Below are 144,179 nucleotides of genomic sequence, written 5' to 3'. Positions count from 1 at the left end.
CTACGTAACAGAGCACCCTGGTAACTAAACTTAACGCTATAGTGATAATTACCCCATTCATTTTAATACACGCAAACCAACGTGTCTTAAACTCAAATAACATACGTCCGTTAAAAGGCTAGCGCTCTAGCTCGGACGGGGATGTCAAGCCCTATGGATCCATATACAATTATTCGCGCCCACCAGTTCATATCCTATGTACTGGCAGCTACTAGTTACCAAAGCTAAGGGATTTTCGGTTTAACTCGGTGTAGAATTTAGTATGTACTTGTGTCTTATCGCGTTTAAAATAAATTGCATGTATTCTCAGCCCAAAAATATTTAAAGTATTTAAAAAAAGGAGACTATAAACTCACAGTTCAATATTGCGATTCAATATTGTAGGCAAATTGCGTAGACGTAATGATGGTAGATGACTGTGTGGTTGGCCTTGGATTCAAGAACAATACCCCCGAATAATACCCAATATTTCCTTAGCTTAAAGCGGTTTGAAACCCGAATTAAAAACACCCTCGTATATACCTTATTATTATTAAACTTAAATTTAAAATTATAATTATAATATAAATATAAATATGTTACAGAAGAAGAAAAAAAAGATGTGTGTTGTTCGTCGAGAAAACTGGCATATTTATATTACTTTTCGATTTACTGTAGCTCATGCTATCGCATGAGTTTTCAGTGTTTTTGTCATGCGATCGCATGGCCGCCTTTTTCTGCTTTTGTTTGCTAGTTCGTCGACATGAAATAGTGTTTACTGTAGCAAATAGTGTTTACTGTAGCAAATAGTGTTTCACTGTAGCAAATAGTGTTTCTCTGTAGCAAATAGTGTTTTACTGTAGCAAATAGTGTTTTACTGTAGCAAAGTTATTTTTACTGTAGGAAAGTCGTTTTTACTTGTACATATATATATATATATATATATATATATATATATATATATATATATATATATACATATATATAATTGTTCATGAATCGTCGAGAGTAATCAAAGGTAATTGTATATACGAAACAGTTCTAGAATTTTGAGACTAAATCTAACAGACTTTGTTTAACGTGTTAAAATAATAAATCGTATAGAGAATTGGTTTAAATAAGTCAAAAAGTTTCGGGTCATCACAGAAATGGTCCGAGACCAAGTGACTAAAGTTGTAAAGGAAGAGTTTGAAAAGAGGTTTCCCAAACCTCGAGGTAGTGATGATGAAGATGTACTTGCAAGGTTAGGATTACATGGTGCTCATGGTAAGAGGGCACGAAGTACGCCTGAAGGCGTCGGGAATGTGAAGAAGAAGAGTAAGAAGGGTTACAAGCTCACGTGCTTTAAGTGTGGGGAACGGGGTCATTTGGCATAAGATTGTACGGTGGTTCCTTTGGGCTCAATCAGGTGTTTCATTTGCCGGATGGAGGGACACCGGAAGTCAGAGTGTTCCGAATCGCATGACGATCGGGTTAGGAGGTTAGAGCGCGAATACATGATGGGAAGTGGAGCACGGAAGCCCAACAGTTCTACATCAGGTACTTTTAGTAAGAAATTATATGTTGTTCGTTTGTAATAACATGCGGTATGTGCGTAAGTCTTAGCTAAACTTTACTCTCCGTTGGAGATAATTCGTAGCAAGCGGGCGGTTTACGTTTATGGTTCCGGTTTGGTCTCAGTAGAGTGAATAAGTGGTGTGTTGTGCCTTGATCCTATGGTGCAAATCCTTGGGTGCTTAGGCATTTTGGTTGGTATCGGGTCGTTAAGCTCGTTCGAGTGAGACCCTTAAGGTCTCAATTGTGTTGTTCATGTTATTGATATGGGTGACGTTCCTAATGGAAGTACCCTATGGTGACTTTGGATTGTCGGGCGAAGGGCGTAAGACTTGGCGTAACCAAGCATTCCTTAGTATTTGGGAAATGTTTCTACCAAGCCATGGAAATGAGTTTTGGTATTCGGATGTTAGAGCGTGTTCGCTCTCGTGTTGAATTTGATGAACCATGAGGTTCGACGGGTGGGATGAAACCCGAGAAATCGAGTGTTTTGGATCTCGATGTATGTTGGTAAATGAGTCTACGTGACGCGACATTAGGTGCCTCTTTTATACCTACTAGCGTGGTGTTCGACTCCGTTTGTGTTGCGGTTACATTGTACTTAGGGTACCGAAGTGAAACCCTTAGGTTCATGAGTGATCGGGTGAAATTCGACAAACTAAAGCAATTGGATGATTGCGAGTGTATAGTCGTGTAATTTGTGGTACACTTTTCGTTCGAAGTGTTTAAGGATAGGTTAGGATCCTTGGTATGCTCAAAGTTGGAGCAAGACATGGTGATGGGCCGTGTGAACCCAATTATTGGTAAAGTCTACCTTTGGTAGCATTGTACGGGTGTACGAGATGCGGTTATGGAACGTAATTCCAAGTGGGGGAGTTACACTCCCGCACGAGGAGGTTTTAGTGTGAGATTTCGGACAATGCTTATGGTAGATCCAAAATTTATGTCGGGACCTAGATTTGGTCGATTTGTGGTAGAGTACAATTTCGGTAAAATTGTACCTATGATTTTGGATTTGAATTATCACCAATGTGGTAATGTGGTAAATCTCGTTGAGAGATAATGGACGGGTATGGTGAGCAAGGTGGAAATCCCTCGGTTAAGAGATGTGCGTATTGGATCCTCTTGTAGAGAATTATTGTTTTGTGCCTATGTTTGATATACGCGGTTCTTGCTCGATTGTGTGAATGGTTAGTGGTATCCGTTAGGATTCACTATGGCGTAGCAGAGCGCGATGTTACGCTACTCGTCGTTCGAGGCCAAAAGGGCGTTGATTGATGAAGCATGACCTTCGGGGTCCGCTGACTTCATCATGGTATTGGTGATTCATGAAGCATGGCCTTCGGGGTCCGCTGACTTCATCATGAGATCGTTGATTGGTGAAGCATGACCTCCGGGGTCCGCTGACTTCATCATGAGATCGTTGATTGGTGAAGCATGACCTTCGGGGTCTGCTGACTTCATCATATGTGTAGTGTTATATCGGTGAAGCATGACCGTTGACGGGGTCCGCTGACTTTATCTGGTGTTGAGATTTGGGAATTGGTCGCGTGTAGTTTTTCTGCCAGCCTTCATGTTGTTGGATGTGTGGTCTATTGGTGGTTTTATACGCCAATGGTGGGTTCGTAAGGACCACGTTGTGTGAACTAACGGTGGCTTTATACGCCGATGGTGGGGTCGTGAGGACCATGTCGTGGGATTAGTGAGGCGATAGCCGTGTTTCGCTCACATGTTGTTACGGGTGTAACAATAGTCGATTTTTGTGCACCTTGGGTTTAGCGTTGTGATAGTCATTTTGGACGCTATCGATCTTAGCCGTTGCTTATGATGTTAGGTTAGTGGCGTATTGGTTGTATTGCGCGCTACAAAGGATGTTTAGTGGTAAGTGTAATCTGTAAGGATTTTTGTGGTTCGATCTTCAACGTTCGGATTGTTGACTTTAGGTTGAGACTTGGTCGCTTTTAGCATTGTCCTTGGTAAAGGTACGCTAAGGAATTGATATCTCGGTACGAGATTGGTTGAGTTTCTCCCGAGATGGGGAAAAGAGCAGGTTTTAGTGCTCGGATGGTGATTTAGTTAAATCGCGGGTGACGATTTAGTTGTTAAAGGAGATTCATTGGGAAGGATTGCCTAAGAAAGTCGGATTGGAACATATGTTGAGAACCTTTGAGTGTAGGTCCGGATGGTTAAGTGACGAGGATCATGAGGACGTGATCGAGTTTAAGTGGGGGAGAGTTGTAATATCCAAATATTTATTGTACATAATGTATTTATGGTGTACGATGCGTGTATGAAGTGTACGAAGCACGTACGTGTTGCTTGCTCGAACGTCGAAGGAAACTGGACGTTGTCTGAAGTGACAAGGTGTGTACGTATCTTTTCAACCCCAAATAAAGTTTGTTTTGATGTTTCAAAGTCTTACCATTGGAAAGAAAATCTTATTACGTTTTCAACGATATTTGATTCATCGAAAACGGAGCTACGGTCAAAAAGTTATGGCCAAAACAAGTTTCTGAAAACTGACCTGTAGGTTGGAGCGGCGCTCCACCTTTTGGCGCGGCGCGCCGATCCCGTCTGATGCAATTTTCAGACTTTATAAAAGGTTTAAATGAGGGGTATTTTGGTCTTTTCATTTAGGGTCGGTTTAGGGTCACCAAAACTGATCTAGAACTCCATTGGAGCTCATTTCTCACCCACACAAACACTCTCATCCATATCTAGAGAGAGAAGAAGGGTTCTAAAGTGAGAGAGCTTGAATTAGAGAAGAAGGAGTTGGATTCTCACCAAAGCTCGGGTTTTAAAGTTGTTCTACTCGTCAACGACATCATTTTGGTGGTATTGGTAAGTTCTAACTCCGAATTTCATTTGTTAGATTTGATATTCAAGTTAGGGTTTGAGATTGTTAGTTGCAAACCCCATTTGGTTGATGAAGAGGGTTTATGGAAACTTGCTATTTTGATATTTGGAGGGTTTTGGGTTGGTTAATGATTTAACCATGTTTAAGACTTGTAAATGGTATATAATCACTAGTGTTAGTGATTATTTGTGTTATGGAAACCATTTGGGTTCTTATGGTTGACTAATTTTGACTAGAGTCAAAATCAGGGTTTGTTGATGATTATGACTCAATTGCCGATTTAATAAGGTTTATAAACTTAAAATGGATTAAGTTGAAGCATAGAACCGAGTTAAATATGTTTTGGTGTCAAAACTTGCCAATGGCGTGATATTGACTTCTTATGGGTCAAATTAGGGTTTAAGTGTCATTTTGGGCAAGATAGGTGTTTAACACCTATGATTGGGTTTGATTGGCATATTAGGACCATTCTCACTTGTGTTAGTGATTATTGGTTAGTTTGGGCGCGGTTTGTGCTTGGAAGTGCATTTGGGTCGAAATTGCACTAGTTGTCAATATTCGGTTGATTTGTTTATCCACCCTAATTGTGTTACTTGTTATGTGATAAATGGATTAGGTACATTCCATCGGCGATTGCGGATTATTCGGTAGCATTCTTCAAGGCGACAAGGTGAGTGTTAATATCCTATGTGCATATGTATGTGTAGGATGGGTGCGGGTCGGGTGAAGTGATTCTCGACTATAGAGCTCACTTCACATATAGGTGGATTTGATGGACTTGTGTATGGGTTCAATTGGCATGGTTGTGCGTTTTGGTTGACCACCTTTGGCGAAGTATACACTTTGGGTGTACGTTATCACACGTGGTTGTGAGTGGAATAAGTATACATGTATGTATATAATGTATTTATTTGTAGGAACGGATATGTGATGTCCAAGTTAGTGATATATGTCGTTGTACACTAACGGCCTTTATGAACGGATGTATGTAGTCCGAGTTAGCGATATATGTGTTGTATGCTAACGGTTTATTGTATGGATATGTGTTGTCCAAGTTAGTGATATATGCGTTGTACACTAACGGTTTTATGAATGGATATTTGTTGTCCAATTTAGTGTTATATGTGTTGTACACTAATGATTTATGAATGGATATATGTTGTCCAATTTAGTGTTATATGTGTTGTACACTAATGATTTATGAATGGATATGTGTTGTCCAATTTAATGTTATATGTGTTGTACACTAACGATTTTATAAACGAATGTGTTGTCCAAGGGTTAGTGATATATGTGTTGTACACTAACGGTTGTTATGAACACCGATGGGAAATTCGAGTACCATTCCTTTTTACGATTGGTTAACCTTGGGCGTTTATATATTGTTGTATATATATATATATATATATATATATATATATATATATATATATATATATATATATATATATATATATATATATATATATATATATATATATATATTGACGTATTGTTGTGATGTAGCTAACCCTCCGGGTGTAGCTTATTTGGTGTTGTTCACATAGTCGTTGGTGAACTTATATTTTGTTGATATCTTTAGCTTGTTGCTTAGAGATCGTACGGTATGCTTAGTGTAGTTGTCTTATTCATGGATGCTTCGGTATGCGGTATTTGATATTGGTGTGGCGTGTCCATTTTATACATATATATGTATGTAGTATATTATCACTCACTAAGCGTTAGCTTACCCTCTCGTTGTTTACATTTTTATAGATTTGCTTGGATGCGGTGGCTCGGGTAAGCGTGGGAACTAGTGGCTCGCGTAGTAGCTTTAGAAGGCTTGCTTTTGGATTAATTAGGATTGGGTAGCGTATCCCCAATCGCCATGCTCGGCTTTATTTTGTGTTAAAAATCATGTGGTTGAAAACTTGTATTTTCGTACGGAAGTCGTAAAACGGCCGATGTGGGCCCGGTCTCGTAAGACCCATTTTATTATTGGAACGTGTTAGTTTTAACTATTGTAATATGTTGTGAAAACCGTTTGATCTAAATGTGTCGGGAAGTCGAAGATCTTTTTCACAAAAAAGAAAAAGTTGGACAGGCCGTTTTGGCGCGCCGCGCAGGCCTTTGGCGCGCCGCGCAGGCCTTTTGCGCGCCACGCCACTATGCTGTACAAAAATATATTTTTTTATTTGCATATTTCGATTGCATATGGTTTGGGTTGTTACATCTTCACACCTCTATCATTTCTCTTAATCCTCGCACTTACCCTGAAGCCCTTAACGACCATAACTGGAAACAAGCTATGACTGATGAATATAATGCTTTAATTAACAACGGTACTTGGAGACTTGTGCCTCGCCCATCAGACACGAACATAGTTCGCTCCATGTGGCTGTTTAAGCACAAGTTTAATGCAGATGGTAATTTGAGCAGGTATAAGGCTCGACTCGTTGCTAACGGTCGCAGCCAAGAGGTTGGCATTGACTGTGATGAGACTTTTAGCCCGGTTGTCAAACCGGCCACGATTCGCACTGTTCTTAGTTTGGCGGTCTCTCGGAACTGGACCGTTCATCAGCTAGATGTCAAGAATGCCTTTCTCCACGGTCAGCTTTCTGAGACTGTATATATGCACCAGCCCCCTGGGTTTCAGGACCCCCACTACCCAGATCATGTCTGCTTGCTGCAGAAATCTCTATACGGCCTCAAACAGGCACCTCGTGCATGGTTTCAGCGATTCGCAGGATATGCTCAGCGGATTGGTTTTCATAACAGCCGTTGTGACACTTCTCTTTTTATTTATCACCAGGGACCTGATATAGCCTACTTGCTTTTGTATGTTGATGATATTGTGTTGACTGCTTCCTCTACATGTCTACTTCAGCGGATCATTACCTCCTTACATAAGGAATTTGCTATGACTGACTTGGGTCCATTGAACTACTTTCTCGGCATCTCCGCTACTCGCACTGCTTCTGGATTGTTCTTGTCTCAAAAACAATATGCTACAGAGATTATTGAGCGGGCTGATATGACCACCTGTCATCCTTGTAGGACCCCGGTCGAACCGAGCGCCAAACTTACTACTCATGTCCCTCCAGTTAAGGATCCGACTCTCTATCGGAGCCTGGCAGGAGCATTACAGTACCTTACATTTACTCGTCCAGACATCTCTTACGTTGTGTAGCAGATCTGTCTCTTCATGCATGATCCTCGAGAGCAACACCTACATGCTCTCAAACGAATCCTTAGGTACATTCAGGGGACCACTGGTCTTGGTCTACAGCTTTATGCATCTACTCCTACTACATTAGTCGCTTACTCTGATTCTGACTGGGTCGGTTGCCCCACCAACAGACGCTCTACTTCTGGTTATTGTGTTTTTCTGGGTAACAACCTTCTTTCATGGTCATCTAAGCGGCAACTAACGCCGTCCCGCTCCAGTGCCGAAGCGGAATACCGCGGGGTTGCTAATGCTGTTGCTGAGACTTGTTGGATCCGTAACCTTCTGCGTGAGCTTCACTGTCATCTCATCTCAGCTACTCCGGTCTACTGTGATAATGTTAGCTCTGTTTATCTCTCCTCTAACCCGGTTCAACATCAGCGGACCAAACATATTGAGATCGATATTCACTTTGATCGCGACCTAGTCGCTCAGGGACAGGTTCGGGTTTTACATGTTCCGTCCAGATATCAGTTTGCCGACATCTTCACCAAAGGCCTCCCGTTTGCTCTGTTTGATGAATTCCGATCCAGTTTGAGCGTCTGGAGTACTCCCGCTCCAACTGCGGGGGGATGTTAGACTAGTTATATGTTAGCCCATGTATTTCTAGTGTTTGGGCTTGGTCCATTTGTCATTGCTAGGATTTAGTCTATAAATAGACATGGTCTATGTACGTTTGGCATATGCAGAAATAATACACACATTGCTTTCTAAGAGAAACTACACTACAATTATGAAGGCAACATGTTTTTTAGCTAGCAAACGAAGTGTATATCTTATCATAATTTCAATGGGAATTTCAATTGATTTCTCCCCAGTAAAATTATTCAACTTAGTGACTAAAGTTTCTTCAAACGATGACTTTGGTGGACAAAAGGTGGGGAAGATGTCATAAAGAGTAGAATGATTTTGCCAGGGAAAAAACAATTGAGATTCCTATTGAAATTATGGAAATTTATACACTTCGTTCTCGGGTTAAAAGCATGTTGCGTTCACAATTGTGTTGAAGTTTCTTGATGACTTGGATGTAAGTGTTATTTACATCACTTTTTATAATTAAATTGAAATGTGGCATTTTATGAAGTGATTATTTATTTCTAGAAATCACATGGTAATGGTGGTAACAACAACGGTGACAACAAACGTCGCTAAAGAATATTTGATATTGTCATAGTTTTAGTAGTATAAAATAGTTATTTTACTGGAGTATGTTTTATTGATAAATGATATTAGTGATTTAATAGCAAGTAGTTTTTTCAAATTTTATTTTAGTATTTATACTAAAAACGGAGTAACTTTTAGTTGATCTATAATAAAAGTGTTTGAAATTTATATTATTCTTATAAAAAAAAAAAAAAACCCTTCATCACCATCTTATTATAATTATAATTATAATTATATTATTATAACTAACACTAACTATGATGCCCTTTCACTGTTCACGGGGGTCACATTGTCTTTTTTACCCTTTCTAAATTATTTTTGTTTTCTTTTTTTTTAAATTATTAACCTTTTCCCTATTCAATAAGAATTATTATTACCAATGTATCTCAGCTAACTTGTTAGCCTTGCTGGTTGGACTCTATGTTACTTTTAGTCAAAGAATGTGGATGCCAATTTTTACATGAATTCAAATTTCATTACTATTTCACCTAATTATGATGAGATTTCACTGTTCACGGGGGTAACAATGTCTTTTTTACCCTTTCTAAATTATTTTTGTTTTCTTTTTTTTAAATTGTTAACCTTTTCCCTATTCAATAAGAATTATTATTACGAATGTATCTCAGATAATCTGTTAGCCTTGCTGGTTGGACTCTATGTTACTTTTAGTCAAAGAATGTGGATGCCAATTTTCACATGAATCCAAATTTCATTACTATTTCACCTAACATATATTATTGAAGACACGGATGTATAGTAAAATTTTAGTATTATAAATATCAATCAGTTGTAAGGATATTGAGTACACAATCATTCAATAATATTTCATACTTCCTTATTTCTTCTCTATTATTACTCCATAGTAGATTATAATTAAAATAAACCACTAAAGGTAGTTATAAACTACTAAATTACAACACGTTATCAGCACGAAGTGCTCTGTATAATCAATGTTTATCTAAGCAAGCACAAGTCGCTAATCAATGTAAGAAATTCTTTAACGATATATTCTATTATTTATTAGTAAGGTAAATATTATTATCATCATAAGTAAAATTATATTTCTGTAATCTAACTTTTATTAACTTCACTAACATTTATATTTATGTTATATATGGTCGGTTATACCGCCTGAATTATATTTCTGTAATATAACTTTTATTAACTTCACTAACATTTATATTTAAGTTATATTGTCGGTTATACAGCCTGAATTATATTTATGTAATCTAACTTTTATTAACTTCACTAACATTTATATTTATGTTATTTAAGTTATATATGGTCGGTTATACCGCCTGAATTATATTTCTGTAATCTAACTCTTAACTTCACTAACATTTATATTTATGTTATCTAACATTTATGATTACTTATGCAATTAATTATTATTTATTTCATACATACTAATGTTTATTCTTAAAATTTATTATTTATACATAATATGTTTATTCTCTTAATCTTCGTATTTATACTAAACGTATATATACTAAATGTATTTATAGTAATCGTATTTGTACTAATAAAATTCTTTTATTAAAATTATTATTAATACAACGAGTACATAACAGTCGTTAACGTCAACTAATGACGTTACAACGGTCATATATACATAACGGTTGTTAACGTCAACTGACGACATTACAACGACTATATTTTTCAAATATAAAATAAACATCTTCGTTTTCACATTTTCACAAATCAATCTTCATTTTTCTCAGATTTCCACTCTCAAAAAGGTTTTTGTAAAGATGATTCACACATGGATGATTTTTCCTATTGTATTGGTCATACTAACTATCATCATTGTTGCTAATATACCACGGGGTGAACCTATATTCTATCCTGCTCTTGTGGTTTTATCATTTGTAATCATGCAATTATTCTGTTGTTTGCTACTTATGAATTTAAAATGATTCTAATTTCATTTTATTATTTGTCTATGAATAGAAGTTGATTATGATTATGATTTATGTTGTTTATCTTTTGATAATAGAAAATGTCGAATTTGAAAAGGCTTAAATTTACTCCTTTAGAATCAAGTGGGAACGACTACTTAACATGGGTTATGAATGTAGAAAAACATCTCGAATGAATCGGTATTTTAGAAACCCTGAATGAAAATAACAATTGTTCCGAACAAGAGAAAGCAATAGCAAGTATTTTTCTTTGCAAACATATTGACGAGTCCTTAGAATCTACATATTATATGATCGAAGATCCAAGTGTATTATGGAAAATACTCAAAAATAGATTCGATATTAATTATCAAGAAATAATAGTGATCCATGAAAGAATAAAATTGAAGATGTTAGTAGATGTTCTTATAAGAATCCCGAAGATTCTTATTAATGATCTGGTAACGTGGATCATCAGTCTAGTATTTCTTAAATACATGAACATCTTGTTTAGCTCTACAAATAAGTCCCAAAAGAAAAGAAAACGAGAGTGAATCTGTTGAAAAATCTTGATTAAATAAACCCCGAGCTACCTTGAGACTTGAATGGTTTGAATTTTCTAAGATGCCTAGCTTGTTATGTATCACTCATAAATAAATAGTTTTAGACCATAACGCATATGTTTATTAAGTGTTATCTTTTATGTACTTCAGATTGTAACTTGTTTGCAGGTAATATAATTTGATTATCTTGCTAAAATATAACTCATTATTTGCTTATCTTATTTGAAGTTTTAGTATGAATCATGCTGAAATACAACATCAATTAAATGGTAAAGACCTATGTATTGTAGATAGTGGTAACATACACACTATGATCAAATCTAAGAAATATTTCATTGATTTAAATCAAATGAAGGAATTATAAATACTATATCAGGTCTTGCAAACTTGATATAAGGAACAGAAAAGGCAAAAATTCATATTACCAAATGGTACGAATTTTCTGATAAACAATGTCTTGTTTTCTCCCAAATCAAAGAGAAATTTGTTAAGTTTCTCTGATATATATCATAATGGATATGATTATCAGTCAATGATAACCGGAAATGAGAAATATCTATGTAGCACCAAAAAGCGCATATGATGAAAAGCGCAACGCATATGATTAAAAGAGCATATGATAAAAAGCACATATGATGAAAAACGCAGCGCATATGATTAAAAGCGCATATGATAAAAAGCGCAGCGCATATGATTAAAAGCGCATATGATGAAAAGCGCATATGATGAAAAGCGCAGCGCATATGATTAAAAGCGCATATGATGAAAAGCATAACGCATGTGATTAAAAGCGCATATGGTGAAAAGGATATATGATTAAAAGCGCATATGATAAAAAATGCATATGATGAAAAGCGCATATGATGAAATGCGCATATGATGAAAAGTGCATATGATGAAAAGGACAGCGCATATGATTAAAAGCGCATATGGTAAAAAGGATATATGATGAAAAGCGCATATGGTGATTAATGAAAAAGCACATATATTGATTAATGAAAAGCACATATGGTGATTAATAAAAAGTACATATGGTGATTAATGAAAAGAATATTGAGAAAGAATCACCAATGTTTCTTGAAAGAATTCAAGGTTATATATATGGACCAATTCATCCATCATGTGGACCATTTAGATATTTCATGGTTCTAATAGACGCATCTAGCGGATGGTCTCATGTTTGTGTGTTATTAAGCCATAATGCATTTGCAAAGTTTCTTGCACAAATTATTAAATTGAGAACACATTATTCTGATTACACCATTAAAAGGATGAGACTTGATAATGCTAGTGAGTTAACATCTCAAGCATTTAATGATTATTATATGTCTACAGGGATTGTTGTTGAACATCCAGTTGCTCATGTACATATACAAAATTGATTTAGCTGAATCAATAGATAAACGCTTGCAGCTAATAACCACACAATTGGTAATGAGTACAAAACTCTCAATATTTATATGGGGACATGTAAATTTACATGATGCGATATTAATTCGCATTAAACCAAGTGCAAGTCATAAGTATTCTCCATTACCAACTTAATTTTGATCGAGAGCCAAATATTTTTCATCTTAGAACATTTGGTTGTGCGGTTTATGTTCCTATCGCACCACCACAACGCACTAAAATGGGTCCTCAAAGAAGGATGGGAATATATGTTGGATATGAAACATCTTCAATCATAAGATATATTGAACCCATGACGGGTGATGTTTATACATCACGTTTTGCTGATTGTTATTTTAATAAAATATTGTTCTCTATATTAGGGGGAGAAATGAAAAATAAAGAATAAGATGTTTCATGGTGTGAACATAAATTAATGTATCTTGATCATCGCACAAAAGAATGCGACATAAAAGTTCAAAAATAATGCATATCCAAGAACTTGCAAATAAATTACCCGATGCATTTACAGATACAAAAAAGAGTGACTAAATCATATATACCAGCAGTAAATGCTTAAGCTAGAAATGAAATTCCAAAAGCTGACAATAATGTCACTCTTGAGTCTTTGCCACGCCAGAAACGTGGAAGACCAATTGTTTCAAAAGATAAAAATTCTCGAAAAAGAAAATCAGCTGATAATGAGGTAAAAGAACGTGTTCAAGAGGAACCACAAATCAATATTCCTTCTGCAGAGGATATTGACGATGTAAATACATAAATCGCAATAAATTATGCAATATTATGGAACCGAAACAAAATGACAAATATTGATTTTTCATATAATCTTACAATGACATCATGAATAAAGATGATGATCTGGAATCAAAATCTGTCATTGCATGTCAAAATAAACATGATTGGACTCAATGGAAAGAAGTAATACGAGCTGAATTAGAATCGCTCAATAAAAGAAAAGTTTTCGGATCAATCGTTATCACTTTTAAAGATGTGAAACGTATGATATATAAAATGAATTTTTATCCGAAAAAAGAAATGAAAAAAATATGAAGTTACAAGGTAATACTAGACTTGTAACTCAAGATTTCTCTCAAAGACCATGAATAGATTATGAGGAAAACTTATTCTCTTGTTATGGATGCAATTACTTTTAGATACTTAATCAGCCTAACAGTTTATAAAAAAAATTAGAAATGCATCTCATGAATGTTATTACTACTTATTTAAATAAATCACTTGATAGTGATATATACATGAATATCCATGAAGGGTTTAAGATATCAGAAGCATCTAATGCAAAACTCAAAGAAATGTATTCCATTGAATCACAAAGATTTTTATATGGGTTAATACAATAGTATAACTAATTAAGTGATTACTTAATAAGAAAAAGGGTATACAAATAATCTTATCTGAACATGTGTTCTTAATAAGAAAACAACATCCGGATATGTGATCATAGCCGTTTACGTCGATGATCTTAACATCATAGGTACAAATAAAGAGATCCATGAAGCTATTCAACTTCTAAAGAAAGAATTTGAAATGAAAGATCTCGGAAAAACCAAGTATTGCCTTGGTTTGCAGATTGAGCATATGCCTAATGGTTTACTTGTACATCAAACAACTTATACAGAAAAGATTTTAAAACGTTTCAATATGGATAAGGCAAAACCATTAAGTACTCCTATGGTTGTTAGATCACTTAATGTTGACACTGATCCATTTCGTCCCTGTGAAGATCATGAAGATATCCTAGGACCAGAAGTACCATATCTTAGTGCAATTGGAGCTCTTATGTATCTTACAAATTGTACAAGACCTGACATTTTTTTGCAGTTAATTTGTTGACAAGGTTCAGCTCAGATCCTACCAAAAGACACTGGAATGGGATCAAACACATATTTCGATACCTTCGAGGAACTACTGATTTAAAAATTATTTTATTCTAACAATTCAAAACAAGATTTTTTTGGTTATACATATGCAGGTTATTTATCTGATTCTCATAAAACTAAATCTCAAACTGGATATGTATTCCTAAATGGAGGTACTGCAATTTTATGACGTTCTCAGAAACAAATACTTGTTGCTACACCCTCAAATCATGCCAAAGTCATTGAATTACATGAAGCTACTCAATGTGTTTGGTTGAGATCAATGACACAACTCATTGCTGATTCCTGTGGACTAGAACGCGATAAAAGCCCAACAACTATCTATGAAAATAATGCAGCTTGCATAGCACAGATGAAAGAAGGGTATATCAAAAGTGACCGAACAAAACACATACCTCCTAGATTCTTCTCATACACTCAAGATCTCATGAAGGACAACCAGATTGAAATGAGATATGTTCTATCCGGCAAAAACTCTGTTGATCTTTTCACCAAAGCACTTTCAACTGCTATTTTCAGAACGCATGTTCACAATATTGGCATGAGGCATGTTCAAAAGATGTAACAGCTCAGCAATGTCTACTTGAGGGGGAGACAACTCTATACTGCACTCTTTTTCCCTTAGCTAAAGTTTTTTTTCCCACTGGGTTTTCTTTAGCAAGGTTTTTAACGAGGCAGTACTAGTTGATATCTAATGAAAATAAATTGACATCCAAGGGGAATGTTATGATACTAAAGTCAAAGAAGGTGGATGCCAATTTCCACATGAATCCAAATTTCATTACTATTTCACCTAACATATATCATTGAAGACACGGATGTATAGTAAAATTTTAGTATTATAAATATCAATCAGTTGTAAGGATATTGAGTACACAATCATTCAATAATATTTCATACTTCCTTATTTCTTCTTTATTATTACTCCATAGTAGATTGTAATTAAAATAAACCACTAAAGGTAGTTATAAACTACTAAATTACAACATTTTCAAATTTGTTGACCCAATTTTTTTAGCAATATATATGCCACTTTTACTTTATAAATTTGTTGACCTCAATTTATTTGTAAGCTAGGATTCAAATCTTTATATTGAAATATAAGATCTCCATAATCTGTTAGAATATATATATATATATATATATATATATATATATATATATATCATTTTCTTCATATTATATTCATAGTTTAATTTCTTTGACTTCTTTTTTTATTTATTTATTTTTCAAATGTTCAATTAACCGATCACTAGCCAACCAAAATCACCGACCGTTAACCTACTAAAATCATCCCGCAGCGAATCGCGAGTTTTGTTTCCTCGTTGTTATCATTTTATAAAATTTCAAACCTACTTTCTAATGACATCTTTGCAAATTTAAAGATGTCTCATGTTAACACCTCACACCAACACAATGGTTTACTTGCATAAAAGTCAAATACTTTCTCATTTATAAATAAAAGCGTTCATCCACTATTTTTTGTTGTTTGAGCAAATCTGAGTAGTGAGTTTGAGTAAAGGATCCACTTGAACCCACTACTCAGATAAACAATTGATTCCCTTAAAATAATGAAACCAACTATTCGAAAAGCTCAACTACCCTCAAGTTTTTTTGCACCAATTTCAATAAATGGACTCCGATATTGGATCCATCGGAAAGTAACTATAAATGGATATGGGTTCGTAACACCACAAAGCAGGCTGGAACCATCCATTTGGTTACTATCTATTCAAATGCGGTTGTGATCCTGGAATTCATCCGGTACGATGATTGATTACTTGTTTATGCATGACCGTGAAAAGTTCGAAACTGGTTGTAAAACTGGTCACTAAGAGTCGTAAAACAGACACCAAGTCTTGGAACGGCACCAGAGATGGTATATGCCTTGCAACCCAATGATTGAACAAAGTTTCGTATTTCCTTGAACTTGGTGGCTAAATGTGTTGTTATTAACCACCACTAAAACGTATCCTCTTTATGTATCGTTAGATTTCGTTGACTCATTCATCTTATAAAACAAAATGTTGGGTCATCCATTGTCGGTTCGATAAAAAAACCGCCTCTTCGTCTTGATACGTTTATAAAGTTTATAGGATATTGAGACAAGGATACATGCGACTTATTAATAACAAACACTTGTCGTACACAGTTGCTTATTTACCGCTTAAAACGGGGCATTTTGCATGACATCAACTTTCTTTATCAGAACGTAAAGCAGATTTTCGACTCTATCAAACTATATTTTCTTTGACCCTCTAGTGTGGTTCGATCAAGAACAGATGATTGGTTTATGGGAGAAAGCGGCTGTCAGTTTATCTTTTACTATGTTGGTTCTAGACCAGATGTTATCAAATATTACGAGTATGTCTTTATATTAGAAAGGGTTCTGGACAGATTGGGTATGATCTTATTAACTCTTCGACAAACGCACGTACATGTAAATCGAAAAACATCTAACTACTAAAATCATCAAATGCTTCAGTAGGTACACGAGGGATTATTATCCCAATATATATTCGTGTCCATAGTATTTGATGTGATCAAGAATAGCGATGCTCTTTCCAACAGAGATTCCCACTTCTCGTAGTGCCCTGAATATTATTGTTTCGTAAATATAAACAAATAATCATATATCAGTTCCTACTACATTAGTTACTCAACTATCAAAATAAATAATGCAACGTACGTTCATTTTAAAGTTTTCCTCGTAACGAGTAAGCCCCATGCGAGTTAACATTCGTTTAATTCTCTTATACTCTGCATCTTCGACTTGTTGACGTAAGGATTTCTCCTCTTTCTCTTTCACCTAGACGTCAGTTGAAGCCGAATATGACTTTATTTACGCGAAACGAGTAAACATATATATAAAAAAAAAGAATTACCAAACGATCCATAAGTTTACCTTGAAAGCTCCACCTTTCGAGTGCAAATAAAAAACCAAGGGAGATAGCACTTGGACCTCTGATACCACTAACTAATGATAACATTAATCCTGATCCAAAACCTGCCATCATACTATAATCTACCTAGATTAGTACCAATCAAATTTTATATACAATACTTTTTCGATAACTATTACTAGTAATTATAAAAATAATTATAACTAGTTGTAGAGCTCTCGCTTCGCGCCGGGGGCTCCGTTTTGAATGCGAGTTAAAAAAAAAGTCTTGATCTATTTTGTAAAAAAGAATTTTTTTCGACATCTAACATTAAAGGGTTGTTCCTTTTGTGAAAGTTGCTTCTTTTAGCATTCGGGTTTTATTTAAAAATTTTTTTTAGTAAAGTGGGGGTTCGATTTTTATTTTAATAAAAGTTAGGGAGTTAAGTTTGTGAAATTTGAAAAAAAATATACGTATAAAGTGGGAGTTTGATTTGTATTTTAATAAAAGTTAGGGGGTTAAGTTTGTGAAAATTGAATATTAGTAAAAAAAAAAGTTAGTAAAGTGGGAGTTCGATTTGTATCTTATTAAAAGTTAGGGGGTTAAGTTTGTGAAATTTGGGAAAAAATATACGTATAAAGTGAGGGTGCGATTTATATTTTAATAAGAGTATAAAGTGAGGGTCGATTTGTATTTTAATAAAAGTTGGAGGGTTAAGTTTGCGAAAACTGGAAAAATGAATAGTACTATTCATTTTACTTTGAATTTTTGATGTTTGATGCCCAACCAATTTTCAAAACGACATTACAAGAGAAAAAACATAATCACTCCTCATACTTTGACCAAAAATACAATTCCACCCCCCTACAATAGGGGGTAAAACATAAAATCAATATTTTAATTTACAAAACTTAAACAAACTCACCCAAATTTTTCAACGGGGTATATCTTTTCGTCACCGCGAATTAAATTTTTCCGACACCATCATTCTACTTGAAATAATTTTACGAACAAAACTCAACTAACTATTCGTTTAATTCTCTTATACTCTGCATCTTCGACTTGTTGACGTAAGGATTTCTCCTTCTCTTTCTCTTTCACCTAGACGTCAGTTGAAGCCGAATATGACTTTATTTACGCGAAACGAGTAAACATATATATAAAAAAAAAAAAAAAAATTACCAAACGATCCATAAGTTTACCTTGAAAGCTCCACCTTTCGAGTGCAAATAAAAAACCAAGGGAGATAGCACTTGGACCTCTGATACCACTAACTAATGATGACATTAATCCTGATCCAAAACCTCCATCATACTATAATCTACCTAGATTAGTACCAATCAAATTTTATATACAATACTTTTTCGATAACTATTACTAGTAATTATAAAAATAATTATAACTAGTTGTGGAGCTCTCGCTTCGCGCCGGGGGCTCCGTTTTGAATGCGAGTTAAAAAAAAAAGTCTTGATCTATTTTGTAAAAAAGAATTTTTTTCGACATCTAACATTAAAGAGTTGTTCCTTTTGTGAAAGTTGCTTCTTTTAGCGTTCGGGTTTTATTTAAAAAAAAAAGTTAGTAAAGTGGGGGTTCGATTTGTATTTTAATAAAAGTTAGGGGGTTAAGTTTGTGAAATTTGAAAAAAAATATACGTATAAAGTGGGAGTTTGATTTGTATTTTAATAAAAGTTATGGGGTTAAGTTTGTGAAAATTGAATATTAGTAAAAAAAAAAAAGTTAGTAAAGTGGGGGTTCGATTTGTATCTTATTAAAAGTTAGGGGGTTAAGTTTGTGAAATTTGGGAAAAAATATACGTATAAAGTGGGGGTGCGATTTATAATTTAATAAGAGTATAAAGTGGGGGTCGATTTGTATTTTAATAAAAGTTGGGGGGTTAAGTTTGCGGAAAGTGGAAAAAGGAATATTACTATCCATTTTACTTTCAATTTTAGATATAGGTATTAATAATTAATAATAATAATATTAATATTAATAATATTAATATTAATATTAATTATTAACGATGTAGTTATGGCATGTCCTGACATATATAGATGCCTGACCAACAAAAAAAAAAAGGCAAGAGAGTAATCTTACCGTGTCTCAACATCTTTCTTTCCTCGTATCTTCTCCATTACACATGACAAACCCGCATCAACACTTGTCAAAACAGCAAAATTGCGAGCCACTTCCAGTGTTCCTCCTGAAATTATAGCTTGGAACGGTGCCAATGAGGGCGGCCACGAGGTTGTATTTTCTATATTTACCTACATAAAACATAACATTTTTGAAAACATATCAATGATCATCTTGGTCCTAACTACGCACCACTACATTCCAAATAGAAACATGAATTTGTATGTCAATGAACCATAGATTGAAGACCACGTGTCTTATGTACTTATATTTTTATCAAATGCAATTGTTACATCGCAATACTTGAAGCCAGTTCGATAAATCACATAATCACATATGTTATCCTTAATTTCTATTTATAGTTCAAACCAGAAGTTGTTTCTTTTGCATAGAAATAGAAATACAAATACAAATACACTTTATTTGAGAGTAATCAAAAGATCAACCTATATCGAAAACTATGGTAGGTAGGAATGTGACTATAAAGAAGTATAAAACCCGGCCCATGGCTCTCCTCTCTCCCTCTTTTTTAGCCAACTACGTGTTACTTCATAAATTTAACTCCATAAATTTTACTACTTCATAAATTTAACTCCATAAATTTAACTACATTAATTTATGAATTTTTTTTTTTTTTTTTTTTTTGAAAGGCAAACAAGATTTTATTAGATCACAACATTAGGTTCTCAACATTACACATTATGATGCCAAGGTGGCAACAATATATGCAATAATGAAAGCAAAAAAATAGACCGCAACTATACAAACTAGACAATGAAAACAGACTACATTACAATAGAGCTAGGATTGTGTAGCCAATTATTCCAATCGATATTCATCGCTTTGCACCTTCTCGACACCCACTCGAAACTCTTTGCTTGTATTTCACAAACCGCAACCGGAGCATTCCACACTTTATTTTTGAAGACTTTTTCGTTACGATATTTCCACAATAGATAAGCACTAGTCCACATTACCGCTTGCCACACTCGATTGTAGGTGACCGAACCATTTTGTCCCGAACCAAGAAGGAGAGATAGACTCAAGTTTGGAGGCCTTGGCAAGTTCCACCAATCAAAGATTCTATTCCAAACGTCCCGCACTCTTTCGTAAGATAAAAGGGAATGGCAAACACTCTCAATATCATTGTCACAATTTGGACAACGTACCGAATGTAGATCGACTCCTCTTTTATCTAATTCAACGAGAACCGGGATCCGCCCTTTTAAAACCCTCCAAACAAATACCTCCACCTTTTTGGGAGTGAGATTGTTACGCAAAGTGTTCATTTGAGAGGAGTTACTTGTATGTAGGATTTTCTCGTCAATAAGTTTTGAAAGCACGTTTGTTTTGAAGATACCATTGGAACTTAGACTCCACATCCACGAATCAGCATCCTCCTGATGAAGTTTGACCGAAGACAGCAGCATCCGCAGGTCCTCCAGCTCTTTCGATGCTCGACCTGATGGATTTCTCACCCAGCTTCCAACGAACGATGTCCCTATAGCTGATTGTCGAATTCTCGAACCCACTGATGTACCCGGATCACATTCTAGATGAAACAACCTATTGAACCTGTTTTTTAAGATGACATTCCCAACCCACAAGTCGTTCCAAAAGGAGGTTGATAACCCGTCCCCAATCTTTCGAATGAAAAAAGAGGGGAAAGGAATATCAATACCTTCTAAGGAACACCCAGCTTTGATAATATTAATTAGTTGGTTATGATTAAATTGAAAATTTAATTATGTAAAAGATAGTATACTCGTTGACCAAGTATAAAATATGGGAGATGATCCTCACACACCATAATTTGATCTATACACACCATTTAATAAAAAATGACTATTCTACCCTTAATTTATTATGAACATTTAATATAGACAAAATTACGCGCGTCGTCCCTGAACTTGTTTCCAGCCTTCTCAAGTCATCCCGATTCTTTTTTTTTGCTTACGTCATCCTTGTTCTTCTAAAATATAACATAGGTCGTCCTTCTGTATACATTCCGTCCAATATCTCCGTTAAATTCAATCATGTGCGAATCATGTGAGGGTATTTCAGTCTTTTAATAACTTAAGGGATGACGCGCGTAATTTTATCTAATAATAATAATAATAATTTGAGGGACGACGCGCTTAATTTTATTTAATAATAATAATAATAATAATAATAATAATAATAACAGTAATAATAACAATAATAATAATATAATTATTATTATTATTATTGTTATTATCGACCAACGTTTTCAAATCGCGACTTCGACGCACGTTTTCGATGTGCGAATCCGAAACGCGTTTTCGAGGCGCGTTTTCGACACGTAATTTCGACGCGTGTTTTAGAGGTGTGTTTTTCGACACACGATTTCGACGCGCGTTTTCAAGGCTTGTTTTTCGACACGCGATTTCGATGTGCGTTTTCGATGCGTGTTTTTCGCGCGTCTCGAAAAACACGCCTGGCTCGAAAACGCGCGTCGAAATCGTGTGTCGAAAAACACACCTCGAAAACGCGCGTTAAAAACGCGCGTCGAAATTGCATGTCGAAAACGCACATCGAAAATGCACTTCGAAAACGCGTTTCGGATTCGCGCATCAAAAACGTGCGTCAAAATCGCTATTTGAAAACGTTGGTTGATAAAGGACTTGACATGTTATGCAAAGTTGACACTTAACTGAGAAAGTTAACAAAAGTTAACGATACCCCTCTTTTGATTAACTTTCGAAAATACACTCCTTTTTTATAGCGAAATGAAATATATTACCGAAAGTAGGAAAAGTGGTATAAATGTTACCTTTTTATGGATTTTGCCCCAATAATAATAAGCACATAATAATAATAATAATAATAATAATAATAACAATAATAATAATAATAATAATAATAATAATAATAATTATTATTATAATAATTATAATAATTATTATTATTATTATAATAACAATTATTATTATTATTATTATTATTATTATTATTATTATAATAATTATTATTATTATTATTAAATAAAATTACGTGCGTCGTCCCTCAAATTATTATTATTATTAGACAAAATTACGCTTGTCATCCCTCAAGTTATTAAAAGACTGAAATACCCTCACATGATTCGCACATGATTGACTTTAACGGAGATATTGGACGGAATGTATACAGAAGGACGACCTATGTTATATTTTAGAAGAACAGGGATGACGCAAGCAAAAAAAAAAAGAATCAGGATGACTTGAGAAGGCTGGAAACAAGTTCAGGGACGACGCGCGTAATTTTGTCTTTAATATAATTTCACTCTTTTGCACGCTAATTTCAATGGGTTTTCTTCTATGTTGCCTGAGTTTTTTTTCAGTGAGTCTTTGAAAGAAACATTGTGTTCGAGGGAATTAAGGTCTATTAATCCATCATCAAGGCCTTTTGCTTCCTTTGATCATGTTGCCTCTTATATACCGATTTCGTATCTCGTTGTTGTACAAAACAATGAACTATACAATTTTAGATAGTGTGTCCGAAAAGAAAATAGTATGTCTTATAAGAAGATAGTATGTATGTTGCACATCACCAACGTTGTGAACTCATTTGAATTGAATTCAATTCAAAAAGTACTTAAAAAGTTAAAATTACGATTTTGACTTTTGAATCAAAATTAAATTAAAAGTAAATAATATGTAAGGTATTTCATACAGTATGAACATAATTTAGTAGAAGAAATTAGGATTTTTATTTCGTTATATGTTTATGAAAGATATGGAGAATAAGAATGGAGTTTAAGGTGGAATAGTGGAGAACAATGGTGGGGATCAGTGATAAGCGACGAAGTGTATTTGCTATATTTGGATAAAACTTAACAGGGGTAAAATAGTCACTTTTTATCAAATGGTGTGTATGGATCAATTTGAAGAATGTGAGGATCACCTCCTATAAAATACCATGTGTTAACGTATCATGTTTAATATATAAATATATATTTCGAATCTTGTTTCAAAAATGTGTATATTAAGCCGGTTACTTATATTTAACACATATATATTAAATATGTGTGTTGTTGGCGTGTGGGAGTGATTTTAGACACGAAAGAAAAATAAACTCCAAAAACTTCTTTATTTTTCTTATCACATACAAAAAAAGACATGACGTTTGTTTTGAGCATGGAGTTGAGTTACAAGACAAGAAAAATAAATAAATTGCATTACGAAAAGAAAACAACCCAAGTCCTTTGTTTTTTCGAAAATCTAAGAAAACGATATATGGAGTATTATTATTTATATTATTAATATAATTTGATTATATTAATAAGTTACTTGAATTTGGACTAACATCCATTGACGTTGATTGAAAGTGTAGTAGACTATCCAAAGAGATGATCATATGTTTGGTCATAGGTTTCTCTCCAACAAGGTCGTTCGTTTCAACCTACTCGTGGACATCAATTCAGAAAGGTATATCGTTTTACTCACTTTGTGATTTTATTTTCTTGACAATTATTAGTGGTGTAATTGGAACTAATGGGATTGATTAATCGTGTGCATGTTTTATTAATTAAATGATTATTTAATTATGTGAATGTTTTATAAAATAATAAAAGATTATTATTTTAACTATCCGCTGCGTTAATCTGAATAGTTAAAAGTACACACAATTTTCCTATAGTGGTATCAGAGCCTGTGACGATCGCTCCAAATCCATATGGACGAACACGTCATTCATCGATTTCATTGCGAGGTATTTGACCTCTATATGATACGTTTTATAAATATTGCATTCTTTTGAAAAGGCACACCATAAATGAATATTTAAATCAAAGGTTTTCGACATCTGATGATTTCTACATATAGACAATCACCGTAATATAATAGTTTACAAAAGTACTTCCGTTGACAATGCAGTCAAAATAAGATACATGGTGATGATTTGGTGAATGCAACGTTTCCTTAAAAAATATGCCATGTAAGACTTCATGCACATAGCTTGTCTAACATATTAGCAAACAGCGGAAGACTTCTAGGGAACCTGAGAATATACATACTAACAAGTGTCAACACAAAGGTTGGCGAGTTCATAGTTTTAATGTTTTGCATAATCTGTACATAAAGGTGGATCACAAGATTTCAGTTGTTTCATCCAGAAACGTTTATCAAAATATTCTACGAAATTGAGCACCCTGGTAACTAAACTTAACGTGTATATAATTTATACCCTTTGTATAATCATCTTAATAATACACGCGAACCAACGTGTACGCTTCTCAAATAGCATACGTCCGTTAAAAGGCTAGTGCTCTAGCTCGGACGGGGATATCAAGCCCTATGGATCCATATATAACTACTCGCGCCCACCAGTTCTTATAACCGGCAGTTACTAGTTACCAAAGCTAAGGGATTTTCGGTTCAAACTCGGTGTAGAATTTAGTATGTACTTGTATCCATTGCGTTTAAAATAAAGTGCATGTATTCTCAGCCCAAAAATATAGATTGCAAAAGCAATTTAAAAGGGAGCAAATGAAACTCACCTTAGCAGCATATAAAGTCGTTCACCAAAATGTGACTGAAACTCGGATTACCAAATAATCGTAGATCTCAACCTAGAGAACATATGTTGGTCAATAAATGTCTATCAAGCTAGGTCAGGTCATAGTGTATAACAATCCTAATGCTCGAGATCGACATACAAAAGTTATCAAAAGTCATTTCAAAAAGTCAATCTGACTCAATACAATAGTTGAATGATCATGGCAATCGAAACATTTTAACATTTCACATAGTTTCCTAATTTTTGTAAAATTAAACTATAGTTTTTATAAGGCTTTAAAATATGATAAAACAATCAATTTTGACAATTGTTCAACAAAACGAGACGTGCCTTATATAAGAATTCATTTACTCCACTGGTAATATTTAAAAATTTAATTTATCAATCTTATAAACAAGTTGTTTAAATATTAATTGCAGATTCAAAAGCAATTTCAATTAACGTCAATCATAATTCAGTTGATCATATCTTTTAATTCGTTCATCGAAATCATACGATATCTAAATGAAAAATTATTGATTTTTCGCCAGCTTTCCAAAAACATGCATATCATATACCTTTTATTAGTAATATATGTATTTAATTCGTGATTCATCATAAACTGTTTAACGACGAAATTTAGCATACTAGCATGCATAAACATATATACTCGAGCACTAGACATGTTGTCACACCCCCAAATAGGGCCTGGGGTATTTGTGACTAATTACATCAAATCACAGTTGTATAAACGAGAACGACTCTAAATGAGACGTTATATTGAGTTTTGCAGCGGAAGATAAATATGTTACATTGTATATAATGAACAACGCATTAAATATCATTAATTGATATGATATGTAATGAAGACTCCAAGCATGGCAATCAATCATCATCAAATTAGCAAATGCAAGTCCTTCAAATTATCCATGAATGACTCGTTGAAATGTTGCTTTCAATTAGCAAATACACAGCGGAAGCATTATGTAGAACCTGAGAATAAACATGCTAAATAGTGTCAACCAAAAGGTTGGTGAGTTCATAGGTTTATCATAAATAATGATTTCAATAATAGTGTTAGACCACAAGATTTAATAAAGTTGATATAGAAATATCAATATAAAGTGTTGATTGATATAGAAATACCAATCTAAAAGTAATGTTGAGTTTGTAATATCGCGACTAAACAAAAGTTACCCCGTGACACTTGTTATTCGTGTCGTTGAATCATTATTATGTAGTCAAAGACCAACGGTCAACTGACTAGAGACGTCACTCTCAGTAGCGCTACTCACAATAACTAAGTTTGCATCTTATACCTCAACAATTAACGATATTACGGTGGGGATTTAGCATGACAAAGCATGTATATAGCATAAAAGTTTGAGTACTTGTGTCTAAATGTAAAACAGTTATAAAAGTTGTGCATGTATTCTCAGCCCAAAAATATATATAAAAAGTGAGCTATGAAAACTCACGATACTGTATTTCGTATTTTACGAGTATGATGGCACTGAACAAGTGCATAGTTGTTCTCGGATTCACGAACCTATATCTTTATATATATATATATATATATATATATATATATATATATATATATATATATATATATATATATATTAACACATATACTCGTAATCGAATAAGTATATATATATATAATTTCACTTGTTATATATACTTATATATATATATATATAAATTCTATATATAAGTATTTGTTTGGTAAAATATTATTAATGTTAATGAATAAATAGTTGTACAATTTTGTAATAATAATAATAATAATAATAATAATAATAATAATAATAATAATAATAATAATAATAATTATAATAATAATGTGATGACCCGGAAATTTCTGATCAAATTTAAACTTAATCTTTGTATGATTAACATTCCTGATGCGATAAGCAAAGTCTGTAAAACTGAATCTAAAAATTTTTGAACTACTTTCATATATTCAAATACCTTTCGGTTGTTTTCGATGATTCGCGAACAATTATATGTAAATAGATACATATATACTATAACTTGAAAAGGTAACAATGTATTAATTATTTGATACCGTACATTAAACTTATTGGTTTAAATATCTATTTGAATATATATGATAAGTTGAAATATTTATTATTAAAATTTATTTATAAATAACTTCCAATGTGTATTTAAAAACTGATTTATGTATATTAAAAAGATATATGCATATATATAAAATTTCAAGTTATTTAGTAAACGATAGTAACATTCATTTGTTAATTCGATTGATATTTAGATAATTGAACTAAAATGATTAAGATGAACAAGTAAAACACTAATTTGCTACAGTATTTTCAAATTGCTACAGTACCCAAAATGCTACAGTGTTTTCGAAAATCACTATTTGCTACAGTAAAATTGACTTTGCTACAGTAACTGTGCTACAGTGAATTGCTACAGTGACTGTGCTACAGTAAAACACTATTTCAAAATAAATAAATAAAATATGTATATGTATATGTATATGTATATACTACGAGACGATGATTTATAGAAGCAAATAACCAAAACACTTAATTGATTAAAGCTACACTTAGAGTGACATAGTTATCAATGATTAAGTTCATATTTTGACAAAAGGTACGAGTCACGAAACGAAAAGTACTAGTTTTCTCAGGGTACGAAAGGGCGTTCGAAAAACCGGAACCGGGACATAAGTCGAGTGACGACGTACGACTTATTGGAACAAAAATTACAAGTCAACTATGCACATAAATTTAATATAATATATAATTAATTATATAAATTATATATATTATATTTATATTTATTTATTATGTCGACAAGCTAGATTACAAAAACAATGTAAACTGGAAAACCCACCCATGCGATCGCATGGGATTTGGCCTAGGGAGCCATGCGATCGCATGGCAGTCTGGTCCAGGCCACATCTATAAAAGCCGATGTTTTGTGCTTCTGATTTCATTCCTACTCCGTATTATATTTATTAATTATATTATTATTATTATTATTATTATTATTATTATTATTATTATTATTATTATTATTATTATTATTATTATTATTATTATTATGATTAATATTATTATTATTATTAATCTTAATATTATTAGTAGTATTATTATTAATTAGTATTATACATAAAATACTACGACGAGGTCATGAGCGTGTCACTTTCAAAATGGTTTTCAAGCGGGATAGAGCTAAGGAAATTATGGGTTATTGCCAAGGAGATTATGGGTAATGTTCGGGGGTATATTTGTGAATCAAACCTAGTGTTTATCATCTCCGTTGCGTCTACGTACTTTCCTACAATATTGAATCTCAATATTGATACGTTGAAATCTACGGTTATTTGGTAATCCGTGTTTCGATCACATTTTGGTGAATGACTTTATGTGCTGCTAAGGTGAGTTTTATATGATCCCTTTTACCCTTTACATTTTTGGGCTGAGAATACATGCAAATGCTTTATTAACTGTTTTACAATAATTATAAAGTGTGAGTTTCATTGATCCTTTTTTAATTTCTTTTGCAATTTATTTTTGGGCTGAGAATACATGCACTTTATTTTAAACGCAATGGATACAAGTACATACTAAATTCTACACTGAGTTTGAACCGAAAATCCCTTAGCTTTGGTAACTAGTAACTGCCAGTTATAAGAACTGGTGGGCGCGAGTAGTAGTATATGGATCCATAGGGCTTGATATCCCCGTCCGAGCTAGAGCGCTAGCATTTTAACGGACGTATGCCATTTGATAAGCGTACACGTTGGTTTGTGTGTATTATTAAGATGATCATACAAAGGGTACAAATTATATATACGTTAAGTTTAGTTACCAGGGTGCTCAATTTCGTAGAATATTTTGATAAACGTTTCTGGATAAAACAACTGAAATCTTGTGATTCACCTTTATATACAGATTATGCGAAACATACAAACTATGAACTCACCAACCTTTGTGTTGACACTTGTTAGCATGTTTATTCTCAGGTTTCCTAGAAGTCTTTCGCTGTTTGCTTATATGATAGACAAGCTATGTGCATGGAGTCTTACATGGCATATTTTTCAAGAAAACGTTGCATTTACCAAATCATCACCATGTATCTTATTTTGACTGCATTGTCAACGGAAGTACTGTTGTAAACTATTAGTTACAGTGATTGTCTATATGTAGAAATCATCAGATGTCGAAAACCTTTGATTAAAATATTCATATTTGGTTTGCCTTTTCAAAAGAATGCAATGTTTATAAAACGTATCATATAGAGGTCAAATACCTCGCAATGAAATCGATGAATGACGTGTTCATCCATATGGATTTGGAGCGATCGTCACAGTTGGTATCAGAGCGTTGGTCCTAGCGAACCAGGTCTTGCATGAGTATGTCTAACTGATAGTTGTTAGGATGCATTAGTAAGTCTGGACTTCGACCGTGTCTGCATGTCAAAAGTTTTGCTTATCATTTTTGTCGGAAATTACCTGCTTATCATTCCTAGTCTAGACACATTTTACTGCAATGATTGCATGAATAGTGTATAGACAAAATTCATATCTTAGCGTATCTGTTACTGTAAACTTTTCCTGACATCTTCCGAAAATTTCTCCGTGATTTATGGAATTTGGTATTATATATACATATGTAAATTATGTATTGAAGAATACCAAACTAAATTCTATAATCTAATTCATATTAAAAAAAAAAAATCATCTCCCTAATTATACAAGATGGATCCTGTATCTAGTTCAAATTCCTTAAATTCTGACAGCTATTCCGATATGGATATTCACCTGAACTCCGAAGACAGTGTAACCGGAATGGATCAACCAATTAGCCATCATCTATTCTGGATGAATTGGGGATGGGTTCGTAGCTTACTTAGTCATTGGAGACAAGAAGAAGGCGATCCCTTCCATCCACCACATTGCCCTCTTGGCGAAGAACCTGAAGCACTTACCGGGGAACCTGTTCGTAATACCATTTTCTCTCTCATTTCTAGAGTATCTAGTCATGATTATATACTATCTCACATTCTAAATCTTATTCGTCCGCTCGTCCGAACCACCGATCATCCCGGTATAACAGAAGAAGTCAACGAGCTTCGCGCTCGGGTAGTGGCTTTGGAGAATATGGTGAGAAGGTTACAAACACCAGCAGCAGCACCAGCAGCATAACCAGTACCACCATCATCAACAACAACAGTACCATTACCACCACCAACAACCACATCCGCATCCCACACCTCAATATCACATCTAAAAAACTGTACTTCAGATATCAACATCATACGCACCGTAGATACCAAGGAGTGCCAACAACAATAAATGATGAAGTACTGACTCATAACTTCATCGAAGAAATATTCTACGGTTATTATGTAATCTCTAAAATCTTAGAGATTATTTATCCCAGTTCTAACCGTAAATCAGATAAATAGAAGGAAGAATAGAAACCCTGACAAGAATGATGCGTAAGGTACAAGCTAGACTTGTTTTACCAACATCATCAATAGTACCCTTAGCCTCACCAGCACATTTAGTGCTGTCAACATCATTAGAATCATCAGCACCTCTAACATCACAAGCTCCGTCAGTTCAAGAAAGCACCGTGGATATTATTACAAGTCAATAACGCGCATATTTGTATCAACGAGTTATGAAATATTAACTCATTCCCTCTGAAGAATTTATATGTATATCTTATATATATTTTAAAACCATCATAAATCTTTTTGTACTAAGCTATTAAGTATGAATTGAAAAAGGGTAAATACTACTCGGTTAAATTCATATTACTAATATGCTATGATGTACATCCTTCGTTAACAACTTAACCTTCGTTAACTACAATCTCTGTTTCAATCCAAAGAATTCCGTTTCATAATAAACCAAGTGTATTATTCATTAATATGGTTGATTTTACACTTTCATCTTCGATGCACTCGAAACTTTCTAGAAAACATCATTTGCACCTTGCGAAGTTTGCAAGAATTCCACGAATATCAACACCCTTCACCAAGGAATATCAATAAGAATAAATAATGAAGTATTGATTTCATTAGCGAAATACTCCGCAAAGATTATGTAATCTTTAATATTTTAGAGATTATTCATTTCTAATTCAAGCCGAAAATCAAATGAGCTTAATATGATATTAACTCATTAAATCTGTATTACATCTGAAGAAAATATACATACATATATTTTCATAAAAACGGTAATAAAAATTCTTTTGTACAAAGTATTAATTGTGAAATCTTTAACGGGTAGGTAATACTCGGGAAATATATAAGTTCACAATTAATATGTTATATTGTACATTCTTCAACTTTGATTCAAAAATTATTAACTATGCTCACAGTGATATACAATCGTTTTCATACAAATTCAATTACATATTCTGATATTAACGGATCAGAATCCAAGTCATAACTCTGAACCGGTGAAATCATTCTTAGATCTCTACATCTTTCAAAGATATACTTTGACTTCAAAAATGTGAAAGATCCTTTAGCATTGTTATTACTAAAAGTAACCTTGCAATTTCTTTTCAAAGTATTCAGTATTATCAACCGTTCAACCAGTCAACGATGACCTTTCAGACTTGTAACTTTGGCATATACGTTTTTGTTATCGGGGAATCTTTCATGTTCCACCACATTAGCAGTAAATTTACCAACAACTTCATTGATCTTTGACCTTCCGAAAAAAATCCTTATACTCATTGAAACCGTATCATGTACTCATCCACATCTTGTAACGGCAATTGCCATACCAACTATCGGGAATTAGCAATCAGTATTTTGAAATCTTGTAGCACGTCTACGCCAACAGTTATATGTGTACATATAACGTCTACCTCCTGGACTTACATACTTCGAATGTGAAGTTTCCGAAAAACACCCCAAACTACGAAACTAGTTCTCCGAATTTTGGAAAAATGTTGATGAAGCAGCAGAAACTGTAAACGACCTTAACAGTCAAAAGTTTGATGATAAAGCATAGTATGGTGGTAAAGCTGAGAAAAAGAGAAAGTTTGGAACTGGAAAATGGATTGAGCAAAGTATGAAAGAGGCTGTGGATAAATCACAAGGACGAAACCTGTCTTTAAAGAATCCAAATGATTCAGTATCTGCTGAAGCCATTAACGAATACCTTGCTTCCGAATCTAAAACCTTGCGGACAATATTCTTCATCATCCTCTGATATAAGAAATTCTAAGATATCATCGTATCTTTCATTATAAATATCCTCCATATTTCTGGTGATAATTTCATAATCATTCTTATCGAAAATCAATTTTCTCTTTATGATATCTGTGTTACCCCATAAAAGAAACTATTTTAGTTTCTAAATTCTGAAACTTTCAAGTTTAAAATATAAATGTTTTGAAGTAATGTTGGGAATTGAAGCATGAGTTAATATAATATAATAACACTTGATCAACGTAATTATATTACAGTAAGCCATGCTGAGTTTCTAATGGAACGTGATAAAGGTTCACAGATCACACCCTCATCATAAACCATGTTACATAACTCTTTCATTCTATATAATCTCTAAATATATCAAGAAAATATATTTCTTGATGATTCGGTCTTTTTCGGATATTCTGGTAATTTGACAAGTCAGATTGTGCCATTACCGTTTCTTTCTTAGAACATTAATTATGTTTATTCTGAAATTCATACCTATGAATTCTGGACCATTATTCGCTTGACTTAAGGTCGGGAAGAGAAAACGAAAGCATGAAGCTCTGAAATATAATGGAGAACATAAAGCCCGATAACAACCCCAAAATTACAAACCGTGTATATCAATGCGTATAGCAATATAAAGACACGGGAGAATGAAAAACAATATAACCCCAAGGTAATAGTAGAAGAAAATAACTTCCTCTGGTGGTAGATGAAAAAGAAGAATGACAGATATGAAAGTTAGGAGTATATCAAGAATCAGAACTGGATGAAGCATTTTTCACAATCTTTTGAAAATAGGAAATGAGAAAGAAGATGTAAGAGTGATGAAAATAATGAAACGGAAGAGGTCAATTTATAGCGAAATATCAAACATAGCAATCGAGGCAAATTACGCATTTAATCAAAAGAAATCTTAATTTCCTTAAATTTCGAAGAATCAAATCTTATTTAGATTATGAAAATTTTCTATTCCTTAAATTACGGAAATCAATCGTTAATATTGTCATACCCCGTCCAAAATCTTCCAAACGAATACAATAACATATGGTACCATCGCGATGAACGAACCTCTATATGCCTTGAACGACTCCATGTAATGTCTCTAAAATGAGTAAATGCACAGTGAAAGATTTCTTTCATACCTGAGAACAAACATGTTTAAAATGTCAACCAAAAGGTTGGTGAGTTCATAGGTTTATCATAAAACAATAAAATTCATCATTTTGATACACCACAAAATTTAAATCCTGCATGGTACAAATGGACCCGAATCCTATACCCACCTGTAATGTACATGCTACATCTTTTTAATATAGTACATCTTTCTCGTGTACGAAACCATTTTCATAAATCATAGTAACCGTACACATATCTTGTGCACAAAAATAACATACACATAACCTGTGTATAAAATCATTCTCTCAATATATAACATTCACATCAACTGGTGGCAATTATCATGTCCACATAATTCAATGGTGGCAATTATCATGTCCACTTAATTCAATGGTGGCAATTATCATGTCCACATAATTCAGTAATAATCCGCAGAACTTCTGTCTGCATAATAGTTCATTCGAGGAATGTTTTGCTTGTGTCTATCTCGTCAAACATTTATAAAAGCATTTCATGTATTCGCAGTTCAAAATATATTTCAACAGCATTTAATAAATCAGTTGTAAAAATAGCGCATGTATTCTCAGCCCCAAAAATATAAAGAGTAAAAGGGAGCAAATGAACTCACGCATATAAATATTGTAAAATAGTTAATAAAATATTTGCATGTATTCTCAGCCCAAAAATATAAAGGGTAAAAAGGATCATATGAAACTTACCATACTGTATTTTGTAGTAAAGATACATATAACGACATTGAACAATGCAAGGTTGGCCTTGGATTCACGAACCCTTTTAAAGCTTTTCTAAAAGAATTGCCCACGACGGAACTTGAACCCACGACCACTCGCTCACCCGCAAACACCCCTAACCATCTACTCCAATTCTGCTTCTCTGTTTTATTTCGGCCCTATTTTACTTTAACCCGTCATTCGCTCAAGCCCAAAAGCCCAACATCAACATAAATATATTGAAGCCCAATTCTTATAATATATCCAGCCCACTTGAAACCCAATTGAGATTTTGTGGCAATTGAAATTTTTAGAAAACGAAATAAAGCAGCCGGCTCACTTTCATTCTTTCTCTTATTTAATTTTTTTTTAAACATCATTAATAATCACGCCCGATCACATATATCTTCTCAAATCACGTTTCATGATTAATCGTATATCATAACATCGTTATCATCCTCTTCATCCTTCATTTCACATCATCATCGAAAGGAAAACAGGAACAAATGAGAATAGTTGCAGTAGCAGCGGTGGTGATTGTTTTGGTGGTTTTCAGATTTAACAGAAGGAACAATATAGCAGCGATAGTAGGTTTCAAATGATTTTTGAATGGAACAAGGTGAGATCAAATAGTAGCGAGTTGCAGATCAAAGGTATCATCATCATCGGAAATTACTGTTCATCTTCTTCTTTAACATAAATTATTTTCTTCATCGCTAAATATCACCATTATCATTCTCGTTTGATCACTCATTGTAGCAATAGACAGGGAGGAATAACGAAAGAGAGGAAACAGGAATAAACGTACAGTTTCCGTCACAGTGACGAGCAATTAAAGGTGTTGATTTAATGATTGATTTGGTGGTGGTTTTTGAACGTAACCAGAAACAGCACTTTACAATGGTTGTAGCATAACAGCGATTTACATGATGGTGTTTGATGACGGTTAACGAGTAAAATAGGAGTGAGAGAGAGAATGTGGTTTTGGGTCGTGAATGTTCATGATGTCGTGATGGTGGTGCAAATGGTGGTCTAGTGATGGTTAGTCAAAACAAGAATCACATATAAGTAGAATCAATATACTAGTAATGGTGTATGGGGTTTTGAATATAGAATAGGAATATGAATATTAATTAGTGCAGGTTGTTTTCACATAATAGGAAATGGAAACAGAAAGTTTGAAATGGGTGTTATCATTTGAAAAAAATAAGGTGGTCGTGGTTGTGGTTCGAATCCAAAAATAAACACGCAACAATGGTTCAAATGGGTTCGGTGTTGTGACCGTTTTTATGGTAATTCAAAGCTTGGTTCAAATAGTTAGTAGTAGTAGGAATGAAAATAGAAGGTAGCTTTTGTGTTTGATGGTAAATCATGATGAAGATGGTGACATTTAAAGGGTTGCAATGGTGAAGGTTGAAGGTTCATGATGGTGTTGTGGTGATCAGTGGTGATGGAAGTCAAGGGTGGTGGTTACATGGTGGAGAGTGAAGGTGTAGGGTGGCGGTGATGAAGTTATGATGGGGATCTTCGTTAGTTAAGTGGTGGACAATGGATATATATGCCTTTATCCATATGGCTAAATTATATGTAATATGTGTATATATATTACCCCACTTAGTTAAATTATTACTCAATCATACAATTCAGAAACAGGAAACACAAGTATAGTAATAGCATAGTCAAGTGTTGATGTGTGTGTTTTTGGTTTTTATCATGCACTGGAAAGATATATATATATTATAGAGGTTGATATTTTTAGATAGATAGAATTATATATAAAGATATAAAGTGATTGATAATGATGGATAACAAAAAAAATAATAAGGAAGTGATTGAGTGAATGTTAGGTGGTGGTGTCTAGTGTGTGGTGATGGTTCGATAAGCATATATGTATCTCATATATTTATATTTATATATATATATATATATATATATATATATATATATATATATATATATATATATATATATATATATATATATATATAAAAGATGATATAGATAAAGAAAGAATGTGATGTCATATAAATGTGATCAGGAGAGGAAATGGAGTTTTAATGAATGTTGCTTAGTAATATGGAGTACTTATTAGAAAGGTGGCACCCTCCTTTATACTATTCTAACAATTAATAATAATAATTTTATTGCATCTGATTCATAGAATCTTAGTACAGTAATATGGTTATTGAATTCATAATTCAAACGTGTATAATTAAATTAATAATAAACTCAGCAGCCTCAATTTTTGTTTCTTTGTTAACGACAGTTTATCCCGAATGACTATATCGTGTTCATAGCTAAACAGTTACGGATAAATTTAATCCAGAAAAATCCCATATTTTAAAATTAATTATATTTATTTATTTTGTTCATTATGCTATAACATTCAGTCATTAATTTAATAAATAAAAATTACATCAACTGTCCCTCTCATTTACCGGTAAAATATAAAAAGTGTTAAAATTAAATAACTAAATCCTAAATACATTTTTTTTAGTAAGCCTAAAATTTATAGAACTCATTTTCGGATCACCATTTATATTAAAATCATATAAGTAATTAAACTTCTCTAAATAATATGAAAGTTAACTAGTTAATCGCCTATATAGGAAAACGAACAGGAAACTCCACTAACCCTTGTCTAGTTCTCGTTAATTGACACTTTTATTCTTACATATAAATCATTTTACCAATTATTCCGAATACTGTTAAAAATGAAAGGTTTCATAAATCAAAGTGGACCTCTCAACAGAGAGTCGTAATCATACAATGTATCTGATAAATCAATCATTTGATATTATCTACTAATTACATTGATAAACATATTGAAACAAATACGTTCATGTAAAGTATTATATATCAAATTCTTTGTTAACGTTCTCAATTAACAAGTATATATTACATATACATAACTATATACACATAAATGTTCGTGAACCGTCAGGCATGGTCAAAGGGTATTTGATTACATGAATATATTTTTAAAATTTTTGAGACTCAACATTACAGACTTTGCTTATCGTGTCGGAATCATATAAAGATTAAGTTTAAATTTAATCAAAAATTTCCGGGTCACTACAGTACCTACCCGTTAAAGAAATTTCGTCCCGAAATTTGAGTGAGTTCGTCATGGCTAACAATAAATATGTTTTCCTGACGAATATGAGTTGATAAATAGAGTTTTATCATTATTGAATAATACAGATAAATTAATTCGATTATTCGAAGAGCACGAATGAAGCTATCACAAAAGAGTGAAATGAATAAATGAAGTTTCGTTTTAACCTTTGACGTTGTCTTGGTTGAATTCCGAAATTCAAGGAATTTATAGAAAATCTTCAAAATCTTTATAAGATTTCCCTATTCAGTAAATAATAAAATTAGGATCATCTCTAATAAAATGTGGTCATCTGTTTTGATTGTTTTGTCTGATATTTCGTTATAAATTCACCCTCTTTGTTTCCTTATTTCCACAACTCGATTTGACTTGTCAAATTATCAGAAAGCACAAGAAAAGATAGAACTACCAAGAAACATGTTCTTGATATTTTAGAGATTAGGTAGAATTCAAGAGTCGTGTAACATGGCACATGATGATGGTACTGAGAATCATCACGTTTCATTAGAAACTCAGCATGACTTACTGTAATATAACCACGTTGGCCTGACGTCATTATATTATACTAACTCATGCTTCAATTTCCAACACTTCTCTAGAATATCATTCATAATTTAATCTCGATTGTTACAGAATATAGAAACTAACACAGTTTCCTTTTACGATATAATACGGATAGCGCAGAGAGGTAATTAATATCGAATGAGAATATTTATGAAGATATATTCAGAAATATTGAGGATATTAATAAAGAAAGGTACGATGATATCTTAGGATCTCATAATCAAATTGTGATGAAGAAATTTATTCACGATGATTTAGAGTGGTTAAGGAGTATGGTATTCGCTAAAGATTTCATCAGAAACAGAATCGTCTGGATTTTTCATGTATAAGTTTAGTCCTTGTAATTTGTTCAGAGTCTCCTTCATGGTTTGCTCAATCCGGTTTCCAGTTCCAACTTTTCTGAGCTTTGTCAATATACTATTCTTTATCTTTATACCTTTGACGGTTAAGGTCGTGTACAGTTTTTGCTGCTGTATTTAGCTTTTTCAGAATTTGGAGTATTGATTTGTAGACAGGGTGCTTTTCAAAATTTCAAAGTGGAAGATTATAATTCTAAGAGATAAGGGTTATATGTATACTTACAACTGTTGATGTAGATATGCTGCGAGATTTCAAAATACTGATTTGCTAATTACCGGTAGTTGGTATAGTAATTCTCGTTATAAGATGTAAATGAGTAAATGATAGGGTTTCACTGAATGTAGAGATTTTTCGGAAGTCAAAGATCAACGGAGTTATTGGTAAATTTACTGCTAATGTGGTAAGATATAAACGGTTTCCCGGTAACGAAGGCGAATAGACAACGTATATATCAAGGTTATAATTAGGCTAGTCCAACTGAAAAGTCAAAGTTGGCTTGCTGGAGCTGTGACAAAATTGGCTAATTTGAAAAGGAATTGCATTGTTACTTTCGGTAATAGCAATGTCAATGGATCTAGCCCAGATACGTGTTAAAAGTTTACTCAGTTTCTGAGAGTTTTTCAGGTGCATAACTATATGCATAAATCTGTCCTTTCGTAGATGAAGTGCAGTTGGTTCATCTTCTTGATTGAGGTATTTTCAAGAATCATGAAAGGTTTGAACGCAGATTGTAATCGTCAAGATACAAATGAGGTTTAAGATGAAAATCAAATGGCAAACTTAAAGAATTGTTTACTTTCATATGTTATAATTAATATTTTAATACATTTTTAATTGTCCACTGTTGGTAGTCCTCAGTTGATTAGTCCACAGTTAGCTAGGAACAGTTAGCTAGGATTTTGTTAGCGTGGATTCTTAACAAAATTTCTCATAGTTAATTTGTTTGTTTCTTAACAAATTTTATTCCGTCAAATGTTTTCTTCATTATGCAACGTGTTGGATTCTGATAGGTCAAAATCCAAATATGAAATTTGAATGGAAATGGTTATTCTGTGGTGAACGGATTCATACATCTGTGGATGTAAGTAGGATATGGAATGACTGTTGAATCAGATTTGAAGAATGTACAGTGTAACTTATTAATGTGAGAACTAAATATTCCTCGGGTATTACCTACCCGTTAAAATATTTTCATCATTAACAGTTTGTACGAAAAAGTTTTTAGTCACAATCTTTATGAAAATATATACATATATATTTTCTTCAGATGTAATTATGGAGTTAATGAGTCAATATAATATTAGACTCATTTGATTTTTGATTTGAGCTAGAATAAGTAATCTCTAAAACTATTAGGATCCACATTTTCTTCACAGAATATTAATAAAGTTATGGATCAATACATCATCGTTAATTGCTGTTGGTACTCCTTGGTATCCATGGTGCGTATGATGTTGATGTTCGTGGGACAGATTGTGAAATTGGGACTTGGGATGCGAATGTTGTTGTTGGTGGTACTGTTGATGTCGGTAATGTTGCTGAAGCTGGCACATTTTGCACCATATTTTTCAAATCGATTATTCGGGCGTGAAGTTCGTTGACTTCTTATATTATTCCGGGATGATTGTCGGTCGGAACGAGCGAATGAATAAGGTTTAGAATTGTGGATAGAATATAATTGTGTCGAGATACTCTGGAAATGAGAGAGAAAATGGTGTTTCGAACAGGTTCGCCGGTAAGTGCTTCAGGTTCTTCACCAAGAGGTGAATTCGGTTGGTGGAAGGAATCTCCTTCTTCTTATCTCCATTGATTAAGTTGACTACGAACTCAGCCCCAATTCATCCAGAATTGACGATGGCTGATTGGTTGATTCATTTCGGTTACACTGCTTCCGGAGCTCGAATGGAAATCCATATCGGAATCGCTGTCGAAATCCGAGGAACTTGAACTGGTTGCAGAATTCATCTATCATGGTTAGATAAAGGATTTTCGATGTGAAATGATTTTCGGATATCGGATGATATTCTACTCACATAGAATATCTATATATATATATATATATATATATAGAACAAAAGATTTCGTAGATTACGGAGGAATTTACGAAATATATCAGGCATAGTTTATGGTAACAGATACGCTAAGATGTGGATTAGCAGATACGCTAAGATAAAAATTTTGTCTATACACTATTCATGCAATCAATGCAGTAAGATGTGTCTAGACTAAGAATGATAAGCAGGTAATTTTTGAAAAGAAATGATAAGCAAAACTTTTGACATGCGGACCAGGTTAAAGTCCAGACTTATTAATATAACCTAACAACTACTAGGTCGAAGTCCAGACTTCACTAATGCATCCTAACAACTAACTGTTAGACACACTAATGCAGGCTCACTAATGCATCCTAACAACTACCTGTTAGACACACTAATGCAGACTCACTAATGCATCTTAACAACTACTTGTTAGACATACTAGTGCAGACCTGGTTTGCTAAGACCACCGCTCTGATACCACATGTCATACCCCGTCCAAAATCTTTTGAACGAATACAATAACATATGGTACCATCGCGATGAACGAACCTCTATATGCCTTGAACGACTCCATGTAATGTCTCTAAAATGAGTAAATGCACAGCGAAAGATTTCTCATATACCTGCGAATAAACATGTTTAAAATGTCAACCAAAAGGTTGGTGAGTTCATAGGTTTATCATAAAACAATAAAATTCATCATTTTGATAGACCACAAAATTTAAATCCTGCATGGTACAAATGGGCCCGAATCCTATACCCACCTGTAATGTACATGCTACATCTTTTTAATACAGTACATCTTTCTCGTGTACGAAACCATTTTCATAAATCATAGTAACCGTACACATATCTTGTGCACAAAAATAACATACACATAACCTGTGTATAAAATCATTCTCTCGATATATAACATTCACATCAACTGGTGGCAATTATCATGTCCACATAATTCAATGGTGGCAATTATCATGTCCACTTAATTCAATGGCGGCAATTATCATGTCCACATAATTCAGTAATAATCCGCAGAACTTCTGTCTGCATAATAGTTCATTCGAGGAATGTTTTGCTTGTGTCTATCTCGTCAAACATTTATAAAAGCATTTCATGTATTCGCAGTTCAAAATATATTTCAACAGCATTTAATAAATCAGTTGTAAAAATAGCGCATGTATTCTCAGCCCCAAAAATATAAAGAGTAAAAGGGAGCAAATGAACTCACGCATATAAATATTGTAAAATAGTTAATAAAATATTTGCATGTATTCTCAGCCCAAAAATATAAAGGGTAAAAGGGATCATATGAAACTCACCATACTGTATTTTGTAGTAAAAATACATATAACGACATTGAACAATGCAAGGTTGGCCTTGGATTCACGAACCCTTTTAAAGCTATTCTAAAAGAATTGCCCACGACGGAACTTGAACCCACGACCACTCGCTCACCCGCAAACACCCCTAACCATCTACTCCAATTCTGCTTCTCTGTTTTATTTCGGCCCTATTTTACTTTAACCCGTCGTTCGCTCAAGCCCAAAAGCCCAACATCAACATAAATATATTGAAGCCCAATTCTTATAATATATCCAGCCCACTTGAAACCCGATTGAGATTTTGTGGCAATTGAAATTTTTAGAAAACGAAATAAAGCAGCCGGCTCACTTTCATTCTTTCTCTTATTTCATTTTTTTTTTAAACATCATTAATAATCACGCCCGATCACATATATCTTCTCAAATCACGTTTCATGATTAATCGTATATCATAACATCGTTATCATCCTCTTCATCCTTCGTTTCACATCATCTTCGAAAGGAAAACAGGAACAAATGAGAATAGTTGCAGTAGCAGCGGTGGTGATTGTTTTGGTGGTTTTCGAATTTAACAGAAGGAACAATATAGCAGCGATAGCAGGTTTCAAATGATTTTTGAATGGAACAAGGTGAGATCAAATAGTAGCGAGTTGCAGATCAAAGGTATAATCATCATCGAAAATTACTGTTCATCTTCTTCTTTAACATAAATTATTTTCTTCATCGCTAAATATCACCATTATCATTCTCGTTTGATCACTCATTGTAGCAATAGACAGGGAGGAATAACGAAAGAGAGGAAACAGGAATAAACGTACAGTTTCCATCACAGTGACGAGCAATTAAAGGTGTTGATTTAATGATTGATTTGGTGGTGGTTTTTGAATGTAACCAGAAACAGCACTTTACAATGGTTGTAGCATAACAACGATTTACATGATGGTGTTTGATGACGGTTAACGAGTAAAATAGGAGTGAGAGAGAGAATGTGGTTTTGGGTTGTGAATGTTCATGATGTCGTGATGGTGGTGCAAATGGTGGTCTAGTGATGGTTAGTCAAAACAAGAATCACATATAAGTAGAATTAAGATACTAGTAATGGTGTATGGGGTTTTGAATATAGAATAGGAATATGAATATTAATTAGTGCAGGTTGTTTTCACATAATAGGAAATGGAAACACAAAGTATGAAATGGGTGTTATCATTTGAAAAAAATAAGGTGGTCGTGGTTGTGGTTCGAATCCAAAAATAAACACGCAACAATGGTTCAAATGGGTTCGGTGTTGTGACCGTTTTTATGGTAATTCAAAGCTTGATTCAAATAGTTAGTAGTAGTAGGAATGAAAACAGAAGGTAGCTTTTGTGTTTGATGGTAAATCATGATGAAGATGGTGACATTTAAAGGGTTGCAATGGTGAAGGTTGAAGGTTCATGATGGTGTTGTGGTGATCAGTGGTGATGGAAGTCAAGGGTGGTGATTACATGGTGGAGAGTGAAGGTGTAGGGTGGCGGTGATGAAGTTATGATGGGGATCTTCGTTGGTTAAGTGGTGGACGATGGATATATATGCCTTTATCTATATGGCTAAATTATATGTAATATGTGTATATATAAATTACCCCACTTAGTTAAATTATTAATCAATCATACAATTTAGAAACAGGAAACACGAGTATAGTAATAGCATAGTCAAGTGTTGATGTGTGTGTTTTTGGTTTTTATCATGCACTGGAAAGATATATATATATATATATATATATATTATAGAGGTTGATATTTTTAGATAGATAGAATTATATATAAAGATAGAAAGTGATTGATAATGATGGATAACAAAAAAAATAATAATAAGGAAGTGATTGAGTGAATGTTAGGTGGTGGTGTCTAGTGTGTGGTGATGGTTCGATAAGCATATATGTATCTCATATATATATATATATATATATATATATATATATATATATATATATATATATATATATATATATATATATATATATATATATATAAAGAAAGAATGTGATGTCATATAAATGTGATCAGGAGAGGAAATGGAGTTTTAATGAATGTTGCTTAGTAATATGGAGTACTTATTAGAAAGATGGCACCCTCCTTTATACTATTCTAACAAATAATAATAATAATTTTATTGCATCTGATTCATAGAATCTTAGTACAGTAATATGGTTATTGAATTCATAATTCAAACGTGTATAATTAAATTAATAATAAACTCAGCAGCCTCGACTTTTGTTTCTTTGTAACCGACAATTTATCCCGAATGACTATATCGTGTCCATAGCTAAACAGTTACGGATAAATTTAATCCAGAAAAATCCCATATTTTAAAATTAATTATATTTATTTATTTTGGTCATTATGCTATAACATTCAGTCATTAATTTAATAAATAAAAATTACATGAACTGTCCCTCTCATTTACCGGTAAAATATAAAAAGTGTTAAAATTAAATAACTAAATCCTAAATACATTTTTTTAGTAAGCCTAAAATTTATAGAACTCATTTTCGGATCACCATTTATATTAAAATCATATAAGTTCGAATTAAACTTCTCTAAATAATATGAAAGTTAACTAGTTAATCGCCTATATAGGAAAACGAACAGGAAACTCCACTAACCCTTGTCTAGTTCCCGTTAATTGACACTTTTGTTCTTACTTGTAAATCATTTTACCAATTATTCCGAATATCGTTAAAAATGAAAGGTTTCATAAATCAAAGTGGACCTCTCAACAGAGAGTCGTAATCATACAATGTATCTGATAAATCAATCATTTGATATTATCTACTAATTACATTGATAAACATATTGAAATAAATACGTTCATGTAAAGTATTATATATCAAATTCTTTGTTAACGTTCTCAATTAACAAGTATATATTACATATACATAACTATATACACATAAATGTTCATGAACCGTCAGGCATGGTCAAAGGGTATTTGATTACATGAATGTATTTTTAAAATTTTCGAGACTCAACATTACAGACTTTGCTTATCGTGTCGGAATCATATAAAGATTAAGTTTAAATTTAATCGAAAATTTCCGGGTCACTACAGTACCTACCCGTTAAATAAATTTCGTCCCGAAATTTGAGTGAGTTCGTCATGGCTAAAATTGACTTTGCTACAGTGAATTGCTACAGTAAAACACTATTTCAAAATAAATAAATAAAATATGTATATGTATATGTATATACTACGAGACGATGATTTATAGAAGCAAATAACCAAAACACTTAATTGATTAAAGCTACACTTAGAGTGACATAGTTATCAATGATTAAGTTCATATTTTGACAAAGGTACGAGTCACGAAACGAAAAGTACTAGTTTTCTCAGCGTACGAAAGGGCGTTCGAAAAACCGAAACCGGGACATAAGTCGAGTGACGACGTACAACTTATTGGAACAAAAATTACAAGTCAACTATGCACATAAATTTAATATAATATATAATTAATTATATAAATTATATATATTATATTTATATTTATTTATTATGTCGACAAGCTAGATTACAAAAACAATGTGAGCTGGAAAACCCACCCATGCGATAGCATGGGATTTGGCCTAGGGAGCCATGCGATCGCATGGCAGTCTGGTCCAGGCCACATCTATAAAAGCCGATGTTTTGTGCTTCTGATTTCATTCCTACTCCGTATTATATTTATTAATTATATTATTATTATTATTATTATTATTATTATTATTATTATTATTATGATTAATATTATTATTATTATTATTAATCTTAATATTATTAGTAGTATTATTATTAATTAGTATTATACATAAAATACTACGACGAGGTCATGAGCGTGTCACTTTCAAAATGGTTTTCAAGCGGGATAGAGCTAAGGAAATTATGGGTTATTGCCAAGGAGATTATGGGTAATGTTCGGGGGTATATTTGTGAATCAAACCTAGTGTTTATCATCTCCGTTGCGTCTACGTACTTTCCTACAATATTGAATCTCAATATTGATACGTTGAAATCTACGGTTATTTGGTAATCCGTGTTTCGATCACATTTTGGTGAATGACTTTATATGCTGCTAAGGTGAGTTTCATATGAACCCTTTTACCCTTTACATTTTTGGGCTGAGAATACATGCAAATGCTTTATTAACTATTTTACAATAATTATAAAGTGTGAGTTTCATTGATCCCTTTTTAATTGCTTTTGCAATATATTTTTGGGCTGAGAATACATGCACTTTATTTTAAACGCAATGGATACAAGTACATACTAAATTCTACACTGAGTTTGAACCAAAAATCCCTTAGCTTTGGTAACTAGTAACTGGTGGGCGCGAGTAGTAGTATATGGATCCATAGGGCTTGATATCCCCGTCCGAGCTAGAGCGCTAGCCTTTTAACGGACGTATGCTATTTGATAAGCGTACACGTTGGTTTGTGTGTATTATTAAGATGATCATACAAAGGGTACAAATTATATATACGTTAAGTTTAGTTACCAGGGTGCTCAATTTCGTAGAATATTTTGATAAACGTTTCTGGATGAAACAACTGAAATCTTGTGATTCACCTTTATATACAGATTATGCGAAACATACAAACTATGAACTCACCAACCTTTGTGTTGACACTTGTTAGCATGTTTATTCTCAGGTTTCCTAGAAGTCTTCCGCTGTTTGCTTATATGATAGACAAGCTATGTGCATGGAGTCTTACATGGCATATTTTTCAAGATAACGTTGCATTCACCAAATCATCACCATGTATCTTATTTTGACTGCATTGTCAACGGAAGTACTGTTGTAAACTATTATTTACAGTGATTGTCTATATGTAGAAATCATCAGATGTCAAAAACCTTTGATTTAAATATTCATATTTGGTTTGCCTTTTCAAAAGAATGCAATGCTTATAAAACGTATCATATACAGGTCAAATACCTCGCAATGAAATCGATGAATGATGTGTTCGTCCATATGGATTTGGAGCGATCGTCACAAATAATAATAATAATAATAATATTAGTAGTAAAAATAATAATAATAATAGTAAGTAGTTTTTAATGAAAATGATAATAACAATAGTTCTTAATAATAAAAATATTTATTTTACAATAATACGATAATGAAAATAATAATTTTTGATAATGATACTCTATAATAATTATGATAATAATAATTTTAGTAATAATGATAATAATACTAAAGTAATAGTTTTAATCAAAATGGTATTACTAATATAACCTAAATGATAATACTAGTGATAATACTAGTAATGATAACAATATTAATTATATTAGTGATAATAATAATAATACTAAATGATATTAATATTTAATTATAAGAATACTAACAATAATAATACTAATATCTAATAATAACATTAATAAATATAATAGTAATAATAACAATTAACAATAATAATAATAATAATAAATTGAAGACTACCTTCCAAGCTTTTTCTAAAAAATATTGTCCAAGACGGGACTCGAACCCGCGACCTCTCGCTAACCCGATAACCCTCTATACCACTCCTCCATTCCTATTTTTCTGATTTAATCTGTCTTTATATATATATATATATATATATATATATATATATATATATAACCCGTCTGTATGTTTCTTCCTTCTTCTTCTCCATAATTCCATTCGACCAGAGACAGTTTAAATGGTTCCCAAAAATGATTTTTGATATTTTAAAACAATAATAAATAATCAAAATCAGATGTTTGTATAAAAGGAAAACGAAAAAGAATAGAAAAAAATGAATATCACTATTACTGCAGTAGCGACCAAAAAACACAAAAAATTATATTGATTTTTGAACTAGAGATCGTTTTAAATAATACTTACAACACGAATTAGGTTTCAAATATATCCTAGAATCTTTCTAAATCCTTATTTGAACTTGAAACACTCAAATGAATTCGAATTTGATCGAAGAACAACATTTGACTTTTAAAAATAGAAACTTTGACTCCACAATTACAACTTGATTTGAGGAATTGGATTATGAATTTTTGCAGAAAGATTATTTAGGGGATTACTAACAACTCTACATTTATGGATTTTGAAAAATAACACGAAATCGAGCTTTTGTAATAATGGACCAAGAACAGAGAAAAAAAAATCGATTAATTTTGCAATTGAAATTGATATTGTAAATATGTATTGTATATCACTTAACTGGAATGAATTCATTTATAGCCATGGAACTTGATAGAGACAAGGTTATAACCAGTAGGAGATTAAAAAAAATCAGATATAAATAAATAAATAAAACTGGATCGTGGGATAAAAAAATAAATAGCAGATAATAAATAAATAAATGCCGATCACGATTAATAGATAAATTAAAATCAGATCTTGTGATTAATAAAAAAAATAAAATAGATATGGACCAGATCACGATCTCTGAAAAAAATCAAAAGCAGATTAGTTTAAAAAAAAAATTCACGATATATATATAAAATTCTAAAAAAAACTAGATCATGATTAAAAGAAAATAATAAAAAAATTAAAAGTGGATTACCTAACACTTAATTTCATTATCTGTATTTTTATTTAAATAATATTAATAATTAATAATAATAATAATATTAGTAATGATAACAATGTTAGTAATGACAATAATAATAAAAATGATAATTTTAATTATAATTTATAATAATGATAATAATCATTATTATTATTAATAATAAGTTGTATTAATAATAATAATGATATTTATAATAATCTTAAAAATGATAATACTAATAACATTAATGTTATTAATAATTTTTAATAATAATTACATAAATACTTGATAATAATAATAATGGTTGTCAATAATGTATATATACAAACATATATATTTACATATCTTTTTATAATCGTTTGTTCGTGAATCATTGGAAACAGTCTAAGTTAAATGAAATCATGTAAAGATTTGGTTTAAATTTTGTCGGGAATTTTCGGGTTGTTATAGTACCTACCCGTTAAAAGAAATTTCGTTCCGAAATTTAGTTGCTGCCATCAATCGGCGTTGTTCGTACATAGATGAGGATATTTACGTTTTATTTGGTCTTCACGTTCCCAGGTATGCTCGGGGCCTTGCGTGAATTCTAACGGATAGAATATTGTTCTGTTTCAAGCGTTTAAATCATATGAACCATAATTTCTACAGGTTCTTCTACGAAGTGCATTTTATCATTAATGCAGATGTTATCTAAAGGATTTAACAAGAGTGTCATTTGACTAGGTTTTCCTCAAAAGGGATGATGGTGCTATACGAGCATTTCAGTAAACTGAACACATGAAATGTGTTATGAATAGTATTGAGCTCATTTAAAACTTTGAGCGTTTATGTCGCAGTATTAGGGCAGACAAATAGATAGGAGTTCGTTAAAATCACAATCATGAAATTTGATAGAGATCGTCGTTGTTTACAACAAGAATAAATATAAGTTGAAAAATAAAGTTTTATCACTATTGAATAATATGGATAAAATGATTCGATTATAGGAAGCGTATAAACGAAGCTATCGTAAAGGAGTGAATGAGAAAATTAAATGTTCGCCTTAACTTTTGACGTAGTCACGATTGATTTCCGGAATTCGAAGGATTAAAGGAAATCTTAGTAATCTATAAGATTTGATTCTCCGGTATTTACAAAATTTTGAGATTTCTTTGATTAAATGTGGTGATTTGCCCGATTGCTGTGTTTGAAATTTTGCTATAAATTAGCTTCTTCCATTTCATTATCTTCACCACTTCTATACTTTCTTCTTCAATTCAAACTTCCAAAAGATTAAGGAAATGCTTAATCCAGTTCTGATCCTGGTTATTATATTGACCATATATGCAGTCATTCTTCTTTTTCTTTTACCGTCAGAGGAATCTGTTTACTTCTACTATGCTCTTGGGGATATAGTGTTTTTAATTATCCCGTGTCTTTATGTTGCTATACGCATTGATATACACGGTTTGTAATTTCTGTGTTGTTATCGGGCTTTGTATTTTCCCTTATATGTCAGAGTTCTTTGCCTTTTTATTCTCCTCTCGACTCTAAGTTAAGCGAGTAATGGTCCAGAATTTGTAGGTATGAAGTTTCGAGTGGACCTACTGTTCTAAGCGTAATATCACGATTTGATTTGGTAAATTACCAGATTTACTAAGGATAGAACTATCAAGAATATATGTTCTTGATATGTTCAGAGGTTAAGTAGAATGTAAGAGTCGTGTAACATGGCAAATGATGATTATAAAGTCTATGAATCATCATCTTCCATTAAAAATTTAGCATGACTTACTTTAATATAATCACGTTGGCCTGACGTCATTATATTATACTAACTCATGCTTGAATTCCCAACACTTCTTCAAAACATTTATAATTTAAACTTGAATTTTACAGAATATAGAAACTAATACAGTTTCCTTTATGATGTATTAAAGATATCGCAAAGAGATAATTAATTGCGGAAAAAAATCGTTATGAAAATATCTTCAGAAATATAGAGGATATTTATAACGACATTTTGGAATTTCTAAGTTCGAAAGTTGATGAAGAAAAATTTTCTGCAAGCTTTTAACATAACTTCGGAGCAAGATATTCTCTAAAGATTTCATCGGATCCAGGATTACCTGGATTCTTTGAATATAGGGTTTGGTCCTTGTATTTTTCCTTGGTCTCCTCCATGGTTAGCTCAATCCGTTTTTCATTTCCAAATTTTCTTTTGAGCTTTTCCAACGTACCATTCTTTATTATCAAACTGTTGGCCCTTAAGACCATCTACAATTTTTATGTTTCCTCTGCATTTAATGCAGCCATATTTGAATCATCGGTTATCAATCCGAGATGGTTTCAAGAAATTTCGTTTTTAGATGATTAAACCCTGATTGTGATCGTCAAGATTCAAAGGATGTTTTCAAAAATTTTGAATTTGAAGTGTCTAAACGTATGATGCATCCATCAATGGATCTAACGGTTGATGAAGAAATGTTGTGATTTTCAAAAGTAAGGAATGGTAATTTCGGTGATTTGATGTGATAATTCATCATAGAATACGAATGAATATAATTCATGAATGTAGTGATCTTTAGGAAGATGACACTTGCTAAAGCTTTACTTAAATTCCGATATGTCAAAATCAGAATATGTAATTGAATTTGTATGAAAATGGTTGTTCCTTAGTGAACGTATACATATATCATTTGAATATAAGTATTATAGTTAACAACTGCTGAATCAGAATGGAAGAATATACAATGTAACATATTTATATGAGATATGAATATCTCTCGGGTTTTACCTACCCGTTAAAATATTTTCACAATTAACAGTTTGTACAAAAGAGAAGATATACGTTCATATATGTATTCTTCAGATGTAATCATGGTTTTAATGAGTTAATATAATATTAAACTCATTTGATTTGCTGTTGAAACGAGAATAAATAATCTCCAAAACCTTAGAGATTTCATAATTGTCGCGAAATATTTTGCTAATGAAGTTATGAATCAATACTTCATCGTTCATTGTTTTTGATATACCTCGGTATATGATGTTGGTACTCGTGGAATTCTTGTGAAATTCATAAGGCACTAATGATGTTTTCTAGAAAGTTTCGAGTACATCGAAAATAGAAGTGTAAATTCTAACATGTATTTGAATAATACACTTGGTTTATTATGAAATGGAGTTTATTGTGTTGAAGCGGTGATTAACGATTGTTAAGTCATTAACGAAGGATGTACATCATAGCATATTAGTGATATGAAATAACCAAGTAGTACATACTAGTTAAGTTTCACACGTAATAGCTTAGTACGAACGATTTATTATTGTTCCAAACCATATATATTTAAAGTATACATATATAATTCTTCAGGAAGAATGAGTCAATACATCTTAACTCATTATTACTAATATTCCTTGGTATCTATGGGGCGTATGATGTTGATGTTTGAGGTACTGAGTGTGATGTTGAGGCGTGGAATGCGGATGTTGTCGTTGGTGAAGCTGGTGATGTTGGTGGTGATGCTGATGGTACTGGTTATGCTGCTGGTGTTCGTAGGTTTCGCACCATATTCTCCAGAGCCACTACTCGAGCGCGAAGCTCGTTGACTTCTTCTATTATTCCGGGATGATTGGCGGTTCAGACAAGTGGATGAATAAGATCTAGAATTTTAGATATTATATATTCGTGACTGGATATCCGGAAAATGAGGGTGAAAATAGTGTTTCGAACGAGTTCGCCGGTAAGTGCTTCAGGTTCTTCACCAAGAGGTGAATTCGGTTGATGGAAGGGATTACCTTCTTCTTGTCTCCATTGATTAAGTTTACTACAAACCCATCCCCAATTCATCCAAAATAGATGATGGCTGATTGGTTCGTTTGTTCCGGTTACGCTGCCATTGGAGCTCGAGGAATCAGTTGAGAAATCCATATTATGTGATTTGAATTAGGGTTTGATATGAGATTAGTGTTGAATACGTATATGTAGCAAAAAGATTTCCGTAATTTACGGAGGAAATTTAGGAAAAGTGTTAGCCAAAGATTATTGGGATAGATACGATAAGATATAATAAGATATGATGTGTCTATACTCTAATAATGGCAGTATGACGTGTCTAGATGATAAGTATGTAATATGATAATCTTTTGATTAAAGATTTTCAATTCGTAATGGCCTATTCAGGTCTAGGGGCTTGAGCTATAGGATCCTTTAAATCGGTAATCCAAACCCTTCCATTCTAGAGTTTTGTAGACGCCATCCGTCAAAAAAAGTTCAGTGATAAAAAATAACGAGAAATCAAAGATTTAAAAGTAATGAATATGAGTAGTGATGACATTATAATGTCTTTGAGATTCTCAATAACCCAATGACATTTTCCGGTTCGCAAACCGATACATAAAGGCATAAGGCATATAGGTACGTGATATAACAGGGAGTTATATACGTTTAAGTATGAATAATAACAAATATAGGAGTTTCAAAATTCATGAATAATATTTCATGTAATACATATGTAATACACAAAACTATGATAGATGACAAAGGAATGTCGAGAATTTCAGAAATCTTGGTGCCGCATTTAAATGTAGTGGCGTAATTGGATAGTATTTAAGAAAGTGAGCAGAGTTCTTAGATTGGTTCGGCATTCTAAGATAAGTAAAGTTCCTAAAGTATAGTGTAGCATTTAACAATTAAAGGCAACAATTAAAGGCACTCTAGTCAAGGAAAGTTGTAGTCCTACATTGCTAAGGTACCTAATTGTATAAGGCACACATAAAATGCAATCCTGGTTCTCTACAACAGTACTGCTCTGATACCAATCTGTCACACCCCCAAATAGGACCTGGGGTATTTGTGACTAATTACATCAAATCATAGTTGTATAAACGAGAACGACTCTAAATGAGACGTTATATTGAGTTTTGCAGCGGAAGATAAATATGTTACATTGTATATAATGAACAACGCATTAAATATCTTTAATTGATATGATATGTAATGAAGACTCCAAGCATGGCAAGCAATCATCATCAAATTAGCAAATGCAAGTCCTTCAAATTATCCATGAATGACTCGTTGAAATGTTGCTTTCAATTAGCAAATACACAGCGGAAGCATTATGTAGAACCTGAGAATAAACATGCTAAATAGTGTCAACCAAAAAGTTGGTGAGTTCATAGGTTTATCATAAATAATGATTTCAATAATAGTGTTAGACCACAAGATTTAATAAAGTTGATATATAAATATCAATATAAAGTGTTGATTGATATAGAAATACCAATCTAAAAGTAATGCTGAGTTTGTAATATCGCGACTAAACAAAAGTTACCCCGTGACACTTGTTATTCGTGTCGTTGAATCATTATTATGTAGTCAAAGACCAACGGTCAACTGACTAGAGACGTCACTCTCAGTAGCGCTACTCACAATAACTAAGTTTGCATCTTATACCTCAGCAATTAACGATATTACGGTAAGGATTTAGCATGACAAAGCATGTATATAGCATAAAAGTTTGAGTACTTGTTTCTAAATGTAAAACAGTTATAAAAGTTGTGCATGTATTCTCAGCCCAAAAATATATATAAAAAGTGAGCTATGAAAACTCACGATATTGTATTTCGTATTTTACGAGTATGATGGCACTGAACAAGTGCATAGTTGTCCTCGGATTCACGAACCTATATCAAGTATATATATATATATATATATTAACACATATACTTGTAATCGAATAAGTATATATATATATATATATATATATATATATATATATATATATATATATATATATATATTATTTCACTTGTTATATATACTTATATATATAAATTCTATATATAGGTATTTGTTTGGTAAAATATTATTAATGTTAATGAATAAATAATTGTACAATTTTGTAATAATAATAATAATAATAATAATAATAATAATAATAATAATAATAATAATAATAATAATAATAATAATAATAATAATAATAATAATAATAATAATAATAGTAAAAATAATAATAATAATAATAATAATAATAATAATAATAATAATAATAATAAGTAGTTTTTAATGAAAATGATAATAACAATAGTTCTTAATAATAAAAATACTTATTTTACAATAATACGATAATGAAAATAATTTTTTTTGATAATGATACTCTATAATAATTATGATAATAATAATTTTAGTAATAATGTTAATAATACTAAAGTAATAGTTTTAATCAAAATGGTATTACTAATATAACCTAAATGATAATACTAGTAATGATAACAATATTAATTATATTAGTGATAATAATAATAATACTAAATGATATTAATATTTAATTATAAGAATACTAACAATAATAATACTAATATCTAATAATAACATTAATAAATATAATAGTAATAATAACAATTAACAATAATAATAATAATAAATTGAAGACTACCTTCCAAGCCTTTTCTAAAAAATATTGTCTAAGACGGGACTCGAACCCGCTACCTCTCGCTAACCCGATAACCCTCTATACCACTCCTCCATTCCTATTTTTCTGATTTAATCTGTCTTTATATATATATATATATATATATATATATATATATATATATATATATATATATATTTATATATATAACTCGTCTGTATGTTTCTTCCTTCTTCTTCTCCATAATTCCATTCGACCAGAGACAGTTTAAATGGTTCCCAAAAATGATTTTTGATATTTTAAAACAATAATAAATAATCAAAATCAGATGTTTGTATAAAAGGAAAACGAAAAAGAAGAGAAAAAAATGAATATCACTGCTACTGCAGTAGCGACCAAAAAAACACAAAAAAATATTGATTTTTGAACTAAAGATCATTTTAGATAATACTTACAACACGAATTAGGTTTCAAATATATCCTAGAATCTTTCTAAATCCTTAATTGAACTTGAAACACTCAAACGAATTCGAATTTGATCGAAGAACAACATTTGACTTTTAAAAATAGAAACTTTGACTCCACAATTACAACTTGATTTGAGGAATTGGATTATGAATTTTTGCAGAAAGATTATTCAGGGGATTACTAACAACTCTACATTTATGGATTTTGAAAAATAACACGAAATCGAGCTTTTGTAATAATGGACCAAGAACAGAGAAAAAAAATCGATTAATTTTGCAATTGAAATTGATATTGTAAATATGTATTGTATATCACTTAACTGGAATGAATTCATTTATAGCCATGGAACTTAATAGAGACAAGGTTATAACGAGTAGGAGATTAAAAAAAATAATCAGATATAAATAAATAAATAAAACTGGATCGTGGGATAAAAAAATAAATAGCAGATAATAAATAAATAAATGCCGATCACGATTAATAGATAAATTAAAATCAGATCTTGTGATTAATTAAAAAATAAAACAGATATGGACCAGATCACGATCTTTAAAAAAAATCAAAAGCAGATTAGTTTAAAAAAAATTCACGATATATATATAAAATTCTAAAAAAAAAAACTAGATCATGATTAAAAGAAAATAAAAAAAAATAAAAGTGGATTACCTAACACTTAATTTCATTATCTGTATTTTTATTTAAATAATATTAATAATTAATAATAATAATAATATTAGTAATGATAACAATGTTAGTAATGACAATAATAATAAAAATGATAATTTTAATTATAATTTATAATAATGATAATAATCATTATTATTATTAATAATAAGTTGTATTAATAATAATAATGATATTTATAATAATCTTAAAAATGATAAAACTAATAACATTAATGTTATTAATAATTTTTAATAATAATTACATAAATACTTGATAATAATAATAATGGTTGTCAATAATGTATATATACAAACATATATATATTTACATATCTTTTTATAATCGTTTGTTCGTGAATCGTTGGAAACAGTCTAAGTTAAATGAAATCATGTAAAGATTTGGTTTAAATTTTGTCGGGAATTTCCGGGTTGTTATAGTACCTACCCGTTAAAAGAAATTTCGTCCCGAAATTTAGTTGTTGCCATCAATCGACGTTGTTCGTACATAGACGAGGATATTTACGTTTTATTTGGTCTTCACGTTCCCAGGTATGCTCGGGGCCTTGCGTGAATTCCAACAGATAGAATATTATTCTTTTTCAAGCGTTTAAATCATACGAACCATAATTTCTACAGGTTCTACGAAGTGCATTTTATCATTAATGCAAATGTTATCATAATAATATCATAATCTTTACGGGACTCAATAAATATCTTTTAATTCAATCATTTGGCATAATCTTTTAACTCCATAGTTAAATATATCAATCAGATAATCAAACCAATAAGGTAAATGCACAGTATCGTTTTCATAACACTTTGTTACGTTTTCAAGTTATAGTATATATATGTATCTATTTACATATAATTATTCGCGAATCGTTGAAAACAATCGAAGGGTATTTAAATAGTTTAAATTTTTGAGATTCAACTTTACAGACTTTTCCTATCGTGTCGGAAACATTAAATCATATAAAGATTAAGTTTAAATTTAGTCAGAAATTTCCGGGTCATCACAGAGTCGCTTTTACATCGTCTTAATTGTCGCGTGATTTTCTTAGATCTAGCTTTGTGGTGAATTGGTAAAAGTCAAAACCTTTATGGTTTTGAAAGTCAACTTTGTTGATTACCTTATGACGCACAAATAAGATCTGAAGAGATTCACTGTTTAAATTTTGAATTTAATAGTTATGGCTTGGATAATTGTTGGTTATTTAATATTTATTTTGTTCCATGGTTATACACATGCATTGTAACTATGGACAAGCCATATATAGGTTTAATAATGTTGTTATTAAATTGTGATTGCATACATAGCCCATAATGCCCCGACCATTGTATGATTGTTGTGTTTATTGGTTACGGCAATTTTATGCCATGTTGTTTTTGGATTTAATTGGAGGCCATAGAAGCCAAAGTTGTATTTTGTTTATTTTCAATTTCATAGTATTGTATTTAAGTTTATTTTAATTTGTAAAAGTACTAGTTTAGTTGTATTTTTCAATTTTAAATGAATGTAACAAGATGAAGATTGAAGATAAAGATACAACTCAAAGATTTTGGTTTAGAAAACGGCGCATGGATCAAGTTAACAACGATGGCGGTCGACAATTTTTCACTTGAATCTTGAATCAAGTGGGAGCTATGTATTGTCCTTAGTTTGACCTCTTGATCCCATGTCGGCTCATGGGATCAAGCATACGATTTTTGGGCTAGGCTATGTATGTGTGTGATGCATGATTGTGTTTTATTTTATGCATTTATATATAATTGTTGATTGTGATATATGCAAAATGTTTTTGATGAAAACATTAAATAAAACCGGTAAAGAGTTTCAGAGATTAAAATTGATGATTTTAAAAATTTTAAACTCTAACGAGTTTAAAGTAAATGATTTTGAAACTCAAATTATATATGACCGAATTCTTTTAAAGTTGTTTTAAAAAGATACACGTCTGTGTATTTGTTATTTTTTCATGCTGAAAACTAAATAACAAACTAGACACATAAACACGGCTGACATATATAATTAGTTAAAATGATTTTTAACAAATAGTGTCACGAATTTTGTGTGCATGCATTATTCGTTGACACAAACTTTTTAAAAAATACCCATCAAATTTAGGTCATGGCATCTAATGAGCTTGCAAACAATCCTCGTTATTTTTCTGATCTAGTGAGACTAGGCTGAATTATAGCCACGAGGTGGATTTTTAGATCTAGTGAGACTAGCGTGAATTTCCATTGTTTCCAAATTGGACGACTTAATCGTATTCACGATGAGACCTGAGTTCGGGGCAAAGATGGGACAAACATGCTAGTAGATAATAGTGGTTTGTTGAACTACACATATCTCTAGGTCCCATAAAGATCTAAGAGTTGCACTTGTAATGCAATTGGTACCCGCTACCTACCAATAGACTCCATAACTGCTAGCTGATCAACAGATGTGGCTATGGAACCTCTATGTGGATCTTAGGCTTTCGTAAATTAATTATTTTTTTTTAACAAAATGAATAAAAACTTGGGTAGTTAATTTTTTAAAGCTCAATATCGAAAATACTATATTGAATCTTATATATGTTGTAGATGTCAAACAATCAAAACGTAAACCAAAACACACTTCCTTCTTTGTTGGAGAAGGATAAACTCAATTGTTTTAACTTCCTAGACTAGAACCGCAATAAGAGAATTTTTATCAAATATGAAGGGAAGTTGAACAAAATTAAGAAGCCTTACTCAATTCTCGCTGAGAAAATTGTTGATATTCAGCAAAATGCTTATCGGATGTTGTTCGATGAGCTGAGGAAGAAGGGTGGTAGGGTGAAAAAGAATAAGCCAAATACTTTGTGGAAGGAAAATGGCAAATATTTGCTAAGGAGAATATTACACCTTCCAAGAAGGAAAACCTATCAAAAGACACTGAATGTTTCCATTGTGGAAAAGTTGGCCATTGGAGAAGGAATTATCCTATCTTCTAATCTAAGATGAGAAATGGCACGGCTGGTGAGACTAGCAATCAAATATATTCATATACAGTTATATATTTTCTTTTAGTGATTCCTGGACTTTTGTTACCGGTTGTGGCCTTCACATCTATAACAATGTGAAGGGAATGAGAAGAAGTATTAAACTGAAGAAAGACACACTGGATTTACGAGTTGGCAATGGGGATTGAGCATCTGCTACAGATATTGATTCCTATAAGCTTACTCTTCCAAGTGACCTCATTGTTTTGTTGGAACAATGGCATTACGCTCATAGTATTACGAGCTACATAGTTTGAAAGACGTTGGTTTTGAACTTTCATTTACGCACTTTTGTGTTTCAGTTTCTAAGGATAATATTTTTTATTTTAATACCTATCTACGTGATGGTATTTTTGAAATTGATATGCGTGGTGTGATTTTAAATGAGAATTCTATGTATACTTGTACCGCCAAATAATTCAAGCAAGACTTGAATAAGAGCTATCAATGACATTGTTGTCTTGGTCATATAAATAAACAACGCACTTCAAAACTCCAATCAAATGGACTTTTGGAATCAACTGGCTATGAGTCATTTGATGTATGCGAGTAATATTTATATGAAAAATGACAAAGACTCCTTTATGTGATTTAGGTGAAAGAGCTAAAGATCTTTTAGGACTAATACATACTGATGTATGTGGCCCTTTTAGAACAATGTCTAGAATGATGAATCTTACTTCATTACATTAACTAATGGTTATAGCACATATGGTTATGTTTACTTGCTGAAACATAAACATGAAGTTTTTAAAACATTCAAAAGTCTTCCAAAATGAAGTAGATAATCAGCTTGGAAAGATCATTAAATCACTTCGCTCTAATGGAGGAAGTGAGTATACGAGTCAAGAGGTTTTGGACCATATGAATTGTGGGATTGTCTCACAATCCACTCCATCTTACACACCCTCACAAAATGGTGTGTCTGAGCGGAGAATCGAACTTTACTTGATATGGTTCGATCTATGATGATTCTAACTACTCTACCAATGTCTTTTGGGGTTATGCATTAGAGTCTGTTGCACGCATACTCAATATGGTTCCAACCAAGAAGGTAGGAAATACACCATATGAGTTATGGTATGGGAAGAGTCCTAAGTTGTCTTATTTGAAAGTCTGGGGTTGTGAAGCTTATGTGAAACGTGACACTTCAAACAAGTTATAACCCAGAGGTATCAAATGTCACTTTGTGGGATACCCAAAGGAAAAAATGGGTTACTACTTTTACTACCAAGCTGAAAACAAAGTGTTTACTGATCGGTTTGCTGAATTCCTGAAAAGAGATCTTCTCTTACAAGTCATTGGGAGTAAGGTAGATCTTGAAGAAATTCAAGAATCACAAAGTAACACACCTTATAAAGGCACTAGCCAACCGCACGTTGAAGCTGAACACACTGTTGGTGAGCCAGAACGTGTTGCACATGTACTTCGTAGATCTAATAGAACTCCTCATCAACATGAGAGGCTTAATCTTTAGATTAATTCAGATAAACCTCAACTAGGAGATTATGATGAACCCTCTAGCTACGATAAGGCCATATCAGATTCAGAATCTGGTAAATGGCGAGATGCTATGAATGCAAAGATGCAGTCCATGAAAGATAATCAAGTATGGGACTTTATTGATCTTCCACCCAATTGTAAGACAGTGGGTTGTAAATTTGTCTTCAAGAAGAAGGCTGAAAGGGACGATAACGTGAACACTTTTAAGGCTCGGTTGGTGTCAAAAGGTTATACTCAGACTCAAGGAATTGATTATGAGGAAACTTTTTCACTAGTCGCGAGCATTAAATGAATTAGGATACTTATTGCCATAGCTGCTTTTCATGATTATGAAATATGGCAAATGGATGTCAATACCGCTTTCCTAAATGGCAACCTAAGCGAGGACGTATGGTTCAGCCGCAAGGGTTTGTGAATCCTAAGCATCCTAATAAAGTATGCAAGCTTCTAAAATCCATTTATGGATTAAAGCAAGCATCCAGGAGCTGGAATCTTAAGTTTGATGAGAAAATGAAAGAGTTTAATTTTTCTCAAAACCGAGATGAGCCCTGTGTTTACATTAGAGCTAGTGGGAGAAAAGTAGTCTTTCGGATCTTGTATGTTGATGACATACTATTTATTGGAAATGACATTCCAAATTTGCAAGATGTCTTGGTTTACGGTAGTTTGAAAAAAAGAGCTGAGTATTAACTATTATACAAATGCTAGTTTTCAAATTGATCGAGATGATTCTCGATCCCAGTCAGGTTGTGTTTTTGTCATGATGGACAAGACGGTTGATTGGAAGAGTTCATGACCGATCACGGTTTAACAATCTACAACATAAGCAAAATACATTGTTGCCTGAGAAGCTGCTCGGGAAGCTGTTCGGATTAGGAAGTTTTGTTTGTAAACTCGAAGGAGTATCCAACAATACATCTCCTATAATAATGTACTGTGCTAGTTCGAGTGTTATTATACAAGCGAACGAATCACATTTACATAAAGGTATCCGACACATTCTTCGAAAGTTTGACGACATTCATGAAGTCATTAAGAAGAATGACATTAGTATTCTTAAGGTTCATATAGATGATAATGTGGCTGACCCGTTCACGAAGCCCATGATACACAACAAGCATGATTATCACGCATAGTATTGGACTTCGTTATGCTACTGGTCTTTTTCATTTGTAATTTAGTATTTGGATATTTTTTGTAACATTGAGCAGTTTTATCTTAATGAATTGATATACAGTTGGTATGATCGTTTTCATTGATATCACTGTGTTCTATATTAACATGTTTAATCCATGAAAATTGTTGATTATTCAAAATCTCCATAATCGATCATGTTATGGGAATAACATGAATTAAGATTAATATGAAATTTTGGTTATATTTATTGATGATAAATAGTTAACTTGTAGAGGCCAAAATTCATATGTATTCATTGATGATGGATATTGGAATGACCCAACTGAGATGTCACTACATGGATCGCAGTCAGTAGTGAATCTTTTAGTGATTATGTCTTTATGTCCTTAGACTTGAGATACACGCAAGTCTCGATGTGTAGATCATTGTACTTTGATATGGTTAAACGATGTCCTGAATAAGGCTGTAATAAAGGCCATCATTGGGTATAATGTAAAGCTCGTGACAGACACGTGTATGCAATATAGGATTTGTTCCTCCAAAATGTTTGGAGTTAGATACTTTTGAGCTCCTCGATGAGTGAATAAGATATTTGTGTGGCCGCACCCAAATGTAATTAAGATGATACTCAATTAATTTGGTGATCTAATTCAGTTCTAAGATCGAGAAATAAAATTGTTAAACAAATGAGAATGACTAATGATCCATATATCTCAAGTTTAACTAAAGTATCTGAAACAAAGGGACGAATGACATTTAACACTTACTATAAGCAGTTCCGAGAAACTACTCTTGCGTGAATTTAGTTACAATGACATGTTGCTAGACGGTACCCATTGTTTATATAGTTACTTGATGTTGTACCATGCACGAGTGGGAGTCTGTTGGATTAATGTGCAATGTACAACATATAACTATATGGCTAAATTCATTTGAGCCTTTGGGGTCACACATATATACACCTAGACGTCAAATGTAATATATATATATATATATATATATATATATATATATATATATATATATATATATATATATATATTATCCAAGTAACAAAATAAATTAAAATATCTATTTATGAATTAATTGATTAATTAATTGACAGATTAATTAATATTAATTAGTTGGTTATGATTAAATTGAAAATTTAATTATGTAAAAGATAGTATACTTGTTGACCAAGTATAAAATATGTGTTAACGTATCATGATTATTATATAAATATATATTCCGAATCTTGTTTCAAAAACGTGTATATTAAGCCGGTTACTTATATTTAACACACATATATTAAATATGTTTGTTGTTGGCGTGTGGGAGTGATTTTAGACACAAAAGAAAAATAAACCCCAAAAACTTCTTTATTTTTCTTATCGGATACAAAAAAGGACATGACGTTTGTTTTGAGCATGGAGTTGAGTTACAAGACAAGAAAAATAAATAAACCCTACACATGGCTGTTGTTGCATTACGAAAAGAAAACAACCCAAGTCCTTTTGTTTTTTTCGAAAATCTAAGAAAACGATATATGGAGTATTATTATTTATATTATTAATTATTAATATAATTTGATTATATTAATAAGTTACTTTGATTTGGACTAGCATCCATTGACGTTGATTGAAAGTGTAGTGGACTATCCAAAGAGATAATCATACGTTTGGTCATAGGTTTCTCTCCAACAAGGTCGTTCGTTTCAACCTACTCGTGGACATCAATTCAGAAAGGTATATCATTTTACTCACTTTGTGATTTTATTTTCTTGAAAATTATTAGTGGTGTAATTGGATCTAATGGGATTGATTAATCGTGTGCATGTTTTATTAATTAAATGATTATTTAATTATGTGAATGTTTTATAAAATAATAAAAGATTATTATTTTAACTATCCGCTGCGTTAATCTGAATAGTTAAAAGTACACACGATTTTTCTACGGCTAACCTCATGCTTTCGGTAATTTTTATGGCAACTCTTATCAGGGGCGGACCTAGTGTGTTGAGTGTGGTGGCACGGGACACCACTGAAATACGCGATGTAGTGGAAAAATTTTGGGGTTTTTAACTAGTGATACCAGTGGATAGTGTAAATTTTGTATGAGTGACACCATTGAAATAAAACATCTAGTAGAAATTTTTTTGAGTTTTAACCGGTGACACCAGTGACTGCAAATCCTGGATCCGCCCCTGACTCTTATGCTGCCAATTTATCCATAACACGACCAAATTTTAAAAGTTCATGTTTGAAAGACTCGTTATCATAATTCTGTTTCACCGAAGTTTCACCACCAAATACATTATCTGAGTTAGCTTCAGTTTCTTGATTCTTTTTATATTGAATTTCACTCACGGTATCGAAAATAGGAGATTTAATAGACCGTTCTGTTACATTATTTGTAACTACAAGCTTAACCTTAGTTGCATTAGCATCAACTTCATTAACTATTTTAATACCAACACCCCTTTTACGAATATCACCACAAACCTTATTAAAAACTTTCTCACCACATAAATTGGAATTGGAATTTTGATGAATGGAAGAAAACTTGTTCTTTGACTTTTGTCCAGTTTGGTTACAGGAGGATGATGCTTTTTTATTTGGGATAGAATTTCGAATATTAGCAGACAAATAAGGGAAGTTTGTTTCTCCTAAGTCAACCATTGTATTTTGGGAACAAGAATCAATATCCAAATCAATGACATTATTCACATGATCAACATTATCTAAATTAGGAAAAGGAATATTGTGATTTTGAGCTTACTGAGTTTGCTTTTTTCTTATGCCAAAGCTGTATCTACCTTTTCTAATGAAAGGTGTAAATCACTTCTTGTCCCATTGCCAATTTTGGAAGAAAAATATGTAAGGAATAGGAGTGGTCAATATTTGATTTGAAACCGTTTAACCCGAAAACTAAACTGAATTCCCGAATTTGAAAAACGGTTTTTAGATCGAGTCAAACTGAAACAGAATTTAAATTTGGTTTTCGGTTTTGAAAATTCCAAATTCGGTTTAACCGAAAACCGAATTCAAAATTTTTTATATATTTAATTTTTATATTAATGTTTTAATGTCATTATAATTTAGGATTCAATCAATAAAATATGTTCTCATCTATATGTTTTTTAGCTCAAATTATACTTATGTTACTCAAATTATTATGTTCTTCTTCTAAATAAGACAAGCAGTAAACGTCACAATTAAGCTGTAACTATTAATAAATCATCGAATTCTTGATTATTTTATAGTACATCATTGTTTAAGGATATAAATAACTAAGACATCAGTAACGCCACAAACCGAAAACTACTATCGTTCTCAGTTTTTTCATAATATTCGGTTTCAATCGAATCCGAATTCGGTTTTCGGTTCGGTTCGGTCTTAACTTTGAATTCAGTTTTCGGTTCGATTTTGTCCAAAAAATATTCAAAACCGAATAAACCAAACCAAATAAACCGAACAAACCAAAAAGCGAACCGATGAACACCCCTAGTAAGGAATAAGTCTTTGGTACCCAATGAACCTTTAGTAGATTCATCAACGGCTTTCTCCCCTTCCTCGATATCTGCACCAGACTTGCATCTTCCAACCGGAGAATAGGCTACTTCCGGTTATGCAAAACACTGAATTCCACCTCCTTCAACGTCGCCCCTTTTATCATTCGACAGAGGTTTAGGGCTCGTGAATCCTTGTATAAGAAGATTGTATTTATCGATTGATTCAATCGGATATATCTTTAATAATCGCCGACTCTTAGCATTCTTGAACCCAAATTTTACATGATTCCGTTTGTGATAAATTAACAATAACATATTGCTGAATGGGAGCTGGGTCATTGAATTCGGCCAAAACAAGCAAAAATTTTGCATTCTTCAATTGGGACGATTTTGAGTCGACATGAGTCACCTGACCACCAGATTCACCCACAATGAGATTCAACGAATTGAAGAACACTCAATCGGACAACCTTTAACTTCAAGACGAGCAAATCTTGAAAATTTAAGAGAACGTTTTTCATAGGTTGAACCAATAGGAACTCCAATTTACTTAAAGTGGGACCCATAGTCAACCTTCTGAAGCTTTCATCATATCTGCATTCAACTATATAGCCATAGGTGCCCCACGTTGCCACATAATTAATGAAATATCACGGCTCCTTAGCCAATTAAACAAATTTTCGGTATGAATGGGTTCTTTATCTATGATCAAAGCAGCTTTTTTCATTCATCCTTTGATATCTTGCTCAACCGTTAACGTGATTCCCAAAACAACCTTGTCGGACTTTTTTGAAACCTTATTATTCTTAAGATCACCAACATTCAAATCGGATTTTGCATATCTGGCCGTTAGAAACCTACCATAAAACTTTGCTCTGTTCATAGCAAATATGGGAAAACAAATATCATAGTTGGTCCCCAAGCTTTGTATCAAAAATCAAGATAGGACCTAAAGTTTAAATTGATAATGTTTACCCCCAAATTTTTAACATTGTATACGAATGGTCCCAGAGTTAACTGATCGTTAGTTCTCACAAGTTAAATGAAACAAATGATGGGTATTATGGTCTTTTCATCATCATCATCATCATCATCATCCACTTTCTAATTAGGGGGTGTTTGGATTTGCGTTTTGAAAAATGATTATGCGTTTTGAAGAATCATAATCAAATAATCACCTGTATCAAAACGCGTTTTAGTTAATGGTGTTTGGATTTGATTATGCCGTTGAATATCGCAATAATCAGATAATCAATTTTCTGAGTGTTTGGAAAAATCAACTTATTTGATAACTTAACATGTAAATTACCAAAATGGACATTCTTTTTAAATTAAAAGTCCATTACTTTAATATGTTATAGTAATACAATTTTTTTTATAAATCTTAGAAACTTTTATCAAATACTCCGTATATGTTAAAGATATTAAAATACTGTTTGTAACAAATAAAAATTGAGGACTTGTGAATATATGTTGGTAATGGCATACAAATAAATTTGAGCACTACTCACTATTATTAAGGTTTAATGTACAAAATTCCATATTCCATTCGATTCGATACAATATGAAGGGAGTGTTTGTTTTAGCCTTTAGAGATAGATTATTTGATTATCATGTTTAGAAATCGTAAATAATCTATATTTTGTGTTTGGATAATAAATAATTAAAATCAATTATTTACGTTTTCTTACGTCCAAAACGCAGAAATGCAAAAGCAAGGGAGGTGATACTGTTTGAAAAACGTGATTATCCAAAGAAATCCAGACACTTAATTTTACCACAATAACCTCCTTATAAAACTTCAAACCCCTCTCTTATTTGCTTTATTACCTTGACGTAACGTCACTACCTATATGTATCAATTAAAATATTCCATAGATATCTAGTGAAAACAATGTAAATTTAAAACTCCATTATACATTTGTCAGACTTTTTGTTAACTAAAAATGTTCATATGATATATTTGTGAAGCTTTTTAGCTGAATATATGAACATCTAATGAATTAATATGCAACTTAAAATCTTATTCTCACTGCAGTCGAGTGATTTTGATTAATTTAAATGATGAATATGTATTAAATTAAAATTGTACGGCCTATATTTCTTCCAACTGTTGTTATATAAAATGAATATCCTTTTTCGTAATTTTACACGTTAAGTTATCAAAAACTCTAATATTTCCAAACACTCTTAAATTGATTATCAGATTATCACGATATCAAATATCATAATCAAATCCAAACACTAAAAATTTAAATCACGATTTGATATAGCTGATTATCTGATTCTAATTATGTAAAACGCATAATCATTTTTCTAAACGCTAATACAAACACCCCCGAATTATGAGAGAAAAAAAAAACTTGCAAGGGTTGGTAGCTGCAGTTTGCAGTAATAGTGTTAAGGTTTATACGTAGATACAAAGGGTTTTAATTATTTATAAGGGCATATTGGTCAATAAAGTGACTCCAATTTTCAATAAAAAATGCGTTTTGGGTGCAGTAACACTTCCCATACTTTTTGGTTTTCACGTTTTGTAGCCAACATAACGTAAAAAATTCACGTTTTTTTATTTAGCTTCCAAACACTAGATATAAATTAATTGCGATTTCTAAACGCGATAATTCAAAAATCAACCTCAAATCGCTAAGTCAAACACCCCCTTAGAATACACATGAACCTAAAAGATGAGGGTTAAAACCAAATCAGTGATGCATATCACAATATATCTGAACAAACTATAGTACATGCACAAACATTCTTCTTTGGAGCCTCGTCAAAATTCTTTTATGTATAACGAAATATACATAACCATATATATCATAAATTCAAAATATGTAGAGACGAAGGTTCTTCCCCGTTTCCAGGCAAAGCCTTTAATAGGTCTGAACACCTTAAAAGCGTTGTTAATAGAGGCTAAGTTGAAGTTTTTGGAATATCACCAATAAAGATAGTGGATTTTCTGGAGAAAGATGGTTGATTAGCTCGTTTTGGTGAAACAATCAAACTTTGTTTGTTAAAAGATTGTTTTGAGAATCCTTGGTTGAGCGGAATTGAGTTCGGATAGGAAGATTTGAAAGGATGAGTGGAACTCATAATCATTGATTAAGTTTAAGAAGAAGATAGATCGGAAAAAGTGGTAATAGATGATGGGAAATTGAATTTTCCGGCTAAAATGTCGTTAGGCACATCTAACGAGGTTGAGAGGAACAATATTATTATATTATTATTATTATATTATATATTATACTATACTATACACAAACGACTCCCAATCACGTTCCACCACATCACCACCATTGCTACAGTATAACAGCAGCTATAGTGTAACAGTAACGGGCAAGGGTATTTTTGTCTTTTTACACCCTTAAAAGAATTGAAACAAATCGGATAAACAAGCTCATACACCAAAATTGACAACTTTCTAAATTTAAAAAAAAAAAAAAAAAAAACCTGAAACTCATCAGTCCTCTGCAACCGCCGTCGTGGAGCTTCTGCAAGCCGACACGGCCACCGCCAGACTACTAAATATGGACAACGACTCCCAATCACGTTCCGCCACATCACCACCATTGCTACAGTATAACAGTAGCTAGAGTGTAACAGTAACGGGCAAGGGTATTTTTGTCTTTTTACACCCTTAAAAGAATTGAAACAAATCGGATAAACAAGCTCATACACCAAAATTGACAACTTTCTAAATTTAAAAAATAAAAAATAAAAAAAAATAAAAAACCTGAAACTCATCAGTCCTCTGCAACCGCCGTCGTGGAGCTTCTGCAAGCCGACACGGCCACCGCCAGACTACAAACAAGAAGGTCACCACCATCACCGACAACGTCTGAAAAATGACGAAAAAATAAGTTATAGATCGAAGGATAAATTTATCAGAGTATATTCTCAGATATGAGCAACGACGGGCTTTAAATGATGAACCATAAAGATGACGGTGGATGCTGATGATGGATGATGTGGATGACGGATCTATAACCGATGGATCTATAACCGACGAAGATGACAACGGATGATCATGATGATGGCTAAGAGTCATCAACGGTTAAATTCCGGGCACCACCGCCGTCGAATACGTGACAGAACTAAGACGGTTTACGGCGCCGCGCTGTGCGCGTTAGTGATGGTAGCCACGATCATGGTGGTAATGATGATGATGGTTGTCCTGCGTTAAAAAACAAAATAAATAAATAAATAAATAGAAGAAGAAGAAGAGAGAGAGAGAGAGAGAGAGAGAGAGAGAGAGAGAGAGAGATCGAGATCGGTGAAGGGGATATATATATATATATATAAATATAATTTACCTATAAAATGCTACAAAGACACTTTCCCTCTTTTCTTACTTCTTTTTACTCATAACGATCCATCCTGACCCTCTAACTAAGAAATTTGTTTTTAACAATTGTAAATTTTTACGTAATATTCTTGAAGACCATATAAATATACATATAGATACGGACATACGGTACAAATTATAATGTAAAAGATCATAGGAATTGATTTTTATACCAGCCAAGTTTTTTTTATACACTGTTAAAAAAAATTAAAATGGTGCAAAAATATTTTGATGAAATATAACAAAACTTTTGTGATGTGCGAATTTAAGACCCAAAAAGTATATGGGAAAGGTTTGGTTTTATATTATGTAATACGTAGTACATACATATCCTATTGACCGTTTTAATGTTCGCATTAATTTTATTTTATTTTTTATTTTTTAATACACAGGAAGATGATCTCACATGGGCCAAATCTTTAAGACTTGAGGACCTAAAAGAATTTTACTCCCTAATTCCGTATAGAACTTTTTTATTTTTTTTATTTTTATTTTCAAAATTGATAATTGTACACCATAGAAGGGATTTCCTTTATATATTTAACTAGGGAAATAACCCGTGGAAACACGGGTTTGTTTAAACGAAATAGTTTAATGATATATTTTAGGTATTAAATGAATGTAAATGTTAAAGTCATTACTTTATTGCCCCGTGGAGCCACGGATTAGACTAAGATACTTGTCGTTGATTTTAAAAACATAAATTTCGCTCAAAGTTGAATATATATATATATATATATATATTTATATTTTTAACAATAATAATTAATAATAATAAATGTCTTTTAATTTTTTTTAGAAAAATAAAATTACAATTTATGAGAGATTAATATTTCCTTTTATAAAAGATTTTGTATTATTTTTTAATTAAATTAATATATAATTATGATATCATCATTATGAAAAGTAAAGGGTAATTTAACTTAGTGATGATGTCATCATTTTAGAGGTTTATTAGACTATATAGATTAACTTAAACATACCCACATAAACTATATACTCCACATAGGATTATTATAGTTTAAAATAAAGATTGAAATCATCCAGCGGCGAAGCGCGAATATACTAAATATGGACAATGGGTACCAATCATATCTCGCCACCTAGCCAAAAATAATGTTACACTGTAGCAAAACACTGTAGCAATTACTGTAGCAAGGCCACTGTATTTTTTTTTAAATCACCATCTTATGAACACCACTATATAAAAATAACATCGTTAAAAAAGGAAAAATATAATTATAATACAAAAATAATAAATGCACAAAAAAAAGAAATCTAAAACAATCAGATCTGAAAAAATGATTGGGAAAATATTATTATAACACATATATAATAAATACACACAAAAGAAAAAGAGATCTAAAGATGCAAAGATGTACTGTTTTGTTGTTTCTTCGGTAGGCTTTTGGTGTATTGTGGTGATCAAATGGATGATGAAGATTTTGAAAACCAGATCCCTTAAATAGACGACGGAGATGATGACAATATGTATATATATACTTCGTATTTTATTATTTACAGGTTTTAAAAAATGGAGAAAAGGATGAGAGAAGACAGTGGTAAATAAGAGAAAAATCAGACTGTATTTTTTTTTCTTCCTAAAAGAGAACAATCTCAGTATAATGAATTTTCACAAACGAGTGAAAACTTCAAATACACAGAGACCAAGTTGGACTTTAGATGCAGCACTAATATGCAACAATCTCGAGATCTTCTTTTGAACGGATACAAAAATAACTATGTATATAACGTACTGTAAGTAGTAGTAAACGTATTCAGTGTATGTAGTGACAAATGTTTAGACTAAAACTGCAGCAACGCGCGAACCCCTAAACTAGTTTTCTCTAAAAATGGACGTTATATTGTCTCGTAGGGCTGTCATTTTATAAATTCGAGAAAACTTTAAATCTTGTATTTGAAGGTTTTGGAGAGCTTGTTGAAAAAAGTCAACAATCCCTTAACTTTTCTACTCTCATTACCAAGGTTGTAAGAGTCGCGAGTCGGGGACGCATCGGTCGAGACCTAAAAAGGACGCATCGGCCGAGTCGGGGACGCATCGGTCGTTGACTAATGTTGACTTTATTAATAATATCTAAAATATATATTTATATATGTATAAAATAGTTGATTCTGTACCATAAATATCTTACATAGGAACTTGAATTTAAATACAATCAAACTACAAACTCAATTAATGTTACCGAGTACATAATTAGTAAGGACACAGAGAAAAGAGCGACCCAAAAAATGAAAACAAACCCTAATTTTAAAACATATAACATCTAGACGAAAATTTGACTGATTTTGACCGTTTTTGACCAACTTTCACCGTCTTTGACAGCATTTGGCCGAAATTTTATCTTTGACCGTCTTTTGAGTCGTTTTCAGAAAAAACGGGACGGAGAACCCAAAAAAACGACGCATCAGCCCGACTTTTACAACACTGCTCATTACACAAAAGTTTTTATTTATTTATTTATTTATATTTATTATAGCTTTACTTTATAAATTTGAAACAACCCCAAACCGTTTAACCAAAAACGGAGTACTTTTTTTTTTTTTTTTTGTTAGGTCCCAATATCACCCAAGTATACAAACCATTTCGAAATAGTTATCCATATACAATTTATCATAATAACACGTTAAACATTTTATCTCGACTCTTGGTTTACAATGACACCATACATCCTTACGAGAATGTATTTCACATACAAGGTTTGACTCGACACAACCAAACGATGCGACCTCGAAACATTTATACAACACCACGGTTAAGACACAATAGCCCAACCCGATACCAAGAGCATAATCCCGAGGATCTACAAAATCCCCAATCCACATCCATATCCGAAAGCTACCCCATAGAGCCCAAGCGCTACTACGCAACTAGTCTATCAACTAGCTAGCTTCACAATCACAATACCTGTAAAAAGGTAAACAACGAAAGGGGTAAGCTAACGCTTAGTGAATGCAATAATTATACATATACATATATAATCTACTTACTTGCAAACACTTACACAATACCGCATACAAGCTAGCAATTCGACAGCCATGCAAACATCATGCATAAACTACTATCCACAATTCACAAGAAGCTAGCAACAACAATAGCATATAGTTCACAATTTAATATGCTAAATACAAATTCACTCAACCATGGTTAACCAATCGTACAAGGGAACGGTACTTGAAAGACCATCGGAGTTCATAACATCCATTAGTGTTACTTAAACACCGCGTAATCACTAATCCCCCGGGTGATGTCTTGAACACCGCGACTAACTCACCCCCATGACAATGTGGCGTCTTGAACACCGCGACGATTCCACATGTCAATCAAAACAATGAGTGGTGTCTTGAACACCGCGACAATTCCACTCCCATGACAATGTGATGTCTTGAACACCGCGACAATACCACATGTCAATCAAACAATGAGTAGTGTCTTGAGCACCGCGACAATGCTACTCGTTACTTAGAATGTGGTGTCTTGAACACCGTGACAATTCCACATTCATATCACACAAATAAATACATTATATACGTACACGCATAATTATTCCACTCACCTCGAGATGCATGCACAAGTCATGTATGTAAAGTCGCCACCAAACGCAACCGAGCAAGCTTTTACCTATAATATACATATAGGTATTTGTAACGACCCGCACTTTTTCGATCATTCTATACTTATAAGATTAATATTTACATAAATTAAACCTTGCCAACATGATAAGCAATCCAAATTGTCGAGACTTATATTTCCGAAAAGAGTTTTACACAACGTTTGACCGTCTAGTTTGACCGATGATATCACGAACTATACAATATATGATAATTATACGTTTGTGTATATATATGTATATATACATATTTAACATGATTAAAGAATGTTTTAATACCTCATTTTATATTAATAACAACAAGTTATATGTGTATTTTGAAACTACTAACTTAAGTTTTCAAAACGATAACTATACGTAACGTTATTTGACATAAATACTTAAGACATATAATGTTTATACATATATTGTATAAGTAATGTATTTAATCACTTTTAAAGACTTAAATACATAAAACCATATATGTGTATTCACAAAAGATAGCTATATTTGAATCCTCATTCCATTTTTCACAAAATTTCTATACGTATACCTAGAGTATTTATACTCGTATCATACCTAGCTTTTATACGTATTTACTAATAGTAAATACACATCAAATCACCACCAAACCTACTCTTGTTACTGCCCTTAGAGCTAGGTAATTGAACTTGGATGCAAATAAGACTAGATACATAAAATGATAGCTTGAATTTTTGTCTCCATACCCCCCCCATTCACGTTTTTTTGCTATATATGTATCACCATTTTCTTTCATTTTAACTCCAAATTTCTTAAGATAAACACACACTCTCTCTTCACTCTTAACCTCCATAATCATCCAGCAAGAAACCTTGAAGATCTAGCTTCAAAAACCATACTAAAACACCATAAGAAAACCATACAAAAACACTTCAAGAAAACCCTCCAAGAACACCAACTTACTTCCAAACTTTCATCCACTTCTATCACCCTTTTGATTCTAGATTCTTACTCCTCTTTTACAGCAAACTTATCCAAGGAACTTGAGGTAGAATCTATGTTCATAACCTTATTCGATTCATATATATATAGCTATCTTATTTTGTGGTACAAAAGTTTAACAACAAGAACATAGTTTGAATGTTTTCAAACTTGTTTGCAAACTAAATAGATCCTTCTAACTTAACTTTTAAAATACTTCAAGACATGTAACATAACTTATTTATATGTTAATTTAACAAGGTAAAACTTGGTTTTTCAAAGTATAAGTATTTTTGGAAAAATGGTCATTAAATGATTTTGTTGTAACAAAATGTTTAACTTCATATGTTTCACTAAACTTTCACTTATGCCGTATGATTTTGAATACAAACCAAGGTATTTACAGTTCATAGTCTTAAAGAAGAACTCGATCCAAGAAGATGGCAATTTGAATCAACGAAAACGGACTTGTAACGAAGAAACTATGACCGAAACAAAATTGGCTATCCTAGACATTTTCAACTTCGGGATTCATTGGAAAAATTTACATAAAATCACATACTTCTAAGATAACATGATATTTTATATATATGTACTCATAATTCAATTTCATATGGTTCAGGATCACCCGTAAGCAACACGAGAAGATTAATCATAAGATCCCATGTTTGTACGCAATACGTCATTTGACAACACCGGTACTTTATGTACGCAATACGTCATTTGACAACACCGGTACCGTGGGTCAAGATTAATCTCGACCAATACATATACGATGGGGTTTTATTTATTTCGTTGGGGGTTTTGTTTATTGCGGGTATATTAAACATCTAAAAATGAACCATTAAAATTGAATTACTAACATCGGAATGCTAACTACGGACTAAGGAAATATTCAAAATATTAAAAGTATAACAAGTATATATATATATAACGTTTGTTTTAAAATGAAAACATATTGATATATTATATATGGATAGGTTCGTGATATCAACCGGAAGACCGAGTCAAAATATATATATCATCAAGACAAGGGTGAGTATATAGTCCCACTTTTAAACTCTAAATATTTCGGGATGAGAATACATGTATTTTATGTTTTACGATATGGACACAAGTAACTGAAAAATATGTTCTACGTTGAGTTGTACCACTGGCATACTTCCCTGTAGCTTGGTAACTAATATTTACAGCGGTATTGTAAACGCGAATCCTGTTGATAGATCTATCGGGCCTGACAACCCCAACCGGACTGGACGACCAGTATTCAACGGTTGCACAGTACTTCGTTTTGTGACTACACTTGGTACGGTGTAGTAAGATTTCATATTAAAGGGAATATGCGACGTGAAAATGTTAAGTATGGTTACCAAGTGCTCAACCACTTAGAATACTTTTATTAAACTGTTTATATACGAAATCTTGTGGTCTATATATATATTGCTGCCGGCATTAAACCTATATCTCACCAACTTTATGTTGACCTTTTTAAAACATGTCTATTCTCAGGTGATTTCTAAAGCTTCCGCTGCATCATGTTGGATCTAACCAGGATCTTGCGTACGCATGTTTGTGTCAAAAATAAAACTGCATATCCGAGATGTTGTATTGTAAAATATGCTAGAAACCGTGTTGTTGTCATCATTTGTAAAGTTTGTAAGTCGAAGATTATCGCTAAACGTTAATCTTCTTTTTATTGTCTTAAGCTTGTAACAAAAATAATGGTTATGGTTTGTAATGTATAATATATGCAGTTTTCTTTCAAAAATGTCTCATATAGAGGTCAATACCTCGCAATGAAATCATACGTTATCTAACGCGTTCTTATGGTTAAGGACGGGTTATGACATGTGGTATCAGAGCGTTGGTCTTAGCGAACCAGGTTTGCATTAGTGTGTCTAACCGAGAAGTCGTTAGGATACATTAGTAAAGTCTGGACTTTGACCGGGTCTGATTTTAAAAAAAAAAAAACCATTGCTTATCACTGTTGGTTAAAATTTATGTGTAAATATTATGTAAGTACTAATGGGTTAGTTGTTGTGTGATAGATGTCGGGCTCGAAACTTATTATCACATTCAGCGACTCCGAATCAGAACCTTCAGATTGTGTTTCAGTCATTAACATATCCGATGACGAAAGTGGTATTTTTGGGGAAGACTCACAATTTCCGGATGAACCAACTATAGAAATATCGGAAAGTGAACCCGAGGAGGAAAGTGAACCCGAAGAGGAAAGTGAACCCGAGGAAATTACGAAAGAAAAATATAATCAAGGAAAGAAACGAAAAGCTAGTGAATTAGAAAATCCAAATCCCGAGTTTAATGAGAATGATGTGGCACCAATTCCACTCAACACTACCACCCCTATCCCCGCTATTCCTATTAGTGCTATCCCCGCATCTAGTTCTTCGGCACCTCAGCCAAAACGTAGGGAGACAGCTAGGATTCGCGTTGGGGGATTCCCTGGACATAAATGTTTTGGGAAATAGACCAAATGATGCGCTACCGTATTAAACCATGGAATCACATAATGTTTTGTATAATATTATTAGTGTGGTTTGTTTAAAGTTTGATGTAAGCATATGTAAAATAGCGAAGTATGAAATGCAATAATTTTCCATGGTTAAGTATTATTTAGATTGTAGTAATTGATTCTGTACTAAGCTATTAAGTATGAACATTAACGGGTAGGTACTACCCAAGATATAATTATAAAACGCTAATAAGAAGAAAAGGCTTTTATAATAATACCTGGTTCATATTATTAACAAGCTATAAATGTACTATAAATACACACTACATCTATAATATTCCATGTGAATAATTATTTTCTTTCATTAGGAAATGGCGCGATTGAATCGAATGACGGAACAAGAACTCGAGGAACTCATCAACCAGCGAGTGAACGACAGAATGTTATGGGTTGAGGCTGCAAGAGCTGCTGCAGTTAATCCAAATCCTCGTGTAGGATGCTCCTACAAGACGTTCCAAGCTTGCAAGCCATCATCATTCAGTGGAACGGAAGGACCGATCGGTTTAACCCGATGGATAGAAAAGATGGAGACGGTGTTTAAAATCAGTGGTTGTGATGAAAAAGACATGACCAAGTTTGCATCGTGCACTTTACAAGATAGTGCACTCACATGGTGGAAGAATTATGTGAAGGCGGTAGGAGGAGATGTAGCTTATGATACTCCATGGGAAGAATTCAAAGCAATGATAATCACCGAGTATTGTCCAAGGAATGAGGTTATTAAGTTAGAAGATGAGTTACGAAGTTTGAAGGTGGTTGGTACTGAAATCACCAACTACAATCAGCGATTCATGGAATTGGTTTTACTATGTCCTGAATTGGTTCCAACCGAAGCACGGAAGATTGAAATGTACAAAGGTGGTTTGCCCAGCAAGGTCAAGGCAAATGTTACGGCGTCGAAACCTAAGACAATTCATGAAGCTATAACCATGGCGAACGAGTTAATGGATCAGGTCATTCTGGATAAGAAAGCATTCACTACTGAGGTGAAGGTATCGAGTAACAAAAGGAAGTGGAACGGAAATTATGATCGAGGTTACCAACAGCAATCTTTTAAGAAACCAGAAACCCCGAAAGGTGCGGGTAGCGGTTCAGGCTTTGGTTACAAAGGACAAAGTCCTTTATGCAACCGTTGTCACAAACATCATTTTGGTTACTGTAGTGTGTTGTGCACTAAATGCAATAGACAGGGACATCTTGCTGAAGATTGTAAGGCTCTCGTTACAAATGCAAATGGTAACAAGACTCCTGCCACCAACGCAAATAGAACTGCTTTGGCTAACATTACTTGTTTTGGGTGTGGAAAACAAGGTCACTATAAGAGCCAGTGCCCGAATCAGAATGGCGGACCTGCACGTGGAAGAGCGTTTGTTATTAATGCTAGAGAGGCACGAGAAGACCCGGAGCTTGTTACGGGTACGTTTACCATTAATAACTTATCAGCATCTATTTTATTTGATACTGGCGCCGATAGAAGTTACGTGTGTATAAATTTTTACACTAAATTGAATTGTTCATCATTACCTCTAGATGCTAAGTACTTGATTGAGTTAGCTAATGGTAAACTAATTAAAGCCGATAAAATTTGTCGTGATTGTGAAATAAATCTAGCCGGAGAAACGTTTAAAATCGACTTAATACCCGTAGAATTAGGAGGTTTTGATGTAATAGTCGGCATGGACTGGATGTCCAAAATAGGAGCGGAAGTTGTTTGTGCCAAGAAGGCAATTCGTATTCCTGGTAAGGATAAAATACCGGTGATGATTTATGGAGAGAAGGGTAATTCAAAGCTAAAACTCATTAGCTGTTTGAAAGCCAAGAAGTGTTTAGAAAAGGGATGTTACGCTATTTTAGCACATGTTAATAAAGTCGAAAAGAAAGAAAAGTGCATCAACGACGTGCCTGTGGCAAGAGATTTTCCTGAAGTTTTTCCGGAAGAATTGCCGGGATTACCTCCATTTAGATCGGTAGAATTTCAAATAGATTTAGTACCAGGAGCTGCACCAGTGGCTCGTGCTCCATATAGACTTGCACCGTCCGAGTTAAAAGAACTTCAAAGTCAGTTAAAAGAATTACTGGACCGTGGATTCATACGACCGAGTACTTCACCGTGGGGAGCTCCAATTTTGTTTGTTAAGAAGAAAGATGGATCTTTTAGGATGTGTATAGACTATCGTGAATTAAATAAGTTAACTATCAAGAATCGGTATCCACTACCGAGAATTGATGACTTATTTGATCAATTGCAAGGATCATGTGTTTATTCAAAAATCGACTTAAGATCGGGCTATCATCAACTACGCGTCAAAGAAGAGGACATTCCGAAAACTGCTTTTCGGACACGTTATGGTCATTACGAATTTTTGGTTATGCCGTTTGGATTGACGAATGCGCCAGCTGTATTCATGGACCTCATGAATCGAGTTTGTAGTCCGTATTTAGATAAGTTTGTTATCGTTTTCATTGATGATATTCTTATCTATTCCAAGAGTGAGCAAGAGCATGAAGAGGATTTAAGGTTGATACTGGAGTTGTTGAGAAAAGAACAACTTTATGCTAAATTTTCTAAGTGTGCTTTCTGGTTGAAAGAAGTGCAATTTCTTGGTCACGTTGTTAATAGCGAAGGAATTCAGGTTGATCCAGCAAAAACTGAAGCTATTGAAAAATGGGAGACTCCTAAGACACCAACGCAGATACGCCAATTTTTGGGTTTAGCCGGTTATTATAGAAGGTTTATTCAAGATTTTTCCCGAATAGCTAAGCCGTTGACAGCGTTAACGCAAAAAGGGAAGAAATATGAATGGACCTCGGAGCAGGAGAACGCATTTCAAATACTGAAGAAGAAGTTAACTACGGCGCCTATTTTATCGTTACCAGAAGGGAACGATGATTTTGAAATATATTGTGACGCTTCGCGACAAGGTTTTGGTTGTGTTCTTATGCAACGGAAGAAAGTTATTGCATTCGCATCCCGACAATTGAAGATTCACGAGCGAAATTATACGACGCATGATCTAGAATTGGGAGCAGTCGTGTTTGCATTGAAGATGTGGAGACACTACTTGTATGGGGTTAAATTCACTGTGTTTACTGATCATAAAAGCCTTCAACATATTTTTGATCAGAAACAATTGAACATGAGGCAACGTAGGTGGGTCGAGTTAATAAACGACTATGATTGTGAAATTCGTTATCATCCCGGGAAGGCAAACGTGGTGGCTGATGCTTTAAGCAGAAAAGAACGAGAACCAATTCGAGTTCGAGCAATGAACATAAAAATTCGTATGAATCTCAACTCACAAATCAAAGAAGTTCAACAAGAAGCACTCAATGAAGAAAACATAAAGAATGAAATAATGAAAAAGTACGAGAAACAACTTGTTGTACGGGAAGATGGAATTCGGTATTTTGCAAATCGTATTTGGGTACCGAAGTTGGGTGGATTAAGGAAGTTGATATTGAACGAGGCACATAAGACAAGATACTCGATACATCCTGGAGTTGGAAAGATGTATCAAGATCTTAAGACACGTTATTGGTAGCCTAATTTAAAAACAGACGTTGCAACATATGTTGGGGAGTGTTTAACTTGTTCCAAGGTTAAAGCAGAACACCAAAAGCCGTCAGGGTTACTTCAACAACCAGAAATCCCAGAATGGAAATGGGATGGTATTACCATGGATTTCATCACGAAGTTACCAAAGACTGCCTGGGGATACGACACCATTTGGGTGATTGTTGATCGTCTCACCAAGTCTGCACATTTCTTGCCTATAAAGGAAACGGATAGAATGGAGAAACTATTACGATTGTATATAAAGGAAGTTGTTTCAAGGCATGGGATACCTATTTCCATTATATCCGATCGTGATAGTAGATTTACCTCAAAGTTTTGGCAATCACTACAGGAGGCACTAGGAACTCGTTTGGATATGAGTACCGCATATCATCCACAAACCGATGGACAGAGTGAGAGAACGATTCAGACTCTCGAAGACATGCTCAGGGCATGTGTGATCGATTTTGGAAACGGATGGGATAAATATCTACCGTTAGCAGAATTCTCGTATAATAATAGTTATCATGCGAGCATTGGAGCTGCGCCATTCGAAGCATTGTACGGAAGGAAGTGTAGATCTCCTATCTGTTGGAATGAAGTAGGAGATCGACATTTAACTGGTCCCGAGATCATACACGAAACGACCGAGAAGATAGTACAAATCAAGGAGAGATTGAAAACAGCCCGTAGTCGCCAAAAGAGCTACGCCGATGTCCGAAGGAAACCATTAGAGTTTCAGGTCGGGGACATGGTTATGCTAAAGGTGTCACCTTGGAAAGGTGTGATACGTTTCGGCAAAAGGGGTAAACTAAACCCAAGGTACGTAGGCCCGTTCAAGATCATCGAACGCATTGGACCGGTAGCTTATCGACTCGAGTTACCGCAACAACTCGCCGGAGTACATAATACCTTTCACGTCTCAAACCTTAAGAAGTGTCTTGCAAAGGAAGACCTCACCATTCCTCTTGAAGAAATCCATGTCGACGAGAAACTACAATTCGTCGAAGAACCAATTGAAATCATGGACCGTGAAGTTAAACAGCTCAAACAGAGCAATATACCGATTGTTAAGGTTCGTTGGAATGCTAGAAGAGGTCCCGAGTTTACTTGGGAACGAGAGGATCAGATGAAACGAAAGTATCCGCATTTGTTTCTCGATGACGCAAAATAGGTACAATTTTAAAATTTCGGGACGAAATTTATTTAACGGGGAGGTAATGTAACGACCCGCACTTTTTCGATCATTCTATACTTATAAGATTAATATTTACATAAATTAAACCTTGCCAACATGATAAGCAATCCAAATTGTCGAGACTTATATTTCCGAAAAGAGTTTTACACAACGTTTGACCGTCTAGTTTGACCGATGATATCACGAACTATACAATATATGATAATTATACGTTTGTGTATATATATGTATATATACATATTTAACATGATTAAAGAATGTTTTAATACCTCATTTTATATTAATAACAACAAGTTATATGTGTATTTTGAAACTACTAACTTAAGTTTTCAAAACGATAACTATACGTAACGTTATTTGACATAAATACTTAAGACATATAATGTTTATACATATATTGTATAAGTAATGTATTTAATCACTTTTAAAGACTTAAATACATAAAACCATATATGTGTATTCACAAAAGATAGCTATATTTGAATCCTCATTCCATTTTTCACAAAATTTCTATACGTATACCTAGAGTATTTATACTCGTATCATACCTAGCTTTTATACGTATTTACTAATAGTAAATACACATCAAATCACCACCAAACCTACTCTTGTTACTGCCCTTAGAGCTAGGTAATTGAACTTGGATGCAAATAAGACTAGATACATAAAATGATAGCTTGAATTTTTGTCTCCATACCCCCCCCCATTCACGTTTTTTTGCTATATATGTATCACCATTTTCTTTCATTTTAACTCCAAATTTCTTAAGATAAACACACACTCTCTCTTCACTCTTAACCTCCATAATCATCCAGCAAGAAACCTTGAAGATCTAGCTTCAAAAACCATACTAAAACACCATAAGAAAACCATACAAAAACACTTCAAGAAAACCCTCCAAGAACACCAACTTACTTCCAAACTTTCATCCACTTCTATCACCCTTTTGATTCTAGCTTCTTACTCCTCTTTTACAGAAAACTTATCCAAGGAACTTGAGGTAGAATCTATGTTCATAACCTTATTCGATTCATATATATATAGCTATCTTATTTTGTGGTACAAAAGTTTAACAACAAGAACATAGTTTGAATGTTTTCAAACTTGTTTGCAAACTAAATAGATCCTTCTAACTTAACTTTTAAAATACTTCAAGACATGTAACATAACTTATTTATATGTTAATTTAACAAGGTAAAACTTGGTTTTTCAAAGTATAAGTATTTTTGGAAAAATGGTCATTAAATGATTTTGTTGTAACAAAATGTTTAACTTCATATGTTTCACTAAACTTTCACTTATGCCGTATGATTTTGAATACAAACCAAGGTATTTACAGTTCATAGTCTTAAAGAAGAACTCGATCCAAGAAGATGGCAATTTGAATCAAAGAAAACGGACTTGTAACGAAGAAACTATGACCGAAACAAAATTGGCTATCCTAGACATTTTCAACTTCGGGATTCATTGGAAAAATTTACATAAAATCACATACTTCTAAGATAACATGATATTTTATATATATGTACTCATAATTCAATTTCATATGGTTCAGGATCACCCGTAAGCAACACGAGAAGATTAATCATAAGATCCCATGTTTGTACGCAATACGTCATTTGACAACACCGGTACTTTATGTACGCAATACGTCATTTGACAACACCGGTACCGTGGGTCAAGATTAATCTCGACCAATACATATACGATGGGGTTTTATTTATTTCGTTGGGGGTTTTGTTTATTGCGGGTATATTAAACATCTAAAAATGAACCATTAAAATTGAATTACTAACATCGGAATGCTAACTACGGACTAAGGAAATATTCAAAATATTAAAAGTATAACAAGTATATATATATATAACGTTTGTTTTAAAATGAAAACATATTGATATATTATATATGGATAGGTTCGTGATATCAACCGGAAGACCGAGTCAAAATATATATATCATCAAGACAAGGGTGAGTATATAGTCCCACTTTTAAACTCTAAATATTTCGGGATGAGAATACATGTATTTTATGTTTTACGATATGGACACAAGTAACTGAAAAATATGTTCTACGTTGAGTTGTACCACTGGCATACTTCCCTGTAGCTTGGTAACTAATATTTACAGCGGTATTGTAAACGCGAATCCTGTTGATAGATCTATCGGGCCTGACAACCCCAACCGGACTGGACGACCAGTATTCAACGGTTGCACAGTACTTCGTTTTGTGACTACACTTGGTACGGTGTAGTAAGATTTCATATTAAAGGGAATATGCGACGTGAAAATGTTAAGTATGGTTACCAAGTGCTCAACCACTTAGAATACTTTTATTAAACTGTTTATATACGAAATCTTGTGGTCTATATATATATTGCTGCCGGCATTAAACCTATATCTCACCAACTTTATGTTGACCTTTTTAAAACATGTCTATTCTCAGGTGATTTCTAAAGCTTCCGCTGCATCATGTTGGATCTAACCAGGATCTTGCGTACGCATGTTTGTGTCAAAAATAAAACTGCATATCCGAGATGTTGTATTGTAAAATATGCTAGAAACCGTGTTGTTGTCATCATTTGTAAAGTTTGTAAGTCGAAGATTATCGCTAAACGTTAATCTTCTTTTTATTGTCTTAAGCTTGTAACAAAAATAATGGTTATGGTTTGTAATGTATAATATATGCAGTTTTCTTTCAAAAATGTCTCATATAGAGGTCAATACCTCGCAATGAAATCATACGTTATCTAACGCGTTCTTATGGTTAAGGACGGGTTATGACAGTATTCACACAATCAACACACATTCCCTTCAAGAGAATTTGACGCAAACACCCTTAACCAAGGGTTTATACCTACCTCCACAATCCACCCATTTAGACACCTAAGTGCAAAATACACCTTTTTATACATTTAACGACACCCGAAGGTCCAAAACTAACGAGACTAGTTCCCGCGTTCCCGAAATACCCAAATACATCAACTTTAGCCATTAAATGCATACTATCTTGTATATTGCCCAAAAACCCGTTTCATGGTTGACCAAGTTTGACTTTATGGTTAAAATACCAATTTCAACCCGAAATCATTTCTCATGTTCACTTTCATTCAAAAATGCCATTTAACACTTAACAAAAAGTGTTTAACATCCATTTAATTCAATTTAGTGTCATTACCAAATTTGACCCAATCAAAGTCGACCCATTTTGACCTAAGTCTCAAAAACGCCCAAAATCACTAACGACTAGTGATTATATTACCAAAACACCAAATAACACCTAAAACAAGTATTTACATACTTAATTCACCAAAACTTGACTCAAAACCCATTTTGACACATAAACCCTAATTTTGACCCATTACAAAATTAGTCAACTCAAATACACCCAAAAAGGGTTCCAACGCTTCCAAAATCACTAAACTAAGTGAGTACACCCAAAACCAAAGCCTAATCATGGCCAAAACGTCAATCAACCCAAAACCCGCCATGTATCAAAAATAACTAGTTTCCATAAACCCACTTCATCATCTAAATGGGTTTTACAACTAAAAAGCTAAAAACCCTAACTTGAATACCAAATCATAAAGATGAATTTCGGAGTTAGAACTTACCATCACTATCACAACGTAGCCGTGAACGAGGAGAACAACTTTAACTCTTGAGACCCGACCCGAATCACTCTTCTTCTTCCTCAAAACCTTGATTCTCTCTCTAAAACCCTTTCTCTCTCTAGGGTTTGATGAATGTGTGAGAGGAAAAGAAGATGGAAGAATTGAGGTGGAAGTGGTGTTTGGATAAGCTTTTGGCCAGATTTGAGGTCCCCAAGTCGTCCATATGTGAAAAGACATTAATGCCCCTCATTAAACTCATTAAAAGGCTGAACAGCACCAGATCGTGCCTATTGTCGCGCCGCGGAGCAATTTGTCGCGCCGTGGCCCAAAGGGTGATTTTAGAACATGTTTTTCAAGCTTTCTGACCTTCAACATAGGCATTTGTCGCGCCGCGGAGCAATTTGTCGCGCCGTGACAATTGCCTGTTTCATCCGAACTTCAGCAAACTTGTTTTGGCCATAACTTTTTGACCGTAACTCCGTTTTCGATGAATCAAATATCGTTGGAAACGTAATAAGATTTCCTTTCTAATGGTAAGGTTTTGAAATGTCAACTCAAACTTTATTTGGGATCGAAAAGGTACGTACACATCATGTAACTCAAACAACGTCCAGTTTTCTTCGACATTCGAACAAGCAACACGTGTACGCTTGGTACACTTCATGCACTCATCGTACAATCATCTTTATACTATTATACAACCAAGTATGAACATTCTAAAGATCAATCAAGTACCTCAGACATGTATGAAGAAAAACGGGATGTTACAAAATTACATATCTTCTTGCGGTCATTTTCAAATAACTTTTCTATCTAACCATTAGTAAGAACTAGTTGTGGAGTCCTCGCTTCGCGTCGGGGGTTCCGTTTTGAATGCGAGTTAAAAAAAAATTCTTGATCTATTTTGTAAAAAGAATTTTTTTCGACATCTAACATTGAAGGTTGTTCCTTTTGTGAAAGTTGCTTCTTTTAGCGTTCATTTTTTTTAAAGTTAGTTGATCTATTTTGTAAAAAATAATGTTTTTCGACATCTTTTGGCAGCATTGAAGGTTGTTCCTTTTATGAAAGTCTCATTTATCGTTGAAGAAGAAAATGAAAAAAAAAAGGTTAGTTGATTTTTTTGGTAAAAAAGATTTTTTTTCGACATATTTTGGTAACATTGAAGGGTTGGTTCTTTTATGAGAGTTGATTCTTTTATCGTTGGAGAAAAAAAAGTAAAATAACGAAAATACCTCTTATTACTATTGATGAATAGCGCTATAGGATTTTGTCTATTAGATACGGTATACATTAGTTTATCTTATGAAATCGAAGATAAATAAGTTTATCTTATGAAATCGAAGATAAATAAATAAAATTTTAAAAAATACTCTTTAAATCCATTTCCTCCTCTCTTTTCATATAAAAGCTAAAACTATCACAAACCCTACATATAAAATCACTCTCTTCTCCCATTTCTTCTGCCGCCGCTGTCCTCCTTCTCCGCCATGGATCCCATTGTTTTTCAACCCAAACGCCGCTTATTGACTTATTATCCATCAACCATCGAAACGCCTACCCTTCTTCTCCACCCACATCGCCACACTCCTCTCACATTTTCCGGCCAACCACCCTCTACCGCCGTTGTCACTACCCTCTAAAGATGCCACTCGACACAACCGAAAAGGCTCTATGTTCCGATCTATATTTTTTTTTCCGTCGGACCATATGCCACCCTCAGATCTGTCTTTATATTATTTTGCTTTAGCATAATTTCGTATTTTAAGCACATTGGTGCTCATCTTCTTTTTTTTTTCTTCATGTGTTTTTTACATTATCGATTTGTCATCTCTATTTTCTCCCTCAACCGTGGCTGGAGTACGACGGTGGTGTTGAACGGAGTTGTTACCGGCGATCTAATATGGTGGTGTCAGTTGCCTGATAATTTGATGGTGGTATGAGGTTGTTGTGCTTCTTTATATGATTAAAAAATAATAATGTAAAAGGACAAATTTGCCTCAAATGATTTTTGGTAATAGGTGTGAGTATTTATCTTATTTATTTTTAATACTCCGTTATTTTTATTAATTTATTGCTCATTTGTACATCTTCCAAATTGGAGTTGTACATTTTTAAATTTTCCCTCCTCTATGTTATCATGCACGATTGATGCCTTGTATAAATAGCGTTTCAGCACAGTTTTTTCTATCAATTACATTTTCAATCTTCAATCATTCATCACTCTCTCGTTCAGACTCTCTCTTTCACAGGTTCGTTTACATCAACTTTATCCTTTTATATCAATTGCTAGATATCACAATTCATGTGCGATACGTTTTTCTGAAGTACGTTTAGCAAGTGAGATTAGTTTGAATTCATTATGTTTTACATGAAATTGCAGTACATCTATTCATTATCGACCGTATAATGAGGTTTTAAACCTAATTTTTGAATCGTTACTGTTATGTGTTGCAATTTGAAGATTTTGCAGGCTTTTTTCGCAATTTGATCCAATAATTGAATTTAATTGATATTTATTTTTCTGTTCTGTCCTGTACGTGATCAGTAGGTTGCTTATACCTTAAATGTCAATTCTGATTAATGTATTTCATATATTTCAATTAGGTTAATGATATTTTTGTTATATGATCACTGTTTAGGTTTTATTACATTCAGATCACTTAAGCTGCAATCTATGTATTGTAATTGTTCTAGTACTTTTGATCGGATCTAAAAGTGTGCTTCAGGACGGAACTAAAATCACTAGGTATACTTGAAATTGAATGTAGTGAATCATTCAAAAGTTTATCTAGCAATTTTTCCTTCCTTGTTAAGTTTGAACAAATCATGGCTTAAAAAGAGTATAGCATCAGGTTTGTTTAGCAAGTGATATTAGTTTGACTTCATTACGTTGTTCATCAATTAGTCGAATGAAAATGCAGTACGTCTATTCATTATCGACTGTATATTGAGGTTTTAAACCTTAATTTTGGGATCGTGACTGTTACGTGTTACAATATGAAGATTTTGCAGTTTTTTTCGCAACTTGATCCTTTAATTGAATTTAACTGCTATTTAGCTTTCTGTTCTATCCTGGACCTAATCAGTAGGTTATGTATATACCTTAGATGTCAATTAGGTTAATGATTAATGATATTTTGTTATATGATTATTGTTTAGGTTTAATTACAGTCAGATCACTTAAGCTGTTTAAATCACTAGGTATATTTGAAATTGAATGCAGTGAATCAGTCACAAGGTAATCTAGCACTTTTTCCTTCCTTCTTAAGTTTGAACGAATCATGGCTTGAAAAGAGTATAGTACTAAATCTGTAACATATTTCACGAGTCTGTTTAGTTTATATAAACTGCTGATTGTTTAGGATTCCAGCTGAAATAAGCTGGTAACACATTATTATTAGTACAATATAAAACTATCTTCATTATTCTGTAGCAAGAAGCCAGTTTGCATAAGTGTGTAGTAGAACTTTATAAGCTAAGGCTATTTTCAGCCAAGTATGTGTTGAAACTTGTGCTGACATTATTCTCACTTAATAGAAAGTATAACTTTGATTTCATTTCCCACTTAGGCCTTAGTGCAGGGAATGTCTACAAAATTTGAGAGAGTTGGTTTCATCTTTTATCTTAGGTAAGTTTAAGCTAGAGGACAGAATCTTATGGTGACTTTTTTAGCTCCGAAGTGATATTTCTACACGAATGAGAAAAGAAAGAATGTAGTTAAGCACAAAAGGCCATGATGGACCAATATCCAAAAGGATCAAGTTTGTGTTTGTAGACGTTCAGCTGTCTTTTAGTTTTGATTGCTTATAATAAATGGAAGATACATGACTTTAATATGCGTAAGTCTATGCCAGGCTAGTTATCTAGTTCCGATAATATATCTAATATATAATGAGTATGAAATAGAATAATTCAAACTGATGGTGATGATGTTTACATACAGGATTGTTGATTTGCAAAGAAAAATGGCCAAAACAAAGAAAACCGGTGTGGAAAAGGCTGCTTTCAGAAAAAGGCATGAAATATCTGAAGGAAAGAAGCCGGTAGAATTGGATGATTCAGGTATCTTATACTGTTTTTTGTTTATTTTGTATGCATTTTTGTATCTTATAGTGTTATTTCTGTATTGTGACTTTTTTTTGCTTCTGAGTTGAATGTAGATTCCGTTTTAGCTGAACTGAAGCTTGCAATGGCTGGTGCAAAAACTGCTTATAGCAATGCTGTGATTGCTTATAGCAGGGCTGTGACTGCTTATAGCAGGGCTGTGACTGCTCATAACAATGCTGTGGTAGCTATGCAGTCTAATTTGAAAGTGATCTTGGACGTTAATGATGCTTTTATAGAAGCTGGTGCTCTGGATGAGGTTATTGAGGCTGGGGATTTGCAGTTGATGCTCAATTTGGTGAAGTTGGCTAGTGATAAAGATGCTAAAGCTGCTGATGTCCCAATGTTACTCTCTTTGAGGGAAAATGAAAATGGCAAGTTTTTTTTTATTGTTTTAGTTGCATGCTAGTTATCAATGCATACTCTCATCACTATTTTTATTTGTTGCAGTTTTGGTTGCTCGATCCTTCATCCAGGAACTAGCTACACAAGTGAGGGCTGTTAAATCTAGCTTTTTGGAAATAGGTGCTAAGGTAAGCTACTTTATAAACAACTCCCAACTGGTTATTTGACTTCTTTTAGTGTGTCAAATGTTACCATTCATATCTATTAGTCTGTCTAATCTTTTTTTCCCTTTCCAAACAGGTTAATAGTGAAAGTAACCGCCTGGGAGCTCTGGAGATGGCTGTTGATAATATTCTTAAGAATTAGAAATTGTGCTGGTAACAATGGGAAAGAAGATCTCCCCCCAATCACCAATCTAGTTTGCTGCTTCTTACATACTCCATAATAGTTGTTCGCTGAATGTACTATTTTTTACGTTGTCTCTTATATCTTGTCAAAAGTTACTTGCATTTTATTTTGTCTAAGAAGCCAATCCAGGAGGATCATCCTTCATTGACTTGAGATTTTAGTTTCCAAGTATGAATTACCACAGTTTTTAAAGTGTTTGTTGGATGTTTTTATATTGGTTACTTCTCTAGTTTTCTGCATCTTTTTAACATTTTATAAATGAAAGTTTGATTAACACAGACAGCCTTCAAACTATATTAAAATATGATGAACACAAGTCAACCAGAGCTCAAACTTGATTAATCTTCCTCATTACACTCTCTACTGTCCATTCTCAGTTCTCAGTACGTTTTTCAAACACGGACGGATAAGAAACAGCTACTAGTACTATCTTTAGTTAGACTTGTGTGATTTAGTGATAAAGATTTAGATTTTATTGTTGTAATAGATGATAATTGTAATCGATTTTGTTTGAAGCAGTTTGTGATTATTGTAATATGATAAATGAAATAACAATGGAAGTTGTACTTTTATGATGAAAATAGAAACAGATACAATCAGTGAAGATCCAACTATGGATTCTTACTGCCTCAAACCATTGGCTGAAATTCCAACAGAAAGAGAAAAATAAGGATAAGATCATTCTCTCACGATGACTCCCTATATATTTATTCCAAAAGCAAGTAAATAACTAACTACTTCTATCGTAGCCATCCATTCCTTTCTCTTGATCATTCTTCCTGTGATAAACTCTCCAAGAAGTGGGCTTGGGCTTATGGTTGGGCTGCAATATGAATGTAGTGGGCTGCTCTTTATCATTTAGTTTCGTTTTGGTTTCTTTATATTTTCTATTTGATTCCGTTCATCAGACACCAGCTGCTTAACTTGGGTTGTGTTAATCAGGGTTTATATGTTTTGTGGGTTGTGTTTATCAGGGTTTATATGTTTTGTGACGTGTTTGTTAGCGTTTACTACTTTACTCTTATATGTTTTCAATTAGGCACAGTTTGTGTTTTATTTACGATGAATACATAGGAAGTTTTAAATGGGTATATAATTTTATTATTATCTTTTTGCTAATACCTCACTGTCACATCATCAAAGGCTTGGACCAAACGCTAAAGTGAAAACAGTTGCATGTATTTTTTTCTTAATTATAATTTAAGTATTGTTATGATATTCAAAGTTAACAAATAGCTGCACAATTTTAATCATATAACTATTTCACCACATAAATATGATTGACTATGATAGTATCAAAATTGTAGTATATATATGTACGCAGATGTAATTAGTTTTGTGCACCATTCTTATATATATATATATATATATATATATATATATATATATATATATATATATATATATATTTTAACGGCAAAGGAAGTATGTATTATATATATCAACACGAAATAATTACAATAATGTCACGCTTACAAAAACGGAACTACATCTAGGAAAACAAAACGACAAATATATAATCGAGATAGTAAGACTCCACAAGTGTGCAAGAAAACGCCGTAGTCCGTTCATTATCATTAAGGTCGAGATTGGACTTGAGAAGAATTAACTAAACAAGCTGGAGTGGGGACAGAGCACAGTGTTGGCAATTCAACGACAAAGCCCCCTGATCCACCTCAAATTCTCTCGACCAAAACGACTACTCCAGGAGTGGGGCAAAAAACCTGCGTGGAGAACAATTAATTAACCTATCCCGGATCTCCTAGACGATAAAGCTAGCGAATCATAACCTCGTGGATTTGCAAGCGAGACATCCCATTCAATATTGGTGCCTTTGATCCTATTAGAGATCCATTCGAAGCATTTAAGTTGGATGTCTTTGAATACCATTGCGCATGTCGGTTTTATCTTAGTGAAAGTGAAAGCGTTCGTACTTTTCCAAATCATGTATCCCGTAACCCATTCCGTAGCTTGCCACAACAGTTTTCCCAAGTCGGAGGTGAAGTTATATCCATTTCCAAGAAAAGATTCATTTATACCCAAGTTTGTAAAAGGGCCGAGCTTCCACCAATCATAGACACGATTCCAAATGTCAAAAGCGAAAGTGCATAAGATGATGGAGTGCTCTACTGATTCCAAACCATTGTCACAAACCGGACAACGTACCGTACCCAAGTCCATACCTCTCTTGTCAAGTTCAACTCTTGTAGGTAACCTTTTGTGTCGAGTACGCCAAATAAACAACTCAACTTTGAGGGGGACCAGTTTGTTGCGGAGCGACTTTATGCTCACGGTTGCGATGTCAGGGCTGCTCCGGACCAGAATATCCGTAAGCTTGTGAACCGAAACGAGCCATCCTTACTCCAAGACCATGACCATTCTTCTTTACCTGAGCTACACGGGACAAAACTAGATAAAAGATTAGTAAGAGTGGTGAGGTCCCCGGCCAATCTCCCCGAGATATCGCGGGACCAACACCACGTGGCATGAAAGTTCCCGCCCTCCCATCTCGCCCGGTCAAGAATTGTGGCAAATTTATTTGTGTCTAGTCTATAAAGCCTATTAAATTTGTCTTTAAGAACCATTTCCCCATGCCATAATTCATCCCAAAAACATGTACTAGACCCATCTACGACTCTTTTTTTGAAAGAATTAGCGAAAGCGGAGTTTGCATTAAAGATATTTTTACCCACCTTAAGGATACCCGCCCAAGTAGAAGAAGCTCGTGAGGAAGGGGGAGAAAAAGAAGTGTTAAGGCCCCCGTCCTCCCCGTAAATGTTTTTAATAATAGACACCCAAAGTGAGTCATTCTCATGTTTAAACCGCCACCACCATTTTGCAAGTAAGGCACGATTTTTAAACGCAAGAGGGGCAATATCTAACCCACCAAATTCACGAGGCTTAAGACAAGTATCCCATTTAACCCATGCCATTTTTGAGACCTCGGAAGATCCGCCCCAAAAAAACCGACGTCTCAACCCCTCAAGTTTATCAATAACACAAGACGGGGATATGTAAAGCGAAAAGAAATAAAGAGGTAGACTAGATAATACCGATTTAATTAATGTAAGTCTACCACCATACGAGAGGGATCTAGCTTTCCAATCCGCCAGCCTCTTACCAAGAGGGATCTAGCTTTTCATATATATATATATATATGAAATATATATATATATATATTCCTCTTCCTCTCCATTACCACTCTTTCATATTTAAGTATTGTATAAGCTTAGACCAAAAAGTAGTTATAAACTACTAAATTACAACACGTTATCAGCACGAAGTGCTCCATATAATCAAGGTTTATCTAAGCAAGTACAAGTCACTAATCAAGGTAAGAAATTCTTTAACGATATCTTCTATTATTTATTAGTAAAGTAAATATTATTATCATCATAAGTAAAATTATATTTCTATAATCTAACTTTTATTAACTTCACTAACATTTATATTTATGTTATTTAAGTTATATATGGTCGGTTATACCGCCTGAATTATATTTCTATAATCTAACTTTTATTAACTTCACTAACATTTATATTTATGTTATTTAAGTTATATATGGTCGGTTATACCGCCTGAATTATATTTTTGTAATCTAACTTTATTAACTTCACTAACATTTATATTTATGTTATTTAAGTTATATATGGTCGGTTATACCGCCTGAATTATATTTATGTAATCTAACTTTTATTAACTTCACTAACATTTATATTTATGTTATTTAACTTATATATAGTCGGTTATACCGCCTGAATTATATTTCTGTAATCTAACTCTTATTAACTTCACTAACATTTATATTTATGTTATCTAACATTTATGATTACTTATGCAATTAATCATTATTTATTTCATGCATACTAATTTTATTCTTAAAATTTATTATTTATGCATAATATGTTTATTCCCTTAATCTTCGTATTTATACTAAACGTATTTATACTAAATGTATTTATAGTAATCATATTTGTACATATAAAATTCTTTTATTAAAATTATTATTAATATAACGAGTACATAACAGTCGTTAACGTTAACTAACAACGTTACAACGGTCATATATACATAACGGTTGTTAACGTCAACTGACGACGTTACAACGACTATATTTTTCAAATATAAAATAAACATCTCCGTTTTCACATTTTCACAAATCAATCTTCATTTTCTCAGATTACCACTCTCAAAAAGATTTTTTTGTAAAGATGATTCACACTAGGATGATTTTTCCTATTGTATTGGTCATACTAACTATCATCATTGTTACTAATATACCACCGGGTGAACTTATATTCTATCATGCTCTTGTGGTTTTATCATTTATAATCATGCCATTATTCTGTTGTTTGCTACTTATGAATTTAAAATAATTCTAATTTCATTTTATTATTTGTCTATGAATAGAAGTTGATTATGATTATGATTTATGTTGTTCATCTTTTTTATAATAGAAAATGTCGAATTTGAAAAGGCTTAAATTTGCTCCTTTAGAATCAAATGAGAACAACTACTTAACATGGGTTATGAATGTAGAAAAACATCTCGATTCAATCGGTATTTTAGAAACCCTGAATAAAAATAACAATTGTTCCGAACAAGAAAAAGCAATAGCAAGTATTTTTCTTAGCAAACATATTGACGAGTCCTTAGAATCTACATATTATATGATCGAAGATCCAAGTGTATTATGGAAAATACTCAAAGATAGATACGATATTAATTATCAAGAAATAACGGTGATCCATGAAAGAATAAAATTGAAGATGTTAGTAAACGCTCTTATAAGAATTCCGGAGATTCTTATTAATGATCTGGTAACGTGGATCATCAGTCTAGTATTTCTTGAATACATGAACATCTTGTTTATCTCTACAAATATGTCCCAAAAGAAAAGAAAACGAGAGTGACTCTGTTGAAAAATCTTGATAAAATAAACCCTGAGCTACCTTGAGACTTGAATGGTTTGAATTTTCTAAGATGTCTAGCTTGTTATGTATCACTCATAAATAAATGGTTTTAGACCATAACGCACATGTTTATTAAGTGTTATCTTTTATGTACTTCAAATTGTAACTTGTTTGCAGGTAATATAATTTGATTATCTTGCTGAAAATTGCTTATCTTATTTGAAGTTTTAGTATGAATCCTGCTGAAATACAACATTAATTAAATGGTAAAGACCTATGTATTGCAGATAGTGGTAACATACACACACACTATGATCAAATATAAGAAATATTTCATTGACTTAAATCAAATGAAGGAATTATAAATACTATATCAGGTCTTGCAAACTTGATATAAGGAACGGAAAAGGTAAAAATTCATATTACCAAATGGTACGAATTTCCTGATAAACAATGCTTTGTTTTCTCCCAAATCAAAGAGAAATTTGTTAAGTTTCTCTGATATATATCATAATGGATATGATTATCAGTCAATGATAACCGGAAATGAGAAATACCTATGTAGCACCGAAAAGCGCATATGATGAAAAGCGCAGCGCATATGATTAAAAGCGCATATGATGAAAAGCGCAGCGCTATGATTAAAAGCGCAGCGCATATGATTAAAAGCGCATATGATGAAAAGTGCATATGATAAAAAGCACAACGCATATGATTAAAAGCACATATGGTGAAAAGGATATATGATGAAAAGCACATATGGTGATTAATGAAAAGCACATATGATGATTAATGAAAAGAATATTGAGAAAGAATCACCAATGTTTCTTGAAAGAATTCAAGGTTATATATATGGATCAATTCATCCATCATGTGGACCATTTTGATATTTCATGGTTCTAATAGACGCATCTAGCGGATGGTCTCATGTTTGTATGTTATCAAGCCGTAATATGGCATTTGCAAAGTTTCTTGAACAAATTATTAAATTGAGAACACATTATTCTGATTACACCATTAAAAGGATGAGACTTGATAATGCTGGTGAGTTAACATCTCAAGCATTTAATGATTATTATATGTCTACAGGGATTGTTGTTGAACATCCAGTTGCTCATGTGCATACACAAAATTGGTTTAGCTGAATCAATAGATAAATGCTTGCAGCTAATAACTAGACAATTGGTAATGAGTACAAAACTCTCAAAATTTATATGGGGACATGTAAATTTACATGATGCGACATTAATTCGCATTAAACCAAGTGCAAGTCGTAAATATTCTCCATTACCAACTTAATTTTGGTCGAGAGCCAAATATTTTCCATCTTAGAACATTTGGTTGTGCAGTGTATTTTTAATTGCACCACCACAACAAATGGTTCCTCAAATAAGGATTGAAATATATGTTGGATATGAAACATCTTCAATCATAAGATATTTTGAATCCATGACGGGTGATGTTTTTACAGCATGTTTTTGCTGATTGTCATTTTAATGAAAAATTATTCCCTAGATTAGGGGGAGAAATGAAAAAATAAATAAAATGATGTTTCATGATGTGAACATCAATTAAGGTATCTTGATTCTCGCACAAAAGAATGCGAAACAAAAATTTAAAAAAATAATGCATATGCAAGAACTTGCGAATAAATTGCCCGATGCATTTACAGATACAAAAAGGAGTGACTAAATCATATATACCAACAGTAAATGCTTCAGCTAGAATTGAAATTTCAAAAGCTGGCTATAATGTCACTCATGAGTCTTTGCTACGTCTGAAACGTGGAAGACCAATTGGTTCCAAAGATAAAAATCATCGAAAAGGAAAATCAGCTGATAATGAGGTAAAAGAAAGTGTTCAAAAAGGAACCACAAATCAATACTCCTTCTGCAGAGGATATTGATGATGAAAATACAGAAATTGCAATAAAATATGCAATATTATAGAACCGAAACGAAATGACAAATATTGATGAGAATTTTTCAAATAATGTTACAATGACATCATGAATAAATATGATGATCTGGAACCAAAATCTGTCATTGAATGTCAATATAAGACATGACTAAGCTCAATGAAAATAAGCAATACGAGCTGAATTAGAATCGCTCAATAAAGGAAAAGTTTTCGGATCAATCATTATTCACTTTTAAAGATTTGAAACGTATGGGGTACAAATGAGTCTTTATCCGAAAAAAGAAATGAGAAAAATGAAGTTACATGGAAAGGCTAGACTTAAAAAACTAGGAATGGATTATGAGGAAAACTTATCCTCCTGTAATGGATGAAATTACTTTTAGATACTTAATCAGCTTGACAGTTTTTAAAAATTTAGAAATGCATCTCATGGATGTTGTTACTGCTTATCTATATGAATCACTTGATAGTGATATATACATGAAGGGTTTAAGGTATCAGAAGCATCTAATGCAAAACCCAAGAAAATGTATTCCATTAAATCACAAAGATTTTTATATGGGTTGATACAATGGTATAACTGATTAATTGATTACTTGATAAGAAAAGGGTATACAAATAATCTTATTTGCACATTTTTTATTAAGAAAAAAAATGTTCGGATATGTGATGGTAGTTATTTATGTCAATTATCTTAAATAAATAAATCTATGAATTCATTCAACTTCTAAAGAAAGAGTTTGAAATGAAAAATCTTGAAAAAACCAAGTATTACGTTGGTTTGCAAATTGAGCATATGTCTAATAACCTGCTTGTATATCAAACAACTTATACCGAAAAGATTTTAAAATATTTTAATATGGACAAGACAAAATCATTAAGTACTCATATGGTTGTTAGATCACTAAATATTAACACAGATCAATTTCGTCCCCGTGAAGATCTTCTTGGATTAGAAGTTCCATATCTTAGTGAAATTGGGGCTCTTATATATCTTACAAATTGTACAATGTCACACCCCCAAAATGGACCAGGGGTAATTGTGACCAATCATATCATAACACAGTTGTATAAACGAGAACGACTCTATATGAGACTTTTTAAATAAAACCTTTGTTAATAAAATAGCGGAAGCAGTAATACATGTTTACATTATTATTAAAACGTAAAATAAATATTTATGAACTAAAATATAATATGCGATGTGGACTCCATGCAAGCATCAAATCTATCATCACAAAGTTGCAAACATCTAGCTCAATCATCACCTGAGATAAAACATGCTTAAAGTGTCAACCAAAAAGGTTGAGTGAAATTCACAAGTTTATAAATAATATCCAAAGTTTTAGACCACAAGATTTAGTTTAAAGTTGATTGATATAGAAATATCAATCTAAAAGTGTTGCTGCATTTTGTAATATCGCTACTAAACAAGTTTACCCTATGACACCTTGTACTGTCAGTGTCGTGGAATCATTATTATGTAACCAAAGACCAACGGTCGAATGGTTAGAGACGTTACTCTCAATAGGCCTACTCACAATAATTAAGTTTGCATTTAAACGTAGCAATTGACAATATTTACGGTAGGGATTTAGCATGAATCAAAGCATGACATCATAGTTAACAATTTAGTACATGTGTCTAAGTGTAAAACAGTTATAAAGCAAGCATGTGTCTCACCCCAAAAGTTATAAATAGTTAAGTAAACAGTAAAAGTGGGGCTATGAAAATCACCTTAGTAGCACAAAAGATGTAGAAACCCGTCCTAATCCATCCGGACAAAGTCCATATCGATTATAAACGATTCACAACAGTTGGTTACATCGTGAGGTACTTGACCTCTATATGATACATTTTACAAACATTGCATTCGTTTTTGAAAAGACAAACTTTCTGTAACACCCCGTTTTTCTAAACATGACGCTCGGGGCATCATTTGAGGTCCAAGAATGATTATTTAAAAGTTTGGATGTAATGCATTGACCACGTTTGACTTTGGGATGTTTTAAAAGTGAAATTGGAGTACATCAGGTAATCTGTCGAGTTTGAGTGCAGTTTGTCGCGTTCTGGTGTGTCGCGTTCCGTGACAAACATGCTTGAAATGAGACAACTTCTGATGGTGATTTCTGACCACTTTGTCGCGTTTGAGTGTTGTTTATCGTGTCCTGGTGTCGCGAAGCGCGATGAAGTGTCGCGAAACGCGACAAATGTCGCTGAAATGACTTTTTAGCCATTTTAAATGGCATCTTTTAGGGGTATAATAGTCCTTTCACCTGTGGCCGATTTTGGGGAGTTTAAAGCTGATTCAACCTTACCCAATCCTCATTTATCACATCTTCACCTTCACCAATTAAATCCTAGAGAGAGAGTTGAGGTTTTTAGTGAGAGAGAGCTCACTTGGAGAAGAAGGAGACCAAATCTCGCCCGAGCCCTAGTTTTAAAGTTGTTCCTTACACCTCTAGCTACGTCGTGATAGTGTTGGTAAGTCTTAACTCCGTGTTTTGAGTTTTAATTGATTTATAGCTAGGGTTTGTTCATTTGAGACTTGTAAGACCCATTTGAGGGTTAAATGGGTGAATTTGGGTTAAATTGGTGTATGAATACCCTAAGGCTTGTAATCTAGGGTTTGGTCATGGACTTGGTGTTTGTAAGTGTTAAATTGATGTTAAAAACACTAGTACACTTGTGAATTTGTGAAAGATTGTTAATGGGTGCAAGTTTGACCAAAATATAAGTCTAAGTGTTGAAATGGGCCAAATGGGTAATGGTTGACCTAGTTGGGTAAGATGGGTATGAAATACCCATAGTTTGTGTTAGTTGGCGTTAGTAGACTTTAATCACTAGCTTTTAGTGATTAATGATGAGTCTTGGCCTTTAATGGGCGGTTTTGGTGTAAATGGGTCATGTAATGCAATTGGGTCATTAAATGCTCGAGAGTTAAGTGTTGGTGGTTAGTCCCACTAGTTTGTATGTTGATTTGGGTACTTAATGTATTAGGTACTTCGCTTGAAGCTCACAGAAGTGTTTTAATCACCACCGGCGTGATAAGGTGAGTGGAATAATTATATATGTATATATATGATTTATTTATTCGTGTCGTAGGCAATAAGGGTTTAAATCGATTTGACGATACCTCATTGTCATGTATGTATGATATGGTCTTAAGTTCGATTTGTCGATACCATATCAATGATTTGTATTGGAGGGTAATGGGTTAAAGTTCGATTTAGTGATACCTCATATGTAGGTTTTAAGTTCGATTAGACGATACCACATTAGACGGGTGATATGGGTTAAAGTTCGATTTGACGATACCATATCACTATTGTATAAAGGCGTGCGATGAGGGTTTAAAGTTCGATATGGCGATACCTCATATGTGGGTTTAAAGTTCGATGAGACGATACCACATTAGACGTGACGGGTGGTCTTAAGTTCGATTTAGCGATACCACTCATGGGGTTTATTTGGTAACTCGAGGGATGTTGTGAACATCGGTGACTTGTGCTAGTTGTATGTTGTTACTAGCTTGTTATGCATGCGTAGTTCGTGTTCATGGATACGAGTAGGTAAATTGTATATGTATGTGTATAATTGTTTTACTCACTAAGCATTAGCTTGCCCTCTCGTTGTTTACATTTTTATAGGTTGCAAGTGGCGGCTTGGGTTTGCTTGGGGACTAGTGCTTTACAGATTGCTTTATACTTTTGATTAGGATTGCGTAGCGTTCCCAATCACCATGCTCGGTTTTGGTTGTGAAATGAACTAGTCGGATCATGAATTATATTTTGGATACGTCAAATGGGTCCCGGGTTGCATTCCCGTTTTGTAAACTTAATTTATATATTGTATGTTTTAAAGGTGTTTAAACTTATCATTGTAATGATGATGTTTTCGGAAACGTACATGGACCAATGTTGCATATATTATTATGATAAAAAGAAAAAAATAAATTTACTTGGGTTGAAAACGGGTTGGGTTATTTCAAGTGGTATCAGAGCATGGTCTAAGAGATTTAGGTGACTTGAGATATGAAATGTCCCGTTCTTATTGATTAAAAACGTTCCATATTAATTGATTTCGTTGCGAGGTTTTGACCTCTATATGAGACGTTTTTCAAAGACTGCATTCATTTTAAAACAAACCATAACCTTTATTTCATCAATAAAGGTTTAAAAAGCTTTACGTAGATTATCAAATAATGATAATCTAAAATATCCTGTTTACACACGACCATTACATAATGGTTTACAATACAAATATGTTACAACAAAATAAGTTTCTTGAATGCAGTTTTTACACAATATCATACAAGCATGGACTCCAAATCTCGTCCTTATTTAAGTATGCGATAGCGGAAGCTCTTAATAATCACCTGAGAATAAACATGCTTAAAACGTCAACAAAAATGTTGGTGAGTTATAGGTTTAACCTATATATATCAAATCATAATAATAGACCACAAGATTTCATATTTCAATACACATCCCATACATAGAGATAAAAATCATTCATATGGTGAACACCTGGTAACCGACATTAACAAGATGCATATATAAGAATATCCCCATCATTCCGGGACACCCTTCGGATATGATATAAATTTCGAAGTACTAAAGCATCCGGTACTTTGGATGGGGTTTGTTAAGCCCAATAGATCTATCTTTAGGATTCGCGTCAATTAGGGTGTCTGTTCCCTAATTCTTAGATTACCAGACTTAATAACAAGGGGCATATTCGATTTCGATAATTCAACCATAGAATGTAGTTTCACGTACTTGTGTCTATTTTGTAAATCATTTATAAAACCTGCATGTATTCTCATCCCAAAAATATTAGATTTTAAAAGTGGGACTATAACTCACTTTCACAGATTTTTACTTCGCCGGGAAGTAAGACTTGGCCACTGGTTGATTCACGAACCTATAACAATATATACATATATATCAAAGTATGTTCAAAATATATTTACAACACTTTTAATATATTTTGATGTTTTAAGTTTATTAAGTCAGCTGTCCTCGTTAGTAACCTACAACTAGTTGTCCACAGTTAGATGTACAGAAATAAATCGATAAATATTATCTTGAATCAATCCACGACCCAGTGTATACGTATCTCAGTATTGATCACAACTCAAACTATATATATTTTGGAATCAACCTCAACCCTGTATAGCTAACTCCAACATTCACATATAGAGTGTCTATGGTTGTTCCGAAATATATATAGATGTGTCGACATGATAGGTCGAAACATTGTATACGTGTCTATGGTATCTCAAGATTACATAATATACAATACAAGTTGATTAAGTTATGGTTGGAATAGATTTGTTACCAATTTTCACGTAGCTAAAATGAGAAAAATTATTCAATCTTGTTTTACCCATAACTTCTTCATTTTAAATCCGTTTTGAGTGAATCAAATTGCTATGGTTTCATATTGAACTATATTTTATGAATCTAAACAGAAAAAGTATAGGTTTATAGTCGGAAAAATAAGTTACAAGTCGTTTTTGTAAAGGTAGTCATTTCAGTCGAAAGAACGACGTCTAGATGACCATTTTAGAAAACATACTTCCACTTTGAGTTTAACCATAATTTTTGGATATAGTTTCATGTTCATAATAAAAATCATTTTCTCAGAATAACAACTTTTAAATCAAAGTTTATCATAGTTTTTAATTAACTAACCCAAAACAGCCCGCGGTGTTACTACGACGGCGTAAATCCGGTTTTACGGTGTTTTTCGTGTTTCCAGGTTTTAAATCATTAAGTTAGCATATCATATAGATATAGAACATGTGTTTAGTTGATTTTAAAAGTCAAGTTAGAAGGATTAATTTTTGTTTGCGAACAAGTTTAGAATTAACTAAACTATGTTCTAGTGATTACAAGTTTAAACCTTCGAATAAGATAGCTTTATATGTATGAATTGAATGATGTTATGAACATCATTACTACCTTAAGTTCCTTGGATAAACCTACTGGAAAAGAGAAAAATGGATCTAGCTTCAATGGATCCTTGGATGGCTCGAAGTTCTTGAAGCAGAATCATGACACGAAAACAAGTTCAAGTAAGATCATCACTTGAAATAAGATTGTTATAGTTATAGAAATTGAACCAAAGTTTGAATATGATTATTACCTTGTATTAGAATGATAACCTACTGTAAGAAACAAAGATTTCTTGAGGTTGGATGATCACCTTACAAGATTGAAAGTGAGCTAGCAAACTTGAAAGTATTCTTGATTTTATGAAACTAGAACTTTTGGAATTTATGAAGAACACTTAGAACTTGAAGATAGAACTTGAGAGAGATCAATTAGATGAAGAAAATTGAAGAATGAAAGTGTTTGTAGGTGTTTTTGGTCGTTGGTGTATGGATTAGATATAAAGGATATGTAATTTTGTTTTCATGTAAATAAGTCATGAATGATTACTCATATTTTTGTAATTTTATGAGATATTTCATGCTAGTTGCCAAATGATGGTTCCCACATGTTTTAGGTGACTCACATGGGCTGCTAAGAGCTGATCATTGGAGTGTATATACCAATAGTACATACATCTAAAAGCTGTGTATTGTACGAGTACGAATACGGGTGCATACGAGTAGAATTGTTGATGAAACTGAACGAGGATGTAATTGTAAGCATTTTTGTTAAGTAGAAGTATTTTGATAAGTGTATTGAAGTCTTTCAAAAGTGTATAAATACATATTAAAACACTACATGTATATACATTTTAACTGAGTCGTTAAGTCATCGTTAGTCGTTACATGTAAGTGTTGTTTTTAAACCTTTAGGTTAACGGTCTTGTTAAATGTTGTTAACCCAATGTTTATAATATCAAATGAGATTTTAAATTATTATATTATCATGATATTATCATGTATGAATATCTCTTAATATGATATATATACATTAAATGTCTTTACAACGATAATCGTTACATATATGTCTCGTTTAAAAATCATTAAGTTAGTAGTCTTGTTTTTACATATGTAGTTCATTGTTAATATACTTAATGATATGTTTACTTATCATAGTATCATGTTAACTATATATATATCCATATATATGTCATCATATAGTTTTTACAAGTTTTAACGTTCGTGAATCACCGGTCAACTTGGGTGGTCAATTGTCTATATGAAACCTATTTCAATTAATCAAGTCTTAACAAGTTTGATTGCTTAACATGTTGGAAACATTTAATCATATAAATATCAATCTCAGTTAATATATATAAACATGGAAAAGTTCGGGTCACTACAGTACCTACCCGTTAAATAAATTTCGTCCCGAAATTTTAAGCTGTTGAAGGTGTTGACGAATCTTCTGGAAATAGATGCGGGTATTTCTTCTTCATCTGATCTTCACGCTCCCAGGTGAACTCGGGTCCTCTACGAGCATTCCATCGAACCTTAACAATTGGTATCTTGTTTTGCTTAAGTCTTTTAACCTCACGATCCATTATTTCGACGGGTTCTTCGATGAATTGAAGTTTTTCGTTGATTTGGATTTCATCTAACGGAATAGTGAGATCTTCTTTAGCAAAACATTTCTTCAAATTCGAGACGTGGAAAGTGTTATGTACAGCCGCGAGTTGTTGAGGTAACTCTAGTCGGTAAGCTACTGGTCCGACACGATCAATAATCTTGAATGGTCCAATATACCTTGGATTTAATTTCCCTCGTTTACCAAATCGAACAACGCCTTTCCAAGGTGAAACTTTAAGCATGACCATCTCTCCAATTTCAAATTCTATATCTTTTCTTTTAATGTCAGCGTAGCTCTTTTGTCGACTTTGGGCGGTTTTCAACCGTTGTTGAATTTGGATGATCTTCTCGGTAGTTTCTTGTATAATCTCCGGACCCGTAATCTGTCTATCCCCCACTTCACTCCAACAAATCGGAGACCTGCACTTTCTACCATAAAGTGCTTCAAACGGCGCCATCTCAATGCTTGAATGGTAGCTGTTGTTGTAGGAAAATTCTGCTAACGGTAGATGTCGATCCCAACTGTTTCCGAAATCAATAACACATGCTCGTAGCATGTCTTCAAGCGTTTGTATCGTCCTTTCGCTCTGCCCATCAGTTTGTGGATGATAGGCAGTACTCATGTCTAGACGAGTTCCTAATGCTTGCTGTAATGTCTGCCAGAATCTTGAAATAAATCTGCCATCCCTATCAGAGATAATAGAGATTGGTATTCCATGTCTGGAGACGACTTCCTTCAAATACAGTCGTGCTAACTTCTCCATCTTGTCATCTTCTCTTATTGGTAGGAAGTGTGCTGATTTGGTGAGACGATCAACTATTACCCAAATAGTATCAAAACCACTTGCAGTCCTTGGCAATTTAGTGATGAAATCCATGGTAACGTTTTCCCATTTCCATTCCGGGATTTCGGGTTGTTGAAGTAGACCTGATGGTTTCTGATGCTCAGCTTTGACCTTAGAACACGTCAAACATTCTCCTACGTATTTAGCAACATCGGCTTTCATACCCGGCCACCAAAAATGTTTCTTGAGATCCTTGTACATCTTCCCCGTTCCAGGATGTATTGAGTATCTGGTTTTATGAGCTTCTCTAAGTACCATTTCTCTCATATCTCCAAATTTTGGTACCCAAATCCTTTCAGCCCTATACCGGGTTCCGTCTTCCCGAATATTAAGATGCTTCTCCGATCCTTTGGGTATTTCATCCTTTAAATTTCCCTCTTTTAAAACTCCTTGTTGCGCCTCCTTTATTTGAGTAGTAATGTTATTATGAATCATTATATTCATAGATTTTACTCGAATGGGTTCTCTGTCCTTCCTGCTCAAGGCATCGGCTACCACATTTGCCTTCCCCGGGTGGTAACGAATCTCAAAGTCGTAATCATTCAATAATTCAATCCACCTACGCTGCCTCATATTCAGTTGTTTCTGATTAAATATGTGTTGAAGACTTTTGTGGTCGGTATATATAATACTTTTGACCCCATATAAGTAGTGCCTCCAAGTCTTTAATGCAAAAACAACCGCGCCTAATTCCAAATCATGCGTCGTATAATTTTGTTCGTGAATCTTCAATTGTCTAGACGCATAAGCAATCACCTTCGTTCGTTGCATTAATACACAACCGAGACCTTGCTTTGATGCGTCACAATAAATCACAAAATCATCATTCCCTTCAGGCAATGACAATATAGGTGCCGTAGTTAGCTTTTTCTTCAATAACTGAAACGCTTTCTCTTGTTCATCATTCCATTCAAATTTCTTCCCTTTATGCGTTAATGCAGTCAAGGGTTTTGCTATTCTGGAAAAGTCTTGGATGAACCTTCTGTAGTAACCAGCTAGTCCTAAAAACTGGCGTATGTGTTTTGGAGTTTTCGGGGTTTCCCACTTTTCAACAGTTTCTATCTTTGCCGGATCCACCTTAATACCTTCTTTGTTCACTATGTGACCGAGGAATTGAACTTCTTCCAACCAAAATGCACACTTTGAAAACTTAGTGTACAATTCTTCCTTCCTCAATACTTCTAACACCTTTCTCAAATGTTCACCGTGTTCTTGGTCATTCTTTGAGTAAATAAGTATGTCATCAATGAAAACAATGACAAACTTGTCAAGGTATGGTCCACACACTCGGTTCATAAGGTCCATGAACACAGCTGGTGCATTAGTTAAACCAAACGGCATGACCATAAACTCGTAATGACCGTAACGTGTTCTGAAAGCAGTCTTTGGAATATCATCTTCTTTCACCCGCATTTGATGATACCCGGAACGTAAGTCAATCTTTGAATAAACAGACGAGCCTTGTAGTTGATCAAATAAGTCATCAATTCTCGGTAGTGGGTAGCGGTTCTTGATGGTAAGTTTGTTCAACTCTCGGTAGTCGATACACAACCTGAATGTACCATCTTTCTTCTTGACAAACAAAACAGGAGCTCCCCACGGTGATGTGCTTGGTCGAATGAAACCACGCTCTAAAAGTTCTTGTAATTGGCTTTGCAGTTCTTTCATCTCGCTGGGTGCGAGTCTGTAAGGAGCACGAGCTATTGGTGCAGCTCCTGGTACAAGATCTATTTGAAATTCAACGGATCGATGTGGGGGTAATCCCGGTAATTCTTTCGGAAATACATCGGGAAATTCTTTTGCGACGGGAACATCATTGATGCTCTTTTCTTCAGTTTGTACTTTCTCGACGTGTGCTAGAACAGCATAGCAACCTTTTCTTATTAGTTTTTGTGCCTTCAAATTACTAATAAGATGTAGCTTCGTGTTGCCCTTTTCTCCGTACACCATTAAGGGTTTTCCTTTTTCTCGTATAATGCGAATTGCATTTTTGTAACAAACGATCTCTGCTTTCACTTCTTTCAACCAGTCCATACCGATTATCACATCAAAACTCCCTAACTCTACTGGTATCAAATCAATCTTAAATGTTTCGCTAACCAGTTTAATTTCTCGATTCCGACATATATTATCTGCTGAAATTAATTTACCATTTGCTAGTTCGAGTAAAAATTTACTATCCAAAGGCGTCAATGGACAACTTAATTTAGCACAAAAATCTCTACTCATATAGCTTCTATCCGCACCCGAATCAAATAAAACGTAAGCAGATTTATTGTCAATAAGAAACGTACCCGTAACAAGCTCCGGGTCTTCCTGTGCCTCTGCCGCATTAATATTGAAAACTCTTCCGCGGCCTTGTCCATTCGTGTTCTCCTGGTTCGGGCAATTTCTAATAATGTGGCCCGGTTTTCCACATTTATAACAAACTACATTGGCATAACTTGCTCCGACACTACTTGCTTCGCCATTACTCGTTCCGACACCATTTGTTCCTTTCGTTCTGTTAACCCCTGGTCCGTAGACATCACACTTCGCCGCGCTATGACCATTTCTTTTACACTTGTTGCAAAATTTGGTGCAGAACCCCGAGTGATACTTTTCACACCTTTGGCATAGCTGCTTCTGATTGTTGTTGTTGTTGCAGTTATTATTGTTGTTTGGATGATTGTTGTAGTTGCTATTGTTGTTGTTGTTGTTGTTGTTGGGCCGTTTGTTGTAGTTGCGATTGATGTTGCGATTGATGTTGCGATTGTTGGGATAATTGTTGCGATTATTGTTGTTGTTGTATTGGTGATTCTTATCACCGTTTTCCTCCCACTTTCTTTTGACTTGCTTCACATTGGCCTCTTCAGCAGTCTGTTCTTTAATTCTTTCTTCAATCTGGTTCACTAGTTTGTGAGCCATTCTACATGCCTGTTGTATGGAGGCGGGCTCGTGTGAACTTATATCTTCTTGGATTCTTTCCGGTAATCCTTTCACAAACGCGTCGATCTTCTCTTCCTCATCTTCGAATGCTCCCGGACACAATAGGCACAATTCTGTGAATCGTCTTTCGTACGTGGTAATATCAAATCCTTGGGTTCGTAACCCTCTAAGTTCTGTCTTGAGCTTATTGACCTCGGTTCTGGGACGGTACTTCTCGTTCATCAAGTGCTTGAATTCTGACCACGGTAGTGCGTACGCATCGTCTTGTCCCACTTGCTCTAGATAGGTATTCCACCATGTTAACGCAGAACCTGTGAAGGTATGCGTAGCGTACTTCACTTTGTCCTCTTCAGTACACTTACTTATGGCAAACACCGATTCAACCTTCTCGGTCCACCGTTTCAATCCGATCGGTCCTTCGGTTCCATCAAATTCCAAAGGTTTGCAGGCAGTGAATTCTTTGTAGGTGCATCCTACACGATTTCCTGTACTGCTAGATCCAAGGTTATTGTTGGTATGTAGCGCAGCCTGTACTGCGGCTATGTTTGAAGCTAGAAAAGTACGGAATTCCTCTTCATTCATATTCACGGTGTGTCGAGTAGTCGGTGCCATTTCCTTCAAAATAGTTAAATGGAACAAGTTAATCATACAGAATATTAAGAGTAGTTAATAGTATTTCGTAGCATAATATGAACTCATTTATAAAAGCTTTTTCTTCATATTAGCGTTTTATAAGTTTAAATTCGGGTAGTACCTACCCGTTAAGTTCATACTTAGTAGCTAATATACAATTCAACTACTACAATTCTATATGAAAAACTGATTATAATAATATTTCGCGTTCAAACTTTTATACAATATTTTACAAACTTACAATACCGCTTATTTTACATAAAGCATGAAATATAGCACACAATAACTTTGATACAAGATAGTTGTGAAGATAATTCTAGCTAGTACACAAGTCGTTCAGCAAAGGCAATAAAGACACGTAATTCATACGTCCAGAAACAAGTCATGCATTCTGGTTTTACTAGGACTACTTCCCATCCTTGGTCTTGTGGAACATAATCGTTATGGCCGTTGATAAGACAGCGTGTTGTAACGTCGTTAAAGGGACGAGGGTTACGTAATGTCCAACAGTCCCGTAACAATCTAAAAACCTCATTTCTTACCCCAATTACCAACTCCGTCACTTGTGGGAACGTTTTGTTTAATAGTTGTAGGCCGATGTTCTTGTTCTCACTTTGGTGAGAAGCGAACATTACTAATCCGTAAGCATAACATGCTTCTTTATGTTGCATGTTAGCCGCTTTTTCTAAATCACGAAGTCCAATATTCAGATATATTGAGTCAAAATAATTTCTTAACCCATTGCGTAAAATAGCATTTGGGTTCCCCGCAATATATGCGTCAAAGTAAACACATCGTAACTTATGGGTTTCCCAATGTGATATCCCCCATCTTTCAAACGAAAGTCTCTTATAAACCAAGACATTCTTGGAACGTTCTTCGAATGTCTTACAAACTGATCTCGCCTTAAATAGTTGTGCCGAGGAATTCTGACCGACTCTAGACAAGATTTCATCAATCATGTCTCCGGGTAGGTCTCTTAAAATATTGGGTTGTCTATCCATTTTGCGTTTTTATACTGTAAAATAGACAAGAGTTAGATTCATAAAAAAAAATACTTATTAATACAAGCAATTTTTACATATATCATAAAGCATAAGCACACTACATTACATATATTACACCACATGAATACAACTATCTTATTCCGACTCGCTCGTTTCTTCTTCTTCGGTTTTGGTTCGTTTTGCCAAGTTTCTAGGGATATATGATTTTCCCCTAATACGAGCCGTCGTTATCCACATTGGTTTAGAAAAACCTGGTGGTTTAGAGGTTCCCGGGTCATTGTTACAACTTAAGGACTTCGGGGGTTGACGATACATATAAAGTTCATCGGGGTTGGAATTAGATTCCTCTATTTTTATGCCCTTTCCCTTATTATTTTCTTTTGCCTTTTTAAATTCAGTTGGGGTAATTTCTATAACATCATCGGAATTCTCGTCGGAATCCGATTCATCGGAGAATTGGTAATCCTCCCAATATTTTGCTTCCTTGGCGGAAACACCATTGACCATAATTAACCTTGGTCGGTTGGTTGAGGATTTTCTTTTACTTAACCGTTTTATTATTTCCCCCACCGGTTCTATTTCTTCATCCGGTTCCGATTCTTCTTCCGGTTCCGATTCTTCTTCCGGTTCCGACTTTTCTTCCGGTTCCTCTTCGGGAACTTGTGAATCAGTCCACGAATCATTCCAATTTACATTTGACTCTTCATTATTATTAGATGAGTCAATGGGACTTGTTCTAGAGGTAGACATCTATCACATAATATCAAACGCGTTAAGAGATTAATATATCACATAATATTCACATGTTAAAAATATATAGTTTCCAACAAAATTTGTTAAGCAATCATTTTTCAAGTAAACACGGTCGAAGTCCAGACTCACTAATGCATCCTAACAAACTCGATAAGACACACTAATGCAAAATTCTGGTTCTCTAAGACCAACGCTCTGATACCAACTGAAATGTCCCGTTCTTATTGATTAAAAACGTTCCATATTAATTGATTTCGTTGCGAGGTTTTGACCTCTATATGAGACGTTTTTTAAAGACTGCATTCATTTTAAAACAAACCATAACCTTTATTTCATCAATAAAGGTTTAAAAAGCTTTACGTAGATTATCAAATAATGATAATCTAAAATATCCTGTTTACACACGACCATTACATAATGGTTTACAATACAAATATGTTACAACAAAATAAGTTTCTTGAATGCAGTTTTTACACAATATCATACAAGCATGGACTCCAAATCTCGTCCTTATTTAAGTATGCGATAGCGGAAGCTCTTAATAATCACCTGAGAATAAACATGCTTAAAACGTCAACAAAAATGTTGGTGAGTTATAGGTTTAACCTATATATATCAAATCATAATAATAGACCACAAGATTTCATATTTCAATACACATCCCATACATAGAGATAAAAATCATTCATATGGTGAACACCTGGTAACCGACATTAACAAGATGCATATATAAGAATATCCCCATCATTCCGGGACACCCTTCGGATATGATATAAATTTCGAAGTACTAAAGCATCCGGTACTTTGGATGGGGTTTGTTAAGCCCAATAGATCTATCTTTAGGATTCGCGTCAATTAGGGTGTCTGTTCCCTAATTCTTAGATTACCAGACTTAATAACAAGGGGCATATTCGATTTCGATAATTCAACCATAGAATGTAGTTTCACGTACTTGTGTCTATTTTGTAAATCATTTATAAAACCTGCATGTATTCTCATCCCAAAAATATTAGATTTTAAAAGTGGGACTATAACTCACTTTCACAGATTTTTACTTCGTCGGGAAGTAAGACTTGGCCACTGGTTGATTCACGAACCTATAACAATATATACATATATATCAAAGTATGTTCAAAATATATTTACAACACTTTTAATATATTTTGATGTTTTAAGTTTATTAAGTCAGCTGTCCTCGTTAGTAACCTACAACTAGTTGTCCACAGTTAGATGTACAGAAATAAATCGATAAATATTATCTTGAATCAATCCACGACCCAGTGTATACGTATCTCAGTATTGATCACAACTCAAACTATATATATTTTGGAATCAACCTCAACCCTGTATAGCTAACTCCAACATTCACATATAGAGTGTCTATGGTTGTTCCGAAATATATATAGATGTGTCGACATGATAGGTCGAAACATTGTATACGTGTCTATGGTATCTCAAGATTACATAATATACAATACAAGTTGATTAAGTTATGGTTGGAATAGATTTGTTACCAATTTTCACGTAGCTAAAATGAGAAAAATTATTCAATCTTGTTTTACCCATAACTTCTTCATTTTAAATCCGTTTTGAGTGAATCAAATTGCTATGGTTTCATATTGAACTCTATTTTATGAATCTAAACAGAAAAAGTATAGGTTTATAGTCGGAAAAATAAGTTACAAGTCGTTTTTGTAAAGGTAGTCATTTCAGTCGAAAGAACGACGTCTAGATGACCATTTTAGAAAACATACTTCCACTTTGAGTTTAACCATAATTTTTGGATATAGTTTCATGTTCATAATAAAAATCATTTTCTCAGAATAACAACTTTTAAATCAAAGTTTATCATAGTTTTTAATTAACTAACCCAAAACAGCCCGCGGTGTTACTACGACGGCGTAAATCCGGTTTTACGGTGTTTTTCGTGTTTCCAGGTTTTAAATCATTAAGTTAGCATATCATATAGATATAGAACATGTGTTTAGTTGATTTTAAAAGTCAAGTTAGAAGGATTAATTTTTGTTTGCGAACAAGTTTAGAATTAACTAAACTATGTTCTAGTGATTACAAGTTTAAACCTTCGAATAAGATAGCTTTATATGTATGAATTGAATGATGTTATGAACATCATTACTACCTTAAGTTCCTTGGATAAACCTACTGGAAAAGAGAAAAATGGATCTAGCTTCAATGGATCCTTGGATGGCTCGAAGTTCTTGAAGCAGAATCATGACACGAAAACAAGTTCAAGTAAGATCATCACTTGAAATAAGATTGTTATAGTTATAGAAATTGAACCAAAGTTTGAATATGATTATTACCTTGTATTAGAATGATAACCTACTGTAAGAAACAAAGATTTCTTGAGGTTGGATGATCACCTTACAAGATTGGAAGTGAGCTAGCAAACTTGAAAGTATTCTTGATTTTATGAAACTAGAACTTTTGGAATTTATGAAGAACACTTAGAACTTGAAGATAGAACTTGAGAGAGATCAATTAGATGAAGAAAATTGAAGAATGAAAGTGTTTGTAGGTGTTTTTGGTCGTTGGTGTATGGATTAGATATAAAGGATATGTAATTTTGTTTTCATGTAAATAAGTCATGAATGATTACTCATATTTTTGTAATTTTATGAGATATTTCATGCTAGTTGCCAAATGATGGTTCCCACATGTGTTAGGTGACTCACATGGGCTGCTAAGAGCTGATCATTGGAGTGTATATACCAATAGTACATACATCTAAAAGCTGTGTATTGTACGAGTACGAATACGGGTGCATACGAGTAGAATTGTTGATGAAACTGAACGAGGATGTAATTGTAAGCATTTTTGTTAAGTAGAAGTATTTTGATAAGTGTATTGAAGTCTTTCAAAAGTGTATAAATACATATTAAAACACTACATGTATATACATTTTAACTGAGTCGTTAAGTCATCGTTAGTCGTTACATGTAAGTGTTGTTTTTAAACCTTTAGGTTAACGGTCTTGTTAAATGTTGTTAACCCAATGTTTATAATATCAAATGAGATTTTAAATTATTATATTATCATGATATTATCATGTATGAATATCTCTTAATATGATATATATACATTAAATGTCTTTACAACGATAATCGTTACATATATGTCTCGTTTAAAAATCATTAAGTTAGTAGTCTTGTTTTTACATATGTAGTTCATTGTTAATATACTTAATGATATGTTTACTTATCATAGTATCATGTTAACTATATATATATCCATATATATGTCATCATATAGTTTTTACAAGTTTTAACGTTCGTGAATCACCGGTCAACTTGGGTGGTCAATTGTCAATATGAAACCTATTTCAATTAATCAAGTCTTAACAAGTTTGATTGCTTAACATGTTGGAAACATTTAATCATATAAATATCAATCTCAGTTAATATATATAAACATGGAAAAGTTCGGGTCACTACAAGATAGGCGCCTAGACTTAGACTTTTGTGTGTGCTATTATGCGGGACTTGTAGGATTACGGGTCCATTCGGGTTTTAGTTATATGTTGATTTTGTGTTACTAATCATGTTGTTTGTGTTGGACATCTAGCAAGATGGTTGTTGTATTTATGAGCTCGGCATGGCGTGTGAGCGTAATAATGCTTCGCGGCCATTATTACGGTTGCAAGCCAAGTCAAGTGAGTAATGTACCACAAGTATTGAACTAGATGGGGTGTACGAACGGTAATGTATTTATATGATTGCGAATATAGATCGTGGCGGTGTATCTAATTTATTTATGTTGCGTCCCTAATCGAGTTCATTTCTTAGAATGACGACAAGGAACAAACAAGTTAACGAGGAACAAGGCGACGACTCTGAGCTCACGGCTAAGGTTGAGGCCATCTTTAAATGGCAAAAAACGGAGTTTCTCAAGGATGTTAGAAAGGTTTTCCAGGAATCGATTGATGGGCAAGTAACCGAGTTAATCAACGAACGAATAAATGTCACGATCGAAGAGGCATTCGAAGCTAGAAACATTTATCCTCGCGGTGAAGGAGGTGATGGTAACGGTGGACGTGGAAGGTGAGACTTCCATTACAAGAACTTCAAGGATGCTCAACCTCCTATGTTTAATGGGGTGAGGGATCCGTTGAAGAGTACATGTTGGGTTTCCGACATCGAGGGGGCTTTCCGTACTAGTTAATGTCCTCCCGAGAAGAAAACGAGATACGGTTCTAGTATGTTGCGTGAAGAAGCCAAGTTGTGGTGGGATGACAAGATTCAATTGTATGGTGAAGAACAATGTACGAGCTTGTCATAGGAAGAGTTTAGAAAGGAGTTCTTTGATGAATACCGAACTCAGTCCGACCTTAATAAAATCCGGGACGAGTTGCGTGATTTGCGACAAGGTTCGATGGACTTGGTTACTCTCAAGTCTACTTTCTTGTCAAAAAACTCATTTTTGTCCGGAGTATGTCGGTGATGACCGAATGTTGATGCTAGATTTCTATCGTACTTTAAGCGATGAATTGAAACGTAAGATTAGTCGGGGGATGGCTAAGTCTTTCGAAGAGTTGTTTGAGTTAGCTCGGGGTTTCGAACCGGAGGTGTCGAAGGAAAGCGGTTCCGATGTTAGTAAGCGAAAGTTCGAAACTACGATATATTCGAACAAGAAGAGTAAAAGTGTGACCAAAGTTGTCGGTAGTGTGAAGAAGGATGGCTCCGGAAATTACCTCCCTGCTTGCTACAACTGTGGGTTACGGGGTCATTTGTCTCGCGATTGTACAGAGCCAACTTCCAACCAGGTTACGTGTTTTAATTGTCAGAAAAAGGGACACCGAAAGTCGGAGTGTCCTGAGTTGGTTGGTGATGCACGGAGGAACTAGCCATAACGTTTGAGGTACTTTTCGATTATGTTAATGGAATGTACTTATGAATTTTTGGTTGATGTATTGTGGTAAGTGCGTAGTGAAAGGAAGGGTAGCATTCCTTTCAGAATTACCCCATGATGATGTTTGGGATGACGGTCGAAGGGCGTAAGACTTGGTGCTTCCAAGCATTCCTTAGTGTAGGGTAAAATATTTTACCAAGCCATGGGAGTAGGCTTTAGAGTTACTTGTTAGTGCGTGGTCACTTTTGTGTTGTGAGATTATGAACCATAAGGTTCGACGAGCACGTATGACTTAAGGTCATTCTAATTAGGATATGGGTATCCGCGAGCGGATGGAACCCTAGGTAAAAAGTCTTTTGACTTTGATAATGTTAGTAGTGGAGTCTAAATGACGCGATGTCAGGTGCCTTTTTCATACCTGCAAGCGTAATGTTCGACTCCGACGGTGTTGTTGTTACGTTGTACTTAGGGTACCGGAGAGAAACCTTTAGGTACATGAGTGACTAGGTGGAACCTTGACAAATTATGGCATTCGGACAATTGCAAGAACAAGGTTTGTGTAAATTGTGATGAACTCTTCGTTGAGGTGATTAAGGATAGGTTAAGATCCTTTGTATGCCCAAGATTGGAGCAAGTGTTGTGACGGGTCGGGTGAACCCAACTGTTAGAAAAGTCTACCTTTCGGTAGCATTGTATGGTTGTACAAGGTGCGTGTTGTGTTTTGGCTTTATGTCATTGTTTAATTAACGCCAACGGGTGACGGTGAACGTTAATCTCTAGTGTGCGAAATGAATTCTTGAGAATTCGAGGACTACGACCGATGGAGTGATTGGTCACAGATTTCGAGAAATGATAATTATCGTCGGATGATATTATCTTGACAATGTGATTATGGGACGAGATCCTAAGTGGGGGAGTGTTTGTAGTGACCCGAACTTTTCCATGTTTATATATATTAATTGAGATTGATATTTACATGATTAAATGTTTCTAACATGTTAAGCAATCAAACTTGTTAAGACTTGATTAATTGAAATATGTTTCATATAGACAATTGACCACCCAAGTTGATCGGTGATTCACGAACGTTAAAACTTGTAAAAACTATATGATGACATATATATGGATATATATATATATATAGTTAACATGATACTATGATAAGAAAACATATCATAAAGTATATTAACAATGAACTACATATGTAAAAACAAGACTACTAACTTAATGATTTTTAAACGAGACATATATGTAACGATTATCGTTGTAAAGACATTTAATGTATATATATCATATTAAGAGATATTCATACATGATAATATCATGATAATATAATAATTTAAAATCTCATTTGATATTATAAACATTGGGTTAACAACATTTAACAAGATCGTTAACCTAAAGGTTTCAAAACAACACTTACATGTAACGACTAACGATGACTTAACGACTCAGTTAAAATGTATATACATGTAGTGTTTTAATATGTATTTATACACTTTTGAAAGACTTCAATACACTTATCAAAATACTTCTACTTAACAAAAATGCTTACAATTACATCCTCGTTCAGTTTCATCAACAATTCTACTCGTATGCACCCGTATTCGTACTCGTACAATACACAGCTTTTAGATGTATGTACTATTGGTATATACACTCCAATGATCAGCTCTTAGCAGCCCATGTGAGTCACCTAACACATGTGGGAACCATCATTTGGCAACTAGCATGAAATATCTCATAAAATTACAAAAATATGAGTAATCATTCATGACTTATTTACATGAAAACAAAATTACATATCCTTTATATCTAATCCATACACCAACGACCAAAAACACCTACAAACACTTTCATTCTTCAATTTTCTTCATCTAATTGATCTCTCTCAAGTTCTATCTTCAAGTTCTAAGTGTTCTTCATAAATTCCAAAAGTTCTAGTTTCATAAAATCAAGAATACTTTCAAGTTTGCTAGCTCACTTCCAATCTTGTAAGGTGATCATCCAACCTCAAGAAATCTTTGTTTCTTACAGTAGGTTATCATTCTAATACAAGGTAATAATCATATTCAAACTTTGGTTCAATTTCTATAACTATAACAATCTTATTTCAAGTGATGATCTTACTTGAACTTGTTTTCGTTTCATGATTTTGCTTCAAGAACTTTGAGCCATCCAAGGATCCATTGAAGCTAGATCCATTTTTCTCTTTTCCAGTAGGTTCATCCAAGGAACTTAAGGTAGTAATGATGTTCATAACATCATTCGATTCATACATATAAAGCTATCTTATTCGAAGGTTTAAACTTGTAATCACTAGAACATAGTTTAGTTAATTCTAAACTTGTTCACAAACAAAAGTTAATCCTTCTAACTTGACTTTTAAAATCAACTAAACACATGTTATATATCTATATGATATGCTAACTTAATGATTTAAAACCTGGAAACACGAAAAACACCGTAAAACCGGATTTACGCCGTCGTAGTAACACCGCGGGCTGTTTTGGGTTAGTTAATTAAAAACTATGATAAACTTTGATTTAAAAGTTGTTATTCTGAGAAAATGATTTTTATTATGAACATGAAACTATATCCAAAAATTATGGTTAAACTCAAAGTGGAAGTATGTTTTCTAAAATGGTCATCTAGACGTCGTTCTTTCGACTGAAATGACTACCTTTACAAAAACGACTTGTAACTTATTTTTCCGACTATAAACCTATACTTTTTCTATTTAGATTCATAAAATAGAGTTCAATATGAAACCATAGCAATTTGATTCACTCAAAACGGATTTAAAATGAAGAAGTTATGGGTAAAACAAGATTGGATAATTTTTCTCATTTTAGCTACGTGAAAATTGGTAACAAATATATTCCAACCATAACTTAATCAACTTGTATTGTATATTATGTAATCTTGAGATACCATAGACACGTATACAATGTTTCGACCTATCATGTCGACACATCTATATATATTTCGGAACAACCATAGACACTCTATATGTGAATGTTGGAGTTAGCTATACAGGGTTGAGGTTGATTCCAAAATATGTATAGTTTGAGTTGTGATCAATACTGAGATACGTATACACTGGGTCGTGGATTGATTCAAGATAATATTTATCGATTTATTTCTGTATATCTAACTGTGGACAACTAGTTATAGGTTACTAACGAGGACAGCTGACTTAATAAACTTAAAACATCAAAATATATTAAAAGTGTTGTAAATATATTTTGAACATACTTTGATATATATGTATATATTGTTATAGGTTCGTGAATCAACCAGTGGCCAAGTCTTACTTCCCGACGAAGTAAAAATCTGTGAAAGTGAGTTATAGTCCCACTTTTAAAATCTAATATTTTTGGGATGAGAATACATGCAGGTTTTATAAATGATTTACAAAATAGACACAAGTACGTGAAACTACATTCTATGGTTGAATTATCGAAATCGAATATGCCCCTTTTTATTAAGTCTGGTAATCTAAGAATTAGGGAACAGACACCCTAATTGACGCGAATCCTAAAGATAGATCTATTGGGCCTAACAAACCCCATCCAAAGTACCGGATGCTTTAGTACTTCGAAATTTATATCATATCCGAAGGGTGTCCCGGAATGATGGGGATATTCTTATATATGCATCTTGTTATTGTCGATTACCAGGTGTTCACCATATGAATGATTTTTATCTCTATGTATGGGATGTGTATTGAAATATGAAATCTTGTGGTCTATTGTTACGATTTGATATATATAGGTTAAACCTATAACTCACCAACATTTTTGTTGACGTTTTAAGCATGTTTATTCTCAGGTGATTATTAAGAGCTTCCGCTGTCGCATATTTAAATAAGGACAAGATTTGGAGTCCATGCTTGTATGATATTGTGTAAAAACTGCATTCAAGAAACTTATTTTGTTGTAACATATTTGTATTGTAAACCATTATGTAATGGTCGTGTGTAAACAGGATATTTTAGATTATCATTATTTGATAATCTACGTAAAGCTTTTTAAACCTTTATTGATGAAATAAAGGTTATGGTTTGTTTAAAAATGAATGCAGTCTTTGAAAAACGTCTCATATAGAGGTCAAAACCTCGCAACGAAATCAATTAATATGGAACGTTTTTAATCAATAAGAACGGGACATTTCAGTTGGTATCCGAGCGTTGGTCTTAGAGAACCAGAATTTTGCATTAGTGTGTCTTATCGAGTTTGTTAGGATGCATTAGTGAGTCTGGACTTCGACCGTGTTTACTTGAAAAATGATTGCTTAACAAATTTTGTTGGAAACTATATATTTTTAACATGTGAATATTATGTGATATATTAATCTCTTAACGCGTTTGATATTATGTGATAGATGTCTACCTCTAGAACAAGTCCCATTGACTCACCTAATAATAATGAAGAGTCAAATGTAAATTGGAATGATTCGTGGACTGATTCACAAGTTCCCGAAGAGGAACCGGAAGAAGAGTCGGAACCGGAAGAAGAATCGGAACCGGAAGAAGAATCGGAACCGGATGAAGAAATAGAACCGGTGGGGGAAATAATAAAACGGTTAAGTAAAAGAAAATCCTCAACCAACCGACCAAGGTTAATTATGGTCAATGGTGTTTCCGCCAAGGAAGCAAAATATTGGGAGGATTACCAATTCTCCGATGAATCGGATTCTGACGAGAATTCCGATGATGTTATAGAAATTACCCCAACTGAATTTAAAAAGGCAAAAGAAAATAATAAGGGAAAGGGCATAAAAATAGAGAAATCTAATTCCAACCCCGATGAACTTTATATGTATCGTCAACGCCCGAAGTCCTTAAGTTGTAACAATGACCCGGGAACCTCTAAACCACCAGGTTTTTCTAAACCAATGTGGACAACGACGGCTCGTATTAGGGGAACATCATATATCCCTAGAAACTTGGCAAAACGAACCAAAACCGAAGAAGAAGAAACGAGCGAGTCGGAATAAGATAGTTGTATTCGTGTGGTGTAATATATGTAATATAGTGTTCTTATGCTTTATGATATATGTAAAAAAATTGCTTGTATTAATAAGTATTTTTTTATGAATCTAACTCTTGTCTATTTTACAGTTTAAAAACACAAAATGGATAGACAACCCAATATTTTAAGAGACCTACCCGGAGACATGATTGATGAAATCTTGTCTAGAGTCGGCCAGAATTCCTCGGCACAACTATTTAAGGCGAGATCAGTTTGTAAGACATTCGAAGAACGTTCCAAGAATGTCTTGGTTTATAAGAGACTTTCGTTTGAAAGATGGGGGATATCACATTGGGAAACCCATAAGTTACGATGTGTTTACGTTGACGCATATATTGCGGGGAACCCAAATGCTATTTTACGCAACGGGTTAAGAAATTATTTTGACTCAATATATCCGAATATTGGACTTCGTGATTTAGAAAAAGCGGCTAACATGCAACATAAAGAAGCATGTTATGCTTACGGATTAGTAATGTTCGCTTCTCACCAAAGTGAGAACAAGAACATCGGGCTACAACTATTAAACAAAACGTTTCCACAAGTGACGGAGTCGGTAATTGGGGTAAGAAATGAGGTTTTTAGATTATTACGGGACTGTTGGACATTACGTAACCCTCGTCCCTTTGATGACGTTACAACACGCTGTCTTATCAACGGCCATAACGGTTATGTTGCACAAGACCAAGGATGGGAAGTAGTCCTAGTAAAACCAGAATGCATGACTTGTTTCTGGACGTATGAATTACGTGTCTTTATTGCCTTTGCTGAACGACTTGTGTACTAGCTAGAATTGTCTTCACAACTATCTTGTATCAAAGTTATTGTGTGCTATATTTCATGCTTTATGTAAAATAAGCGGTATTGTAAGTTTGTAAAATATTGTATAAAAGTTTGAACGCGAAATATTATTATAATCAGTTTTTCATATAGAATTGTAGTAGTTGAATTGTATATTAGCTACTAAGTATGAACTTAACGGGTAGGTACTACCCGAATTTAAACTTATAAAACGCTAATATGAAGAAAAAGCTTTTATAAATGAGTTCATATTATGCTACGAAATACTATTAACTACTCTTAATATTCTGTATGATTAACTTGTTCTATTTAACTATTTTGAAGGAAATGGCACCGACTACTCGACACACCGTGAATATGAATGAAGAGGAATTCCGTACTTTTCTAGCTTCAAACATAGCCGCAGTACAGGCTGCGCTACATACCAACAATAACCTTGGATCTAGCAGTACAGGAAATCGTGTAGGATGCACCTACAAAGAATTCACTGCCTGCAAACCTTTGGAATTTGATGGAACCGAAGGACCGATCGGATTGAAACGGTGGACCGAGAAGGTTGAATCAGTGTTTGCCATAAGTAAGTGTACTGAAGAGGACAAAGTGAAGTACGCTACGCATACCTTCACAGGTTCTGCGTTAACATGGTGGAATACCTATCTAGAGCAAGTGGGACAAGATGATGCGTACGCACTACCGTGGTCAGCATTCAAGCACTTGATGAACGAGAAGTACCGTCCCAGAACCGAGGTCAATAAGCTCAAGACAGAACTTAGAGGGTTACGAACCCAAGGATTTGATATTACCACGTACGAAAGACGATTCACAGAATTGTGCCTATTGTGTCCGGGAGCATTCGAAGATGAGGAAGAGAAGATCGACGCGTTTGTGAAAGGATTACCGGAAAGAATCCAAGAAGATATAAGTTCACACGAGCCCGCCTCCATACAACAGGCATGTAGAATGGCTCACAAACTAGTGAACCAGATTGAAGAAAGAATTAAAGAACAGACTGCTGAAGAGGCCAATGTGAAGCAAGTCAAAAGAAAGTGGGAGGAAAACGGTGATAAGAATCACCAATACAACAACAACAGCAATTACAACAATAATCGCAACAATTATCCCAACAATCGCAACATCAATCGCAACTACAACAAACGGCCCAACAACAACAACAGCAGCAACTACAACAATCATCCCAACAACAATAATAACCGCAACAACAACAACAATCAGAAGCAACTATGCCAAAGGTGTGAAAAGAATCACTCGGGGTTCTGCACCAAATTTTGCAACAAGTGTAAAAGAAATGGTCATAGCGCGGCGAAGTGTGAGGTCTACGGACCAGGGGTTAATAGAACGAAAGGAACAAATGGTGTCGGAACGAGTAATGGCGGAGCAAGTAGTGTCGGAGCAAGTTATGCCAATGTAGTTTGTTATAAATGTGGAAAACCAGGCCACATTATTAGAAATTGCCCGAACCAGGAGAACACGAATGGACAAGGCCGTGGAAGAGTTTTCAATATTAATGCGGTAGAGGCACAGGAAGACCCGGAGCTTGTTACGGGTACGTTTCTTATTGACAATAAATCTGCTTACGTTTTATTTGATTCGGGTGCGGATAGAAGCTATATGAGTAGAGATTTTTGTGCTAAATTAAGTTGTCCATTGACGCCTTTGGATAGTAAATTTTTACTTGAATTAGCAAATGGTAAATTAATTTCAGCAGATAATATATGTCGGAATCGAGAAATTAAACTGGTTAGCGAAACATTTAAGATTGATTTGATACCAGTAGAGTTAGGGAGTTTTGATGTGATAATCGGTATGGACTGGTTGAAAGAAGTGAAAGCGGAGATCGTTTGTTACAAAAATGCAATTCGCATTATACGAGAAAAAGGAAAACCCTTAATGGTGTACGGAGAAAAGAACAACACGAAGCTACATCTTATTAGTAATTTGAAGGCACAAAAACTAATAAGAAAAGGTTGCTATGCTGTTCTAGCACACGTCGAGAAAGTACAAACTGAAGAAAAGAGCATCAATGATGTTCCCATTGCAAAAGAATTTCCCGATGTATTTCCGAAAGAATTACCGGGATTACCCCCACATCGATCCGTTGAATTTCAAATAGATCTTGTACCAGGAGCTGCACCAATAGCTCGTGCTCCTTACAGACTCGCACCCAGCGAGATGAAAGAACTGCAAAGCCAATTACAAGAACTTTTAGAGCGTGGTTTCATTCGACCAAGCACATCACCGTGGGGAGCTCCTGTTTTGTTTGTCAAGAAGAAAGATGGTACATTCAGGTTGTGTATCGACTACCGAGAGTTGAACAAACTTACCATCAAGAACCGCTACCCACTACCGAGAATCGATGACTTATTTGATCAACTACAAGGCTCGTCTGTTTATTCAAAGATTGACTTACGTTCCGGGTATCATCAAATGCGGGTGAAAGAAGATGATATTCCAAAGACTGCTTTCAGAACACGTTACGGTCATTACGAGTTTATGGTCATGCCGTTTGGTTTAACTAATGCACCAGCTGTGTTCATGGACCTTATGAACCGAGTGTGTGGACCATACCTTGACAAGTTTGTCATTGTTTTCATTGATGACATACTTATTTACTCAAAGAATGACCAAGAACACGGTGAACATTTGAGAAAGGTGTTAGAAGTATTGAGGAAGGAAGAATTGTATGCTAAGTTTTCAAAGTGTGCATTTTGGTTGGAAGAAGTTCAATTCCTCGGTCACATAGTGAACAAAGAAGGTATTAAGGTGGATCCGGCAAAGATAGAAACTGTTGAAAAGTGGGAAACCCCGAAAACTCCGAAACACATACGCCAGTTTTTAGGACTAGCTGGTTACTACAGAAGGTTCATCCAAGACTTTTCCAGAATAGCAAAACCCTTGACTGCATTAACGCATAAAGGGAAGAAATTTGAATGGAATGATGAACAAGAGAAAGCGTTTCAGTTATTGAAGAAAAAGCTAACTACGGCACCTATATTGTCATTGCCTGAAGGGAATGATGATTTTGTGATTTATTGTGACGCATCAAAGCAAGGTCTCGGTTGTGTATTAATGCAACGAACGAAGGTGATTGCTTATGCGTCTAGACAATTGAAGATTCACGAACAAAATTATACGACGCATGATTTGGAATTAGGCGCGGTTGTTTTTGCATTAAAGACTTGGAGGCACTACTTATATGGGGTCAAAAGTATTATATATACCGACCACAAAAGTCTTCAACACATATTTAATCAGAAACAACTGAATATGAGGCAGCGTAGGTGGATTGAATTATTGAATGATTACGACTTTGAGATTCGTTACCACCCGGGGAAGGCAAATGTGGTAGCCGATGCCTTGAGCAGGAAGGACAGAGAACCCATTCGAGTAAAATCTATGAATATAATGATTCATAATAACATTACTACTCAAATAAAGGAGGCGCAACAAGAAGTTTTAAAAGAGGGAAATTTAAAGGATGAAATACCCAAAGGATCGGAGAAGCATCTTAATATTCGGGAAGACGGAACCCGGTATAGGGCTGAAAGGATTTGGGTACCAAAATTTGGAGATATGAGAGAAATGGTACTTAGAGAAGCTCATAAAACCAGATACTCAATACATCCTGGAACGGGGAAGATGTACAAGGATCTCAAGAAACATTTTTGGTGGCCGGGTATGAAAGCCGATGTTGCTAAATACGTAGGAGAATGTTTGACGTGTTCTAAGGTCAAAGCTGAGCATCAGAAACCATCAGGTCTACTTCAACAACCCGAAATCCCGGAATGGAAATGGGAAAACATTACCATGGATTTCATCACTAAATTGCCAAGGACTGCAAGTGGTTTTGATACTATTTGGGTAATAGTTGATCGTCTCACCAAATCAGCACACTTCCTACCAATAAGAGAGGATGACAAGATGGAGAAGTTAGCACGACTGTATTTGAAGGAAGTCGTCTCCAGACATGGAATACCAATCTCTATTATCTCTGATAGGGATGGCAGATTTATTTCAAGATTCTGGCAGACATTACAGCAAGCATTAGGAACTCGTCTAGATATGAGTACTGCCTATCATCCACAAACTGATGGGCAGAGTGAAAGGACGATACAAACGCTTGAAGACATGCTACGAGCATGTGTTATTGATTTCGGAAACAGTTGGGATCGACATCTACCGTTAGCAGAATTTTCCTACAACAACAGCTACCATTCAAGCATTGAGATGGCGCCGTTTGAAGCACTTTATGGTAGAAAGTGCAGGTCTCCGATTTGTTGGAGTGAAGTGGGGGATAGACAGATTACAGGTCCGGAGATTATACAAGAAACTACCGAGAAGATCATCCAAATTCAACAACGGTTGAAAACCGCCCAAAGTCGACAAAAGAGCTACGCTGACATTAAAAGAAAAGATATAGAATTTGAAATTGGAGAGATGGTCATGCTTAAAGTTGCACCTTGGAAAGGCGTTGTTCGATTTGGTAAACGAGGGAAATTAAATCCAAGGTATATTGGACCATTCAAGATTATTGATCGTGTCGGACCAGTAGCTTACCGACTAGAGTTACCTCAACAACTCGCGGCTGTACATAACACTTTCCACGTCTCGAATTTAAAGAAATGTTTTGCTAAAGAAGATCTCACTATTCCGTTAGATGAAATCCAAATCAACAAAAAACTTCAATTCATCGAAGAACCCGTCAAAATAATGGATCGTGAGGTTAAAAGACTTAAGCAAAACAAGATACCAATTGTTAAGGTTCGATGGAATGCTCGTAGAGGACCCGAGTTCACCTGGGAGCGTGAAGATCAGATGAAGAAGAAATACCCGCATCTATTTCCAGAAGATTCGTCAACACCTTCAACAGCTTAAAATTTCGGGACGAAATTTATTTAACGGGTAGGTACTGTAGTGACCCGAACTTTTCCATGTTTATATATATTAATTGAGATTGATATTTACATGATTAAATGTTTCTAACATGTTAAGCAATCAAACTTGTTAAGACTTGATTAATTGAAATATGTTTCATATAGACAATTGACCACCCAAGTTGATCGGTGATTCACGAACGTTAAAACTTGTAAAAACTATATGATGACATATATATGGATATATATATATATAGTTAACATGATACTATGATAAGAAAACATATCATAAAGTATATTAACAATGAACTACATATGTAAAAACAAGACTACTAACTTAATGATTTTTAAACGAGACATATATGTAACGATTATCGTTGTAAAGACATTTAATGTATATATATCATATTAAGAGATATTCATACATGATAATATCATGATAATATAATAATTTAAAATCTCATTTGATATTATAAACATTGGGTTAACAACATTTAACAAGATCGTTAACCTAAAGGTTTCAAAACAACACTTACATGTAACGACTAACGATGACTTAACGACTCAGTTAAAATGTATATACATGTAGTGTTTTAATATGTATTTATACACTTTTGAAAGACTTCAATACACTTATCAAAATACTTCTACTTAACAAAAATGCTTACAATTACATCCTCGTTCAGTTTCATCAACAATTCTACTCGTATGCACCCGTATTCGTACTCGTACAATACACAGCTTTTAGATGTATGTACTATTGGTATATACACTCCAATGATCAGCTCTTAGCAGCCCATGTGAGTCACCTAACACATGTGGGAACCATCATTTGGCAACTAGCATGAAATATCTCATAAAATTACAAAAATATGAGTAATCATTCATGACTTATTTACATGAAAACAAAATTACATATCCTTTATATCTAATCCATACACCAACGACCAAAAACACCTACAAACACTTTCATTCTTCAATTTTCTTCATCTAATTGATCTCTCTCAAGTTTTATCTTCAAGTTCTAAGTGTTCTTCATAAATTCCAAAAGTTCTAGTTTCATAAAATCAAGAATACTTTCAAGTTTGCTAGCTCACTTCCAATCTTGTAAGGTGATCATCCAACCTCAAGAAATCTTTGTTTCTTACAGTAGGTTATCATTCTAATACAAGGTAATAATCATATTCAAACTTTGGTTCAATTTCTATAACTATAACAATCTTATTTCAAGTGATGATCTTACTTGAACTTGTTTTCGTTTCATGATTTTGCTTCAAGAACTTTGAGCCATCCAAGGATCCATTGAAGCTAGATCCATTTTTCTCTTTTCCAGTAGGTTCATCCAAGGAACTTAAGGTAGTAATGATGTTCATAACATCATTCGATTCATACATATAAAGCTATCTTATTCGAAGGTTTAAACTTGTAATCACTAGAACATAGTTTAGTTAATTCTAAACTTGTTCACAAACAAAAGTTAATCCTTCTAACTTGACTTTTAAAATCAACTAAACACATGTTATATATCTATATGATATGCTAACTTAATGATTTAAAACCTGGAAACACGAAAAACACCGTAAAACCGGATTTACGCCGTCGTAGTAACACCGCGGGCTGTTTTGGGTTAGTTAATTAAAAACTATGATAAACTTTGATTTAAAAGTTGTTATTCTGAGAAAATGATTTTTATTATGAACATGAAACTATATCCAAAAATTATGGTTAAACTCAAAGTGGAAGTATGTTTTCTAAAATGGTCATCTAGACGTCGTTCTTTCGACTGAAATGACTACCTTTACAAAAACGACTTGTAACTTATTTTTCCGACTATAAACCTATACTTTTTCTATTTAGATTCATAAAATAGAGTTCAATATGAAACCATAGCAATTTGATTCACTCAAAACGGATTTAAAATGAAGAAGTTATGGGTAAAACAAGATTGGATAATTTTTCTCATTTTAGCTACGTGAAAATTGGTAACAAATATATTCCAACCATAACTTAATCAACTTGTATTGTATATTATGTAATCTTGAGATACCATAGACACGTATACAATGTTTCGACCTATCATGTCGACACATCTATATATATTTCGGAACAACCATAGACACTCTATATGTGAATGTTGGAGTTAGCTATACAGGGTTGAGGTTGATTCCAAAATATGTATAGTTTGAGTTGTGATCAATACTGAGATACGTATACACTGGGTCGTGGATTGATTCAAGATAATATTTATCGATTTATTTCTGTATATCTAACTGTGGACAACTAGTTATAGGTTACTAACGAGGACAGCTGACTTAATAAACTTAAAACATCAAAATATATTAAAAGTGTTGTAAATATATTTTGAACATACTTTGATATATATGTATATATTGTTATAGGTTCGTGAATCAACCAGTGGCCAAGTCTTACTTCCCGACGAAGTAAAAATCTGTGAAAGTGAGTTATAGTCCCACTTTTAAAATCTAATATTTTTGGGATGAGAATACATGCAGGTTTTATAAATGATTTACAAAATAGACACAAGTACGTGAAACTACATTCTATGGTTGAATTATCGAAATCGAATATGCCCCTTTTTATTAAGTCTGGTAATCTAAGAATTAGGGAACAGACACCCTAATTGACGCGAATCCTAAAGATAGATCTATTGGGCCTAACAAACCCCATCCAAAGTACCGGATGCTTTAGTACTTCGAAATTTATATCATATCCGAAGGGTGTCCCGGAATGATGGGGATATTCTTATATATGCATCTTGTTATTGTCGATTACCAGGTGTTCACCATATGAATGATTTTTATCTCTATGTATGGGATGTGTATTGAAATATGAAATCTTGTGGTCTATTGTTACGATTTGATATATATAGGTTAAACCTATAACTCACCAACATTTTTGTTGACGTTTTAAGCATGTTTATTCTCAGGTGATTATTAAGAGCTTCCGCTGTCGCATATTTAAATAAGGACAAGATTTGGAGTCCATGCTTGTATGATATTGTGTAAAAACTGCATTCAAGAAACTTATTTTGTTGTAACATATTTGTATTGTAAACCATTATGTAATGGTCGTGTGTAAACAGGATATTTTAGATTATCATTATTTGATAATCTACGTAAAGCTTTTTAAACCTTTATTGATGAAATAAAGGTTATGGTTTGTTTAAAAATGAATGCAGTCTTTGAAAAACGTCTCATATAGAGGTCAAAACCTCGCAACGAAATCAATTAATATGGAACGTTTTTAATCAATAAGAACGGGACATTTCAGTGTTACTCCCGCACAAAGGGATTTTAATGTGAGATTTCGGACGGTGTTTATGATAGATTTGGAATTCGTGTCGATTCCTTGAATGGTCGAATGATGGAAAAGTACAATTTAGGTTGAAATTGTATTTATTGATTTAGATTTAAATTACTACTCGAGGTAGTAACGTTGATAACTCATCGAGAGTTAAGTGAGCGGGTTTGACGAGCAATATGAGGCCTCGTGGACAAAGAATGACGTGTCAAAATCTCTTTTAGAGAATCGTTGTTTTGTGCATATTAGTGATGCAAGTGACTTTTACTAGGTCATGATGTCGATGCATGTAACTAGTGAACGGAAATTCCAAGTCGAGTAGAATTATACTAAGTAAGTGTACATACTTAATGTATGTGCAATGAGGGTTAAGTTTGATTTGACGATACCTCATTTGCAAAAGCCGTGGAATGAGATATGGGTTTAAGTTCGATTTGCCGATACCATATCAAGGCGTGAGTTGGCATGAGATATGGGTTTAAGTTCGATTTGACGATACCATATCGATAGGTGCGTTAGTATGTGATGTGGGTTTAAGTTCGATTTGACGATACCATATCACTTGGTGCGTTTGTTTTCTTGCAAATATTATGTCGAGCGTTATCCAATCGTGAGGATATGCCTTTTTGTTGGCTCCGTTGATTTGTTTGTGACCATGTTGAGTGGTAAGTGTTATCCGTAAGGATTCACTTTGATTCGGTCTTCATCGGCTAGATGGTTGACTTTATTTTGGTATGTGGTTGTTACTAGCGATGTACTTGGTATGGTATGCTAGGAAGATTGGTCGAGTTTTCCCGATGTGAGGGATTGAGCAAGTTTTGTGCTCGGATTTGTGGATTCGATAAATCGCGGGTGACGATTTAGTTGTTAAAGGTGACTCTTTGAGAAGAATCGCCTAGAGGAGTGGAAGAATACATGGCGATTCCGCGTATTCTAAGTGATTGTTATAGACTTCGGATGTTTTTCACGGCTCGAAATGTGTGCCAGTGTGTATTTAGTTAATGGATTAGTCTTCAGGTTAATGAGTAATGTGGTGGAAGTCGGATTGGAACAATTGTTTGAGAACTATAGCGTGTAGGTTCGGATTGGTTAAGTGACTAGGATCACGAGGACGTGATCGAATTTAAGTGGGGGAGAGTTGTAACACCCCGTTTTTCTAAACATGAGGCTCGGGGCATCATTTGAAATCCAAGAATGATTATTTAATAGTTTGGATGTAATGCATTGACCACGTTTGACTTTGGGATGTTTTAAAAGTGAAATTGGAGTACATCAGGTAATCTGTCGAGTTTGAGTGCAGTTTGTCGCGTTCTGGTGTGTCGCGTTCCGTGACAAACATGCTTGAAATGAGACAACTTCTGATGGTGATTTCTGACCACTTTGTCGCGTTTGAGTGCTGTTTATCGCGCCCTGGTGTCGCGAAACGCGACGAAGTGTCGCGAAATGCGACAAACGCTGAAATGACTTTTTAGCCATTTTAAATGGCATCTTTTAGGGATATAATAGTCCTTTCACTTGTGGCCGGTTTTGGGGAGTTTAAAGCTGATTCAACCTTACCCAATCCTCATTTATCACATCTTCACCTTCACCAATTAAATCCTAGAGAGAGAGTTGAGGTTTTTAGTGAGAGAGAGCTCACTTGTAGAAGAAGGAGACCAAATCTCGCCCGAGCCCGAGTTTTAAAGTTGTTCCTTACACCTCTAGCTACGTCGTGATAGTGTTGGTAAGTCTTAACTCCGTGTTTTGAGTTTTAATTGATTTATAGCTAGGGTTTGTTCATTTGAGACTTGTAAGACCCATTTGAGGGTTAAATGGGTGAATTTGGGTTAAATTGGTGTATGAAAACCCTAAGGCTTGTAATCTAGGGTGTGGTCATGGACTTGGTGTTTGTAAGTGTTAAATTGATGTTAAAAACACTAGTACACTTGTGAATTTGTGAAAGATTGTTAATGGGTGCAAGTTTGACCAAAATATAAGTCTAAGTGTTGAAATGGGCCAAATGGGTAATAGTTGACCTAGTTGGGTAAGATGGGTATGAAATACCCATAGTTTGTGTTAGTTGGCGTTAGTAGACTTTAATCACTAGCTTTTAGTGATTAATGATGAGTCTTGGCTTTTAATGGGCGGTTTTGGTGTAAATGGGTCATGTAATGCAATTGGGTCATTAAATGCTCGAGAGTTAAGTGTTGGTGGTTAGTCCCACTAGTTTGTATGTTGATTTGGGTACTTAATGTATTAGGTACTTCGCTTGAAGCTCACGAAAGTGTTTTAATCACCACCGGCGTGATAAGGTGAGTGGAATAATTATATATGTATATATATGATTTATTTATTCGTGTCGTAGGCAATAAGGGTTTAAATCGATTTGACGATACCTCATTGTCATGTATGTATGATATGGTCTTAAGTTCGATTTGTTGATACCATATCAATGATTTGTATTGGAGGGTAATGAGGGTTAAATTTCGATTTGGCAATACCTCATATGTGGGTTTTAAGTTCGATTAGACGATACCACATTAGACGGGTGATATGGGTTAAAGTTCGATTTGACGATACCATATCACTATTGTATAAAGGCGTGCGATGAGGGTTTAAAGTTCGATATGGCGATACCTCATATGTGGGTTTAAAGTTCGATGAGATGATACCACATTAGACGTGATGGGTGGTCTTAAGTTCGATTTGTTGATACCACTCATGGGGTTTATTTGGTAACCCGAGGGATGTTGTGAACATCGGTGACTTGTACGCGGGGATCTTATCCCTTATTGTATTTTGGTTAGTTTTGTTGTACGTCATTGGTGTTTATATTTCGCATTATTACATTGTTGTGTTTATTATGCTAATATTATGCTAGTTGTATGTTGTTACTAGCTTGTTATGCATGCGTAGTTCGTGTTCATGGATACGAGTAGGTAAATTGTATATGTATGTGTATAATTGTTTTACTCACTAAGCATTAGCTTACCCTCTCGTTGTTTACATTTTTATAGGTTGCAAGTGGCGGCTTGGGTTTGCTTGGGGACTAGTGCTTTACATATTGCTTTATACTTTTGATTAGGATTGGGTAGCGTTCCCAATCACCATGCTCGGTTTTGGTTGTGAAGTGAACTAGTCGGATCATGAATTATATTTTGGATACGTCAAATGGGTCCCGGGTTGCATTCCCGTTTTGTAAACTTAATTTATATATTGTATGTTTTAAAGGTGTTTAAACTTATCATTGTAATGATGATGTTTTCGGAAACGTACATGTGTCAACCAAAAGGTTGGTGAGTTCATTAGTTTAACATAAATAATCATTTCATAATTTTAATAGACCACAAGATTTCATATTTCCATTTCTTATAAACATACGTCCCATGCATAGAGACAAAAAATATCATTCATATGGATTGTACACCTGATAACCGACATTCACAATATGCATATAAGAATATCCCCATCATTCCAGGATCCTCCTTCGGACATGATATAAATTTCGAAGTACTAAAGCATCCAGTACTTTGGATGGGGCTTGTTGGGCCCAATAGATCTATCTTTTGGATTCGCGTCAATTAGGGTGTCTGTTCCCTAATTCTTAGATTACAAGACTTAATAAAAAGGGGCATATTCGATTTCGATAATTCAATCATAGAATGTAGTTTCGATTACTTGTGTCTATTTCGTCAAACATTTATAAAAGCAGCGCATGTATTCTCAGTCCCAAAAATATATATTGCATAAGCATTTAAAAATGGAGCAAATGAAACTCAATGTACTGTATTTTGTAGTAAAAATACATATGACAATATTTGAACAATGCAGGGTTGGCCTCGGATTCACGAACCTATATCATTATGTATATATATGTTAATACACATACTCGTAATCGAATAAGTTTATATATATAACCTATTATTGATATTATTTTATATTAATAATATATTTATATTTCATATATATTCTTTTTGTATAATAAAAATATATTTTTATATTATATGTGTTAGATATATAGATTTATATATTTCATTTGTTTATCAAAACAGTAGTTCATATTATACTAAGTTAATGTTAGTAAAAATAATGATAATAACATTAGTAATATACTTATGTTAATAATAACTCTATTAGTGATAATAACAATGATATTAATAATAATACTTGTAAAAATATTAATTTTTACTGTTAATGATAGTTATGATATTAATTTTAGTAAGTACACAATAATAATAATACTCGTAATAATATAAATAATAATACTAATATTAATGATAATAATAATTTGAGAACTTTAATTAATATGATACTTCTAATAATAATAATAATAATAATAATAATAATAATAATAATAATAATAATAGTAATAATAATAATAATAATAATAATAATAATAATAGTTCTAATAATAATAAAATGATACTTTATTTAAATAATATAATGATAATAATAATAGTGTTAATACTAATAATAATCAGATTTATCATAAAAATCGTGTTTAACTTCTATACCTATGTCTATAGTTCCTATAACTTCATTTCGTAGTCATATTCATAATTGTACATATATTCATATAATTTTTATAACTATTTTCCAAAATTTTACCATAACAACTTTTATTATTATCTTTGTAATATAGACGCTATTAACATGTTCGTAAGCATACTAATAAGAGTAACAGGAATAATACTATAATCATAATACTAATAATATTAATATTGATAATGTTTATGCTAATAATATTAATGATGATCACACTATAACCTATATTAATGGTAACAATATTAATACTAATAATAATAATTATAACAACAATAATAATACAATAATAATACAATAATAATAATAATAAAGATTTTTGGTGTTTGTAAAACTACCTCAAAATGCCTAAAAAAAATTGTTGTCACCAGCAAGACTCTAACCCGCGACCACTTGGATACACGATAACGCTCCTAACCATCTGGGCTATGCCCATTTTCTGAAATAACACGGAACCCATAATTATATAACCCATTTATCTGTATCATCTTCTTCATCTTCTACATTTAGAAATCAAAATCGAACCAACATCCTTTCAAACTTAATATTAGTTATAAAATCGATTTTAGGATATATTATCCAATGCATACATGATTAGTTGATGTAAACTGGATAAAAAAAATTAAAAAGCAAAAAAAACAGTGCTGCTGTTACGGTTTCTAAAAAAAAATATAATTGATTTCATTTTCTAAAACGTTTTAGATGATACTTCCAACATGAAATAGATTGAAAATCCTTCCTAAAACCTTTCTGGGTCGTCAATTTAATTTAAAACATCAAAGAAATTTCGAATTTTGCTATGAACATAATATTTGACTTTTTTAGAAATTACCTTTGACTTCGAAATTGAAACTCGATATTAGGAATTCGAGCTTGATAATTTGCAGATAGTTTAAGTGAATGATACCTAACAAAACTGCAATTCTAGTTTTTGTAATTGAATTCAAATTCGTGATATGGTGATTTGAGTTCATGAGCAGAGGGTACGGTTCTTATTTCTGTTATGTTTTTCCTAAATTAACAAAACTCCAACACCCCAAATAATAACGATAATAATACTGTAAATCTAATAATGGCTGCAGTGTTCCTAATTGGATTTTTGTGATGGAGGTCAACAATTTATCACAGCTAAACAGAAGGGAAAAAGAAAAAAAAATTCGCTGATAGAAACAGGTAACTAACCTGCTATTAATATATATATATATACGCCTAATATATCTGTATTTACATTTATATAAGTAGTAGTCTTAATATTTATCTATATCTGTATATCTAATTAAATATATACTCTACATGTTAAAGAACATAATACATATTGATAATACAATATTATTATTTAACATTAATATTAAAAACAATAATGGAACTAGATATAATACTAATAATAATAATAATAATAATAATAATAATAATAATAATAATAATAAGAAAATAATAATAATCTTAATGATATTATTATTATAATAAAAATAATAAGAATAAAGATGATCATAACCTTTAATGGTAATTTTAGTAATTTGAGTAACAATAATACTTTTAGTAGTCATATTTAAAATTACGATTGTACTAATAACAATATTATTAATAATGACAACAAATAATACAAATGATAATAATACATCAAATTACATGTATCAATCCTGATAATAGTATTAATGATTATATTAACAATGAAAGTAGTAATATTTATCTAACAACATAAATTGATTATTTACTTTTTATATTTTATATATATATTACAATATATATAATACTACTTATGTATAGAATTTATATGTACATGTTAAGATTCAATTGAGTAACAACTTAATTATTCTGTAGATTATTTTATATTTACATATCATTTCATTAAATTGTATTATATTAAATCAAATTAATATATATACGCTTATATTTATATTTACATATTTATTTACACGCAATTGTTCGTGAATCGTCGAGCACAGTCAATGGGTAATTTAATATATGAAACAGTTCAAAAACTTTGAGACTCAACATTACAGAACTTGCTTATCCTATCGAAATCATATAAAGATCAAGTTTAAATTTGGTCGGAAATTACTGGGTCATCACAGTACCTACCCGTTAAAGAAATTTCGTCCCGAAATTTTAGTGAGGTGGTCATGGTTAACAATAAAAATGTTTTCATGACGAATATGAGTTGATAAATAGAGTTTTATTATCATTGAGCAATATGGATAAAATGATTCGATTAATCGAAGCCTATGAATGAAGTTATCACAAAAGATCGAGATGAAAAAAATGGAGATTTTCCATAACTTTTGACGTAGTCGGGATTGAATTAAAAAAATAAGGCGCGTCTTAACTTTTGACGTAGAGGGTTGAATTCCGGAATTCAAGGGATTTAAAGAAAATCTTCGAAATCTAAAAGATTTGATTCTTCGGCGAATAAGGGAATTAAGATCTCTATAATTAAATACGGTGATCTGCCTCGATTAATCTGTCTGATATTTTCATTATAAATTTACCTTTTTCGTTCCATTAGTTTCCACTACTTCTATACCTTCTTTCTCAGTTCATATATCCAAAAGATTATAATAATGCTTAATCCGGTTCTAATCCTTGTTCTTATTATGACTATCGCAATGATCGTTCTTCTTTTCTAACTCCCACCGAAAGAATATGTTTATTTCTACTATGCTTTAGGGATTATTGTATTTATAATCCTCCCGTGTCTTTATATTGCTATACGCACTGATATCCACAGTTTGTAATTTCGGTGTTGTTGTTGGGATTTATATTTTCCCTTATATATCGGAGCTTCATGCTCTTGTTTTCTCTTCCCGACTTTAATCAAGCTAATAATGGTCCAGAATTCGTAGGTTATGAAGTTTCAAATGAACATGACTAATGTTCTAAGAGAAAAATTGTAATAGCACGATCTTAATTGGTTAAATTACCAGAGTTCAAGAGAAAAGATAGAACTATCAAGATAATATGTTCTTGATATGTTCAGAAGTTAAGCAGAATGTAAGAGTTATGTAACATGACACATGATGACGTTATGATCTGTGAATCATCACGTTCCATTAGAAACTCAGCATGACTTACTGTAATATAATCACATTGATCAAGTGTCATTATATTATACTAACTCATGCATCAGTTCCCAACATTACTTCAATTACATTCATATTTTAAGCTCGAAAGTTTACAGAATATATAAACTAACAGTTTCTATATGATGTAACACTGATATCATGAAGATATTAATGATTTCAGATAAGAATAGTTATGAAAATATCTTCAGAAATATGGAGGATATTTATAATGAAAGATACGATGATATCTTGAAATTTCTAATATCGATGGATGATGAAGAAGATTTATCCGTAAGGGTTTAGATTCGGAAGCAAGGCATTCACTAAAGATTTCATCAGAAACAGAATCATTTGGATTCTTTGAAGTCAAACTTATTCTTTGTGATTTGTCCACGGCTTCCTTCATAGTTTTGCATAATCCGCTTTTCGGTACTAAATTTTCTATTGAGTGTTTCCAATACTCCATTCTTTATCATCAAACTTTCGACAGTTAAGGTCGTGTACAGTTTGTGTTGCTGTATTCAGCTTTTTCAGAATTTGTGGTATTGATTTGTAGACTGGGTGCTGTTCAAAATTTCAGAATTGAAGATCATGATTTTAAGAGGTACATATAACTGTTGTTGTAAAATTGTTGCGAGATTCAAAATAATGATTGCTGATTCCCGGTATTTGGTATGGCAATACTCGTTACAAGATGCGGATGAGTATATGATAGGGTTTCAATGAATATATTGATTTTCGGAAAATCAAAGATCAACGGAGTTGCTGGTACATCTTCTGATATTGTCGTGGAATATAAAAGGTTCCTCGGTAAAAATAAAAGAGTACACATATATATCAAGGTTATAATAAGGTTGTTTTGAACGAAAAGTCGAAGTTGACTTGCTGGAGCTGTGATAAAATTTGCTACTTTGAAAGGGATTACCAAGTTATTTTGGGTAATAATAATACTAAAGGAGCTAACACGGATACGGGTTAAACGTTTTACTCAGGTTTTGAGAGTTTTTCAGGTGCATAACTATATGCGTCAATCTTTTCTTCCGTCGATGAAGTTCGGTTGGTTCATCCTCTCGCTTGAGGTGTTTTCAAGAATCATGAAAGGTTTGAACGCAGATTGTAATCATCAAGATACAAATGAGGTTTAAGATGAAATCAAGTGGCAAACTTGAAGAATTGTTTAGTTTCATATGTTATAATCAGTATTTTAATTCATTTTAATTGTCCAATGTTGATAGTCCTCAGTTGATAGTCCACAGTTAATAGTTCAATAATTCATATATAGTTTAATATATTATATTCGAATTAATTAATACGCGTCGTGACCCGTGTACATGTCTCAGACTCGATCACAACTCAAAATATATATATTATTGTAGAATCAACCTCAACCCTGTATAGAGAACTCGATCATTACTGCATATAGAGTGTCTATGGTTATTCCAAATAATATATATATATATATATATATATATATATATATATATATATATATATATATATATATATATATATATATATATATATGCGTCGATATGATATGTCAAAACCTTGTATACGTGTCCCGATATTTAAAGTGCGTAAAATAAATACAGAAATTAAATGACGATAAATAAAATGCGTAAAGTAAATAACAGAAATTAAATGACGATAAATAAATTTGCAAGAATTAAAATTGCGATAAAATAAATTGCGATAATTAAATTGCGATAAATAAATTGCGATAATTAAAATGTAATCAGTTAGCTAGGAACAATTAGCTAGGAACAGTTAGCGTGGATTCTTAACAAAATTCCTCATAGTTAATTTGTTTGTTTCTAACAAATTTTATTTTGTCAAATGTTTTCTTCATTATGCCACTTGTTGGATTCTGATAGATCAAAATCCAAATATGAAATTGAATGAAAAGGTTTAATTTGCGGTGAACGGATTTGTATATCTGTGGATGTAAGTAGGATAGTAAATGAATGTTGAATCAGATTTGAAGAACGTACAATGTAACTTATTAATGTAAAATCTAAATATTCCTCGAGTGTTACCTACCCGTTAAAATATTTTCACCATTAACAGTTTGTACAAAAGAATTTTTAATTACAATCTTTATGAGAACATATATACATATATATTTTCTTCAGATGTAATCATGGATTTAATGAGTTAACATAATATTAAACTCATTTAGTTTTCGGTTGGAACTAGAATAAATAATCTCTAAAAATTTAGAGATTACATATTCGCCATGTCGAACGAAGATAAATGAGGTAGAACGATACGTAGAATGAAGATCATACTCGAAGTACAGATGGTGATATTGAGGCATGGATTGTTGATGGTACTGATGCTGTTATTTATGGTACTACTGGTGCCAGTGATGTTGCTGAAGCTGGTACGTTTTGCACCATATTTTCCAAGGCTACAACTCAGGCTCGAAGCTCGTTGACTTATTACTCCAGAATGATTGTCGGTAGGAACGAGCGAATGAATAAAGTTTTAGAATTTTTGATATCATAATATCATTGCGTGGTATCCTGGAAATGAGTGTGAAAATGGTGTTTCGAACAGGTTCGTCGGTAAGTGCTTCAGGTTCTTCACCAAGAGGTGGATTTGGTTGATGGAAAGGATCGCCTTCTTCGCGTCTCAATGGATTAAGTCGACTATGAACCCATCAGATGAATTGAGGATGACTGATTGATTTCTCCATTCCCGTTACATTGCTTTCGGAGTTCGAGTGGAAATCCATATCGGAATAGCTGTCAGAATCTGAGGGACTCTAACTGGTTGAGGGATTCATCTCGTACGATCAGATGAAGGATTTTTCGATAAGAATTAGATTATAAGATGTAGATTAGTACCCTGCAATACATAATTTACATATGCATATATAATACTAAAATCCCATAAGTTACGGAGGAATCTACGAAAGTTGTCAGGAAAAGTCTTCAGTAACAGATATGCTAAGATATGAATTAGCAGATACGCTAAGATACGAATTTTGTCTATACACTATTCATGCAGTCAATGCAGTAAAACGTGTCTAGACTAGAATAATGAGCAAGTAATTTCCTAAGGATGATAAGCAGATGATTTCCGACAAAAATGATAAGCAAAACTTTTGACATGCAGACACGGTCGAAGTCCAGACTCACTAATGCATCCTAACGACTATCAGTTAGACTCACCAATGCAAGACCTGGTTCGCTAAGACCACCGCTCTGATACCAACTGTAGAAACCCGTCCTAATCCATCCGGACAAAGTCCATATCGATTATAAACGATTCACAACAGTTGGTTACATCGCGAGGTACTTGACCTCTATATGATACATTTTACAAACATTGCATTCATTTTTGAAAAGACAAACTTTCATTACATCGAAAGTTGACAACATGCATACCATTTCGTAATATATCTTACTATAATTGACTTAATAATAATCTTGATGAACTCAACGACTCGAATGCAACGTCTTTTAAAATATGTCATAAATGACTCCCAAGTAATATCCCTAAGATGAGCAAATGCACAGCGGAAGATTTCTTTCGTACCTGAGAATAAACATGCTTTAAAGTGTCAACCAAAAGGTTGGTGAGTTCATTAGTTTAACATAAATAATCATTTCATAATTTTAATAGACCACAAGATTTCATATTTCCATTTCTCATAAACATACGTCCCATGCATAGAGACAAAAAATATCATTCATATGGATTGAACACCTGGTAACCGACATTCACAATATGCATATAAGAATATCCCCATCATTCCGGGATCCTCCTTCGGACATGATATAAATTTCGAAGTACTAAAGCATTCGGTACTTTGGATGGGGCTTGTTGGGCCCAATAGATCTATCTTTAGGATTCACGTCAATTAGGGTATCTGTTCCCTAATTCTTAGATTACCAGACTTAATAAAAAGGGACATATTCGATTTCGATAACTCAACCATAGAATGTAGTTTCGATTACTTGTGTCTATTTCGTCAAATATTTATAAAAGCAGCGCATGTATTCCCAGTCCCAAAAATATATATTGCAAAAGCATATAAAAAGGGAGCAAATGAAACTCACTGTACTGTATTTTGTAGTAAAAATACATATGACAATATTTGAACAATGCAGGGTTGGCCTCGGATTCACGAACCTATATCATTGTGTATATATATGTTAATACACATACTCGTAATCGAATAAGTTTATATATATAACCTATTATTGATATTATTTTATATTAATAATATATTTATATTTCATATATATTCTTTTTGTATAATAAAAATATTTTGTTATATTATATGTGTTAGATATATAGATTTATATATTTCATTTGTTTATCAAAACAGTAGTTCATATTATACTAAGTTAATGTTAGTAAAAATAATGATAATAACATTAGTAATTTACTTATGTTAATAATAACTCTATTAGTGATAATAACAATGATATTAATAATAATACTTGTAAAAATATTAATTTTTACTGTTAATGATAGTTATGATATTAATTTTAGTAAGTACACAATAATAATAATACTCGTAATAATATAAATAATAATACTAATATTAATGATAATAATAATTTGAGAACTTTAATTAATATGATACTTCTAATAAAAATGATAATAATAATAATAATAATAATAATAATAATAATAATAATAATAATAATAATAATAATAATAATAATAATAATAATAATAATAGTTCTAATAATAATAAAATGATACTTTATTTAAATAATATAATGATAATAATAACAGTGTTAATACTAATAATAAACAGATTTATCATAAAAATCGTGTTTAACTTCTATACTTATGTCTATAGTTCCTATAACTTCATTTCGTAGTCATATTCATAATTGTACATATATTCATATAATTTTTATAACTATTTTCCAAAATTTTACCATAACAACTTTTATTATTATCTTTGTAATATAGACGCTATTAACATGTTCGTAAGCATACTAATAAGAGTAACAGGAATAATACTATAATCATAATACTAATAATATTAATATTGATAATGTTTATGCTAATAATATTAATGATGATCACACTATAACCTATATTAATGGTAACAATATTAATACTAATAATAATAATTATAACAACAATAATAATACAATAATAATAATAATAATAAAGATTTTTGGTGTTTGTAAAATTACCTCAAAATGCCTAAAAAAAGTTGTTGTCACCAGCATGACTCTAACCCGCGACCACTTGGATACACGATAACACTCCTAACCATCTGGGCTATGCCTATTTTCTGAAATAACACAGAACCCATAATTATATAACCCATTTATCTGTATCATCTTTGAAATGTCCCGTTCTTATTGATTAAAAACGTTCCATATTAATTGATTTCGTTGCGAGGTTTTCACCTCTATATGAGACGTTTTTCAAAGACTGCATTCATTTTAAAACAAACCATAACCTTTATTTCATCAATAAAGGTTTAAAAAGCTTTACGTAGATTATCAAATAATGATAATCTAAAATATCCTGTTTACACACGACCATTACATAATGGTTTACAATACAAATATGTTACAACAAAATAAGTTTCTTGAATGCAGTTTTTACACAATATCATACAAGCATGGACTCCAAATCTCGTCCTTATTTAAGTATGCGACAGCGGAAGCTCTTAATAATCACCTGAGAATAAACATGCTTAAAACGTCAACAAAAATGTTGGTGAGTTATAGGTTTAACCTATATATATCAAATCATAATAATAGACCACAAGATTTCATATTTCAATACACATCCCATACATAGAGATAAAAATCATTCATATGGTGAACACCTGGTAACCGACATTAACAAGATGCATATATAAGAATATCCCCATCATTCCGGGACACCCTTCGGATATGATATAAATTTCGAAGTACTAAAGCATCCGGTTCTTTGGATGGGGTTTGTTAGGCCCAATAGATCTATCTTTAGGATTCGCGTCAATTAGGGTGTCTGTTCCCTAATTCTTAGATTACCAGACTTAATAAAAAGGGGCATATTCGATTTCGATAATTCAACCATAGAATGTAGTTTCACGTACTTGTGTCTACTTTGTAAATCATTTATAAAACCTGCATGTATTCTCATCCCAAAAATATTAGATTTTTAAAAGTGGGACTATAACTCACTTTCACAGATTTTTACTTCGTCGGGAAGTAAGACTTGACCACCGGTTGATTCACGAACCTATAACAATATATACATATATATCAAAGTATGTTTAAAATATATTTACAACACTTTTAATATATTTTGATGTTTTAAGTTTATTAAGTCAGCTGTCCTCGTTAGTAACCTACAACTAGTTGTCCACAGTTAGATGTACAGAAATAAATCGATAAATATTATCTTGAATCAATCCACGACCCAGTGTATACGTATCTCAGTATTGATCACAACTCAAACTTTATATATTTTGGAATCAACCTCAACCCTGTATAGCTAACTCCAACATTCACATATAGAGTGTCTATGGTTGTTCCGAAATATATATAGATGTGTCGACATGATAGGTCGAAACATTGTATACGTGTCTATGGTATCTCAAGATTACATAATATACAATACAAGTTGATTAAGTTATGGTTGGAATAGATTTGTTACCAATTTTCACGTAGCTAAAATGAGAAAAATTATCCAATCTTGTTTTACCCATAACTTCTTCATTTTAAATCCGTTTTGAGTGAATCAAATTGCTATGGTTTCATATTGAACTCTATTTTATGAATCTAAACAGAAAAGTATAGGTTTATAGTCGGAGAAATAAGTTACAAGTCATTTTTGTAAAGGTAGTCATTTCAGTCGAAAGAACGACGTCTAGATGACCATTTTAGAAAACATACTTCCACTTTGAGTTTAACCATAATTTTTGGATATAGTTTCATGTTCATAATAAAAATCATTTTCTCAGAATAACAACTTTTAAATCAAAGTTTATCATAGTTTTTAATTAACTAACCCAAAACAGCCCGCGGTGTTACTACGACGGCGTAAATCCGGTTTTACGGTGTTTTTCGTGTTTTCAGGGTTTAAATCATTAAGTTAGCATATCATATAGATATAGAACATGTGTTTAGTTTATTTTAAAAGTCAAGTTAGAAGGATTAACTTTTGTTTGCGAACAAGTTTAGAATTAACTAAACTATGTTCTAGTGATTACAAGTTTAAACCTTCGAATAAGATAGCTTTATATGTATGAATCTAATGATGTTATGAACATCATTACTACCTTAAGTTCCTTGGATAAACCTACTGGAAAAGATAAAAATGGATCTAGCTTCAACGGATCCTTGGATGGCTTGAAGTTCTTGAAGCAGAATCATGACACGAAAACAAGTTCAAGTAAGATCATCACTTGAAATAAGATTGTTATAGTTATAGAAATTGAACAAAAGTTTGAATATGATTATTACCTTGTATTAGAATGATAACCTACTGTAAGAAACAAAGATTTCTTGAGGTTGGATGATCACCTTACAAGATTGGAAGTGAGCTAGCAAACTTGAAAGTATTCTTGATTTTATGAAACTAGAACTTTTGGAATTTATGAAGAACACTTAGAACTTGAAGATAGAACTTGAGAGAGATCAATTAGATGAAGAAAATTGAAGAATGAAAGTGTTTGTAGGTGTTTTTGGTCGTTGGTGTATGGATTAGATATAAAGGATATGTAATTTTATTTTCATGTAAATAAGTCATGAATGATTACTCATATTTTTGTAATTTTATGAGATATTTCATGCTAGTT

General features: G+C 33.2%; 1 protein-coding gene across 2 annotated transcripts; it reads left to right on the top strand.

The window, feature by feature from the left end:
* Nucleotides 1–85,946: 85,946 nt before the first annotated feature.
* Nucleotides 85,947–89,577, top strand: LOC139877387 (uncharacterized). Of its 2 annotated transcripts, none has more exons than XM_071864809.1 (5): nucleotides 85,947–86,786; nucleotides 88,481–88,599; nucleotides 88,698–89,015; nucleotides 89,092–89,174; nucleotides 89,287–89,577. In XM_071864809.1, exons 1-5 carry the CDS (start codon nucleotides 86,686–86,688, stop codon nucleotides 89,350–89,352), a joined length of 687 nt encoding a protein of 228 aa, XP_071720910.1. In that variant the 5' UTR covers nucleotides 85,947–86,685; the 3' UTR covers nucleotides 89,353–89,577. The 2 variants fall into 2 exon arrangements, with proteins under 2 accessions (XP_071720910.1, XP_071720911.1); XM_071864810.1 differs by lacking the exon at nucleotides 85,947–86,786 and adding an exon at nucleotides 87,938–88,376.
* Nucleotides 89,578–144,179: the final 54,602 nt, after the last annotated feature.

This window comes from Rutidosis leptorrhynchoides, chromosome 11, assembly GCF_046630445.1.
Source record: "Rutidosis leptorrhynchoides isolate AG116_Rl617_1_P2 chromosome 11, CSIRO_AGI_Rlap_v1, whole genome shotgun sequence".
Lineage (NCBI taxonomy): Eukaryota > Viridiplantae > Streptophyta > Magnoliopsida > Asterales > Asteraceae > Rutidosis > Rutidosis leptorrhynchoides.
This window is presented reverse-complemented; position numbering and strand designations above follow the sequence as displayed.

Excerpts from the sequence above, each read along its gene's own strand:
- LOC139877387 (XM_071864809.1), top strand. The coding sequence starts at position 86,686 with ATGCCTTGTATAAATAGCGTTTCAGCACAGTTTTTTCTATCAATTACA. Across the intron at positions 88,600-88,697 it reads GGTAGAATTGGATGATTCAG|ATTCCGTTTTAGCTGAACTG; the intron begins GTATCTTATACT and ends AGTTGAATGTAG. Across the intron at positions 89,175-89,286 it reads TTTTGGAAATAGGTGCTAAG|GTTAATAGTGAAAGTAACCG; the intron begins GTAAGCTACTTT and ends CTTTCCAAACAG.